Source organism: Solanum verrucosum, unplaced genomic scaffold (genome assembly GCF_900185275.1).
Source record: "Solanum verrucosum unplaced genomic scaffold, falcon-dt-bn FXZP01000062.1, whole genome shotgun sequence".
NCBI classification, from domain to species: Eukaryota; Viridiplantae; Streptophyta; class Magnoliopsida; order Solanales; family Solanaceae; genus Solanum; species Solanum verrucosum.
The window spans coordinates 8,742,688-8,886,866 of NW_026020477.1; the positions used below are offsets into that span (position 1 = coordinate 8,742,688).

Sequence of the window (144,179 nt, forward strand, 5' to 3'; positions counted from 1 at the left end):
AAATTGGATTGAAGGAACGGAAGTATGAATTTTAGCTCCCCTGTCCTCATTTAGTAGGCGCTTTATTTAGATTTTCGTTTGGTTGGAAACAAGTTATTCCAGGATTAGTTATCTCGGGATTAGCTATTCTGGAATAACTTATCCCACCATGTATATGGAATGACTTATCCCATCATTATGATATAAATGGTGGATAAGTTTTCCCAAATATGGCAACCAAACAAGATACACTTTTTTTTATCTCATCACTATTTAATTTTATCCCTCACACCAAACGTTTGGTGAAATAAGCTGTGTTTAGTCATATTAGAAAGAATTTGAATGTATTTTTTTTTCTAAATATGACTTATTCTTTCAATTTAAAACATAGTAAAATCACTCAATTTGACTAATTTATCAAAAATATAGAATTAAATCTCTTCTAGAAGAGTAATATCACTCAAACTAGATAGTTACATAATGTCATAAACGGTAAATTCATGTATAATATTATAACCAAAAAACACTTTATTTGAAATTTTTGAAGTTGAAGTTGAAGATAATTGTGATGTGTTTGATCATAGGCTAAGCAAATAATAATTCGTTGTTTAAATATACATTTTGTAAAATAAAAATGAAATATAATTTAAACATAAAACACAAAACCCAATTTAAATTGAATAATTATCGTAATAATAGTGGTTTTAATGAGATAATTAGCCGTTTCACACAAATTATACTAACGGTCACCTTTTTCAAGATTTCATTCTTCAAAACCCCTCTTCTCAATTCCACACAGACACACGCATTCTTGAATTAATGGCGGACAAACTGGAGATTTCATCCATTGAAGAAGATAAGAAGATTCCAGTATTTACAGTGTTAAAGAATGGGGCCATTCTCAAGAACATCTTCTTGCTTGATAACCCCCACCTTGTTCAAATCAAGAATCAGAAATTGAAGAGATTTTGGTGGTTGGTAGACACCCTGATTGTAACATTACATTGGAACACCCAAGTATCAGCAGATTTCATCTCCGTATCCACTCTAAACCATCCTCACTCTCCCTCTCTGTTACTGATCTTTCTTCAGGTACTCTGCCCTGCTTTTTTTTCTTAATTAATTATGGTGGAATGCTTTTGGGGTTTTGTTTATATGTTCAAGAATCATCCTATATGGTTCTTGAACATCATCTCATGATTTGGGAATAAAAAAGTTTTGATCTTTTAATTTGTGATGCTAATTTGCCTCCACGAGACCCCACTTGTGGGATTTCGCTGGGTATGTTGTTGCTGTTGTATTTGTGATGCTAATTTGAGTTGCTGTTTTCTTTCCAATTCTCTGTCTTTCTATTGTTTGCTGTGGATTATTCATATATGGTTCTTGAAATCTGAGTATCAAATTTTTATGACGTCTAAATTCTTAAACTTTTTTTCGGGCTTTTGTAGTTCTCCTTTGGGCAATTGATTGTTAACAATGTGGTGTGTCATTTTTGAATCTTAAACTACTGTTGTATTTGTATTGATCAAGACAAGATATGTGATTTTCAGACTCTTTGTACAGATGGAATTTATTGAGGTGTTAAATGTGTTTGTTTGTGTTTCCTGTAAAAGTCATTGTATGTTGCGTGCGCCTTTGGGGTTGAAATTCTTGAAAGTTTTAGGGGGTGAAGAAGTTCTGTAATTGCATATGAGCTTTTAAACTCTTGAATTCTTATTGGGGCGAATTTCCTTTTTGTGCAACTGATTTCATAATGTTATAGTTGGTGCTGTTATTCATGATACAATGTCTGTTCTTTCAAGCTTCAACCATTTTTTCCCAAATTGATTTAGATAAGATTTCTGATTTTAATGCCATATCATTTCTTGTTTATACATTTTTTTCCTTTTTAGTGGTTTCTTGCTTCTTTCAGTTAATCAGTAAGGTCATTTTCTGAGGGTATTTTGTCCTTTGCAGTACATGGGACATGGATTTCTGGTAAGAAACTTGAATCGGGAGTTAAGGTGGAGTTGAAAGAAGGTGATAGGATGCAACTTGGAGGTTCCAGCAGGGTTTACAGGCTTCATTGGGTTCCAATCAGCCATGCATATGATTTGGAGAATCCATTTGTACCTACTCTTGGTGAATCTGAACCAGAAGAAAGCACACAGGAGGAACAACATCAGGTGAGTTGAATCAATATCTTAATACTGTACTAAATAGGTTCAGTTTGTTGTTTGCTCTAACTTTTATCCTGAGCCGTGCTATATGCATTTATTGATATTCTAGGATGAGAGTGGCTTTTCTCTCCAGAATGACCAAATTCAGAAAGAGGATTATGATATGGTGCAAGGTCTAGACTCATCATTTTCTGGTATGAGTTCATTACCGCGTCTGAGAAGCTTGACTCCACCAGCTCCTCCAATGCTTGATAAATATGGGGCAGCAAACCAAAATCTACCAGGGAATATCCATGAAGAAGGTGAAATCAGTTTGCTGCAGCCTGCTTACCAAACTGACAAGGAAAATAGCACACCAGAAGCTCTTCTTGTCTCAGGACAGTCCCCAAATGAAAATGCAGATGGTACCCCACCAAGATCTCAGCAAAGATGTTCAAGTATTTGGTCTAGAAGGGGAAAACCCTCCAATGTTCAGATTCAAACTGGTAGAGATAGAGCAATGAATGAAAAAATTGACATGGAAACTGAAGTTGAATCGATTAATCGTGAAATAGCAGGAACTGTATCAGTTTCTAAAGATCTTTTTGCTAGTGGAAACAAGGATAAAGAGGAAGAGGTCTTTACTCCTGACAAAGAGAACCATACTCCTAGTTCTCTCTTCCTTGGATCCATGAAGAAATCGTGTCTTTCTGAGATGACAAATAGATCGGATAGAAAGTCTGTGCTTTCTAATATGGATGAGACTGATGAAGAAATTTTCACCCCAGACAACGAGAATATGACACCAGAAACTCGTCGTCTGAGGTTAATGAAGAAGATTGGAAGCCAGCATCAAATTAAGCATCCAAAACTGTTTAAATCTTCATCTCAGAAACTTGTGGTTGAGCCCAGATTCAATCAGGCAGCAGGTTGTGTATCCCACAAAAAGGAGAAGCTAAGATCAACTACTAAATCAACACAGTCAGATATGGATGAAAATGATGAAGAAATTTTCACTCCAGATAAAGAGAATATGACACCTGATACTCGTTTGATGAGATCAATGAAGAAAATAGGAAAGTTGGAAGATCTGAAGCATCTAGAATCATTTAAATTTTCTCTGGACAATGTAGTTGATCCCATCTTCCATCAAAATGGAACTCCATTCTCCTCTGAGAAAGATAATCTGAATGACAAAGTTCTTGAAGAACAGAAATCAACAATCCTTTCCCCCAGATATCCAGCTAGATTGGAGGTAAACACAGTGAAGAACAGAACGGATAGGGTGCCTTTGCAGTCACTTCTTGTGAACTACCCTGTAAAAACCAGCTCAACATCTCCAGAAGAGAACATTAAGTTGAGAGACTATCCAATCAAGCATCCAGAGACTACGGAACTATGCCCCTTCTCCGTAAGTTAAATATCAAAACTTTATGTTGAAAACTTCTTCTTTTTTCAAATTTAGCATAGACAGAGAGGCATGCTTCTGAAAGGTCAGATTTGGAGAAGTCTTCTTGAAATTGGTCGTTCAACAAATTAGCAATAATAGTGTTCTTCCAAAGTTTCGTTACTCGAAACATACAAATTACTATTAGTAGTATAGTTGGCTCTCTGTTTTAAATGTAGTGAGCTCTAATTTTGGGCTTATCTGCAGAATGAGAGTGTCATGGAACAGAAGAGATGGACCATTGTAGTAGACACTGGTTCATTGCTGAATAAAGAATCAAGGAAAAGTTTGAAGCTTCTGCAAGGTCTCAGGGGAACTTATATGATAATTCCTAGAACTGGTAATGAACTTAACCCTGAAAATTTTGTCGTTTCCAAAATGCCAATCATTTTTGTTAAATAGAATGCCTGTTTTCTCAGATCATTTACCTGCTCTTTGTCAACAGTCATAAGAGAATTGGATTGCATGAAGAGGCGTGCTAGTCTATTTAGAAGGACAACTGAGGTATCTGCAGCATTAGAATGGATAGAGGACTGCATGATAAATGCAAAGTCATGGATTCATGTACAGAGTTGTGCAGAGGAAACAAGAGCAGTGGCACCAACCCCTCCTGCTACTGCTCCATTGTCTTTGTTCAGTGAGGAGAATGGCATGTTTCCTGTTGGCTCACATCAATTTTCTCCACATAGTGGTCTAATGGAATTTGCCTCACCCACAGCAGAAGATCATATCCTTGAATATGCCCTCTTCTTCAAAAGAACCAACAGAAATGGACAACTCGTCCTTCTTAGCAATGATCTTACCATGAAAATCAAAGCCATGGCAGAAGTAAGACCATAACAAATCCATCATACCTTCCCAATACAATTCCATCATCCTAGCTGTACATGGTGAATTTTCATTCTAACATTTATTTACACATGCAGGGTTTGAACTGTGAGACAGCAGAAGAGTTTCGCGAGAGCTTAGTGAATCCATTCTCTGAGAGATTTCTTTGGAAGGACAGCTCTCCCAGGGGAAGGACTTGGTCATGTGAGGATGACTTTGTTCTTAGGGAAACATATTACCACGGCCCTCCAAAGAAGCCATCAATGTCAGGAGAAGCTGCAAAAGGGTTGAAGCTCATATTGCTCCATAATTCTCATTTTAGGCACCACATCAGTACAGCCTGTTGAACCAGTTAGCTATTAGCTAGCTGTATACAGTCTCTTCTCTTCAATTGCAACAATCATGTTCAATTTCTTTTGACAGTTTTAGATTGTGGTGCTTCGTAATCAAGGGCAAGAAGGCTCTTAGAGATAGGGGTGCAACAAAAAGTAATGATGTGGAAGCTATCATGCCATGTTCTGAAATGGCAGCATTTTGTAGTCTTCTTGAACCATTATTGCAATGAAATTGCTTGATTCTTTTTTTCGCGTGTAAAGAACAATATAAAATTTTGGTTTGAGCTTGTCCTCAACATGCATTGTGGACTTGTGGTTTCGTTATATAATATTGCATCCGCAGTTCTAGTCTTACCCCCTCCCCAAAAAAAGGAAGAAGAAGAAGCATTATACAGTTTGGTAGATTTCTTTTCATCTGATTGCTTAAAGGTTCGTAACTGGCCAAATGATTATTACAGATGGATCTGTTAGTGAATGTTACGAGATTCTTAGAAAGGTTGAATGAGGCTTTTGTAAAACTGCTTCAGACAGTTGATGCATTTTCCTTGTCACTTGCTGCAATTGACAAACTCATAGCAACAATGATACTAAATAACTTAAGGAAAAAAACAGTTATTCTGTAAAAAAAAAAATGACATGATAGAATAATAGCTACAATGAACCAAAGACGAATTGAATACTGGTTGATGTTATTCCATTTCACTAGAACTCATAAATTTTGCAGCCTTGTGAGGAGGGTATTCACATGATCCAGATAGCAGAAATGAGAATGAGCTATCTGACTCATCAAATGGTGGTCGAGGGAACTCTTGAAATCCATTAAGATTGCTAGTATCAAAGTTCAAAGGTGAGTAATAACTGCTTGGATTGTATGGACACTCTTTTACAACCCCGGGATTTTGAAACTCATTGCCATGTGAAGCATTTACCTTATAGTTCTCTTGTCGAGCTTTCATGGTGACTTCACTGGTTTGGCCCCGGTCAGATGTCCCAGCAGATCCTTTAGTTTCATCCGGAGAAACTGCAGGAGTATGACCTTGAAAAAGGGAAATGTGTCCAAAAAGCTTGTCTTTCCTAGAAAATGTTGTTCCACAGGAACAAAGCCACTTATCCTTTCCACAATGCTTTTCATGTGTTTTAAGATCAGCAATTACTGAAAATTTCTTAATATTACATCTACTGCAAGTATAGGCTTTCTCACAGTGGGTTCTCTTGTAATGGTTTTTCACACATAAGATGGTCTTAAGAGGTTGAAACTTTTTATGCTCCTTATTGCGCTTGCATCCAACATAAGGACAGGAATACCTTTTGATGAGTGTTGGCTCAGAACTGGGTTCTTTATGAGGCTTTGCAAGAGCTGCTGGAGTCTTGTACTCATCACCATGACCTCTCATGTGCATCCGCAAATTGGCATCCCTCTTAAATCCCTTGCCACAAATTGTGCAAAAGTGAGTGTGTGGTGCAAGGATTTCCTCCTTTTCCAATTGTAGAATCTCATAGGAACCGGGAGGAAGGTTCTCTTCTTCCTCAGCCTCATCTTCATCTTTTAATTCATGTTCATCGGCAGCATGATTGTGTTCAATCCCACAATCTCTCAACTGGTCAACATGGTTGGCCTGATCTTCCACCTTCGCAACACCGTCATTACATGTCCGCCCACCAGCACTAGTACCTGCTGTAGAAGAAACTGTGACACCACCAACCTGCCCAAGCTGGCTGGCAGCAGGGATCGCAGAGGAAAGTGTGTGCTTCATAGTTGGAAGAAGACTTCCTGCAGTTGATATCAATTGGACTATAATAGAGGTAAGATCAGCTGTGATTAACTGTTGTTGCTGAACTATAAGGTCATTTCCCTGAACCCCATCTTGACCTCTCCGCCCAACAATCAAATGCACCAGCTCCTGGAGCTGATGAATCTTTTGTTCGAGAAACGAAAGGTTGTTCAGCAAAGCTCTTGGATCCCAGTCATGTATTCTGGTCGTGTCATGATTTTCATTCCTCTGATGCCCCTGTTGATCCATCTCAGATGTGTCTTTTGGTTTAGCAAATCCAGAAAACTGTTGCTCAATCCTGTTTTGTTGATCCAAATAAGAGGACCCTTCCCACTTCTGCGCATGCAGATTTAAATTGGTAAATGAATGGTTATCTGAGGGCATAATTTTCAGCAATTCATTGCCAGACGAAGAAGACTTTATCCAAGGATCTTCACTTAGACTGTCGTCAGGATCCATATCTGAATCTGCTTCCTGAGGTAACAAGAGTACACAAAGAAAAGATGTAAAACAAAAAAAAAATAGGAGCACTTCAACCAAAATCAATTGAGTCCATACGAAACAAGCATGAAAACAGTATTCATTCAGTTAACATGTGAATTAATTGATCATACTTTTACAAAAAAATTAGCAGAAGTGTACTTCGACCACATCTTTAAAAGAATAAAAAAAGAAACGATCATCAACAGATGAGTTTTATGATATGATATGATATGATATGATATATGATACATCAAGTGTGATGACACACAGTAGCATATGGGTACATGTAGATACTTTACTTTCAATAAGCTCTTTGAACAGTATGTACTAAATACCTATACCACATCATACCTATTCGACATAACTACATCAAGGCAAACAAACAGTCTACGCGATAGAATGGATGGTACAGTTCGACCAAATTCATTCTTTCAAACAAGAAAGTGTTCAATCCAGTGTACAAGTCATTAAATCTGGTGTACTAATTTCATATTATTACTCATAGTTTCTTTTGCCTATATTATCTTGTTTTCTAATTCAATTGTCATGTAATCCAGCTACAGAACTAAATATCCCACAGTAAACTTCCACAAACACAAGCATCAGAATATTTAATAAGAAGACATAGCTTTTGAGATAGATATGCAACAGAAAAAGCCACACCACATAAATTTTACATGACTGTTTGATAACTAAGAAAAACCCAAATTCCAGTAATTCTCAGGTTTAAAGATTGGTAGGAACTTTGGTTCAATTCTAGGTCAACGCCCCCACCCCCCTCATCTTCATTTCCCTTTATACAGGTCAATCCACCCCAGAAGAAAAATCAAGAAAAGAAACCCAAGTTTCATTTTTTGAGTCTTTTTTGACCAACCACCCCCTTCACCACCAACCCCAAAAGAAACTTCAACCACAACATAATTTTCTTTAAAAAATTGGAGATCTCAACCTCATCAATAATCATTTCTGAGAAAACCCCAATACAAGATGCACATCAAAGATTCAATCTTTCTCTTCATTTATGTTATAAAAACATCCAATTGTCAACTCATCATCAAAGACAAAAAGGAAAAAACAGTTAAAAAGTTGTAAACTTTTTAGCAAGAAGTCATCAGAGATACACACCATATAGAGACAAAGTGTTAGGATAGAAATAATGAAAACTCACCAGATTGAAGGTCAGCCAATGGTTCTTTCTTTCTTTCTATTGGGAACTGTGGGGAAGGGAAAGAGAGAAGATGCTGAACCCAGTTTCATATATATAATAAAAAAATACTTACTGGTAAGCATATATTGATTCTCTTAGCTATGGCTGTCCCAAACAGAGTCAAATGCCTAAAGATGGGACCTACTCAGCATATCCCCACCACTTTACCGCGCTCAAAATCGAATCGAAATTAATAATCTGAATCGAAGGATTATTGAGGAGTATTTTATATATATATATATATAGAGTCAGAATTTAGTTTCATTCTTTTATTTTTTACTGTCTTAAGCTTTCGATTATTTTACAAGGTGCCAGTATTTATTTTTGAGCAAGATATAATTTGTCAAACTCATATGCATAGTTTGTCACCTTGCTTTAAAGTAATTCTCAATAAAATAAAAAAAAATTATCAAATCTTAACGGTTAAATTGATAAATAATAAATTGATATTTTAATGATTTTCTAACAATTTAACTATTCATAAATCGATAACTAATATATTAAACCGATAACCTTTTAAAATTGAATCGATCGATACATACCCTGTTTTGGCAAAAGAAAATATGAATGAATTATGCACATATCATTTAATTATGATAATAATATATTTTTTAATTATTAGAATTAAATTATTCTATTCATAGAAATATTAAAAATGGCCCAGTATTTACTTTTGGTTGGTAGGAGTTTTTTGTTTGGTCGATTGGAGCGATAGAATCTATTCTAAGAAAAAAGCTTTTACTTTTAATGTATCTTATTTATGCTGCACGAATCACATGTATTTATATTATACTTTTTTTTTAATGTAAAATACATTATTACTTTTAAATTTACGTTTAACGAAATTGTACCTTCTTTATTTTTTTTTAACATAAAATTTAATTGTATTCATTGACCTTTTCAAAAAAAATTGTATTACACTTGTGCTAAATCTAATTAAAATACTCGATTTATGACGAAGAAAATTGTAACTAAAATGAGTCACAAGTAAATATATATATATATATATAACTTTTGATAGATTTGGATATTTTTTAACCTCTCACTAACAGGTGGAAATTTTTTAGTTTAGGAAGAAAGGAAATGTGACATTTTTATAATTAATATTGTGATTGTTGTTTAACATAGATATGAGTTAAAATTTAGAAAGTACAATATAGTTTAGTGATTTATTTTAATGATGATTTTAATACTTTAATAACGGTATGAAGTAGACCTCTTTTGGCTTTAAAAATAGTAATATGGACTCACACGTAAAATAATTAGATAGTTCAAATTTGAATCGCTTAGCATTCTATAACTTTCACATGTTATTTGTGGCTTGTTGGATTATGAGCATTTTAATATTACATTAAAGTGCATAATTATATTAAACAATAAAAAGAGAGTGCATCATTTTTGACTTACTTTAAAGTTATTTTTTATCTTTGTCAAACACTTCAAAAATAAAAAATTAACTTAAAAGTAGGTTTAAGTCAATCCAAACACCCTCTTAGTCATTCAATTACCTTATAGTAATTACCCCATTATATTCATATTCATTGCAAGGAAAATTTCCTTCTCTACAAATAGTATTGATCTCCCTTTGGGTTGAGTACAAGATGAAACAACAAGAGATAGATATGAAAAAGAGTGGAAGAAAAGATGAGAAGTATTACCTTGTGTAGTAATAGAGATAATTGAGACAAAGAAAATATTCAAAGTCTTCAACTATATTTACTATACAAAAGAGAGTAATTATATATTGAAGGAAAGTGTTCTTATGTGGAGCTTTGAACTCTTCAATTAATTCGGAGTTGTTTGAGTTATACAATGTTGTTGGGTTGTTGTATCTAGAAGGAAACAAGTCAAGAGTATTACTGCTGGATCGGTGTATATTATTTCACAGTGAGCTTGAATCTCCTAAAAGAGAGCGGGATATTCGCACCTCAACCTAAAGATTTATTTATTCATTTTTTGTTCATTTTATTTCAACTGTAATTTATTGTATTTGTGATAATGCACCACCATAGTTCATTTGTTTACACATAGTGGAGGTTTGAATCTGAATGATTCAGACATTAGGCAATTAAGTGTTTCTTTTTTCTACTTAAATAAGTCTCTTAATGGGTCAGAATGAATTAGATTTGTGACAAAATCTTATTCTCATTCGGACCCTTTTAAAGATACTTATATTTTTGGGGAAAAAATTGTGCTCCATATTTTTTTCTTTTAAAACATTTAAGTCTCTCACATTCTCCAACTTTATCAGTTATCCAAATTATTTTTCTTAAACTTTTAATTTTTGTTCTTGATGCTTGTTTGTCAAGAATTGATAAAATTTATTGTAAAATTTTTATTTGATTAAAGTGCAAAGCAACTTCATAAATGTGATGATGGTGCCTTTATAAATTTGTTTAAAAAAATTATTTGAATGTATCATGTTCATTATTTATTTTAAAGAAGAGTATATGGACAAACACACTATAAAACATAGAGATTTTTCACTTATTTATTTAAGACTAATCTGTGTTGAATTCTTTTTCAAGAAAAGATGACAACATTTATTTTCTAACAATTATTAGTATTATAATTTATACATGTAATCCATGTAGTTTCATTTTATTTCTGTCAAACTTAAAATATTTATTTATAATTCAAATATCTTATCATTTATCAAAGAATAACATTTTTTTCCCAATAATTTGTTAATCTAATATTTAACTACTATATATATATATTTTTTTTTTCTACTATATAGAAATGTCAACGAATGGATGATCAAGGGTCGAATGGTAATTTTCAAATCTATATTTTTTAATCAAACATATTTTTATTTCTTGAAAAACTACTTTTTCTAGAAACAACTTCTGGATCTTCAAGGAACCATATCTTATCCTTGTCCACAGAAGCTCCAAAGGTCCCCTTCCCTAAAACTTCTCCGCAAAAGCTTTCAACAAATCCCCAAATCAAACATTCCAGCAGACTCGAAAAAGACAACATTTTAAATGCCATTACCATCAATTTCAACAAATCCCCACTTTATAAGTATGTTGTTGTTGTTTTATTGCCCTTTTAATTGTGGTTCCTAATTTATTGAGTTTTACAGGTTGGTCTCTATGTAAGGCATATTTCTGTTGTTAGCAATTTGCAGAAGCAAATAACTTGTGAGCAATTATTGAATATATATTTGAGCAACTGGCGTTAGAGGTGAATTTTCTTTACTACTTTCTCCATCAATACATATTCTGCTATATATTGGTATTGCATACCAAGGACCCTGTAATATGTGTGCAGTCTAAAATAAGTTTCGTCTGTTTTCTGCTGAAATTATTTAGGCAAGGTTGTGTGTTCAATCCCACATTGCCTCTTTTTTTATGTGTTTTTTATTTTATTTTTTTAGAAAAAATTATAATAATATACATGAATTGTGTTTAATTTGTTTTTTTTTTAAAAAAATATGATTTATATTATTTTATTTGTTTTCTCATTTTAAAAAATCTTACGTAGTTGTCGAATCTTAAAAATTGCAACAAATTTGCACTAGACATAAAAATGGATAAAAAGCAGCATAAACAATACCTTTAAAAACTGCACCAGACACCAAAATGAAAGAAATTGCACCTCTAAAAATAAGTTTATATTTTTTTCTGTTGCAAAACTTGTTAAATCAAAATTGCTCAATTTCTGCAAACATAAAGGAAAGAAGTTGTTCAAAATATATTAAGAAATCATTTCGAGTCTAGTATATATATATATATATATTATTATTATTATTTATTTATATATATATATATTTTTTTTTTTTTATATATAGAAGAGCCAAGCTGAGGACAACCAAGGGCAAATTTGTCATTTCATAGAAATTCTAGAATGTTTGTTTCTATGTTATGGCATCAAAAAAAGTGGTAATAGATTTATAATGATAGTACAACCAAATATATTTTTCTAAATGTCATGTGTACCTAATGATATGACATTTCATATGGACCCACATTTTCAATCACATTTTTATATTAAGATATTTTAATTTTATGTTAAGTAATATTCTTCTATATCATAAAGTAAAGAACTTCATACTATGAGGTCACACAAAAATATTCATACCAATTTTTCATAAAACATCAAATTTGTAAATTTTCATAATAAAATAATTTACATATTACAATAAGTAAATAAATTTATAGTGTGAATTTCTTTACACTAATACGTATATGACATAACTTATTTAAATATATAGTTTGTACTCCATTTTTTCATAAGTAATTTTTAACTATAAGTAAATTATATCTTATAATTTTCATGTTGTTTCATTATGACAATTAACATATGACATATGTCTATAAATTAAAATAGTTCTTATCTCCTTAAAATACATTACGTAATTTACTTTTATTTATATATACTATATTAGGTATGGAATATTATTCCATTTTTTTTAATTGAATTTTTTTAAAATATATAGAATTTAAAATATATTTTTAAAATATATGAAAATTCCTTTGAAATTCTCTTTGTTGCTAAATGTTTTATTGATTTTGTCTAAGAAAAGGCCCAAAATAGTCCCTTATTTTGGGGTTAGGACTCTATGTCATCCTTGATTTTTCATATGAAGAAGTAGAAGTGTCTCGTGTTTATAATATTACTGCATCTTTTGTTTCTCCAAGACTTTTGCCTATTTTTAATATTGATTTTGTCCACAATTTTATGTATGTAATATTCAATAGTCTTTTTATATATTTTTTAAAAAATATCTCCATGTTAAAGAAGATGAGAATATGAGCACCTTGTTCTATTAAGTAGAAATATTATTATATCTTATAATTTTCATGTTATTTCATTATGACAATTAACATATGACATATGTCTATAAATTAAAATAGTTCTTATCTCCTTAAAATACATTACGTAATTTACTTTTATTTATATATATACTATATTAGGTATGGAATATTATTTCATTTTTTTTAATTGAATTTTTTAAAAATATATAGAATTTAGGGAAAAAGGTCTGAAATATATCCGAACTTTGACTGAAATTATTGTTACAGTACCGAACTTTGGAAAGGACCTTTTACCCCCCTGCACTATTTAATAGTGTATTTTAAAGGTATATATGTGCCCACGTGGACATCATAATATTTCATCATTATAAATAGTAATGTGTCCACGTGGGCACATGTATACCTTTAAAATACACTATTAAATAGTGCAGGGGTTAAAAGGTCCTCCATAAAGTTTGATATCGTAACCGCAATTTCGACCAAAGTTAGAGTATTTTTCAGACCCTTTTTCCTAGAATTTATGTAAAATAAGTTTCAAATGTTTATTATTTTATCATCAGTTGATGTTATTTAATTAAAATGTTTTATAAACAACTTTACTAAGCTACTATAATTTCTATCAGGTAAATTTTGTAATGCTTTTTAATTCTCTTCATACATTGTTTCATTATGGATAGTACATTGTTTCAACATGGATGAAAATTCTTTTGAAATTCTCTTTGTTGCTAAATGTTTTATTGATTTTGTCTAAGAAAAGGCCCAAAATAGTCCCTTATTTTGGGGTTAGGACTCTATTATCCTTGATTTTTCATATGAAGCAATAGTAGTCTCTCGTGTTTATAATATTACTGCATCTTTTGTTTCTCCAAGACTTTTGCCTATTTTTAATATTGATTTTGTCCACAATTTTATGTATGTAATATTCAATAGTCTTTTTATATATATATATATATATATATTAAAATATCTCCATGTGAGAGAAGATGAGAATATGAGCACCTTGTTCTATTAAGTAGAAATATTATTGTAGTTAAACTAAGAACACCTTAACATATGCCGTTGCAAGAAAAGAAAAGTTTGTACTATTGCACGTGAAAATTATGTGATGAACCTCTTGATTTTAGCTGCAATACATTTTCTACTAAACAAAACAAGGTGTTCCACTTCTCACCTTCTCTCACAAAAGTTATTATTCTAAATATATAAAAAAACGATTGAACATTTCATACATAAATTGTGGATAAAATCAATGCTGAAAAATAGACAAAAAACCGGGGAAGGATCAAAAGTATAGTAATATAACAAATATGAAGTATTATTACCGCTCCATAAGAAAACTCAAGAAGGACTGAGTCCTAACCCAAAGATAAAGGACTATTTTGCACTATTTCTCGATTTTGTACTATATAAGATAGTCTTCTTTCTCCTCATCTTTTGTTATTTCCTCCATTTCAATTTTATATGACACCATTTGACTTGACACAAAGTTTATGAAAGTAATAATTTTAAAAAAATTGTGGTCTAAACATTCCTTGACCATTTGTATGACTATAAATAATTTTGTTAACAGTAAAAGGAGTATTTTAAAGTTAGATTATTTTCTATTATGAAAATGTGACATTCTATTTGCAACATATAAAAAAAAAAATTGCTCCACGTTAATTGAGTCTAAAAAAGTATTCTGAAAAAATAATATGGCCTATTTGATTTTTATCAAAAAGATGATATAATGACCGTCCTACTTCTTCACTCTTATGCATAACAAAAGTTTGATAATATAATAACTCTTCTACATAATAAAAGCTTGATAATACAAAAAGTTATGAAAAAGGTTATGAAAAAATACCAATGTTATTATTATTATTTGATTCAATGTATGTGTTATACCTAATATTAAAATGAGTATGAGAGATATATTTTAAAATTTTAGTTATGGAAACTTAAAAAACTTGTAAGTTTCAATTAATTTAGTTGAAATAGAAAAAAAGAAATTATTATAAAGTGCAATTCATTCTATATCGTGTTTTAAAATATTCATGATTAACATTTTTTAAAAATAAACATATATAATACAATAAAATTACATAAATATACAACTTAAGATAATCTCTATTCCCTCTCAAATACATCTCTATCCTCTTGGACATATCCCTATCCCTCTTGCATCCATCCCTTCCCCTTCTCGGATACATCCCTTCCATTAAATAATGTATCATTTGTAATATATTGGACAACCAAGAAATGTATCCGAGAGCAATAAAACTCAGGGATTTTTGTAATTGAAGAAACTTTTGGAATAAGATGTAATTAACCCCCAAATGTAAGGAATTTTTGTAAGTTATACTATAATTTAATATTATAATACTGGACCCGTATTTAGATCTACATACAAGATCTTAATCATTATTCATATGTGCATTCAAATTTAAACGTCTTAATCTTAATGAAAACAAATGATGCATAAGACTAGAGTAGGAAAGAAGTGTTATTGTTGAGATAATAAACATTACGAAGGAAATGGGATTTCTTGTTTTCTTATCATACAAATATCTAAAGATTAAAGTATTACTATCCAAAAGAAAGATTTTTTTTTTTAAAAAAAGAATTACTTTTAAAAAATAAAATTTGAAATATTTTCTCACTCCATCACTCCTCCCCGACCATGCCCCGTTCTTTTATTCTCTAAAATTTCTTTTATAAAATATTTTAAAAAAAAACAAACCTCACCCCTCCCCCACTCCTTCCTAATATTATTTTAAAAATAAAATAAAATAAAACAATCTACACCATCGCATCTAACACTCCTTTTTTTTTTTTTCCATAAATATTATTTAAAAATATGTTTAAATTATTACAAAAATAGTTAACAACAAAATATCGAAAAATGTAATTGACTCTAGTAATTTTATTAATATCACATAAATTAATCAAATAAAGTCGGCCCTAACTTTTTTATCTAGCATATAGAGAGGAGATGAAATGGAAAGGGGCGTTTCCACATGGGACAAAAATGTAATCCTCTTACATAGAGAAAAAGAAGAGCAGAATTTGCTTGATGATCAACAGTAATGGATATGCTCTTGCCTTCACTTTCTCTTTCTTACCCTAAAGTAGCAGGTACTCCACAACACATTCTACAACGCTGAACATCAAAAAATTAATAAATTAACTGGGGTTTTGTATCTCAATAATGTAAAGACTAAAGTGATTAATATTTGTTAGGTAAATGGCAAAATTGTAGAAAATTTCTGGGTACCAATAGGGTCGCTAGAATGTGTGCATTTACACCTTCGAATTCGAAGAAGAAAACAGTATGGATATGGACGGAGAACAAGCAAGTAATGACAGCTGCAGTGGAGAGAGGCTGGAATACTTTCATCTTCCCTTCCAATCGCCGAGATCTTGCCCTTGACTGGTCTTGTAAGTTTTTCTTTTCTTCCTGCACTTGTTGCTCATTCCAACATTTAAACACATACACCGATTTTTTATTTATCCAATATTTACTTGCTACACCCCTTAACAAAACAATAATTAGAATGACACTTTTATTTTATCATCCTTTGGACACTTGGGCCTTCCACATTGAGAAGTTATGGCTGCCAGCAAGTCTAATCGTAAGCTGGGTAACCGGGTTGAATTGAACAATGGTGGTAGTGTTAGTTGCATCAGAATTGGTAACCGAGGGTGCCATTGGTGGTGAGTGGATAATAAGAAACTTAGAACTCTGTGTGGAGAAGAAAAACTCTTGATACCATATAAAGGTTTGAGGTATAGAAGAGAAAGATACTTTTATTCACGTACGACCTTCTCTTTAAATAGAGCCAATACAGAACTGATAAGGTACATTACTAACAGAAACCTAGAGTATGGGAAACTATTGAAGTTCTAATTAGTAAAGATGACTAATCAGATGGCTGAAATACAAGAAACTAATAACAGACTCCTAAACAAAAGGGTAACATCTATTATCTATTAATACCTAACGGGCTAAATCGATAACGCATGTCCTTGACCTCATATAAATTTAATTGTACTGTGTTCTCGGTGAACAAAATTATCTCTTGATTTTCTAAATTTGTCTAGTAAAAGTGGACATCTATTTTTGGTACATGGGGGGAGTAGTTTGATAACCTATCATTGTGCGAGTTTAGTTTCAACTTTTTAAAGTTTGAAAATCCAGTTTAAGATTCAGTGTCAGGGCATGATCATGAGAAACAAGAGGGATTTTCCTGATTCTATACCCCATACATGCTTTCTTTCTGATTAACTATGTATGCTGAGCATGGATTTCCATTGTGCTATTCGAATCATGTTGTTTTCTACAATGTTTGATTGTATTCTGCTACATTTCTGGTTCTATCACATGCAGCAATTGCAGTGATATATCCTCTCTTTGTTGAAGAGGGGAGACTAATTGATCATGAGTATAAGAGCGTTGCTGCATTTGCTGAGATTTCTTCCCCTCAACAGTTAGAACAGTTTCAGATATCGGAGGAACAGGCAGACAAAGTAGTTGTTAATCTACTAGATTGGCAGGTATTCATTGCACATCTCTTTCACAATGTTATTTGCTGTCGTAAGATACTTTGCAAACTGTCACCACACTAATGGAAAAACCATTTCTAGATTTGTAACAATAATTTCTAAATGATTTTTTTTTTTCCAAAAGCTTAACCTTTGTAAGTTGGTTGCATATCATCATCCGATCAACAATCAGGCAACGATGCCTCAATCCAAATCAGTTGGAGTGGACGAGTTGGTTTCTATGTATTACTGTATTTTATTTGTCTGGGTTCATCTGGATGCTCTCTCTAGTTGTTAATTGGCTAATCCTTGCATTGCTCCAAGTACATTAAATTCTCCATCTTATACATGTCCACTTGAATTTCTGGTTTATGTTTGTTCATTTCTTAGGTGATACCTGCTGAAAACATTGTTGCGGCTTTTCAAGGCACTCAGACAACTGTACTTGCTGTCTCAAAGACCCAATCAGAAGCTCAAGTCTTTCTTGAGGTAGTATACTAGGCTGAACTTTAAGTCATGAAGAAACGAAAGTCTCACACAAAGTAGGGGATATTGTGGTACTTAGAGTGGTGTTTTGCTATTAAGAAGCACCAAGTTTCACTTCCATCTTTTCTGCTTTGCCAGGCCTTGGAACACGGTTTGGGTGGTGTAGTAATGAAAGTTGAGGATGTTGGCGCAATCCTTGAGCTGAAGGTAGTGCCTTCTCAAAAGGGGATTCTTCCTTGTGAAGAGTTGGTTTTTGATGTCAGTTGTCATTGTTAGGGTTATTTTGATAGAAGACGTGATGTGGACAGTCTGTTGAACTTGACGAAAGCCATAATAACTCATATTCAAGTGACTGGAATGGGTGATCGTGTCTGTGTGGATATCTGCAGCCTCATGAGACCTGGTGAAGGTCTTCTGGTTTGCTCCTTCTGTCCTGTCTATTCTGTTTGTCTACAATTTGCAAATAGTCTTAGTTTTTGGCATTTCAATTTCATTCTTACTGCATAACTTTTGTCCCTTAGGTTGGATCCTTTGCAAGAGGGCTTTTCCTTGTTCACTCAGAATGCTTGGAGTCAAATTACATCTCTAGCAGGCCTTTTCGAGTTAATGCGGTGCGTCCCATTTGAAGCCATTTAAATGTTCAGTAAAGGATCGAAAGGACAACAACTTTAACTTGACAGTGAAAGTATCATTTTGTTATTTCAATGTTTCGTTAGCATTTCTGGTGGTTTGCCAAACAGTTATCTCCACAAACTGGATCCTAGTGCTAACCTCTAGAGAAGACATCTCTAGTATTACCATAACTGCATTTTCCCCTTGTGACTTTTATAAGTTTTTGTTCCAGATCCTCAACTCCAATTCTTTTTGGTGTTGAATTGCGTTAATGCATCTCAAACTATAATGTACAGCCAGTGGTCTTCAGTATGACAATTCTTTGGACTTTAGCAGGGGCCTGTCCATGCATATGTTGCTGTTCCTGGAGGAAAGACTAGCTATCTCTCAGAACTCAAGTCTGGGAAAGAGGTCATTGTGGTTGATCAAAGGGGTATGCAGCGAACAGCAATTGTTGGCCGTGTAAAGGTAGAGACTAGACCACTGATCCTTGTGGAGGCAAAGGTTTGTGAAGCTTTCCATCTCTGCTAAAATTAAAGGTTCTCTGCCTTCTTTGCTTGTTAGTGTGATTTTCTTGCTCGTGTAACTTTGGCATATTGTGGCTATGGATACAAGCATAATACAACTATTCATCATAGAGTATCTCAAGTAGGAAAATAGAAATCAAATTAGCTGGACAAATGTGATTTGGCAAGGATATCTGTCACAACCCAAGACTACCCCTAGACATGACATGGTACCTAGAATCCCGAGAGACTCTAAGTGAACCACATGACATAGCTTGACACTAAGAAAGCATACATAATTGAAATAGCAAGGAAAGCGGAATAAAGTCTCAAATGATACTTTCAAAATATAGGGATAATATGAATACAAGGACTTATAACTGGGAAGTAATAATGTCTGAATAAGCCTCCACTATGTAAGTGAGTCACTCGGACAAGCCCTAGCTCACTCGAACAGTTAAATCTGAAATAAAGTCTGAAATGATCATAAAGAAAACATAAGTGGTATGTCCCTAAACCATGAGAACTTATCAATACTGAACAAAGCTAATAAGAGTATACTAACCACACATCTGATGGGAGCGTCAACACCTATGTTATAAGTCAATATAGGCACAAGAATGTATGCGTTCAGTACTCAGAATGTATTGTGTATGGAAATTTGAATCCTTGGAACCCTAGCTTTCTTGGGGAAGAAGACTTGAGAGAGGAATTTTGAATTTAGGAGAATGAGAGTGAGTGTGGGAGGTTAGGGTGATTAGGAATCCTTTAAAGTTTTCTAAATAGGCTCAAAACTACAAAGTATAGGAGTTAAAAGAGTAGGAAAAGACCCAAATACCTTAACTAAAAACTGGCAAGCCACCCTTCATGGGCACCATCCACGGGCTATGAATCCTTTGATGGTCTGTGGACCCTCTTGTCGTATCGAAGCCCAAAACTTCCAGCTTTCTGATCCTTCATTCCACGATAGGGTCTACGGTTCGTGGATACTTTCACTGGCCGTACAACCCTCCCATGCAACCATCCTTGACCAAAGTTCCCTAAAGTCTAGTGTCATGGTCTACGGACTCACCCACGGTCCATAAAACCAACCATGGCTCGTGAATCCCAACTGTCCTGTCACCCCTCATTTATCAACTTTCTGAAGGTTGATCCGTGGACTGCTCTACAGTCCGTACATCTGTGGTCCACGACTTAGAGATTTCAATTCCTCAGGCTCCTTCCACGGACCGTGAAACCTTATACAGTCCGTGAATGCCCTCATGGAAGCCAAACCCAGCAACTTTGCACCAGATCTGAAACTCTTTAACTTCCAACTGAACACGTACTTCCAAGGTGTTACAATATCTTAGCTTGTTCTTTCTCAAAAAAAAAAAGAAGAAAAGTTGCAATCTGCAAATGTTGGTGTACGCCTGACATACTTGAAGTATTTAACTTCTGGGTGAGACTGCTTGTTCAAGAGTAAAAGAATTGAGCATAAGGCATGCGCACACCAGCAAAAGAACAAGTTGGAAAATACCTTTAGGTAGCTCTGTCGTATAACTCGTTGAGCTGTTCATAGTACTACTAGTTTCAGCATCTGCAACTTGCAACATTTCACGTGAAAATGAAGAACTATTATAAAGTTTCGCTGACTGGTTTAACTTTCAACCAGTTACATTTGTCTATTTGTATCTCTAATCCTAATTTGGAAATGGCAATCATGCAGGTAGAATCAGAAAATGAAAGCTATTCCATTCTCTTGCAGAATGCGGAAACGGTTGGATTAGTCTCTCCTCTTCATGGTAAATAATCTAGTCGAAGGAGCTTTCTCTTTTTGCTCTTTCTGTGGTTCAACATCCCTCTCTTTCTGCAGGTGAGGGACATCAGCGTACAACAATTCCAGTGACCTCACTAAAAGTTGGTGATGAGGTTTTGCTTCTACTACAGGGAGGCGCTCGACATACTGGAATAGAAATTAAAGAGTTTATTGTTGAGAAATGAGTTACTGTATTTTCCGCACATTCACACATTTTGTTTACAGATGAGTGGCCTTAACCTTTTAATGATGATACAAATGTATCTTTTACTAAATTCCTTAATTTTGTACCCAAAAAAGTTGTCAAATAAAACAATTTGGCTGACATGTTGATAGAAACCGAGGTTTTTTCTAGATAAAAGCAACAGAAAATATAAAGAGAGACACAAGTATCTCGTAGAACAATAGAAAGTCCAAAGAGAGACAAGTATCTTGTATCTCTTAGAACAACCTTTTCTACATACAAAAGATATATCAACACATGTCTACTTATTACTAGTTCTCCTATTATATAATAGATAACTATATCTACTTCATAACTATTTAGAATAAGGATAGGTAGCTTCTAAGAACTATAAAGAACTGTCAAATAACTCCTACTAACTGTAAGTAATCGCTCAATGCTCCATGCATGGATGAAATCTCTTGGAATTTGAGAAGATGCAAATCAGTATCTCCTCCTATCTTTCTTCGCTTCTTCCTCCTTAAATAAGTATGGAAGATATGTGCCTTATTACATGTACTCAAATAGGATTTTGATTTTTGATTATCCTTCTAACTCATTTCGATTATGTCGAATGAGGGATACTGTATAAATATACCCTTGTTATAAAATAAGTATCAATGCTAAGATAACAAAAAAGATGGATGTGAAATAGTAGGTGTAGTGTTTTTCTTTTCACTTGTTCTTGCTTCCCTCTTTGTTACAAGAAGAGGGGGTATATAGTTGTATATACTTGAACACCAAGTGTGATACATGGATATCTTTTTGGCATGTATACATTTTGAGCACCAAGTATATCATATAGCTAACTAGTATACACCACTTAGCATATTATGTGTATAATTAACTTACAACACATGCTGTATTAATTTGGACATCCATTTTACATTACTCCCCTTGGATGTCCATATAAAAGAAAAAATAATAGTGGAAGAAAAACTATAGTAATATGCATAATTTGTTGTCTCATTAAAAACCTTACCAGGAAAATCAGTGGTATAAAACCTTGGTTAAGGAAAAAAGAGTGCAATGCGTATTTACTCCCCCTGATATCTAGAAAATGACTCATTTCGATCTTGTTTCTCAACTTCTCAAAGATTGAAGTTGGTAATGCCTTGGTGAGCATATCTGCTAAATTATCACTAGAAGGAACTTGTTGAACATTTATTTCATCCTTCGTCTTAAGATAGTGAGTGAAATTTTTTTTTGGTGATATATATTTGGTTTTGTCTCCTTCGATGTATCCTCCTCTTAGTTGAGCTACACATACAACATTGTTCATATATAATTTCGTTGGAATCTCTTTCCTCGAAGGAAAACCACATGTTTCCTAGATGTGTTGAGTTATAGATCTCAACCAAACATATTCTCGACTAACTTCATGAATGGCTATTATTTCTGCATGATTTGAAGAGTAGCAATCATAGTTTGTTTTGTTGAACACCATGATATGGTTGTACCTCCATATGTAAATAGATCGACCTCTATATGGGTTAGACAAATATCTTGCATCTGCATAACCAATTAATTGTGAATCGGACCCTTTTAAATAAAATAGTCTCATATCTATGGTACCTAAAAAATATCTGAATATGTGCTTAATACCATTCCAGTGTCTCTGTGTTGGGGAAGAACTAAAAATATATTTGGTCGAGAATTATAAGCAAGGTACATCAATGCACCAATTGCACTAAGATATGAGGTCTCATCGCCAACAAGTTTTTCATCATTTTCATGAGGTCAAAATCTATCTTTATTAATATCAAGTGATCTTACAATCATTGGGGTACTTAATGGATGTGCTTTATCCATGTAAACTCTTTTAAAAATAATTTTGGTATATGTCGATTGAGGAATAAATATTCTATTCGTAAAATGTTCATTTTGTCCTTCCAAGATCTTTCATTTCAAATTTCTTTTTGAGACATTCTACTGCCTTTGAAATCCCTTCACGAGTTTCAATGATATTCAAGTCATAAAAAATATACCGCTATTATAACAAATTATGTTCCAGACCTTTTAATAAATACACAAGGATAAATTAAGTCATTCTTGTACCCTTTCTTTAATAGGTATTTGCTAAGGCGATTATACTACATGTGTCCTGATTATTTCAATCCGGATTATGATTTTTGAAGTTTTATTGAACAAGTTTCCTGGGAATCTTTATACATTTCAGGCATTTTAAACCCTTCAGGATTTTTCATAAAAATATCGTTGTTTACTGAGCCATATATACAGGTTGCAACGACATCCATTAGATGCATGTCAAGTTTTTCATGAACTTCCATATTAATAAGATACCTGAAAGTGATTGCATCCACCACATGAGAATATGTTTCTATATAATCAATGTCAGGTCTTTGTGAAAATCGTTGTGCCACAAGTCGTGCTTCATATGTTACGACTTCATTTTTCTAATTTCGTTTTCGCACAGAAACCTATTTGTACCTGACAAGATTTATACCTTCAGGTGTTCAGAATATCGGTCCAAAAACTTTGTATTTTTCAAGCAAATCTAATTCAACTTGAATTGCATATTTCCATTTTGGCCAATCATTCCTCTATATACATTGCTCGACAGATTTTGGCTCATAATCCTCATCTTGTTGCATTATTTTAATAGAATTATTATAAGTAAAAATATTGTCGATAATTATATTATTTCGATTGCACATTTTTTCCAATGAGACATAATTTATTGAGATCTCTTCGTTATTTTCAGGCACTTGAACCTCTTCCAAGGTTTCATCAATTATTATGTCTCTTTACTCTTCTTGAGTAGGTTCTTTTATATTATGACCATTGTTCCTTTCCTTTTTCGAGGATTTTTTACTTTAGAACCAATTGGTCTATTGTTGACACCCAATTTTGGCCCTTCACTATTAAATTAATTTTCAAGCTTCTCAAATTTGGAACAAATTGAAGTAATTGTTTTGAAATAAAATAAAATATCAAAAATAACTTTTGAAATCATTTTCAAGGCAATTTTCCATTTTTACTATAAAATATATCTCTATATACTTAAATATATAGATTTATATAATTTTTCAATTTGAATAAATAGTTAGTAAAACGTTTTACCAAAATAGAGTTGATTAAGTACGTATCGTATTTCCTTTAAAACTGATCACGATTTAATAAAGATCTTTCTCTTCGAAATAATTGTTTTGTGTTGTCGAAGTTAAGAAGCTTAAATAATTAATTAGATTCATAATTTATCTAGTTTCCATTTTATCAAATTTGAACTAAAACAGGCCGATTTGATGAAATATAGAGACCAAGGGACCTGCTCCCTTTGATATCCAATTGGAGCCTTAACTTGATGAGCCCAAAGCAATTATACCCAACCCAGCCCAATTTCTTTCATGCCAAAACAGACCCAATACCCATCAGATTACATACAATAACAATACATCAGTACCAACCGACCTCATCACGTTTCAGCTTCACGCGAAGAAACCCAGAAGCGACAACAACGTCAATACACAGTGATCCCAGACGGCGTGAATATATGCAGCAAACGGCGTCAAATAGACGGAACAGTACACCCTACGCGTACAGGCGGTACACAGCTTTATTCTCGTCGTCTTCTTTCTTTCCCTCGACAAACAGTACGCCTAGTACTGTTCCAGCCTTTTCCAGCCGCGGAATCATCCTTGCTCGCGCGGATTGACGCCACGTCGAGTTCAAGGACACCCAAGTGAATCAAGATCGTCCACCTCTATTTCAATCCGTTGAAATTATGAGAATTCTAGTTTTTTTTTTAGGGAATTGGAGTTGGAATTCAAATTGGCGGGCAGTGGCGGATCCAGGATTTAGAGTCCGTGGGTGCCAAATAGACTTATCGATTAAATTAATTTTATATTTGATTAAATTATTTGTCTTTTCGATATATATCATAAATCAGTCAATAAAATGTAAATAATAAGATATTACACTTTTATTGAGTATTTAATCAAATAAAAGAAAAGTCAAAGGAGTAATAATGTAATTAATTTAATTTAAGTCAATAACAATTATAAAAAAATAAAAATTGTGCCAGCTGTTTTTCCTTAAAAAAAGGTGCTTGGAGCCTTTTTTTTTCTTAAAAAACGTCTGCATCAAATTTCTCAAAAAAATAGGTACAAATGGGATTCGAACCCGTAACATCAGCCTTCTAAAGTTGCCCTCCTACCATGGCCCCACAAGACAGTTTTGTTCTGTGGGTGGCACGTTTTATATTTATATAAATATTATATATATATACCTATGTATATATAGAGTTTCCGTCGAAGTTCGGGGGTGGCGTGGCACCCCCAAACCTTTGCATAGATCCGCCATTGTTGGCGGGCCTTGTTCTTATCCAACTTCTCAACCCTTTTTCCAAAATTCCCAACCCTAGTTTTTCCTTATAAATATCCCTGTTATTTCACCGAAAAAGGGGGGTCGTTCTTCATTGATATACAGAGAGATATAAGGTTTACAAAGAAATCGATTTAGATAGTCCAAAGCTTGAAGGTTTAATTTTTTTTCATAAGGTTCTGTCCTTGAAGTCTTCATCCAAGCTTTCCGGAAAAGCTCCTTTGGTGGTGGACCCTCGTTGTTTACCACTCGTCATTCCAGTTCGCTGCCCAGAACTAGGTAAATTCTTTCTTAGCTTTGTTTGTGTTTAATTCCCGGCTTGTCTTCTATTTATGTGTTCTTGGCTTTGTTTAGACTTTGGTTTGATATTTGAATAGCTAATAATGTTTCTCCTGTGCTTACTGTTTTATTGTTATAGTCGTAAGTCTTCCTAACTTCTTTGGTGTTCTATTCGTGTTGCTCGTCTGAATTGGCCGTGAAGATTAACGTTCACCTTGGTTCTAATCCTTACATTTTTTTTCCTTTAATGATAAGCATCCAATTTTGTGTTTATGCATCTAAGATGTTAAGCTTATTAGTTTGATTTCGCTGTTAAAAACTACTGTGCCCAACATATTCATTTATTTTCTAATATTTTCTTCTTTGGCATTATACTGTACCCTTGCTCATGTTTCTTTATAGTTGATATTTGTTCAAGCTTAAATTTGCTAACAACATGTTTTAGTATGGTTTCGAGTACGTTTCAGTAACTGTCACTTTTTTTTTTTAAAGAAAAAATGATGGTTCCTCAGTGTATCCTATTTTTAGTTTTTGGGTTTAAAAAAATGTGTATTTATTTAGCTTAAAACTAATCTTGTTCTTGAACTATTACATTTGCAAGCTTGAATCTCTTGAACTCGTGGGCTGCTTAAGTTCTCTTTTTATATCCATTTAAGCTCTAGCTTCGTATTGCGCATTTTAGTTTGATTTTCTTCTCATCTAAGTTGGGTAACCGCTGATTTGTTGTTTTAAGGTGAAACCTTGTTGGTGGTATGAACTTAAGACGCTTATGTCCAAATGATGAATGTTAAATAGGCTTGAGTCTATTTATGTGTTAGGATTAGCTGCTGATTCTCTCTTGTATTGATCATGGCTCGGCAATATTTCTTATCGTTAAATTAGTTTGGATTACCCCATTTGTACGTATGCTTTAAGCAAGGATTAATGTCTCTTTTATACTCTTCAAGTTAATTCTCATAATCATGAAGATTATTAGCATGTTCTTGCCTCCTTATTGACCTTTATTTGATTCAAATCCTCTTACTAGTTCATAGTAGGACTGATTTATAAATTTGTAATCGCTCTCAATGAAGTCGAGCTTGCTTCGTATTTGAGTTTGAGTATCCTGTTTAAGTAGCTATTGCATTTATCATAGAATCTTTTATTTTGATGAGTGAATCATGAACTGGTGTTAGTTTGATTTCAAGAAGTCTTAAACCTTTAAGCGTTGCTTCAGAGATCCTTTAGATTGTTTTGACTGAAATTTCAGTCAGAAAGCTCCAAAATTTAGTTTTGTTACCTTCTTTCCCCGAGTTACTGATTGATAGGTTTCTTCAACATGTTTAAATGTGGCAGTCTCTGTTGTTTTGAATTGAATTCATAGTAATGTCAGTTTTCTTTTCCTAAACAGTGATAAATAATTATAGTTGATTGTTTAATAAAATTTCAGCAGAGATAAACATGTCATCAAGAGTTTTAAGCTTAAGTTGATATCATCCTAATGTTGTTGTTAATCTTTTCCCTCTTTTCTTGGCATGAACTTTCTCGTTTGAGTCCACTTGGACTCCCCTCTCTTGCATTTTTCCCTTCTTGAGTCAACCTCCATCGGAGTCGCGAAAGGGAAGCTAATATTAATGGGTTAAAATCCAAACCAGTGGCAGCAGCTAAGTTGCAGCAGTCCCGAAGGGACTAAAATTGGAAATTTTTGGACTTTAATAAGTCCAATTTGCAACAGTAGCAGCAGCCCCCAAAGGGCTAAAAAATTCAAGTTCTGGACTTAAAGTCCCGTATAATAAAAATCAGCAGCAACGATGGTATTCCAAAGGGCTGGAAATCTGAAAAATTGGACTTGAAAAGTCTCAATTTGAGTGCAGTTGTGGCGGCAGAACCATAAAGGGGCCAAAGTTCCCTTTTTATCCAGTTCTTTATTTTATTTAGTTATCTACTCTATTTGTGAATATATGTTGATGATCGCTAACTTTTAAACATTTTATTTTGTTAATTTAGATGAATCCTTGGGGAAGTTTTCTATTTTGTTATTCATTTTGAGTAAGTTTAATTTTATTTTATTTTCAAATTCTTTTTAGTCGAGTAATCTTAGCTCTTAGACTAACTTGAGAATTATTCATATTCTTTCATAGTTAGTAATTAGTTTGAATCCATGTTTATGAGTTTGAACTATCTATTTAGTTCAAATTTTTGAGTAGGATAAAATTGTCAAGTTTCTTAAAATAAATTAGTTGTCTTTTAATTTAACTTAAGACTTTGTATGAATGACTTAAGGATCTTCAATATCCTTTCATAGTTGTTAAACAAGGTCCTTTAATTCATGTTAATGAGTTTGAATTAATCGTAGGATTCAAAACATGACTATGGATAAAAGTTTTAAGTTAGGTTTATTCTTGAGATTTTTTAGAAGTATCAAGAAGATTTTTATATAAGTTTCAAACAAGATTTTTATAAGTAACCCTTTCTATAAAATTAGCCAACTTTTAAATTCGTCGGTCAACCGTGTGTTAGCGGATTCTCTAAGATGCCTAAATCCTTCCTTAGATAATTAATTGAACCCTTACCTAAAACTCTGGTTTTATTAAAAAATGTTCTTTCTTTCAAAACCCCCCTTTTAAATGGTTTTCTTAATTTTTCCTAAAAAATTAAGTGGCGACTTCCAAATTAAACTTTTTTTCCAAAAGTTGCCAAAGTTGCGAAATTGGTTTCAAAACCTTAGTTTTCGAAATCGAATCGTAATATCTATCATGTTTTAAACGTGCTTTAGACTCATTTGCATTAATTAATTGTCCTACCGGGACATCAACTCGGGAATATGAGATTTAGTAATTCTTGATAAGTCAGTAAATGCTTATGGCAGTTGATTTGCAATATTTTGCAAATGAATTATCTTTTGAACTTCTATTTCACATTTATTTGTGTGAGGATCTAAATGAGATAGTAATAATGTATTCCAATCTATTTCCTATTTCAATTGCTTATTTTCTCCACCTAATGTTGCGTATGTTGATTCATCAAAATGACAATCAACAAATCTTGCCGTGAATAAATCTCTAGTAATAGGTTCCAAATATTTTATAAAAGAAAGAGATGCATACCCAATATATATCCCAACCTTCTTTGGGAACCTATCTTTGTACATTGTGGTGGAGCAATTGAAACATATACCGCACATCCAAATATTCTAAGATGGAAAATGTTTAGTTTTTGATCAAAAGTCAATTGTAATGGGGAGACTTTATGATAACTTGTAGACCTAATCCTCACAAGACTTGCTGCATGCAAAATAGCATGACTTTATAAGCATTGGTCTAACATTTAATTGGAGGCGTTTAAACAATATATCTGCTAGACCATTTTGAGTATGAATATGAGCAGCCGAATGCTCAACTGTTATCCCAGTTGATATACAATAATCATTAAAAGCTTGGGGTGTAAATTCACCAACATTATCGAGATGAATCTATCTATATATAATAGGAGAAGTAAAAAGTGTCACATGTCATCACCATAAAAATCTAATAATTACTATTTAAAAAATAAATAAATTATTGTTGAGATAATAAACATTACAAAGGAAATGAGATTTCTTGTTTTCTTATCATTTGAATAGAATAAATTACTTTGTCAAAAAATTATATATAAAAATGAAAATTTCTTATGTATAAAAATAATATTCTGATAAAATGGACATTGACTGAAAAGAATCGGTAAGGAATTAGAAAAAAATAAAATATTTTCCCGAATATGAGTTCTCACATAATGATTATAAAGGAAAAATTGTTTGAACACAAACTTAAAAATAACACTTTATATGAAATAAATAAAACTTGTAAAGGTGAAATACTGAGAATATATACAATGCAATGAAGCCCACAAAGTCACCAACCAGGATGATTCTCTCACTTTCATGCATCTATTCTGACTCATTAAAGTTAATTAATCATATCATATTGAAAATTGAAATGAAAGTTTCTAGGACTTTTACGATTTAGACCAACCATTAATAAATGTTGTAAAAATTGACATAAGAATCACAAAATATTTTTAATCCACAATGAAGATCAATATTATTCTCACTACCAACAAGGGTTAGTGATAGAGTGGTAATTACTCCTCCATCCTTAACCAAAAGGTCTTGGGTTCAAGCCCTCTTGGGTATGGAGTCGTCTTTGTTAGGGAGCATTTTACCCATCAATGTGGAATTTCCTGGCGCGAATTTGTATTTAGTCGGACTCCAATATAAGTACCGGACATCGGGTGGAAACCAAAAAAAATATATTATTCTCACTTACTCTTTAACCTAATTGAAATCCTTAATCCCATTCGCATTAATATGGATTCCATTAGATCTTTCCTTCTAAGTATATAAAATTTCACTAGTGGATATCCTTTCACTTATTGAATCTTAAAAATTGGACTTCATTCTTCAATTATTAAATTTCAAAATAGAATTCTTATGAACAATATAAATTTCAGTGTAATTTTAAGTTCCATTCATTGGTAGTCTATAAAGACATGTTTTTTTTTCATTCATATAATTTAGTATTTTACTTAAGTATATTTCATGAACTCTCATAACATAAAGTTTCATACCTTTAGACCCGTGTTGTTTAAATTGAATGTTTTTGTTTAGAATATATAATTGTCACAATTAGTGTTACACTCGATTATTCAATTCCACATGTATAAGATGCTTTCAAATGAAGTCTATCATTTTTATTAAAAAAACATCTCTAGCGTTTTAGTCTCAGATTTCAATATTATTGAACTATTCAGCTTATTAGTATAAATTCAGTTAGAAGTATTACTTAGCACCAAACTAACGTAAGAATGAAGGTTCACCTGTAAGTTGGGATAAGACATGTAGTGGCAATTTTTAAGTCTCAAAACTATGTGTCATCATAGGTTATAAAGGATCGTCCCTTCATATCACCTTAGTTCTTTTGGACATCAGTTTATTGGATCCTTGTTAGCTAGTGGTCATACCCTTGACAAGGTACAAACACATTTTCAGTCAGGGTACAAATTGGACTCCACTTAACTCAGTCGAAATATGTTGGTCATCAATATCTACCACAGTTCAGTCTCAAATATTTGTATGCATATGTATTTAATTTATTTAGTACAGTATTGCTCAATTGCATGTTTATTAATTGGTCATTGCATTAAAGTATTTATCACAATTTAATATTCAGTTTAGCATCTCAAATTGATCATGTTCAACATATTAGAGTACAATGCATATCTCGCATACTCTGTAAATTTAAAATATTGACAACATATTTTCTTGCACTATATTGTTCATAATATAGGTTCAAGCGTTCAACATCGAACTTGCAGTTGGTACAATTTTGTTATCATCTCACCAATTGAGTTTGGTGAGTTTTCATCTTTCGAGGAAAATATCTACTTTTATCTTTCTTTACTTTAATCTTTCAGTTTACAGACAGTTAGAGTTAGTTGGTGGCTTGTCCTAACAACTCATCTTAGTAGAGGCTTTCAGGCAAAACTAAGTATATATTTGGACATGCGATATGAAATCAGCGTTTGGGCATGCGATATCATGCTAATTTCATCTCATAATTTCATATTATGAGATGAGATTTCAATTTCTTCAAAAATCATGATTTTAGAATATCATATCATGATTTGAGATTTTTTTAAATACAAAAATTGGTCCACAAGTTTATATTTTGTAAAAACAACCCCCTGCCCCCCATATATATATATATACTAGTTTTTTGACACGTGCATTGCACGTGATTATCAATTTCAAAAATATATGTTATAGTAAATAGTATTGCTTATTTAAGCGAAGATTTCAATAATAAGCTTAGCAAAAAATAATATTCCCTCCGTTTCAAAATGAGTGACCTAGTTTGACTTGGCACGAAATTTAAGAAAATAAAGAAAACTTTTGAAATTTTTTATTAGTTAAATGCAATTATGTATACATTTATTTCAATTTGATGAGGTTCAATCATGTAATTAGTCTTATCTCACCAATATTACCTTATAAATAATATTTATTTTGTATTTTCTTGTCATCTAACCAGATGTGCTTTGCATATGTATTCTACGTTAAATTGTTTAGATGTCATATGAACATGTGAAGAGAACAACTACATTTTATATATTCACATATTTTCACATTTTTTGTGAGTTTTTTTTTTAAAAAAAAGAACTCGGAACATTATAAAATAAAGTTAGAAGATCTCGTTAACTTGATAATACATTTGTGACATATATAATACTTTAATTTAAATACAAATACCTACCCAAATATACATATATATTTGCATTAATGAAAATATTTATCTCATAAAATTAGGTATTAAATAAATAATAAAAATTAAACTCATACAAACTTCAACTGACGTTATTACAAGTCATATGAACTTTTCTTCGTCTAAAATACTGAAATATTAAGAAATAGTAAATAAGTAAAATAAAAGGGCAATGTTTATGTAGTACTAACTATTTTGAAGCAAACTTCCTGAAAGTTTAAATCACATAAATAGCATTGATTAATATACTCATTCTTTTGTCTTAATATCAAAAACAAATCGTGACAATTCTTTAAATTTTGAAAAAAGATATTCAGAAGCATATATCTACATCACAAGAGAAATTGTTAACAAAAACAAATGAATTAAAACCATATCATGTTAACTTCATATATAGGAACATTACATACTAATGTATATATTAAGCAAAACAATAACTATTATATCATCAAAATTATATTATTTTCCTCAAGTACTCGAGGTTATGGAATATACCCTCTTGGGATAAAACGACTTACTTCATTAGAATAGTGGTAACTCATATTCCGCTAAACTTCAAACTCACTCAACAACAATAAATCACACAAAAAAATTCAAAATACAAGAAGAAAAAGAGTAGAAGTTTAGAAAAAAATGTGGTTGAAAAATGAGAGGAAGTCTCTTTATTTATAGTCAACAAATGGTAGTATGAACAAATGTTTTTTGTGTCTTATCTGAAAAATCATGACCTTTCCGAGAAGTCACAACACTTCGGAAAAGTCACAACTTATTGAAAAATTCACAACTCTTTGGAAAAGTCAGAACTTATTAAAAAATCACAACTTATTGAAAAAGTCACAACTCTTTGGAAAAGTCAGAACTCATCGAAAAGTCACAACTTATTGAAAATGTCACAACTCGTCGGAAAAGTCACAACTCATCGAAAAAGTCACAACCTAAGGTAGAGATATTATTGTAATTTAACATTCAACTTAGGAGTAATTAAACTAATACACACTTCAATTTGCGTTATTACAAGACATATGAACTTTTCTTCATCTAAAATACTGAAATATTAAGAAATAGTAAATAAGTAAAACAAAAAGGGCAATGTTTATATAATAGTACTAACTATTTTGAAGCAAACTTCCTGAAAGTCTAAATCACATAAATAACATTGATAAATATACTCATTCTTTTGTCTTGAGCATCAAAAACAAATCGTGACAATTATCTAAATTTTGTAGAAAGATATCTAAAAGTATATATCTACATCACAAAAGAAATTATTAACAAAAACAAATGAATTTATACTATATCATGTTAACTTCATATATTGGAACATTACATACTAATGTATATATTAAGCTAAACAATAATTATTATATCATCAAAATTATATTATTTTACCCAAGTACTCGAGGTTATGGTATATACCCTCTTAGAATAAAATGACTTACTTCATCAGAATAGTGGTACCTCAAATTCCGCTAAACTTCGAATTCACTTAACGACAATAAATCACACAAAATTTTTTAAAATGCAAGAAGAAGAAAAGTAGAAGTTTAGAAAAAATTATGGTTGAAAAATGAGAGGAAGTCCCTATATTTATAGTCAGCAAAGGGTAGTATGAACAAATGTTTTTTGTGTCTTATCTGAAAAATCATGACCTTTCCGAGAAGTCACAACACTTTGAAAAAGCCACAACTTATTGAAAAAATCACAACTCTTTGGAAAAGAGTCAACTTATTGAAAAAGTCACAACTCATCGAAAAATCACAACACTTTGAAAAAAGTCACAACTTATCAGAAAATTCACAACTCATCGAAAATGTCACAACCTAAGTTAGGTATATTATAGTAATTTAATATTCAAGTTTGGAGTTCATGCTTTTAAGGTAATATATATATATATATATATATATACTAATCATTTATTTCATATGGAAATAAAATTCAAAATTCATATCATTATTTTTTAAATCATTTGTATCTCATATAATGGTTATTCTCATGAACATAGAAATTATTATTACTTCAAATCAATTTTTACTCTGCCATTTATAATCACCAAATTCATTATTTTTTTATCAAATTTATTTACCAACCAAATTGACCAACACATGACTCAAACTAATAATGTTGGTTTGTTTTCTCAATCATATGAACGAGAAATACAAGTTGAACGTGAGAAGATTGTATGTACTATGTTAGATGATTATATTACAGAGTAGTACACCAAACCTTATGTTTGATTTTATTTTTTATTGAATTAAAATTTGATCAATAAATATAGTATTGTTTACGAGAAATGCAAGTTCAACGTGAGTGTCCGTACTATGTTGGAGGATTATATTAAAGAGTAGTAAACCAAAAATTATGTTTGATTTTATTTTTTCATTGAGTTAAAACTTGATCAATAAATATTGTATCTTTTAAGAATATCTTTGTGATAGTGTATTATGCGATTTTATAAACTTGTGCTTATTTGATAAGATTGTATAAAGAATTGGAAAATTTTAATAGTTTTGCAACTTATGGAGTTTTTATGTTTATGAGAAAACATACAACATAAAAAGTCCAAATTGCATGTAAAAACAAAACTTCAACTTCATCTCATGATTTTGAATCATGATTTCATATTGCATGGCCAAACGAGCCTTAGTGTCATATGAGAAATTATGAAAGCAGGTGAAGTAAAGAAATAAAAACAAACAATATTATGTTTTTATATTTAGAAAATTAAAAAGAATTTTAAGAAATTAAAAATGATAAAAATAAAAGTAAATTAAAAATTTGTGTAACGTTCTATGTCTTACTAGCTAAAATAAAATATACTCTACTCGGTCAAACACACATTAAACTTAGTAATTACACTTAATTACAGCTAAATTCAATTCGCTTTTCAATAAGATCCTTGCCAATATCACGTCGTTGATTTTTCTAATTACTCGGCGATTTCCCCCACCGCATGCGCTGTCACCGGCAGAGCTAACATCGATTCCCTCAACCATCGTCGGCGGCAACTTCATCACGGCCTCCTTGATCCTCTTGTAATCGGTAAACATGTCCTTTTAACTCGGTGCAAATTGGATTATTCTAGAATCCAAAGTTTATTGGCGACTCTATTGCTTTTAGTAGTTGTTGTAATTCTGCTTTCTATTTTTGCTGGTTTTTTCTGTTTCTTTGTACTTGAAGGTCTGATCGGAGACTATGTTGCTCCATAAGTAGTTCGCAATTATATTTAATTTGCCAGGATTTTATGTTTTATTTAATTAATCACTGTTTGAATTGCTCCAGAAGTAGTTCTCTTGCTAATCTGAATCAGTGATGATTCTTGTATAGGCGATGACTGGTTTCTGCAGTATCGCACTAGCAACAAGATAGGTCTAGAATTGCCATTTTGCATTTCCATTTGTTTCTTTGTTTCGGTGAATTTGGATCTTTTTGCTCTAGAATCATGTCCTGGTGGTGACTGTATTGCTCTAGGAGCAGTTGTGAATAAGCTTTTCTGGTCATTTTTTTTTGCTGTTTCATGAATTTGGTTCTTTGTGCTCCATATACATGGCAGTATCTGATCTAGGATTTGGAGGCTATGGGTTCTAAGTTGGAGCGTTCGTGTATTTCCAAAAAGGGAATCCTATGTACATTACCTTGAAAAAGAAAAGATTAGAGAACCCTATGTAAAAGAACAAAAATAAATGTAGACTGTGGGACTCTAACTCATGTCTAATAACTTAATATCATTCGCATAGGACTTTCACGACTAAACAGAAATGCTTATCGTTGCTGGGTTCACATTTCACACTTTGATAATTTGTCAGCTTTTAGTAGGCTTTACAATATTTATACACAGCCCATACTAGAACCAGTGGGTTTGGTGAAGCCTAGTCCTATTGAACTGGGTTCGCCACTGAAATGTAGTCTGATTGGCGAATATTTTTCGATAGAAATATGTGTAATTTTCCCATCTTTACTGAACATTTTGTCTTTCTTTATATGTGGTTGTTTGCCCTGAATTTATTGTCTGATTGGCGACTATGTTGCCACAGGAGCACGAATTACTTGTAGATTCACATTATAACATTGTTTTTGGAGTAGTCCCATTTCAATTTTGTGCTATTTGTGAGTTCAGCAGCTTGGGTTGGCCAAGGATTCTTGCAGAGCAATAATAAAAATGATATCGTGAGTTAGGTGATTCTTTCCTATCTGCCTAAGTCTTGGTAGGTAGAGTTACTCGGTATATGTGCTGGTGAGTGGTGAGAGATGGTAGGTGGAGTAGTCGAGGTGAAGGCAAGATAACTGACACAACCATTGTAAAAAGAATATCATCATGAGTTGAGCTGAATGCATGGTTGGCTAGTTAAGTTATCTGCTATTAGGATGTGCTGTGGGCGGGATGATAGCAACATAAAGAATCATCTAATTATTAATTCCATACAAGCTAAGGTAGGCTATGAAAGTCCTCTATGTCAATTCTGTTCTATTTGGCCCCTTTTCATTCCAATACCTTGAAATAATTGATTCATGTAGCCGACCCTAGCTTGTGTGGGACTAAGGCATAGAAGCAGTTGTTATTGTTAGGAAAATTACAGAAATTTCAAAATTGAAGGTTCTCTAAATCTTACATGTATCTATACATTGACATAAGAATTTCCTTGAACTAGAAGGAGTCTAAGCTAGTTATATCACTTATATAAGACATATTCTTTCATTATGTTTTATTTCTAGCTAACAAGCATTGGTTCCATGAAAGCTTACTATTATGGACATAATTTCGTTTACGTGATTTAGGTCTACACATGTCTTAATAGTACCTTCAGTTATCAACCTTTGAGTAATCTGGATAAAACTGCATCCTTTCTGTTGTTAGAAGATAAAATTGTATACTTCTGTCCATTGTAACCCTAAGAGGACGGTCTCATGCTGACCATTAACTTTGAGGCTTGATTTGAGCATTAATTCTTGTTCCTATTAAGTTTGTCTTTGGATGCGTCAGATTTTTGGTTGTTAGTGTTTTGTGATCATTGTCCAATCTCTTCCTTACAATTGCTTATTGTTTTTGTAATGTAATTGTTAGCCTAATCACTTTTGTCAATTTTGCAGGTACAATTCTATTTCTTTGGTAATGAATAGACCCAAAGGATACTAACTGCTGCTTTAACCTCAAAGTCAGCATCTATTACATGAAAAAGGGTAGACAGGTCAACAATGAAGCGTTTTGTTTATATTGATGATGATGATTTGTCAAACAATATTTACTGTGACAACCGGATCTCAAACAGAAAATATACTGTATGGAATTTTCTTCCAAAGAACTTGTGGGAACAATTCAGGTAACTTTCTTAATTTGTTACATAGAAGTTCTGCATTCTATATTAGATTGAACTTGCAGCTTTGAGATATTTCCATTTTGGTTTTGTCACGAATGTTTTGCTATCAATAACGATTAGGCTATCACAAAATTCATTTTATCCTCAGTACACAAAACACAATTTCTCGAGGGCGGACAGAAATTCTCTTATTTTACTTTTCTGCTTTACTTTTCCGTTTTGGATAAAGGGCCCTGGCTAATGTAGAAAATTTAGAGGCAACATACTAAGTTGAGATGGATAGAACAAAGATGATGAGGGGCTTCTCATCGGGGAGAAGAGGGATGGGAGAGTCTGATATAGAGGGAGATGATGGTCTCATAAGAGATGGGGGGCTAGGAGTAACTTTACTTTCAATTGGCACTCTTGGGGTAGTTGTTGTGTATATTCATCCTAGAGGAAAATTACATTATGGAGAAGTATAATAACTGTGAAACTTGGAGTAGCGAAGACTAGATGTTCCTTGTGTGTATGAAAGGGGATCATGAGGGAAATAGGTTCTTAAAGCATATTGATTGCACGTAGAGGCGTATGCAGGAGGGGGTCCCCGGGTTCACGTGAACCCATGCTCCCCTCCCGAAATCATATATAGTAGTGTTATATATTTTAATTTTTTGTTAAATATAAATGTGTGAACCCATACTTGAAGTATCATATAATGCGACGATGATTGGGTGCACCAATCAGTGAGGTTAGGAATTTGACTTTTATGTCTATCTTGTTTTATTTTCTTTCTAAAATTTGGTAACATCTCTCTAAGTGGTTATTGATAGCACTTTTTGTCATTTTAATTTATTAAGCATTTCAATTTTGGAACTATAATTTAAAATTTTAACCGGTTTAAATGATAAGAACATAAATGTCAAACTGATTAGATCCACATTTTCATAATAGTGTACCCATCATCCCAAAATCCTGGATATACCTCTGGACTCATTCACTTGCACGGTGGAAAGAGGGCAATTGTTAGTTTTGGAATGACGTGTGATGTGAAGGAACTATCTTTTTTCCTGGCAACACCTTGGGCATCAAATAATCAAACGCCAAAACTTTCTTATAATTTTCCACCCCTGATGCCCAAGGTGTTGCCTCCTGTTGAAACCAGGAGCCTCATAGTTGAAAGATTTCCGACTAATTAGCTTGTTAGGAGGAGTATATAAAATTATTGGTAAATTGCTGCCAGAAAGGCTGAAAAAGGTTGTAAGTAAATTGATCAACAAGGACCAAATGGCTTTTATAAAAGGGAGGCAAATCATGGATGCAACTCTCATAGCCGGTGAATGCATTGATTCAAGAATGAAAGGAGGAACACCTGGTATAATGTGTGAGTTGGATATACAGAAAGCGTATGATCATGCTACTTGGACATTCCTTTTGAATACTCTCAAACAGATACGATCAGGTAGCAAATGGGTGAAGTGGATTGAATTTTGCATCAAAACAGTCAGGTTCTCCATTCTAGTGAATGGAGAACTTGTGGGTTTTCTTACATAAGAAAGAGGCTGAGACAGGGAGATCCACTTTCTCCTTTCCTTTTCAGTCTGTCAATCGAAGGTTTTGATAGCATGATGAGGATTGCATCACAAAACAGGTCAAGTTGGAGGAAGAGTTGGGGAGGAGAAGGAAATTTGTCATTTCCTATATGCGGATGACACTCTCATTTTCTGTGAGCCAGCTGAACAAATTAGCTACATTAGAGTGATTCTGGTTCTGTTTGAAGCAGTATCAGGGTTGAGAGTAAATTGGGGAAAAAGTAGTCTGTTTCCTATTAATGAGGTCCAGGAGATTCAAAATTTGGCCAATATTTTGGGATGTAGAGTTGATCAAATGCCTACCACTTACTTGGCATGCCTCTGAGTAGCAATCATAATGCAATGGATATCCAGGATGGTATCCTGGAAAAAACTGAAATGAAATTAACTAGGTGGAAAGCTCAATATTTGTCTTTAGGTGGAAGACTGATCTTAATAAACTCTGTTGTAGATTCCTTACCCACCTATGTGATGTCTTTATTTCCAATCCCAACAAAAGTTGTGGAAAAGCTAGACATGCTAAGGAGGAACTTTCTGTGGCATGGAAATAAAGAAAGGAAAGGTTATTGTTTAGTAGACTGGGAGACTGCTTCTCAGTAGAGAAAGAGGTGGGCTGGGAATCAGAAATCTGAGGTTGCAAAATGAGAGTCTACTGATGAAGTGGCTGTGGAGCTACATTGGTGAGGAAAGAGCTCTATGGAAGGAAGTCATAGTAGCGAAGTATGGTGAATTAGACCCCTGGTGTACAAAAACTGTTTATGAACCTTATGGTGTGGGTGTGTGGAGAACAATCAGAAATCTTTGGCCACAGATGGAAGCAAATTTACATCTCAAGTGGGGAACGGAAACGAAACAAAATTTTGGAAGGATGCCTGGGTTGATCAAACCTCTCTCAAGGATCTGTTCCCAGATTTGTTCTTCATTTGTGAGAATCCTGAAGATACAGTGTGTGATTGCTGGACAGAGCAGGGATGGGACATATCATTTAGGAGAATGCTTAATGATTGAGAAATAGAGAGGGTGGCAGCTCTACTGGGAAAATTAGATGAAATTTGTATTATCCCAACAGCTACAGACAGAGTCTTGTGGAAACTCAGCAAGGATGGGGCTTTCTCAGTCAAAAGTGCAGATAAGAGTGGTCTACATGAGATGACTAGGGGAACACAATATCCTTGGAGGTACTTCTGGTAGAGTGTCATGCCCACCGAAGTGTAATGTTTTACTTGGTTAGTGATTAAGAAAGCTTGTCTTACTCAAGAAGTCTTACAGAAGAAAGGTAGAAAACTAGTTCCCAAGTGTTTTCTTTGCAACATAACAGGGCAAACCAATAAGCATCTGTTTTTACATTGCAAGGTCACCACTCAGTTATGGAACCTTTTCCTCAACATTACAAGCACTAGCTGGATAAGGCCAGAACACACATCAGATCTTTTGAGTTGCTGGATTAGGAGGGAGGAAGTAAAAGTCAAAAGAGATGGTGGAGATTAGTACCTTCATGTATATGGTGGTCAATATGGAAGGAAAGAAATGGGAGATGCTTTAGAGATAGGTCCAATTTCATACATAAAGTAAACTGGAGTTGTACTGTATCTTTACTTTCTTGGTGTAAACAACTTTGTATAGAGGATGTAGATTAGATTGTAGATTTGATAGGAAGCTTGTAATTGCTCTCTTTTGGTGGTGACCAACATACCCTTAATGCTGATGAATACAATTTACCAATTTTTAAAATAAAATAAAATATAATGATGCCTTAACCTCAATCAGTTGGTATCGTCTATATGAATCCTTTTTTTCCTTTGTGTTTTTTTCTTAGTTAAGTCTGCATTGATTCTAATGAATTATAGGCTATCTAAGACAGCTTTTCTCCATGTAATAGATCTGTTTCGTCCTCTTTTAGCATATTCAATCATCTTAGTGTTGCATTTATGGACCTGTGCAAAGGTCACATAGTATATGGTAAAATAATTTTAGGCTGTCTTCTGGCATTTATCCCTTATGTATGCTACTTACACTCCACACGGATTTGATTATTTCTACATACATTAACTCTAAGCATTCAAAACTCTAGACCACAGTTATAAGAAAAAGTATTGAATACTCTAGATAATTATTCAGCATTCGTCACTTAATACATTGAAGTAGTGGCCAGTTATGAATTTTTGTTAATTACCTGATTTATTTCTTGACTGTCCCTGAAAAGTTACCACTGAACTCTTGTGTTTGTGATCTTTCATGGTCACCCTTAACCATTATGAATTTCATTGTAGTTGGTGCTTTACTGTTGTAATAGATTATCAGAATACTGTGCATTTAGTCTGGGCTTGACTAGTTTATTCTGATATATAAAGACTAGAGATGGGAACAGAAATTAAGTTAAAATCATGCAAATGGATTTAGTGATTGGAAATCTTTTACAAGATTCTTGCACAAAAAATAGCATTATGTATTTTGTTACACCAATTGATTCATTTACACTTATTTGATCACATTACTAATTCTATTGGTGACATTCTTTCTGGTTTGTGATTATCTTATCCCATTCGCTGCCTTGATTGTTTCATGCATCAAACTTTGTAAAAGGAATCAGTTCTTTTCTTTTTCTGTTAGCTTGATTTGTAAATATCTATCTCTCCTTTTTCCTAACAGCTCTGTCATTTTGTTTCCAGTCGCTTTATGAACCAGTACTTTTTGTTGATTGCTTGCCTTCAACTATGGTCACTCATCACTCCAGTAAATCCTGCTAGTACATGGGGCCCTCTCATCTTTATATTTGCAGTCTCAGCAACAAAGGAGGCATGGGATGATTACAACAGATACCTTTCAGACAAGAAAGCTAACGAGAAAGAAGTTTGGGTTGTGCGGAAGGGCATTAGAAAACATGTATGCCATTAGTGTCTACATTCTTCATTACATTACTTATATCAGAAACATATCAGGAAGTTCCTTTCTTATTTGATTTAATTCAACGTTGGGATTTGTCTGATTTGTTTCACCTGCTCTGTCCTGAATTGACCATTGTTCTTTTCTCGTTTATACGAGCCAAACTAATGTTTACTTCCTTGGGATAAAAATTCTTGTCACATGCAATATTACACCACAAAGTGACGTGATCCAACCTTAGTTTTTTATCACAAATGTTTGGTTGTTCTACTCCTGAAGTTCACAAACTTTTGGTTGTTCTACTCCCGAAGTTAAAGGGTACTTGTTGCACTCGCATATCTCCCTGCATAATAGCTTTTTCAATTTGGGATGGAGTGCCTTTTCTTTTGGGAGGATAATGTTGACTGCCTCAGAAAATTCTTGCCGCATGACATTCTGCTCCAGTTCTCTCTATATTCTTAAACAAGGAGTTTATTTTTGGGGATTCAGTAGAAGAGTCGCTAGCATCAATGGATTCAAGAAACAAACTTCCTTTTGGAGAACTAACCAACATTAATGATCATTTTTCCATTTCTTGCTGTCCAGTGTCTACTTATCCATCATGATGGAACATCCATAATTGTTCCATTGTACTTCATCATAGTGCCAAAGTTACATGGTCCAATTTTAGTTTCTTAATACAACCTTCAATTGTTCTATTCCCAGAAGTTGAAAAGTTAATGCGCACCTTCTTGTATAATCCTCCATAGTTTTTAAAACTGTTACAGTATATTAATATTAGCACAGAGGCATGAGTGAGCCATATTTATAGTTCAAAAAGCCACATGAATATCCTTTGCCATTTTAGAAGGATTCTAGTATTCTAACATGTCAAGTAAAGATATAATTTTAACTTTTTGCTGGAGAGAGTATCAGTTTGCCAAATTTGACATTATAGAAGGGCTGAGTGTTGCAATTTCTTTTCTCCCAGAAGGTCTGTACTTTGCAAATATAGTCGAAAATGTTATTACCTTTATCATTCTTAAATATGTATTTTATTAACATGGCTGAAGCCTGAAGGAGATAAATTTCTGTATAGGTTGATTTTCTTTTTCCACATGGTAACGCTGTGACATGCATATAGGTGCTGGACTTTATGTGTACTTAGTGATGTGTACAGTTCAGCCTTATTTTTCATCCGATGTTTACCTGCTAATCTAATTTTGTTCGTGTAACCTACCATATCTGTAGGTGACTAGATGTGTTGACCTAGCACCAGAATATTTTTTTTGTTTATGAAGCACAGTGTCTTGTTGAAAATAATTCTTAACTCACTATGATGTGTTCTATTTCATCATCTCAATAACGATTTTCTTCTTTATTGTTTCACCAGAAGATTTAATATCCTACATTTCTTGTATTTACATGTAGATTCAAGCCCAAGACGTTTGTGTTGGTAACATTGTATGGCTTCGTGAGAATGATGAAGTTCCCTGTGATCTGGTCTTGATTGGTACTTCTGATCCACAAGGTCTTTGTTACGTGGAGGTAAATCATTATGCCTTTGTCAAAGTTTTCTGTCTTAGAATATATTGCAGCTCTTTCACTCTACCTGAAGTATTAAGTAGATGTGTTGGATCGAAAGATTGTCTTTATCTAGGATAAAACATGGTTATTATTGTTGGAAGGGTATAACAAGAACCTTGAGATTCTTGAGAAAAATTAAGCTCAACTTTTAGATAGATTCCTCCTCTCCCCCTTTTGATAAGGTAAACATTTGTATAATAATGGGAAAATTTCCCGTATACAAGCAGTATTAAGGAGTCGTTTGGTTTGAATTCAAGTTATGATGGGATTAGTTATGCTAGGATAAGTTAAATGAGTTATGATGGGATAAGTTATACTAAGATTTTTTTTATTGAGTGTTTGGTTTGTTGTATTGAAAATAATAAATTTAAGAACAATTTATTTGGTTATAAAACCCTTCATGAATGTGAAAAGTGATGTATAAAAAGGGTTTAAAAGGATATTTTTGTTATTTACTTATTTTATCCCGGGATAAGTTATCCCAGGTTAAGTTATCCCGGGATTACTACACCACCCAAGGGGAGGGATAACTTATCCCGGTACTAATTATTAATCCCGGGATAAGTTATCCCGACTTGCCAGCCAAACAACAAAATAAGCGGCACTATAATTTAATCCCAGGACTATTTGGTGTTATCTTTCACGCCAAATGACCCCTAAAAGTATAGAATCAACAACAGAATATAATTCTCTACAAACAATGCTCAATCTTCTTTAGATACTAAAACCTTATGGGTTCACCAAAAAAAAACTAGAAATGAGAGCCTTTTCCTCTGGCGCACAAGTATCATCCCATCAAAAGCTCTCCTATTTCTTTCCTTCCACTAGACCCAGTGCTAGTGGCACAACATTCCAGGGCTTTCGACTTCTCTTTCTTCTTCTGACTTCACAACTTGGGAGTGCCTCTGCTGCTATGCTTGGATTGCCTGTTATAAAGCATTTCAAAATCTCACACCATAAGTGAGTTGTATCGGACAATGTAGTAGTAGGTAGTTCTCATCTTCACCAGAACATTTGCACATGAAGCATCAACTGACATATTTAATTCGCTGTTCCCTCAAATTTTCAGCTGTCAATATAGCTCCTCTCGTTGCCATACAAGTGAAAAAACACACCCTCTTTGGTGCGCTAGGAATCCAAACCATAAGTGTAGAAAATCAGACTCCCTTACCAAAAGCTTATGATGATATGACTTTAATGAAAGTAATCCATCTCTTTCCAACCCCCACCTCATGAGTCCTTCCTATTATGAAATGTCCCTACTTGTAAGACATACCGACCAGACTTTGGAATTCAGCTACTTCAGTCCTGAAGGTTCTTCTTGACCCTTATTTTCCAATGGACTCTCCCATCTCGTACGTTACAAATTGAACTGTCATCTACTTCTGGTTTGAGATACTGTAAAATATTCCCAATATCTATTCTTCATGCTACTTGTATCTCCAAAAGATAATTTACTTCCATCACCTACCCTGAAAGTTATGTTGCCAGTGAAGTCTTTTCATCCTTCCATGATGCTCTTCCAAAGTTCACAGTTAACTGGTTGTGTGATAGTTTTAGTCGTCCACCCCCTTCAACATCGCCATTTTCTACTATCACCTTCCATAGAGCACGTTCCTCAATCCTAAATCTCCATAACCATTTTCCTAATAGAGCTATGTTGAAAGTTGGGGATAATTAACCCCAAGAACTGCAGTCCTCCGCAGATGTTTTTTGATGAAGTAAGATGTTGTATTAGAAAGGCATCAAGGAGATGCAAATTACATACACAAAAATATGGTCAACTCCTGAGAACAAAAACACCTATTTAATCAAGGAGTTAACCACAAGCACAAGAAAGGTCGCTAAACCATATTGAGGGAGCTAATGAAATCTAAGAGGGGTAATATATCATTTACAGGGATAAGTTGCTCCAATGGAAGAGACTAATAAGGCAAAAGGATTTCAAACTGCTAATTGGAGTTGAGATACCATCAAAACATCTGAGATTCCTTTCCTCCAAATACACCAAAAATACATGATGGAATCATCTGCCAGGTCTTCTTGATGGGGCTATCAACTTCTCTAAGACTCCAACTTCCAACTACTTCTTTGACACTTTGCAGTCCTCCACAGATGTAACATCCTCCCAGCTAACTATATGAAATTTCCTATCCTCATTTGCTGAATACCACAAAAAGATCTTATGGAGCCTTCCTATCTTACCCGTGACACTGTCCGATGCATGAAACAATGGTATAATGTGCCTAGGGATGCTCCACAGAGTGCTCTTAGTTAATACCTCTTCTTCCTTCTCTACAAGTACCTCTTTTGCTGTCTTCTTAGCCTATTCTCTACTCTGTTAAGTATGGGCTCCACACTGCTTGGTCTTTATTGGAAGTGTCTAAGGGTATGACATAGTTGGAAGTCATCGGATTTGACTTCCTTTTCCACCAAAGCTGCGTTAAGGATTTGACTTCATTCACAGAGGTAGACCCTGTCTTGTCCAACACCTTCTTTAGTACTAGAAAAACATCTAAGAGTATATATTTTAGATGCTTCCCACTACACTTCGTAGGCTTGTAGTCCTAGCTGTTCCTTGTTCCCTCCTTTTTAAGGTATGATGCCTATGAAGGATGCACCGAGGCTTCTCTCAAAATCTTATCTTTCTATAAAGATGAATTATTTCCAACTCCTAAAAGTATTTAAACTGGCAAAAACTTGTAATGTAGGGGGGCCTAGATGGTAAGTCGTCTCTGGTGAGTCAAGGGGGTTAATTGACATCCACTCCTCTCAACTAGAGCCAAACTCAATAGCCTTGGCTAAGTTATCCAGTATTGCATGAAGATTCTTGATAATTGATACTCATCCATGTAATCATCTCTTGAAAGACAAACCAAGTAGCATATAGTCTTATTTGTCCTTATTTGTTAGTAACTTAGCGCAGGTTTATATGCAAAACGTACATCTGTCAGCAGACTCCACACCAGCCTTTTGCTTCTCTATATTCACTTTGATTTAACAAGTGAAATTAGCTCAGCCTCCTTCCGAGTTGTCTAAGAATGAAACTTGCAGATATTTATTTCTTTATTATTCAAAATGTTAAAACTCACACATATCTGTGCATAATGTTTGGTGTTTCTCTTCTATTTAGAACAGTATCTATGTGACACTCTTCAATTTTTCGTAATCTGGCCTAGTGTTTGACCATAAGAAAATTGGAGGAATGCATCTGCAACAGATTTATAAGTTGATGTATATTTCAAAATTCAGTCCCCGCTTCAGATTGTGTCATTGGTTGCGACATAAATACATTGAAGCAAACTGGTTGCTAAATGCTTGTGAAACCTTGGTTGGCCCAATCAGTTGTGAGCTCTTTGCTTTCAATTGCTTGGTGCATGCAAATTGTGGATGCTCCATTGTGAACTCCGGGATCAAATTAAAACATTTCTTACTTGCGTCTTTTATTGATGAATGTACTCTATTTGATTTAATCTTCTGTTTATAGGTTTGATGACTTTTTCCTAATGGATGGCCCTATGCTTCAATCTTCCTGTTCAATATACTTTGATGGTTACCTCTGTTCAAACTGACTTATTGGTTACATTTTGTTGTTGCTATATCATATTACAGACAGCTGCCCTTGATGGTGAAACTGATCTTAAGACAAGGGTGGTTGCTTCTGCTTGTATGGGAATAGATTCTGAATTATTGCACAAAATCAAGGTAAACATTAGTTCTTTACATTGAAGCGAAATAACCTGTTAGTATTGGTTCTGGTGACAATGCTCTTTTTGTGCATTCTACATGTTTATGTTCTTTTACAGGGTGTGATCGAGTGTCCCGTTCCAGATAAAGACATCAGAAGGTTTGATGCAAACATGAGATTATTTCCTCCATTCTTGGACAATGATATATGCCCTTTGACCATTAAAAATACAATTCTCCAATCATGCTATTTGAGGAACACAGAATGGGCATGTGGTGTTGCTGTTTATACAGGCAAGTTTTCATATGAATATGATGAGGGAACATTGATTTTGTACTTCATATTTTTTCCCTTTGTTGTTTGTTTCTTTTTTTGTCAGTATAATCTTGTGATCGGTGAAAGAATAATTTGTTAATACTGCAATTTAATGATGTTTGATAGAAGAATTAATAGAAGACCAATATGCATATGTATTTTGAAGCTTGGTGACATTACTCCTTATCAACACCAGGCTGACAATTGACTAATAGGAGTGAAACCTGTGCAGTTTTTAGGTCAGGGTTGATGTATTACAGGACCGTGGTTGGGGTTGTTTCATTGCTGCTTATATGCACAAGTTTTTTGAATGATGAAGTTCCCTGTGACCAAATGTTGATTTTTCCAAGGACTATCTGATGTAGCTGACAGAACAATATGGAAGCTTCACAACAAGGGCATCTTCAATATGAAGTCATGCTACTGGAACAAAAATGCTATCCATTCACAGTCCACAACATGGCCTTGGAAGCTTATGTGGAAAACCAAGATTCCCCTAAAATCTCTTGTTTTGTATGGTTAGTGTGTAGGAAAGCTTTCCCAACTCACGAAGTACTACAGAGAAGAGGTAAACAAATTTGCTCAAGGTGTTTTATGTGTACATTGGATGCAGAAGTAAATAGTCATCTGTTTCTTCACTGCAAAACAGTTGCAAATCTGTTGTTCTGTTTGCTTAGAGTGCACTGGGTGATTTCAAAAACTACCAGAGGAATGCCTAATAGTTGGAAAGGGATTGGGAGAAGAGAATCAGAGGAGGACTGGAGGGAACTGGTGGGAAATGATACGTGCATGTGTTTGGTGGACCTTATGGAAGGAAAGAAATGCAAGAGGTTTTGAAGACAAATCCAACAACATGCAGAAGATCAAGATGAATTGTCTTAGTCTTCTTTATTTTTGGTGTAAACAGGATAGAGCGGAGGATATAAAACTTTTTGTTGATTTCATAGGGAAATTGTAAAGCCACTTAGTCTAGTTTTGTTTTTTGCTGGAATGGTGCCCTCTAGGTTGTAAGTGACTTTCCTCATTATCCTTGATGATGACTACTTGGTGAATACACAATTACCTTTACTCACAATTTTTTTTATCCATCACCAAGGCTAGTAGAAACAGGCTCAACGCTGATCCCTGGTGTAAATCCATCTCGACTGGATAGTGCTCCGAGTTTCCTCCCATAGTTCTTACCTGAGTCTTGGCTCCATCATACATGTCTTTTCTCGCCCTAATGTAAGCCATCGGTATACCTTTAGACTCCAAACATCGCCATAGGACTTCTCATGGGACTTTATCTTAGGCCTTTTCAAGGTCAATGAACACCATATGCAAGTCCTTTTTCCTTTATAATAGGAAATAAATTGGTCTTCCCTCAGTTGAATGGGTTATGGCTCATGATCCAGATTTCTTCTTAACTTTCATAGAGCTGCAACTAGTGTAATCATATCTGATATTGAAGGGCATAGACCAGTTTATACCAGAAAGGGGTAGGACCAAATACCAAAAGGGCAGTGAAGCGTAAGGTGGTTGATGCTTTCTGATGTTGACTGACAGTCTGACACATGTAACACCTATTGGCCAGTTGGAATCTTCTACTCATAAGATTATCCTGAGTGAGGCATGCTCCTTTAAAGGCACATGGTCATATGCTTTTTCTATGTTCAGCTTGCACATGAAACCTGCTTCATCACCTCTAAGTCTGGAATCAGTACACTCACTGACAATCAATGCACCATCAATAATCTGTCTCCCTTGTTACTTCTTGTAGCTATGACAAGGCAATCATTTACCAGTGTTGAATAAATTGCTTTATCCCAATTTATTTACTGTACAATTTTTTTTTGCATTCTGATGAAAATCAGGTAAATTGGCCAAGTACTTTTGCTATTCAGTTGTCATATACAGGGAAATGATTTCACTAATTTTTTTTCTATATTGTCCAACTTATTTCTATTATCTCCTGTCCTCATAAAGTCCATAAGTATGAACTAATGCTATCATCTTACTTATCAGATATGGTAACCTGAGGTACCTCGTTTTTCTTTTTAGTGAATATATTCATGACATCTCCCTCTTTCTTTCAGGAAATGAAACAAAGCTTGGCATGAGTAGGGGCATACCAGAACCAAAGCTTACAGCCATGGATGCCATGATTGACAAGTTGACGGGTGCAATATTTGTTTTTCAGATAGTTGTTGTTATTGTTCTGGGTATTGCGGGGAATGTCTGGAAAGATACAGAAGCACGCAAGGTTCGTGTCTTATCTGTATGCTAATGATATTATTAATATTATTTTCTTATTTTCCGAGTTAATAATCAAGCTATATATGTAGGGTGTTTTTGAACCTCTACTGGTTTAAAGTTATATATGCTCTAATTGAAAAACAAAATTATGTTGTGACCTTTTTATATTTTATCTTTTATGGGTAAAACCTTTTTAAGTATCCATATTGTTGATTTGTTTGACCATCTAGTCTGAAGTTTTATGTTATTACAGAGTCACACTTTACCGTACTTGATTATATCTCTAGCATGCCCTCTCACATGCCAGCCTAATTCTTTTCTGTTGGGCACATTACGTGAAAATTCCTTTTGCTAATTGGTAACTGTGGGATTTGAATCCATGTCTCTGCTTGTGCTGATACCCATATTAAAGTGTCTGACCATCTCATCTAAAAGCTTAAGCTATTACAGAGGCCATTGTTTGATTTACTGAATTGTGTGTTTCTACCCGTATAAATCATGGTGTGACCATTTAAGAAAGAAATAACGACTTTTGGAACTTGTGGTCTAATGTGCCTTAGACATTTGTTGACTATAAGTCATCTCATTAAGAGTAAAATGAGAATTTTAAAGTTAAATTATGTTCTAATATCAAAAGGTGACATTTTTTTTGGGATTGACTAAAAAGTGTGCCACATAAATTAGGAAAGAGGATAATTAAGTGATTAAAGTATGCGCTCTCTCTAACAACTTAGGCTTTTGAATGAGATAGTCACCCACTTCAACATTTTTGTATATCAAAAGAGATTGTATAATGCATTTTACTGCTTAGATTGTTTCCTCTCAGATTAGTTTTTCTGCTTTCTGTCTTGCTTTTCCTCTGTTGATTGCTGAGCACTCAAGTAGCAAGCTCTTGAGATCTATCAGATCCTTGTTTGGTGTGGATTTTCATCCGTCTGATTGCAGGTTTTTGTTCATCTTGTAGCTATGGTATGTCCAATATCCAAATGAAGGTCCATGGTACGAGTTACTGGTCATCCCTCTTCGGTTTGAGCTTCTTTGTTCCATCATGATTCCCATTTCAATAAAGGTAGGTTGTGAAGTATCCTTCCCACTATGGTTTGTTGCATTATGACATTTTCCTGTCATATTCTAGAGTAACTTTGTATTTTGTAGCAGTCATTTATCAAAGAAGATCTATTGATAGAACCTAAAACAGCGTATTCGGATTCCCCTTGGATGATCATATCAAGATATATTTTCATTTGAAATTCAGCCGTGATTCTTCTTGTATTACAGTGAATGAAAATGGCATAATGTTGATTCAGTACAGTGCAAAAGCTATCTGCTGTACTTTATATTCAGATTGAAAACTAAATTTGTTCCTTCTAGTTGATTGGTGCACGTATTAAAGACCAAATTTGTTTGAATTGTTCAGTTTCACTGGTAGCCTGAATTATGAATTTTAGCAAATAGAATTCCAGGCTGATAGTGGTTATGAAAGTGGAGTGATAAGTTCAATTTTTCACTTTTTTTACTCCCTTAATTTATATTAGTATTACTGTATATAATGGTGCAATTGAGTGTCTCTTTTTCCAGTTTATCATTTTCTAGTCTGATTTTCTTGATGACTGTTCTTTGCTGGTTCATAGTGGTTCAACCTGTCCTGTGGTGCATCCAGCGGAGACGAAACTAATACATAGTCATGCTATATCTTACAACATTGTATATCCTATTTCAAGCTATATCCAATAATAGAGATAGCTGATAGCTACTTTCTTGGTAATTCCGCATAACTGTTCCCTTCGATCCTTTGTTTGATGATCCTGGTGTGCTTTCCTCTTGCTTAATACTGATATCCACTGACTCTAATTCCCATGTTTAGCATCTTTTCACCATATTCTGTGTCTTGACCACCATAAACACTTTTTCTGTAGTTTCAATTCGACTAGTTTAATAATTTGCTTTGATGATCTGACCTTGGGCACATAGATTATGAGTTATTTTCTTCCCTCTAAACTCACAGAATAGCCTTTGTACTTGAACCTATTTTTTTTCTTCTCGTGAGCTCTATTCCAAGTGAAAAGAGTTCCATGGATCACTTCCCGCATGAAAGATGAGTAATCTTTGTCAAACAGTTTCACCGATTGCAGGCAGGCTGAGAGGGAAGTCTAGCTAGTTTTGATTGGGCTCCTGACCTCTGACTCACCTATCCTGAGAGTACTTTAAATGTTATTTCAGCGTCTCTTTTTTTCTTTTACTTTTTCATTATGTCTTGAGACATATTTCATAGGACCCTAGGAAGTTAGATGTTTTGAGGAATCAGCAGTGTTACTCAAGTTAGACTTAATATCCTTATCTGACTGAATTAGCTTTGAAGCCGGTCTAGTAAACTTAAGCACATTACCTCGCGGAGGTAAAAAAGTACTAGTTAATATCTTCCCATCTGCTTAACCCTTGGTGGGAAGAGTTATCTGATATCTATACTGGTGGGAGGAAGCAGCTAACTGATGGAGCACATCATTTTTTTCCCGATCTTTAATCTTAGAGGAAAATCTCATATAAGTAGGTATATTTGTCAACTAAAATAATCCCTTATTGAACCAATAAACAAGCTGAGGTAACTGTTGAAAACACAAAAATGTTAGGCGATATGCAACTCTGCAAGGACAGGTATGATAATGCTTCAAAATAAATTACAAGGTTAATTTATGCACTAAGAAGTTTAACTTTGCACTAAGAAGTTCAACTTTTTCTTTGGATTAGAAAATCTATGGCTTTAACATGTGTTCGTTCTTTTTTGATAGGTATCGTTGGATCTTGTAAAAAGCTTATATGCCAAATTTATTGATTGGGACAATGAGATGGTTGATCCAGAAACTGGTACTCCATCCCATGCAACAAAGTAAGAAACATGTTCTTAGTTTTAAGTTTGTTTGCTAACATATTCAGTATTCATTTGTTTGTGTATCTTCTTTTTCTTTTCATGGCAGCACAGCAATTAGTGAGGATTTGGGGCAAGTGGAATATATATTGACTGATAAAACTGGGACACTTACTGAAAACAAGATGATCTTTAAAAGATGTTGTATTAGTGGAACCTTTTATGGCAATGAGAATGGAGATTGTTTAAAGGGTAAGGCCTTAGTTATACTTTTATTGTGTTCTCTATTTTTGACTTGTGCAATTCAACTTCCTTCGGCTTTAATAATTTATGTGCCAACAAAGATATAGGTACAGATACAGGGTCTTGATAACTTTGAGTACAACCTGATGCGAACTCAATTACTCCCTTTACTGAGCTTCATATACCAATAAATGCTTTCAGCTTTCTGATTTTGTTTTTGAGATCTTACTGTGGTGTTTGAAGGTGCCTATAAATGGGAAGAAGACTTGATTTTGGACTATTGTTCAAATGCATTATGAGCAGATACTAATACTGATTGAGATACAAGGTCCTTAGCTTAGGGCAATCATAAGAACTACAGATCTACTTTTATATTATTGCTCATCCACCTCTATTAAACTTTTTCCTTGGTTATCTTATGGAGATGCCTGAAGATAGGCTATATTTATCTTCTTCTGCTTTCATCATTCCTTTTTCTTTAAACTCGGATACAGTTAATAAAGATTTTAAAGTAAAAGTAGTTACCAATGTTTCTGAAAGCTCCATTTTAATACAAAAAAAATATATTTCTGTTAGTATTGGACTTTTAGTTAAGCTTCAGAGTGACCCATGAGTTCTCTACTTTGTTTCTTTTGAAAAAAGTATGGGAAGTGGCTGCTTGACTGCTTTTCTCACAACTATGCTGCTTTCCTGATGCACAAAAGTTCAGGAAAAGGTTTTTCAAGCTTTTTCCTTCCCTTCTACACATGCTTGAAATGAGGGAGACTCCTCAAGCGGGTACTTTGCAGATTATCATTGCATGTGTTGCTAAAACAAACACACAGCACATTTGTTGAATTCTAAAACTTGGGATTTAATAGTTGCTTCGTTGTTTTTGAATGATGACTCAAATAATCTTTGTTACTAATTTGTGGAGCCTATGATTTATAAGTTAAAAGGTTTTGTCAGGCAGTCTCAATCTAACCTATCATATTCTCTGCCATTTGATTATCTACATCTTCTCCTCATATGATTAAGTTTCTTTCGTATCTAAAAGCATTCTCAACCTATATTTGAATGGTACTAGCATACACTTGCATTTTATATATCTGTATAACGTTTGTAATTCCATCTGGAAGTTTTTACTGCTCTCTCTCAAGTCATGTAAATCTGTTGATCAACACAACTTCAAATTTTTGATCCTGGGAAGGACTACAACATCTTTTGCATAAAGTGGCATCTCTTCTATAGCATCATCTTCAACTTAATCTGACCTTCCCTTATCTGATTTTCCTTTTTCTTTGGCTTGAGAACTAATGTGTTCTCCATACCCTTTTCCTTATCACTTATATATTTCCCTCTTGTAAAAAAGAAGCATAAGCAAACTTTATCTTCCATGCAGATCCTGAACTGCTTCAAGCTGTTGCCTCTGGTTCTCCAGATGCTATTCGGTTTCTTATAGTCATGGCAATATGTAACACTGTAGTTCCTGTACAAAGGTATATGGTTTGTCTCTGAATTTCTTGATGAAGTCATCAAATTTTAAAAATCTAGGATGGCCGTTATTGGTGTCCGTTCTCTTTCTGTAGTAGTATTCTGTTTTTCTGGTGCCTTAAAGTTATTATTATTATTTTTATTTACTTTAATACCTTTTCCTTTTACTGCCTATAGCAAAGCTGGAGCGGTTTCATACAAGGCACAATCTCAAGATGAGGAAGCGCTTGTGCGTGCTGCTGCTCGGTTAAATATGGTCTTCCTTGAAAAGAAAGGGAATATTCTTGGTATGAGTTTGTGACTGAGGAAAGACAGTAATACTATTTACATACTAGATACAATTGTAATATTGTTTTCTCTTGGAACCTTTTCTTAAGCGCAGATATCAATTTTAATGCTTCACTGGTCCAGTATGAAGTATTGGATACCCTAGAGTTCACTTCTGAGAGAAAAATGATGTCTGTGGTGGTCAGGGACTGTCAAAATGGAAATATCATACTTTTGTCAAAAGGAGCTGATGAGGCTATTCTGCCTCATGCACATGCTGGTGATGATTCCTTACCCAGTAATACCATATTCCATAATTTAGCATAAGAGAAGACTGGATCTCTGTGAAATTGATTTTCAATACCTGTTAAGTATTACTTGAACAACTTATCTGCAATTTCTTCTCATACGGCACTGTAGTAGAACAAGAATTACTATGCCTTAACCTTGAACTAGCTGGAGTCGGCTATATGAATTACAACCACTTTTCTCTATTCGGACCAGTTCTATGTCAATATTTAATAGCTTGGGGTTCCTTGACACTCTCTGGCATAGAGTCTCTAAGTATCTATATTAAAAAGAATCTTGCCAAACATCAGATCTTGTGTTAGTTTATCAATCTAAGTCTTAATCCCAACTTATTGTATCACCTATATGGATCGTTTGCTTCCATTGTAGTCTATCGTTTGCTTGCTTAGTCTGCATGACTTTAGAGTTTAGAGAGATGGCAGGTCTTTTGACACATCTTTCTTCAATGTGATTCTAGGAGTGTTTTGAGAGAGATCTTGTACATTTGAGAAATAGCCTCTTTTCACTTATTGTTTTTTTGGTGGCACCTACGATGTTCCTTTATGTACAGATGATTGGGTGGCATTTATAGGGAACTATGTCTTGTTGTTGGGGTTTATATTTTTGATATCCTTCTGATATATGGGCCACCTTTTTGCTCTTTGTTAAATGAAATTTTTTACTTTAATAAAAAAAGTCTCTCATAACGAATGTTTAAAATATTTGTTTCTGTTTTAACTAATCCTAATTGTAAAATGTACCGTGATATTTGACTTCTATCATAATTTAACACTCAAAAGCACTTTGAAATGACTGGCTGAACACAATCTGCATATCAAATAATGAAAAGCACTTCTCAATTGAATTGGCCGAACACAAATTGCTCCCTCCAAAAGTACTTTTTTTGAAAAGCCATTTTGACAAAACTGCTTCTTCAGATAAGCATTTTTGGCAGCTCGACCAAACATGCTCGGTAGATCTCTCTGATAGGTACTGAAATAAGGTATGTGGTGATATAACCTGGAAAATTAAGTGCTGATTGACTGTCTAAGACACTATCAGGAGGATGTATTAACCTTCATATTGAAGAAATCCCTTTTCTTCCGGAAACTGAGTTTGATATTGTAGACTTATCGATTTAGAAGGTTTTTGAGATTTTCTATTTAAGCATGCTGTTGTATTTCCTTGTAATGGAACATTTGATGGTATTCCAATTGTTTAAGATGCACACTTTGCTACCATTTTACAGTGAGTTGTGGAACTTTCAGCATCTTTCAGATTTGATGTAGACAGTGGAAGTTCTTGTTCACTTAGTTCCATTTATATAGGTCAAAAGTCCAGGTGATCATGCTAGCTTCTTGGATGCACCGAAGTTTTGTTTTCATACTGTTCTAGCAAGTGGGTCTTTTTTGTAGGAATTTTAGGGTCATTAGGAGTACTGATGAGAAAATTTCAGGATAAAAGGTCGACCGCAGTTTGAGAGTTTTTGATAGCGTTACTCAAGATTTTGACGTACATGATGTTCCTCTTAGCAATACGCAATTCAATTGGTGTAAGCTAGGACATTGTCCAGTTGCAAACTTGCACATTCTTGTTCCTTCCTTCAGTTGAATGAGACGTTTCCTTAATAGTTCAAGAGATCACCCACACATTTTCTCAGATCATTCTTGATGTTCTCCACTTTCCTCAAGTTTTGCCGGATCAAGTGGAGAACGACTCTTTTTAGATTTGAAGTATGTGGCTTTTTAACCAGGTTTATTCATCTTTTTGAGAAATGGTAGCAGATGGGTAAACATATGGTGGGGTCTACTCCTTTCAGTTTCAACATATGTGCTTTCCCAGTGTATCCTAGTATTCTTCTCTATCTTTTACTGTTAAATACATCTTTTTGCTTTCTAAATTGTCAGCTTTTGCTTTCAAAAGTTCTTCCACTTATTAATTTTCTTTTTTTTGGCTGACAAGAAAAACGGAGACAATTAGTGTGTGCATAAGTAAATAGCTTTAAAGAGGAGAGTGGGCGCTTGAGAAGGATAGTAAATGACAGAGAGTCTTTGACAAGTGATTGAGAGGAGATACTGGAGTGTTGCAGGATAGGTGCAAAGCAAGCTAGAAGAGTTAGGTGAATAGTTGTAAAAAAATATTCCACCTTCCCACAAATTGCATCAATGCGGAAATGAGGGCATCACCAGAAGGATAGCTGTCAGTGTCACCTTTTTACTTTTGGAATTTACTTAATTTTATTTTAATATTTTAAATTGGCACAGGGGAGAAGTAGTGCGCGCAGTTTTTAGTTTGTGCATAACAATAGATAGCCTGACACTCTGCACAATACTTTTCGTAGGAGTATTCAACACAAGTTTGTTCTTTCATTTTAGACCCTTTCTTAACTAAGTTCTGTTTATGCTTGACAATTGCTTGAACATCTAAGATGTGACAAAATGGTGACATTTTTTTTATTTTTGACAAGGTAACTAACAGTCTATATAAATCATCAGCACAAAATGTTGGAAGCCAAAATGGAGTGCTTACCTCAGTGGATCCAAACCCAAAAAATAAACTACAACTAACCACCTTAGCCCTATATCATCTCATAAGGACCCTAGGATGTCTAAAGCATTGGAATATCTATATACTCTGATTTGCACCAATAACAGAACATTAAAATACAATTCATCGTAATCCTTTGTAAGTAACTAACTAATATCTTCAAAACACCTAGAATTCCTCTCCTTCCAAATTGTCCACAAATTGCTGCAGGGACAATTGTCTGTGTTAAATTAGGTCTTAGGCCTAATCACACCCCAAAAGCTAGCTCAAAGAGATGAGGATTGCCCAAGCCTTTTAAGGAGTCCACCCATCTATTAACCACAAATGTGGGAGTTTTGACATTCTTCAACCCCCACCTCACGCCTGGTGCTTAGCATCTAATGCGTGGAGAATTTTTAATTTCTGGGGCCCAACATTGGGTGAGACGAGTCTTGATACCATGTTAAATTAGGTCTTAGGCCTAACTCACATCCCGAGCCATCTTTACACTAAGTTCATTGACTATACGAACATCAGACTCCTTTTTCTGTGCCTTGTCGTAAACCTCACGCACTTCAACATACCTTTCTCGGCCTTTTGGCTAAGACCAAGTGTAGTATCTGAGCAGTGGTCATGAAGAGATGAAAATGCCGTCACTCCCCATATACAACACCACTACCAGACAATTCTCGCCGTCGTTTTCCACCACCCGAATGCCCATGCCTGTTCCAATCCCAAGCCCATATTCATCCGTCAGTCATAATCGACGACCGGGAAGCGGCTCAGGATCGCGAGATTGAAACACTGCTCCTGGACAACCACCCTCTAGCGGCCGCGCACGTTGCTCTTAAGCAGCACCTTTCCGCCGTCCAGCAGGTGCTCCTTCTTCTCTCTTCCACAGCTGCAACCGTCAAAGCCGAAAGGGATGCTGAAGTACGTGAGATTTACAACAAGGCACAGAAAAAGGAGTCTAATGTTTGTATAGTTGATGAACTTAGTGTAGAAATAGATTGGGTTAGGACCTATATTCATAACCTAATTGACGACCGCAAGGAGCTCAAAGAGAGGAGGATTGCCCAAGCCTTTTGAGGAGTTCACCCATCTCGTTAACCACCAATATGAGACTTGTGACATTCTTCAACAGACTGGAATGCTTTTTATTGCTACTGCTCCATCTGGTTGGTTAGGAGAGTTAAAAACTATGGTTGCTATTGCATATTTTCAGTCTCAAGACTGAGGAAGAAGGTGCATTGTTTTTGTAAACTCTTTGGTAATGTCTTGCTGCATTATTCTGAGTATCTATTCTAAATCAATCTAATTTTGTTATGTAATTGCTAGTTTTATATTTACTCTTACTCAAAAATATGCAAGTTGTATAACTACTATGTTGTCCTGCCGCTCAACTGTGAATGCTTCTTATATATTGATGAGGAGCAAATATACCAGGACAGCAAACACGGATCTTTGCTGAAGCTGTGGAACAATATGCTCAGCTTGGTCTGCGAACATTATGTTTGGCATGGCGTGATTTAGAAGAAGAAGAATATCATGAATGGTCATTATTGTTTAAAGAGGCTAATAGTTCATTGGTCGATAGAGAGGTCAGAAATATTTTCTATGGTTTATGCCTGCTACTATTGACTTTTTTCTTTCAGCAAAGCTTAGATCACCTGTGTTATGTATACCTTGTGCTCTGGCTCTCTGTTGGGTGTTACTGAAGTTTTCACTTGACTGATTGATCTTATACTTGTATGCTGCAGTGGAGGGTAGCTGAAGTCTGCCAAAGAATAGAGCATGGCTTTGAGATTATTGGAGTTGCGGCAATTGAAGATCGTCTACAGGTGAGACCGTCTTCTCTAAAAAAATTTAAAATTCTTGGTAAGGCTTGCTTGCTGTCCTGACACAATTCTTGCATCTTCGTGAAGATGCTCCTTTTAGAATTCTAAATTATTGTCTCTTGGTCAATGGATTTCATAATCTTACTTTTCACTTGTATATACACACACACATATTTATCCAGGATGCTGTACCTGAAACAATTGAGACACTCAGGAAGGCAGGAATAAACTTTTGGATGCTGACTGGCGACAAACAGAATACAGCAATACAAATTGCACGGTCATGTAATTTTGTTTCTCCTGGTATGCCCTGTTGGTTTTTTTCTTTCTAATTTGTGCTTTCTTGTACATTGTCGACAAAAGATGTTTTCTTCTTAAAAAATTGTCAGGAGATGTCTTTATTTTCTGATTGACATGTTTGCAGAACCTAAAGGTCAGCTTCTGCTGATTAATGGGAGAACTGAAGATGAAGTAGGTCAAAGTCTGGAGAGAGTGCTTCTTACAATGAGAATAACAAATGCAGAACCTAAGGTATGTTGAATTAAATGCATGTCTATGTTGGCGAGTGTTCTATTTGTTAACTGGTAATACAAATCCTTTCATTTCTATCAGAACCGATCAACTGCTTAGCTACGGCAATAAGTGTTTGCTTGGCTGCCAGTTTTATAATCTCCTTCTCTAAAAGATAAACAGAGATGCCGAAATAATTGCATATTCCAAATTCCATCCATATTTGCATTTCAGTTGTTATTTTTTAATATCTGGAAAATATGAACTTGTTTTCTTGACCATTGTGCTTGCATTATGGTGCTTGATGTTGACATAGGATATAAACTTGCTTTGGGGTTTCTGTGTGTATCTTTTTAGTAGTGGATGAAGTAATATATGCATCTTTGATATCTGCTTTTGGGACAACATAATTTGTAAGTAAAGCTTAATGTTGTAAAATTGTCAGGCTGAGCTCTGAATTTAGATTACTTGAAAAGGATCATAATTTGTTGGTGATATCCTTAGAATTAATTGTGTCTGCCTTAATAAGGCTATGTCTTGAGTGGGTTTAAAATAACACGATCATACACAGATAAGTTCACAAGGATTATACATCAACTCTCAATTTGAAGTGTAATGGCTACAGTTACGGGGAGATGGAAGTGTTTCCTGCCTTCTGTTTTTGTGACGGACCTTATTGCTTAATAAGGAGACTCTAAAATCATAGAAGTGCTTCGTCGCTTTGATTTTTTTTTTTTGATAACCAAAAAGGAATTAAGAATTAACGTGGCAAGAGGGACCTGATCCCAAGACATAGCTGAACAAAGGTGCATGCTATTGTGTCTTTGGAAATATTTGGATGACTTATTTCAGTAAAGGCACATCTTATCCATGATGGTCAGGCGAAACACTAAAAATGGAAGCCCGGTGCACTAAGCACTCACTATACCTGGGGCCTGGAGATGGGCCTGACCACATTAGTTCTATTATATGAAGTCTTATTTCCACAGCTTGAACCTGTCACCTGTTTTAGTTTTTTATTTTTTCCGTCCGCTCATAGCATCCTTTCTGTAAGCGTACTCTAAGGCACTATCTTGTAAATCTCAAAAATGTACTTTCAGAGAGGGAGGAAACAGAAGAACAAGAAAACTTACCTTCCCTCTAAGATCTCTGAAATAACACTAATGATGGAATGGGTGGTACTTTTTCTTTTAGATGTTCCTCTTTCATGATACATGACTCTTAGTATTTATATCTGGCAGGATGTTGCTTTTGTTGTGGATGGTTGGGCTCTTGAGATTGTACTTAAGCATTATCGGAAGGCATTCACAGAACTTGCTATATTGTCAAGAACAGCTATATGTTGTCGTGTTACTCCATCCCAAAAGGCACAGGTATTAATGTGTGCTACCAAAATAATTTTTCATATTTAATGCATTATTTAAGGAGAGAACAAAACCATTGTGTTACCTATATTGATAACAAGAAGTTCATCATGTCCCATCACAACTCTTATGTGGAACTTAAGCTTCTTGCAAATAAAGTTCAAGCAGTGAAAGTTATTCATTAGAAAGTTTTACTTATCGACATTTAATTTGTCATGTCACTATATTTTGGTAGTTTTCATATTCACTTCAGTTTTTTTAATTTCCTTTTCATAATTAAAATTCTCCTTATCTCCTCATGTGCAAGTTGAAAGTGCAACTTTTCTGACCAAAATGTTTTTACTACTTTAATCTGTTCAATAGGCACCTCAAATGCCTATTTTCTTCACAAAATGCCTTTGTCAAAGGAAGACAAATTTTGTATGCAACTTTAGTGGCTAATGAAGTTGTTGACTCAAGGAAGAAATAGGGTGAGCTAGGTATCCTGTGCAAGTTGGATCTTGAGAAGACTTATGACCAGTAAATTGGAAGATCTTGGATTTTATTTTTTTGAAGATGGGCTTTGGGGAGAGATGAAGGAAGTGAGATAGCTTTTGCATTTCTTTGGTGAGATTCTCGGTTTTGATGAATGGCAATGCCTGTGGGTTCTTCAATAACTCTAGGGGTTTGAGGCAGGGTGATCCTTTATCCCCAATGCTCTTTATATTGGTAATGGAAGCTTTGAGCAGAATGATGGACAAAATTGTTTTAGCAGGATATATCAAGGGGGTCAAAGCTGTGGTCGGTGGTGTGGGTACCACGGTGGTTTCTCACCTCTTGTTTGCGGATGATACTTTGGTGTTCTGTGATGCAGATGAGATCCAACTGGACTTCCTTGGCAAGTCTTGACTTGTTCCGGGGATTAAAATTAATATTAGAATATGTGAGATTATGCCCTTTATTAAGTGGATAACATTGTCATGCTTGCCCAAATTCTACAATCGGGGTAGGGGTTCTCTCTACTACCTACCTTGGTTTACCTCTGGCGCTTCCAACAGGGATTTTGGTGTCTTGAATCCGGTATTCAGAGGGTAGAGAAGAGGATAGCAGGTTAGCATAAAAGATACTTATTCAAAGGAGGCAAGGAGATGCTCATTAAAAGCATGATATTGAGTATCCCTGCTTATTATATGTCCTTGTTCAAGGTATATGGCACTGTGATAGGTAAACGGGAAAGGTTGCACAGAAATTTCCTTTGGGATGTGGCGAATAGGACAAAGAAATTTCGCTTAGTTTCAGGAGACCGTGACATCTCCTAAACAGTTTGTGTGTGGGGTGGGGTGGGGGGGATCAAGGACTTGAAGATTTCTAACAAAGCACTTCTGAGTAAATGGTTGTGGAGATTTGGGATGGAGGGAGAATCTTTAAGGAAAGGGGTGGTTGCAGATAAATATGGTGTAATGGAAGGGAGATGAAGAACAAATATGATCACAATTGGGGTGTGGTGTGTGGAGGAATATATTGAATGGGTGAGATACTTTCTTTGATAACATTACATTTACGGTTGGGGATGTGAGTAGATTTAAATTTTGGGGGCAAAAGTGGTGTGGAGGATTGGTGCTTAAGGATGAATTTCTGGTCTTCTATAGTCTCTTGTCAGAGGGAGTTGACTGGTGTTCAAGTTGGGGGAACACAAAGGAATGAGACTTTTTGGATCTGAGGTTTAGGAGGAATTTCCTGGATTGGGAGGTGACCGAGTTTCAAAGTTGCTAGGTGTCCAAACACAAGGCAATCTAATTGACAGATCTGATGCCTTGAGATGGGAGTTCGGGAATAACAGTTCGCTCTCAGTTAACTCTTTCTATGAGAAGCTCTTGGTTAGGACAGAGTTCAGCTTTCCTCATGACTTGATCTGGATTCCTAAGGTGCATAGGAAAGTATGCTTCTTCGCATGACTAGCTACTAAAGGGTGATTTGATGGTGGAGCATCTTAGGAAACGAAAGGTGATTGTCGGGAGTTTCCTTTGTAAGGAGACGGATGAGGATGTGGACCATATTCTACTACATTACAGATTAACCTATGGGAGGATATCTTTAGATGGTTTACGTTTCTTGGGTAATGCCAGGATCCGTGAGAGAGTTGATGTTGAGATGGAGGAATGGAGCTAGGAGAAGAAATCACAAGGCTTGGAATGTCACTCCTCTTGCCTTAATGTGGGTCGTTTGGAAAGAGGGGTATAGAGAGCTTTTGAAGGGGTTGGAGATGAGCTTTGCTTATTTGAGTAGTCTTCAATCCCTTATTTTCTTCAAGGTGCATCCGTGTAGTTCCTGTTTGTATAGAGGATTGGGTGTCTTTTGGAGAGTACCATATTTTGTAGGTCTCTCCTTTTTGGTATTCCACTTGTATATGACCATGTTGGCCTTGTTATTATTAATAACATTGTACTAGAGAAAAGAATGATGTTGTAGCAGAATTTTTATCCCATAACATGTGTCCTCTAATGAGATAAAATGGACAACTTTTTGGAGTGAGATCAAAGTGTTGGAAGCAGAATGGTTTGTTTGGAAAGAAAACTTGTTAGTAACTACTACGAAAATAGTAGGAGTTGGTGTATTTTTGTATTTCACGATGGCTTTCTGGACAGATTAGTTGTTCTTGTATAGTCGGGTCAATTTTCCTAAGTTTGCAGTTCAAACGTTGAAAAAGAAGCTTGAAATCTCCTGAGCTAACATACATTAGTTTGAAACGAGGGAAGTCATTTTTTATATTAAGATGTTTTGTGCTGTGGTAACTTTGGGATATGATCTTTGCATAGTAGAATGCTCATCTTGTTGATGCCTATAGTTCGTAAAAGTACGATTATGGGTGTATAGATCTCAACCACATTTTAATACTTTCAGCTGGTAGAACTCCTAAAATCGTGTGAATATCGGACACTGGCAATAGGGGATGGCGGAAATGACGTGAGGATGATCCAACAAGCTGATATTGGTGTTGGTATAAGTGGGAGAGAAGGACTGCAGGCAGCAAGAGCAGCTGATTACAGTATTGGAAGTGAGTTCTTGAATACTCTTCTTCTTTTCTTACGTTATATTTTAGTTACAAACATTGTATTAGCTACTTCTTGGTTTACCTCACATCTGTCCTCTGTTTTAAAAGAATGTCAAGAAGATGGAATAGGTAGCAGCAATAGGTGGCAGTGTAGTTTAGTGCCATAAAATTCAACAAGGATCAGAGGTGATGACCAATTAATAATTATTTTATAAGCAGGGTCGGACCAAGGGGTTTGAGCAAGTGGGTTAGACACATAGCAAGAGTCTTACCACAACAAGAGAGAGGTGAGAGGCCGTCTCTGAGCAGTAGATGTCACAGAATGCCTAGTTTGAGGCTGCTTTTTTTGTTTTTGGGTGGGGATGTTGAAAAAGCTAAAAAAGTGTTGTTTGATGAGCCTTCTTAGTAAAGGCTGAACAAGCCAATGATGTTTAGTTCATCTTTTCGATGATCAACCACATTGAGATTGAGACACGGCCCGAACTTACAAGGGAGAAAAATATGCATTCTCTTCCTTTTTATACATATATTAGTGAATAGTAGCTTTTCACTAAAGATTCTTGGCATGTTCATCTTTTTCCTAAAGAGAAATCGATTACTATACTAGTGCATGCAAATTGAAATCTTAGAGAACCTTGGTCCTATTGGAACCGGTTTTAACATCCTTTGTTATCGGCATAAGCCTTGACTAATTAACCCAAAAACGAGACCAAGTGCTAGTTCAAAACCTTGGCTCTGAGCACATGAATTCTTTTTCAATTATGCATAGTGTCAAAGTCAATCAAAGTGTTAAAATTATTTAGATATTTCAGGTTGCACCAAAAAGCTGAAGATTGAAAATAATTAAATCGTGAATATCTTCTGATTTTTCCTTCATATCCATTCTTCCTTTCCTACCAAATTGTTCATAATATGCTCAACGAAACAAAGTTACATGGTACGTGAGCTTCTTCTTCTTAATCTATCATCCAGATAGTAATAGCCTCCTCAAGCTGTTTGTCATGCCCCTTCCACTCCAGAAAGGTTAAAGCAGGCACCATATAAGTCAAGGTTCAAGGCAATGCAAAAACAATTGAGGCCTTTAATGACTTTTCAAACATGTAGAATCTACTGGTGGTGGGCTTCTTTGCTGTGGCTTTCCTGTGTAAGACACACTTCATGCATGACAAGGCAGAAAAGTTGGCTGCTTTTGTAATAAGTCCTGCTAGTTTCGATATCTATGATAAAGACTTAATACAATGCAGCCAACTCTTTCTGTCTTCTTGTAAGTGTCTGATTGTGAGAAGAGCTCTTACATCCCTTAAGTTGCCGACTAGCTGATCTAATCTATTTAGCTCCAAGTCATCTAAGTTCATCTTGAATTTAAGGTCCCATTTTGTTGTCTATTCTTACTCAGAGATGGCAGCATCAGTGCATGCAGCAAGACAATGAAGAACAGGGAAAACATCTAACAGACAATTTGTACTTGGAAGGTACTTGCAATTTCTGAAAAAGCACAAGTGGGATATTTTTCCGGCCAGATATAGGACATTTTTTCCCCATCTCCAAATTCAGTTTTACCAGAAAACAATCATTCCTAACTTACAGTTTTTTGCCTTAACACCTTTTCAGGTGATGATGTTATTGCCTTAACAATGGGGTCACCCATAGCATACCTTTGCTTCAGTAATTCTTTTCCAAAAGTTATCTTACTCCCACCTCCATGGCCATGTTAAATAAATACATCCTGCAATGCAGTCTCAGTTTTCATAGCTGATCTAATCTATTTAGCTCCAAGTCATCTAAGTTCATCTTGAATTTAAGGTCCCATTTTGTTGTCTATTCTTACTCAGAGATGGCAGCATCAGGCATGCAGCAAGACAATGAAGAACAGGGAAAACATCTAACAGACAATTTGTACTTGGAAGGTACTTGCAATTTCTGAACAAGCACAAGTGGGATATTTTTCCGGCCAGATATAGGACATTTTTTCCCCATCTCCAAATTCGGTTTTACCAGAAAACAATCATTCCTAACTTACAGTTTTTTGCCTTAATACCTTTTCAGGTGATGATGTTATTGCCTTAACAATAGGGTCACCCATAGCATACCTTTGCTTCAGTAATTCTTTTCCAAAAGTTATCTTACTCCCACCTCCATGGCCATGTTAAATAAATACATCCTGCAATGCAGTCTCAGTTTTCACAGCCCACCTTCCTTTCCGGATGTTGTCAGCGTAGACCACTTCACAAAAGAATGAGTTGGTTTATGCTAGCATTGTGAACAGGTCATTTTTTCTCTAAGGGTGATGTTCAAGACAACTTTCCGCATCTCGATTATTCCTTCCTTTGGATACATCTCAATGTACATCATTTTGCAGATGTCAAAAGAAAATATATTTTTATATTGAACAAAAAAATTCTAACCAAACTCCAATTAATATTTTTTTTTTGAGAAAAGTAACTGTTAATCTATATTTACCCATAGGTATACTACCTCATAAGTGTAGTTCCCCTTCAAAAGTGTTGTAATTACATAGGATCCTAATACTACCAAGTTACTACCAGTCTATAGTTGTGCTGATTACTTCTGAGCTATCTAAGGCTCATTTGTTTCCATTAAGATTAAGACGTCTGTATCTGAATAAACATAAACATCTGAATATTAAAATGTGCATTAAGATCTAGATGTCTAGATCTAAATGCACATTTGAATATTAAGATGTGGTCACTAGATTTGAACACCGAATGATTAAGGTTGTTTGTTTTCAATATCAGAATGTGCATATGAAATTAAACATTATAAATTATTACAAAAATTTCATTTCAACAAAAAACGTATTACTTTTTAATAAAAAATAATATTTTAAATATTTATATTTGATTTAAAAAAATTATATGATATGCAAATAAAAATTATATATCGATATAAAAATTATGGTTGTGTGATTTCTTTTAAGAATTCAGCATAAACATCTTTTTATAAGAAAATATATCATGAACAAAATATTTCATAGGTATAATATAATATCAAAAAGTTCACTAAGTATGATAAATACTAGTCGAAAAATAATAAAGAAGGCTTCTCATCGTCAAAGCCTAACATATAGTCTAGCTAATCAGAAGAATTAAAGAATTCCTATTTTTTTCGGATGACCTTAATCCATTTCTCTAACTTGTGAACCTGTAGCATCATCATGCTTTTTTGTGGTTGTCACTTTCACAAAATATACTAACAGTTGTACTGTATAATGGTTCCTCCCATCCAAGTCCATCTAATTTTTTCTTTGCATTCTCCAAAGAGGTTCTTCTCACACCAGCTGGTGCTGGGAAAACAAATATCATGTATGTTGGTAAGGCATCCAACACACTTTGATCATAGTTAGTCCCCCCCCCCCCCCCCCCGCCCAAAGATAAGTATTGGCTTTTCCAATTTGCTAATGCTTACCTCACACTTCTCTATCACACCACTCCAAATGCTCATTGACTTATTTTTTGCACTTTAGGGCATCCCCAAGTAGATGGTGGGTAGCTCCCCTACTTGTCCCCCAGTGTAATGGCCAGATCTTCAATTTGTACCACTTCATTAATGGGGTAGATATGGCTTTTTCCCCAATTTACATGAAGGCCTGAAACAACTTCAAAAATTATGAATATGGTCCTCAAAATCAGAAATTGTTCCCGCACCGCATCACAAAAAACTAAGGTGTCATCTGCATACTGTAGGTGAGTGATTTTTAAGTTGTTTCCTGCCATGTTTTGTGCTTGGAAGCCTCTGATCCAGCCCGTGGCCTTTGCTGTGTTGATCAGACTACTCATCCCCTCCATAGCTAGAATGAACAAGAAAGGTGAGTGTGCAAAAGGGCCTGCTTAACACATGAAGTGCTTCAAAAGAAAGGCAGATAATTATGCTCAAGATGCTTTATGTGTGATCAAGATGCAGAAGTTAATAGTCACTTATTCCTTCATTGCAAAGTAGCTACAAGCTTGTGGAACATGTTTCTTGGTCTTCTTGGTGTATGCTGAGTAACTCCGAAGTCCACTAAGGATTTGCTTTACAGCTGGAAAGAGATAGGAAGAAGGGAGTCCAATGAAGATTGGTGGGAGTTAATCCCAACCTGCATCTGGTGGTCCCTATGGAAAGAAAGAAATGGAAGATGCTTTGTGGATAAGAGAAACAACATCCAGAAAATTAGAATGAATTGTCTTAGTCTTTTGTACTTTTGGTGTAAACAAGATATGATGGGGGATATAGAACTTTTTGCTGGCTTTATAGGTAATTTGTAATCTCCCATAGGGTAGTTTGATATGCTCTGATGAGATTGTAAGTGACCTATGCTCATCATCTATTTGATGATGAGCCTTTTGTGAATACACAGTTACCTTTATCTCCAAAAAAACAAGAAAGGTGAGAGTGGATCTCCCTGCCTCAAACCCCTTTGAGAAGAGAAAAAACCAGTGGGATTTGACTGTACCGATACAATAGTTGATCCACCTGATCCATTTAGTAACAGGTCAAATTCAATCTTATGGCAATATCAAATTTTAAATAAATGACATTGCCTTATCATGAACCAAGTATCATGCTAGAAAAAATGTTAGGAAGACGAATGATCATATAATCGAAGGTGTTAAGAAGTCCCACATCGATACAGGGATGAGAATTCGGTCTCCTTATATGGACTTGGACAAACCTCTCCTCATGAGCTAGTTTTTGAGGTTGACTTAGGCCTAGGTGTCATATCTTTACATGGTAGCAGTGCCAGACCCATCCCAATTTGTTGTTCACCGATGTTGGGCCCCATTTAGAAGTGTGCACGCTCCAATTGAGGTCTGGGCGTGCGGGGGAGTGTTAAGAAGTCCCACATCGATAGAGGGATGGGAATTTGGTCTCCTTATTTGAACTTGGACAAACCTCCCCTCATGAGCTAGCTTTTGAGGTTGAGGTAGACTCAAGTGCCATATCTTTACGGAAGGCATCCAACCTAATGCTAGGTTTAGACGGTATACAATTGAATGACTAGTTTAAGGATAGTAGTTCCTCGATTCTTAATGAGAATGACTTGATAGATGAAAATGTTACAACTAGAACTAAAATAGATGGCTAAAATGAAGAAGTGCTATCTAGGTGTTACGTGATATAAGGCCATCTACCATAATGAATATATTGAACAGTTATATGACTAGCAATGTTATATAAGAGAATCTATTGCCGCTAAAATTCAATGTATCCATAAGCTAACTGTCGAGAGATGCGGACACTAAGATAGATGTAAAGTCATACACGATTAGACAATTTTTAAAAATGATTACATTTGGAAAAAGGTACAAGTAACATAAATCGAGGATAGATGTCAGAAGATCGCTTTAGATTGTTCGGTCATTATCTACATTGACCTCTTGATGCACCAGTTAGGTGTGAAACGTGGTGAGTGAATGTGTTAAAAGGGATGAGGTAAACCTAAAATCACTCAAAAGGAAGTCGTGTTTACAGTCGTACAATCTTTTAGAGTCCATGCAGACCTAGTGATATATAAGACATAATGGAAGAAAAGATTTATATGGGGGTACAAATTAGTTTAGGATATATTTTAGTCATTTTAGCACGTGCACTTTAGGTCCTATGTTTTTAGGTGTCTTACTAGGCATTTGACCATGCAATTTGGAGCTCAAATTTGATGTTTTGATTTGAAATCACCATTTGTTTTTGACATTTGAACAGAACTTCAAGTTCAATTTCAAATCATGATTTAAAATCTCGAATCCTCCTAAAAGTAGGATTTCAATTCCAAGTTTGTGAGGTGGCCTCAGAATTATGGAGCATGTTGTTTTTTCTCTCTGGCATCAATTGGACCACACCCCTCACTGTTAAGGATGCATAAGAGAGTTGGAGTCTATGGAAAGTTGACAAAGCCATCAAAAAGATCTGGATTATGATACCTGCTTGTATTTTTTGGTGTATTTGGTTAGAGAGGAACAAGAGATGTTTTGATGGAGAGTCAACTGCTTTAGGCATTTTGAAGACTAGGTGCACTGAAAAGTTGTTTAGTTGGACCAACTTGTATCCTGCTGTTAATGCAGAACAACTTCAGGATTTTACTCACTCATTAGCTCTGGCTTAGATAGTTTGTACGGAAAAGGGTCAAAATTACCCCCGAACTATATGAAATAGACCATTTGTACCCTTCGTTACATTTTGGGATAAAAAATGCCCCTGCTGTTATCTTAAGAGACCACAAATACCCTCAAGAGTTAACACCCCAAATTTTTGTTGACGTGGCAAGCCACGTGGGACTAATCCTTCCACCTAAGCGTTGCCAACTAGGATTCACTACAAAAGAACTAGACCTTTAGCGGCAACAACAGTCGCCACAAAAGCCCAGAAAATCGTCACTAAAAGTTTTTAACATTAAATTCTAATTTTGTTTTTTTTTTTTTTTTTTTGAACTTGGTAAGGTTGTATTATATCACAAAACAGTACATGGGTTGTACTGAAACCTTATATACAAAAGCCCCAAATTCTTACTGCTCTATGGCTAAAGTCTAAAACATCAATTATAGAGACAATATCATTTGAGTATAACTGATTACACACCAAAAACATAATAGTAAAATGTAACCCTCAGGGGTTGGCCTGCTGGCAATTGACTTGAGCCTTGGGGTTTGCTCCCTTTCAAGGTCTCAAGTTCGAAACCCAGTGGGTGCAAACAATTTCTGAGGGCCATCGGACTGGGTAAAACCTGAATTAACCGTGGTGCACTTGCGGGAAACTCCTTGCCGAGGGCCTGTGCACCCCCGGGATTAGTCGGGGCTCAAAGAGACTCGGACACCCGGTGCAAATCAAAAAAAAAAAAAAACATAATAGTAAAATGCAGTTGAGCTTCACTTTCTGCACACTATTTTCTATGCTCTCAAAACACCTAGAGTTCCTCTCTTTCCATATTGCCCACCATATTGAAGCAGGGATAAGTCTCCATCTGCCTCTGTCTTTTGCCAGTACTCCTGCTTCCTCCCAGCTCTTTAAAGCCTCTGAAACTTTCCCAGGCATAGTCCAGGAGATGCCTTTGTGACTCAAAAAAATCCTCCATAATTGTTGAGTGTACTTGCAGTGTAGAAATAGATGATTGACATTCTCTAAAGTCTCCCCACAGAGAAAGCATCTAGAGCATAAGGTTATCCCTCTCTTCATGACATTGTCTTGAGTAAGAGCTGCTTCCTTGGCCAACAACCAGACAAATATCTTTGTAGGGTATTCTGCTTTTCCATATTTGTTTCCATGGCCAATTTTTAATTTGTTGGTTTGTCTGATCCATTAGCTTATAAGCTCTACTAACTTTGTATACTCCTCTATTGTTTCCTGTCCACCATAGAACATCCTTCCCTGTTTGAAGTCCATTGAAAGGTTCCAAAGTGTTAAGAAAATCAGCTACTCTCTGAACCTCCCAGTCATTTAGATGTCTTCTGAAGTTGAAGTTCCACCCCTGTAGTGTCCATAAATCTGCTATAAACTCTTGCTGAAATGTAACTAAGTTGTAAACATCAGGAAATAACTCTTCCAAGTTGCCTTTCTCATGCCAATTATCCTTCCAAAACATGGTCTTTCTCCCATCAAAAACTTTCACCTTTGAGTTGTTCTTCACTTCATCCCATAGATTCCTAATGGACCTCCAAAGGCTGACTCCATAAGGAGTAGTCACCTCTTTGGTCATCCATTTGTCTTATGGTATATATTTAGCCTCAATCACCCTTTCCCACAACAGTTGGTTACCATTTGCATACTTCCATAACCATTTCATTTGAAGAGCTTTACTTTGCAAGTTTAGGTTCTTAATCCCCAGACCACCATTTTTCTTCCCAGTTATCACTGATTTCCAGTTTACCAAGTGAAATCCTTTCTTTTCCTTATTGCCCTGCCACAAAAATTTCCTTCTAATACTGTCCAGCCTCTTGGTGACCCCTGGCGGGATAGGAAAAAGGGACATCATGTAAGTTGGAAGAGCATCAAGTACTGAATTGTTTAGTGTCAATCTTCCACCCATAGACAAGTATTGTGTTTTCCACCTGACTAGTTTTTTTTCACACTTCTCGATCACATTGTTCCATATATCTATGGACATAGATTTGGCTCCTAAAGGTAATCCCAAGTATGTAGCTGGCAGAGTGCCAACTTCACCTCCAAGGATTGTTGCTAACCAGCTCATGTTATTGACTACATTAATAGGGTACATTAAACTCTTTCTCTAGTTGATATGCAGACCAGTGACCCCTTCAAACAGAACCAAGATCAGTCTTAAGTGCTTTAGTTGATCTTCCTCAGCATCACAAATCAAATATGATATCGATTAAGTAGGAGTTTGAAGACACTATATGTTTTATTTTTATGTCATAAGTAAATGTATAAAATGTACAATGATGCATTATATGAATCGAGAAGTAATTTTGATTATTATTTGTAATAATATTGGATGTTTTTAATCTGGATATTGCAAGTTATTTATTTTAGTAAATTAGGTCGCAATCGAAAATTAATTATCATATTTTTTTGTTGAAAAAATAGGTTTTACTAGCGAATGGTTGTTGGAGCCTTAGTCGCCATTAAAAATCACTCATAACCTTTAGTGGCAATATTTTGGGATTTTGTGGCGACTTTGTCGCCACTAAAAGTCAAGTTCTTTTGTAGTGAATCTTAGTCGGCAATGCTTAGGTGGAGGGATTAATCCCATGTGGCTTGCCATGTCACTAAAAAATTGGGGTGTTATGAGGGTATTTGTGGTCTCCTGGGATAACTGCGGGGGTATTTTTGATCCCAAAATGTAATGGAGGGTATAAGTGGTCTATTTCGCATAGTTCAGGGGCAATTTTGACCCTTTTCCGTAGTTTGTATAGTTAGCCAGAGATTTTTTTGTAGCTCAAATGCCATATCTTGTAAATTTTGCATCTTCCTGATGCTGTTATTAATACCACTTATCTTATCAATTTTTTTTAAAAAAATTTGACCCATAATTTTGAATTGTGCAAAAAACAAACAAACCATGCTCGATGTGAAGAGAATGTCCATACCACATGGAAAGATATTATTAAAGAATAGTTAGTTACTACTATTGTTAATTTATTGGACTAATGATTTGTAAAATTATGTGTATTTTGAAAATTTGTAATAGCATGTAATTGCAAACATGTATTTACAAAAGAAACATGGAGGTATGCAATTTATTAATGTGGTGCCTGGCCCTTAGGATATTCCGATACCATTTTTTTGAACCATGGTTTGCTCATTTGAAATATCATACAAGAGTTGAGGAGGTTTTGATAGTTTTCACAAATAGTGGGATTTTCATGTTTATAAGAAAAAGTACCACTTTTGAGATCCAAATTGCATGTCCAAACAAAATTTTACTAACTTCAAATCAATTTGATATCAAATTAATGACTTACTTGGGATTGAGGTATAGTTGTTATTGTGGTGGTGTTGAAAGGATTAACTTACATCTTCTTTATGGTTTCTATCTCAAGAAAAAACCTTTTATCGACTGTTAAGAGTATAATTTTGAACATTATATTTTAATATTTATTTTAAAATTGTAAAGAGCTCCTTTTACATATCAAGATATTGGTGTGTTTGACTTGTTGGAATTTGTGAAAGATATTTTGAAATGCAAGTAATAGCTGTGGATATCTAGGGGAATTAGTCAGGTAACATTGGTAGATTAAAAAGTTATCATTCAAGTCATTGTTGGAGATTGATACTTATTCAACATGTTGAAATACCGTAGGCGATCAAAAAGATATTGGGAAATACCTATCACTCTCTGGTCATCCAAGTTTAACACGATCCTGTGAAAAGTATCTGATGTCATGTATATTGGTTCCTGCGTGTTCCCCTTCTCCTTATCTTAAAGACCCTTTAAGCTCAATGCAGATGTACTGCTCTTTGACGTACATATGCTTTGCCTGTCTGTTTTTGCATTTACAGTTGATTGTATAAGACAATCTCAACTTGTATCGATAACTTAAGTGGTGCTGACCTATCTCAGGATTATTCAGTATTCTCCATTTTACTGCAATAGTTCCTGCATTTATTAGATTTATAATATATATACTCTTGCTGAAATTCATCTTCCTTTTTGTTGGTGGGAAATACTGAAACAAGAACGGCATTTGTAGGCACTGATATTGTGGCATTCACCAAACTCCATATCTTTTAATGTGTGCTTCTCCTGGTGTGCAGAATTCAGGTTCTTGAAACGACTGATACTTGTCCATGGACGTTACTCTTACAATAGGACAGCATTTCTTTCCCAATATTCCTTCTACAAATCCCTCCTAATATGCTTCATCCAGATTTTGTAAGTGGTAAACTTTGTCTTTTGTTGAGTGCCTTTTTAAAAAAAAATTGCCTTCACTAAAGGCATATAGCCTTGTTGAATGCATCTCCACAGCTATGATTACTCATCCTGTACTAATATTATCATACATACCAGCTTCTCATTCATTTCAGGTGTTTCTGGAACAAGCCTTTTCAATTCTGTTAGTTTGATGGCTTATAATGTTTTCTACACAAGTGTTCCTGTTCTAGTCAGTGTCCTTGACAAAGATCTCAGTGAAAGAACAGTAATGCAGCATCCACAAATACTGTTCTATTGCCAAGCAGGAAGGTTTGGGATTCGTGCTCATTGAATCTTCTGTATCTTAGTACTCTACTTGCTTTTCATCTGTTTCAAAAGTCGCAGTTGGATTATAGCTTTAATTTGGTGCAACTTAGTTTTATTGGATTGTTGCTATATATTAAACCCAAAACTCCTGGTAGATGGCCATTGGCCCAAATAAACTAAAGGATCGATTACATTTTTCATATGATCATAAAGATGGAGTAAGGTTTGAACAAAGTTCTTTTTGTAGCACTCATCCATCTTCTATTTTTTCTGAAATTGAGTGAAAAAATAATATACATTATTGATTTAATTTTCATGTTATTTGATATGGTACTATCCTCACTGTTTCGTTTGACTCAAATTTTAACAGGCTTCTTAATCCTAGCACATTTGCTGGATGGTTTGGCCGGTCTCTCTTTCACGTGAGTACTATTTGGTTCAAATTTCTAATGTCATTTAGCAGAGTCCTTAGAACTGCACATCTATTCTTTTTTAGCATTGGATTTGCAGTCTTGGAAGATTTCACTTACTAGTTGGTTATGTCCTATATAATCTGGTTCTAGTAGCCTATGGTACAATGTTTTAATGTATAGCCATAATGATTGGATGTGCTTTTTACAGGCAATTGTTGTCTTTGTCATCACCATACATGCATATGCTTTTGAGAAAAGTGAGATGGAAGAAGCATCCATGGTGGCACTTTCCGGATGTATTTGGTTGCAGGCATTTGTTGTAGCACTGGAAACAAAGTAAGTTTCTATGTTCAAAATTTCACTACCTTCTCCACAGATTCTTGCCCCCAGAGCTTGAGTAGGAAAGAGGATCCTGGCTGTGTCACAGGTTGACAGATAAGAAAAGATCCTTCATAAAAGTTTGGAGTTTAATTGGTCCTTGGTTTCTGGCTGATTTTCAAGCCCATGTCAGTCTCATGTCAGCACCCTAGGGGTTTGTTTGAAAACCTCACTTTCTTCCCAATCAAAAGAACTACAAAAAGTGATATAAAGAAAAGGGAAACATGTTTTACCATTGTCGTTGCTACCCTACGATTTCTGGTTGTGTTGACCTCTGGAATCTCTCTGTCTGACTTCTAGGTCCTATACTATCTTTTTTTAAACTCTTATAAGGATGGAGCTAGTACATCAACAGGTTGGGCATTGTGATGTATCTGTGTTGGATGAGAGAGGTCTAGGATTGGAGCAGTATGGGAAGATTGTGCTGCTGGTTTTTGTGACGAAACTGCCCAAGTTAAGCAAACTTTACAACATTACAAAGAACTTCAAGACATTATAGCTATCCTTGGATTGGAGAAATTATCCGAAGAGGATTGTTTACTCGTAGCAAGAGCACAAAAAATTGAGGAATTAAGAGAAGAGGTTTATGGGTGACTTAGATGATTGGATGAATACAAGACACCTATTTATAGGTGCTAACCATAATACACATTATGTTAATATAATGTGGGATAATATTTTACTTAAGAATGTGACATTCCGAATATTTTAACTCTCAACGCTTTAACATATTGCCTACATAGTGTTGAGACATATTTCCTCCATCCTAATTATGTGACAATGTTTGATTGGCCATAGAGTTTGAGAAATTACAGAAGACTTAACAAAATATATGCAAAGTACCTAAAGTATCCTTTCAAATGACTGTCCGCGAGAGTTCCACATGTCTTTTTAATTTGAATTAGTGGTGGTGAAGATTTCAACCAGTTTTATCATTAAAGATAAAATGGGGATGTTAAGATCAGGTAGTTTCTAAAAATAAGGTGTCATTCTTTTGGGACAGACTAAAAAGAAAAGTATATCACATAAAACGGGGGACAGTAGTTAAAATAGGTGTACCCTCTCTTAAAGCTTAAGATTTTAAGGGAGGTGGTGACACAAATCAACATGATATTAGTAGTACCAGAGGTCTTGGGTCCAAGCTACCCTTGTCAAAAAGAATTTTTCACATGTTTGGTTCATGAAAAAGAAGTAGATCCACACATGAGAGGGTGTGTCATGCAGTGTTTTCAAAAGCAAAAAACAGAAAAAACCTTTAAGGTCCGTTAGGTCTTTAAGCACAAATAACGTGTGGGCTTTAATGAAGAGAGACACAAATGGAGAAAACATACAGATGTATCATGTATATATATATATATATATATATATATAGTTCAAGACTAATAATTATAAGTATGAATAACAAATACATGGACAATGAAATTGACTTTTGTACAATAAAGTGAAATGTCAATTGCTTAGTGTGGTTTCTTTAGGAAACACTCATTCACATGGAAAAGTTTGTCTTAGAGCCTTGACGACGACACTAAAGCGCACATTTAGCGAGGTGAAGCGCTCAATGTGTTTTGACCCTCAGTTCAGGGCTTAAGCGTGCCTTTGACAACATTGGTGTAATGGTTAAATAAATATTACGTGTACCCTCTCTAGCAGCTTAAGCTTTTAGATGAGCTAGTCATACAACTAAACCTATAGAAGAGTAGTCAAAAGAGAAAAGGCATACAAAAAAGCCAAATTTCTTGAGGCTTTAAGCGACCAAACACAATTAAAGTGTTGACTATTGTAAAGTAAAGCACCAATTGAGGAAAAATAAAAATAAATAGGAAATGCAATACAAGAAAATGTAACTATAGGTATAATTCATGTCAAAGACTATTTTAAATTTCTAATATAGATGAAAAGGTATTGTTATAAGTTTTTAGTGGCTAATTTGCTTTTGAGGAATATCTAATTTCTTGTTGTGAATCACTAAAAGTTCAGTCATGACAGTTTCTTAACAACTACTATATCACTTTGTCAATTATATTTATTGTTTATTGTCGTGGTCTTAAAGACACAGTTCATCAGTGAAGATGTGCACGTCTTAGGACCTTGATACCTACACCAAAGCGAGCAAATAACACAATCTGGGATTCATCAAGTTTCAGGGCTAAATGTACTTAAAGCAAACTTTTAATAACACTGATATATAGAAAGTAGAGAGTTCCCAGAATGGTTTTCGGCAAACATGCTGGAAAGTTACTAGGAGGGTTTTGATTGTAGAAACTTGTTGGAAAAGTTTTTGTTGCCTGATCTCACTGAAAATGTTTCAGCTGTTAGATCATGTAAGACAAATTTCTAGTAGCCAAATATTTTCGAAATAGTGGTTGGGAAAATGCAGGTGCTTTTGTAATAGTTATCCACGAGAGGTGTTGTGCCACTGAAGAAGAAACACGAGAAAAAAGTGTGGTTACGGCGATACAAAGGAACTAAGAATACTTGAATTAAGAAAAAAGATATGATGTAAAATCATGTCAATCCAAGTTCAGAAACCATTCTAAATTTCTGCTGCAGAGGCAAAGATATGGTTTTTTAGTTTTAGAGTCAGATTTTGCGACAGTTTTCTAAATTTCAAACTTGTAATTCCTAATCACTAATATAAGTATCCATAGTGCATCAACTGTGACAGCCATTTCCAGTTCAGTTCTATTCAAGATAGAGCACCACGTAAGCAAGGTGGATCGCTCAATACCTACACTCCACCTAGTCTCTCAGCTTAATATTCCTCAAAGCATGCCCTTAACAATACTGATGGTGACTTGGATGGAAAGGGGTAAGGGTGAAGCTGATGGGTGTGGCTGAAGATTGGGTTGGAAAAGATGGAGGCTGATTGTCTAAGTATCATTGTTCTTTTCGCTATAATTGTTACATTACTACTTTGATGAGTCCTCTTGAAGGGTTGTCTCTTTTCCTTCTTTCTTGTGGTCTATTTTTTCATCTTTCTTTAACTTTGCCTCTAGAAGTATTAGGATAGTCATGTGAGGCTATTTTTTGACTGGAAAAGTTTTCTGAATTGGTTGTTGTGAGTGTAAGGACTAACTTCATAAAATAAGGATCCGATTGGCACAATTTAGGGACTAGATCACAACATCACTCCTACATTTGAGACCCAAAATGTGATTAGTCTAAACTCTAAACTCAAAATGACGTTGGTCTGCGAAGGAGAAAGTTTGGCTGATAACCAGTGAAAGCAGAAGTGGGTACATTTCTTGATAGGATCATTTCCACCAACCAGTGAGTCACTTAGGGATGGCAATGGAGCAGGGGCAGGGTGGGTTTAACTTAACCTACAAAATATTTAATCCACCCCGTCCCGCATAGCAACTTTTTTCATTTTCAACCCGCCCCGTATAATTTTTTTAATATTTTCTTTTTCTAGTTAAGTCTGATACTTAAAAATAAAATTTATAAAAATAAATTCATTTTTTCATTACGTTTTATTAATTTAATAGAGAATAACTTAAAAATTTATTTTTTAGAGGTCAATTGGGAAACATGTAACAACTTGTATTATTTCTTATTGAACCTTTTTCAATTACTATCTTGAATACTTTAGTATCTTTAAACAAATTATCTTAATAAATAATGCTCTATCACTCTTATAGCATGTAAAGAGTTAAAATCAAGTTTGAACCGATAAAAAATCACATATACCCGCAACCTGCCCCACTCCGCATTAGTTTTAAAAAAAACCCACTTCAACCCCCCCCCCCCCCCCCCGCCACCCCACCCTACATCCCTCCTGCCCTGCATAACCTTAAACCCACCCCGCACCGCCTCATTGTCATCCCTAGAGTTACTATATAAATCTTAGTTTTGTTGGACAACATGTATGTGTATTAGTGCTTGCAATGCATGGTAGTATGCAATACTGGTCTAAAATTCCAGGGAACTAAATTTGCCTCAATGTTTACAGTTCTTTCACAGTATTGCAACACATTGCCATATGGGGAAATCTTGTTGCTTTTTATGTCATCAATTGGATTGTCAGTGCCTTCCCATCCTCCAGCCTGTATACAATAATGTTTCGCTTATGTAGACAGCCGTCATACTGGATTACTATGTTTGTAAGTAAACTTTTTCTATCTTCTTTTTTCATGTAGTGTTCAAATCCTTTATTGGTATCACGATGTTTTCAAAGTGATTATCTATTGTTTACAGTTCAAAGGTTTTTTTTTTTTTGCAAGTAATTGAGACATTATATAACTCAATGGTTCATACTTCTGAATTTGAAGCTTTCTTTGGATTGGGTTTTATTTTTATAACCCTGATGAATATGCTTAAGAAAAAAACAGTCAGGTAGTCGAGATAATGCTTCAGAATAGTAGTCCATCCAGTTTTTTTATAGTAGAATATGGCTGGGCAGAAAGATTTAGGAGATGACTTACTATTACATCGGCAGTTGGAAGAAAAAATTGTAGTTGGGTACTTTGTTTGATTGGAGAAACATTACCTAAGAGTTGATTTCAAATTTTGCATGAACAAATTCTTTAACACTTCAAAATGTAATTAATAGGCCAAGTTTAAAATAATTTAATTTCTGAAAAGAATGTGTCATGTTAGTTGGGACAAGTATAGTTAGCCTTCAGATTGTTCTGGCATGATATTATTCTATTCATCATCTTTCCTTGTTGATCCAAAAATATGTTAGTATAATTAGGCAATTCACGAATAGTGATGCTGTGATTTTGTAAATCGTTGTTGTTTAAATATCGATCCGTTGTAGTAGATCACCATTGCTAGAAAGTGTAATACCTTCTGAAAGTCAATTCTCCTGCGAATTGATTACAAAATGACTGAAAAGTGTTCTATAAATTACTCATTTCTATATGCTAAACGGCTAAAAGTTATAAAGTGCTTCTAATTGTTATATTTTGTTGCATCTAATTAGATGGGATGCTCCTTTTATTTAGCCCTTTATTTTTACAGGAGGAAATAGTTTTTTGATTCCCTCTTTTAGTGAATCATACTACAACAGAACTAATCTGGCTTACCTTCCCATTTCAGATCATTGTAGCAGCTGGCATGGGTCCAGTGCTAGCTTTGAAGTACTTCAGGTATACCTACAGATCTAGTAAAATTAACATACTTCAGCAAGCCGAGCGTATGGGAGGACCTATATTGTCCCTGGGTAATATAGAACCTCAACCGAGATCTTTGGATAAAGAAGTTTCACCTTTATCAATTTCTCAACCCAAGAACCGTACGTCAGTCTATGAACCACTGCTCTCAGATTCTCCTAGTGCTACAAGACGTTCTTTTGGACCTGGGGCTCCATTTGATTTCTTTCAGTCCCAAGCCCGATTATCTTCAAATTATACGAGAAACTGCAAGGACAACTAATATTAACAGTTCATCTGGAAAGACATGTGGAATTATGCATATCACATGTAGAAAATATACTACACTGAGGACACTAACTGCTGATCCGTTCTTTTCAACCGGCTAATCTATTTTCTATATTGCGCGTGTTAGAGTTGCATCAAGCTGACAATATCATGCTCAGGGGTCACTGTATTTTGGAAGCTTATGCTGTAAAAATCAGGACGGATTACTGTTCCCAGGGTATGAAGATGCAACAACATAGCACGATATTGATTCTTGTTTATTGGAGGAAACAGTGAAACATTTCACAAATTCTGACACCCCATTTTCAGGGTGATATTAATTTACATAATCTACTCAATTAGAGTGGAGTCAGAGAGATCTATCCATCACAAAAATATACCCAGCATCATTTTCACATATTTATTTCTTACGTGTTGATGCTATTGACTAGATCTGTAAAAATATTAAGGACGGCGATGGGCTGGGAACCTCGATTTTAGAAACGAAGTTCCTGTACATCAATTGCAGTGATGTTTATAAGTCAGATTGGAAATGGTAATGCTGACATAAAGATCTTTAGCAGTTGTTGAAATGTTTTTATCTTTGCATAGATATTTCGTGTGACCGATGGGTGATCTTTGTGGACATTACACTAAACTATATAACGAGGATGGAAAGTCAATATAGACGTACAACAACAACAACATACCCAGTGAAATCCCACTAGGTGGGGTCTGGGGAGGGTAGAGTGTACGCAGACCTTGCCACTACCTTGTGGAGGTAGAGAGGCTGTTTCCGAAAGACCCTCAGCTCAAGTACATCAAATCCAAGTAAAAGGAGAGGAGAACAATGTATAAAACATAACGTCCAATAAGAAAGATAGTATATAATCAACAAAGGAGACAATAACATCAATAAAATAATGTGAGAAGTGAAACGCAGTAAACAACATAAGGCTATAGGTATCACAAACAAGAACTGCATGTGCAAGGCTAGGACTACTACAAACGCTAACAACCCATACCCTCGCAAGGAAAGACAACATGCTAACCCAACTAGCCTTCGACCTTAATATGCGACCTCCACTCCTTCCTATCTAGAGTCATGTCTTCGGTAATGTGAAGCTGAGCCAAGTCCTGTCTAATCACCTCTCCCCAATACTTCTTAGGCCTACCTCTACCCCTCTGCGTACCCTCTACAACCAACCCCTAACACCTCCTCACTGGGGCGTTTGCGCACCATCTCTTCACATGTCCAAACCATCTCAGTCTCGCTTCCCTCAGCTTGTCCTCCACAGAGGCCACTCCCACCTTCTCCCGGATAACCTCATTCCTAATCTTATTGCTCCTAGTGTGCCCACACATCCATCTCAACATCCTCATCTCCGCAATATGCATTTTTTGAACATGTGAGTTCTTGACTGGCCAACACTCCGCTCCATACAACAAGGCCGGTCTAACTACCACTCTGTAGAACTTACCTTTAAGTCTAGGTGGAATTTTCTTATCACACAAGACTCCAGAGGCAAGCCTCCATTTCATCCAAGCAACCCCAATGCGATGTGTGACATCATCGTCGATGTCGCCACTTCCTTGGATTACAGACCCAAGATACTTAAAACTTTCTTTCTTAGGAATGATCTGTGTGGCAAGTCTCACTTCCACATCTGCCTCATCCAACGCATCACTGAATTTGCACCCCAAATATTCTGTTTTGGTCTTACTTAACCTAAACCCTTTGGACTCCAACGTTTGTCTCCACACCTCCAACCTCGCATTAACTCTGTCCCGCGTCTCATCAATCAGTACTATGTCATCCGCAAATAACATACACCATGAGACCTTCTCTTGAATAGACCGCGTCAACTCATCCATTACCAAAGCAAATAGAAAAGGGCTAAGGACTGATCTTTGGTGCAGCCCCATCTCAACTGGGAAATGTTCTGAGTCACCTCCAACCTTTCTAACCCGAGTCTTGGCTCCACCGTACATGTCCTTTATCGCCCTAATATAAATCATCGGGACACCTTTAGCCTCCAAGCACCTCCAAAGGACATTCCTTGGTACTTTGTCATAGGCCTTTCCAAGGTCAATGAACACCATATGTAGGTCTCTCTTCCTTTCTCTATAATTTTCTACCAGTCTTCGCATAAGATAAATGGCTTCGGTAGTCGATCGTCTCGGCATGAATCCAAACTGATTCTCAGAAATGGACACCCCTTTTCTCACCCTCATCTCCATCACTCTCTCCCAAATCTTCATAGTATGGCTTAGCAATTTGATACCCCTGTAGTTGTTACAGTTCTGGATATCACCCTTGTTTTTATACAACGGCACCATTGTACTCCACCTCCATTCATCAGGCATCTTTGTTGTCTTAAAAATAACATTAAACAACCCAGTTAACCACTCTATACCTGCCTTGTCCGCGCTCTTCCAAAAATCCACCGAAATCTCATCGGGTCCGGTCGCTCTTCCCCTGCTCATCCTACTAATAGCACGTATAACCTCCTCGATCCTAAAACACCTACAGTACCCAAAGTCCCGAAGTCTTTCAGAGTGCGCCAAATCACCCAACACAATGTCTCCGCCCCCTTTTTCATTTAAAAGTTTGTGAAAGTATCTTCGCCATCTTTGCTTGATGGAGGTCTCATCCACCAATACTTTGCCTTCCTCATCCTTGATACACTTCACTTGGTCCAAGTCGCGAGTTTTCCTCTCTCTTGCTTTTTCGAGCCTATATAATTTCTTATCCCCACCTTTGTCCCCCAACTCGACATACAAGCGTTCGAAAGCTGCCGTCTTAGCCTTCGTCAATATAGACGTAATGACAAGAAATGTTGAATGTTGTATTTGTTGTTGCTACCATTTTGTAGAATAAGTAGTTGTTCAGTTATAGAACACTTTGGTTTTTTAGTTCCAATAAGAGTTCGATACATTATTTATGCGGATATTTAAAGCTTGATGATAATTGAAATTGCTGGATGCTTTTATTTGTTTTCGTAAAGACTATGCAGGCAGACATGTCAAGATAAGCCCAAGTCAGTGGAATGGAGGTATATATCTAATAATATGCATCATTGGTTTGATTCATTGAAAATCTTAAGAAAATTAAAATGTACAGAATTTTAATGAAATAAAAAGTAATGTGTATTTTATTGCCTTTAATGATAATATCACTTGGTATTTTGAAGACACATTTGAGTCACGTTTACCAGTTTCATGAATGTTGAGGTTGACAGTACTTTATAGCGAAGAAATTTGCCAAATTATCACTTGAACAAACTTTTTGATTTGGTTGAACAACTCAAGAAATATAACCATAAAAGCTCATAGGTTGGTTTGTCTAGGATGATGCCATGTGTCTTTCTGTTTGGGTTAAGGGCAGAGGTGGAGCCAAAGTTAGGAGTTTGGGGAGTTGTAAATCAATTTTGTTTGAGGGTTCACATGTTAATATACATATATTTATTTAATTTTCTAATACAGATATAGGGTCTACGAAAAAGCTAGTAGGTTCGTCCGAACCCATGGACCCCCACCTAGCTCCGCCTCTGGTTAAGGGTATACACAACCTAAAAAATTAACGGCAAGGTTGTATACATACGTAAAGTATAACGAAGGATATACACATACCATTTATAATAGTTTGGGAGTATATTTGTCCTTTTTCCCTAAAGTTTATTATTCTTACCTTTCTCTATTTTCAATTTAGGCATATCGATTTAAGTTCTAACACTAAAATATATTTTTTTCTTTCATATGTACTTGTTTGTTCAAAGTTTTATATTAATATCAAGATCCTTCACTTTCATTACATACTTTTAATATCCAATTCAAGTACCTAAGATGATTTGGTTTGGGGGGAGGGGAGAGGGGATTTACTTATGTTTTTTTCTAAGAAAAATCTAATCATTTAAATCTTGACAACCAACATTTTGTTATCCACATTGAACATTCACTAAAACACTATTTTTTCTTTCATGTGCACTTATAAGATTTTATTTTATTAGTATTGATATATTATTTTTTATGACAAGGAAAATCCGCAACCGCTACTCTTTGGGTACGCACAGGGTAAAACCTCCGCTCTTATGCAATAGCTCGCAAACCACATAGGAGAGGTAACCCGCACTAGGCAGGCCGGTGTGACGAGCTCGACCCAGTAGGCATATTAGTATTAATATTATTTTATCATAGTGCATAAAACAAAACTCGATATATACGTGCAACACAAGTGTCATTCAGGATGTTCTATCATTGTCATGGGTCCTTCACTTTCATTACATCGATGTGGATTGCCTCGTGAAATAGCAATAGAGTTTTTTTTAGATATTTGTAATTCGTAGTCTAATTAGGCAACATTTTGCTTCTAACATTCTCTTCGCTAACACTCGTATTATTTATCTTTTTAAAATTCTTTTACACTTTCTTTTAATATTTTTTTGATAAGTTAGAGTAATACACTATCAAAAATATAAAGTAATAGTCAAAAAAATTCAACAAAGTGACTTACAATTTTTCTTTTGTTTGTTTCTTCTTAAATATTCAAGTATTACATAAACATATTAAAGTAGGGTTATACCAAGTTATCAGTTTCTTCTATCAGATTTTATGGTTCTAATTCTTATCTTTATGTAAAGTTTGTCAACTTATTACTTATAGTATTATGTTAACAATTTATATAATGATTGCCTCAGTAAAAGAATATTTTTCAATGTTGAATTGATAAAATATTACTTAAAATTAATAATTAAAAACGATATTAAAAAAAATCATTTTAAGAAAAGATATCAAGTAATAATTTTAAAAAAATAAACAACTATATTTGATATTTATATAGATTTTAGGCCTCACTTAAATTTTGTTTTAGGCCTCAAATTACGTTGAGCCGCCCATGATTAAATGAGAAATTCTTCAAGAAGTTATGCAGAGACATTCTATATTGATGAATAGAGCACTCACGCTACATGAATTAGGCATACATGTTTTACCGTCCATTTTAGTGGAGGGGCGTGAATTCAATGCTGAGTAAACAAACATTAGTTTTCAAGGAATTCAATGCCGAGTTTGATGGAGATCAAATTATTGTTCACGTACCTTTATCCTTGGGATTATGAACTTTTGGAAAGGAATGAAAAAATTATCTAATTTCACTAAGGATTAATTAGATAATCGAAAACACATGATCTTTAATACTATTCGAAATACACATGCAACACAAGTGTCGAGATAATTGTACTTCTGATACAATGAAGAAAAAAGAAAACATTATTTTTTCATTCCAACCAAAAAAAGAGTCGCGAGAAATTATACACAACATGTTTTACTTTTATGAGATTATGACTTGCACGTCTGAAAGATAGACATCATATACAGTGCATTCCGATAGTTTCCATTAATATGTGAACTTTTTGATCAATTTTTAAAAATTTAAAAGACTGATTTAGTAAAGCATACAACATTATTAGACCCTATAAAATTCAGCTTCATAGCCATTATTGTCCTAACAATTTCACTATACATTGGTCTTTCCACCTATTTTTCTCATCTTTCATCTAACTCATGGCCGCAACTGATTCCTTACATGCATTTTTATGTGTACTTATTTATCCAAAGTTTTATCTTAATAGAATTGATATTATTTTATCATATTGCATATAACAAAACTCGATGTACACGTGCAACACAAGTGTCATTCAGGATATTATGTCATTGTCATGGGTCCTTCACTTTCATTACATCTATGTGAATTGCCTCGTGAAATAGCATTAGAACTTTTTCAGATATTACTAATTCGTAGCCTAATTAGACAACGTCTTATTTTGAACATAGGAGTTTCTAAGAGTAAAATTCAAGAACAATAGCCGATTAAATGGAAAATCCTTCAAGAAGTTATGCAGTGACATCATGTATTGCTGAATAGAGCACCCACGCTACATAAATTAGGCATATAGACTTTCCAACCCATTTTAGTGGAGGAGTGCGCTATTTATTTACATCAATTAGTTTGCAAGGAATTCAAAACCGAGTTTGATGGAGATCAAATGATTGCTCATATACCTATATCCTTGGGATTATGAAATTTTTGAAAGGAATGAAAAAATAATCTACTTTCATTAAGGATTTATTAGATAATTGAAAAAGAGATAATTGTACTTCTTAAAAAAAGGGAAGGAAAAAGAAAATTGATTTATTCATTCTGACAAAAAATGAAGTCAAGAGTAATTATACACAACATATTTAAGAAGCTACCTTTGCTATCAGATCTTTCAGTACATCGCTCAAGAGACTTGAAGAAGATGATATGTTGTCTTTTTGGAGCTCTCTATAACATATGAGAATATTGATTTTTTCTTTCCTTTTCTCATTTAGTAGGAGCTTACCTTCTTTTTTTTTCTTTTTTTTTGTGTTTGGCCATTCCTTCTATAAAATAAAAAAAAATAAAACTCAATAATATTTATAATCAATATTTACTTTTAAGTTTTAAGGCAAGATGAAGTGAAGATTCATTTAGCCGGTCTTTAACTTGTTTGGGACTGAGGCATTGGATTGTTGTTGTTGTTGCTTACTTTTGAAGGCAACACAGAGGCTTTCCAAGTAAGGCTAAGAAATGGTAAACAAATAGGGCAGAAATCATCAACAGTTCTCCTGATTCTATGCAAATAAAGTAGAATAGACACTGTTCATTTCATTTACACCAAAGACAGAAGGATGAAGAAGTTCAAAAAACTTCTTGCCCACTTCTATTATGGAACATCCAAAACTTCAACATGGCCATGACAACGAATTCCACTTATGTAGGAGAAAGCGGATAAAGAGAATAAAAAGAGCTCCTCAAAAAGATAATCAGCATAAGCGTGTAAAAGAACTAACCGGCTAGCTATATCAACTCTTCTTAGATTTCACCGATACTCCTTTGTACATTGTTACTTTGTCCTTCAATGCATCGCGCCTAGGACGAGCTATTTTGTTGTTAGGATCAAAAAGAAGTACCTCTTCAAATGCATTTAGAGCAGATGTTAAGTCTTTGGTTTTCTCATACGCATCACCAAGGTTGTTCCATGCCGTGACATAACCAGGTTGAACTTTTACAGCATTCTCAAACTGAGCAATTCCTTTGTCAATTTTCCCATCAAGTACATAACTGACACCAAGGGCATTGTAAACCTGTAAAGATGCCCAAAATTTAAGGGAAGGGAGCAGAATACAGAACTCAGATACCTGAAAAGATTTGGTATGCAACAGCAAAAAAATATTGGCGAGTAATAGTTCTAAAACTGTCCAAGATGATTCTTTAGAAATACTTTCTTTTGAAGTCGTAGTTCTCTGTATTGGTTAAATTTCATTTAACAGAGATTTGCTTAACATTCTCAGACTATGCCATGATACAAGCTTCCTAGTTAGATGTTCAATCAGCTCCACAGTATTTGGAGTTCCGTTATGCATATTACGGAATCCTGGACAACATGATCTGTCCCCTAACCTCCATGGCTCCATCAACCAAAAAAATAAAAAGAATAAGACTGGAACATCAAGCTTATTTCTACCACGATCAGTCAACCTCATTTCTTCTAGGCATAATCCTGATTTCCTCAACAGTACACCAGAAGATTATTCTGTTCTTTTAGTCCAGTGATGTAGGCCCAATGTTGGGATCCCATGTTATGCATCCCCATGTTAATGCCATCTCGACGCTCCAAATATACAATCATGGATTATTGTCTTCTTATATGATCTTAAACAACCTTCACTTCATGAACTAGCTTTTGAGGTCCATTTTCTAGATTTTGATCAAGAAATAATTTGTTAGCTGGGAATTTCAGCAGTTTCTAGAAGGCTTTTGAGCTTCTGCTTTTTTTTTTTGGCTGTAAGTTATTTGATCCAGGGTAAAAGAGATTCTTCCCATGTTCATCTGGATAAATGTGCATTCACTTGTATCGAAAATTTATATATGAAATGAGAATTGTTATAGAGAAGGTCCTATATATAAAATTATAAATGATAAATGGAAAAGAAATTGTTGAAGAGAAGTTCATACTTGGGCAAGATCCTGATCATCTCCATCCCACTTTTCTACTGCCTGAAGAAGGAACTTGGTAGCAGCTGGGTAGAATTTTCTCCTCAACATCACAGCTCCAAGTTCAAAAAGCTCTGTCGCACTGGCATCACCACTTCTAACTTGCTCCTGTGTTGTGTGTCAAATAATACAGTTCGTTCAGAGATAGAGAAAGAGAGTTGAATTCTCGCATCTATGTGCAAGTTGTTCTTGCAAGTGATATAGATGTGTAGACACGTGATGCCGAATTGTAGGTCAAAAGTAAGCTATTTTTGTTTGTCGGAAACAAATAGAACAATTCATGTTGATGAAACACAATCTTCTTTCTTCTTTTTTTCTCTCTTTTAATTAAAAAGCATTATTCTCCTGCTCTACCTTCAGGAGAATACAATAGTGTGTGTGTGTATATATATCTTCAAAAGAATTTTGCTTTTGTAGATCTAAGCAATACAGATGCATATTATGTACGCTTCAAATAAATGGCAATGCATTTATAAACAAAGAGAAAAGACATTTAGTCACGTACTTGCAATTCTTTGGCAGAAAGATCAAGCTCTCTGCGAACAAGGACTTGCCGAATCACAAAGAAACTCCCAACCCCAAGCAATGCTAGTAGTAAAAGCAGGTAAGTAAGCTGGATTCCCAGTTCAAATAGCTCTCCGACCTCATAAACCATATTTACTCTGACACCTTCACTTGCTGATGCCACTTGCCCAGATGTCAACCAGAAGATAGACCCACATGAGATAGCAGATAGAGAAAGAACCTGTCCACTACTAATAGTAATATCTCCGCCATTCAGCAACTTCTCTGGCAATTCTGCAATGGGAAGCCAATGACGGGACCTTTTAGTTCATGCAAAATCTGTGCAACAAAGCATTATTATCATATTTATGTTTCATAGCAATTATATTAGGCAATCTTCCTCTGTTTGTGTATAGAGGATTTGACACAAAACAAGAAGTTCCAAACTTCTGTTGGAGTGATTTAATTTACTTGCTCATAGAAGAACAAGGTGATGTCCTTTTGGAAATTAATCTCAACAATATACACAGTAGTGTATACATTTATAAGTCCCAAGTATGGATTTGTGTCACAGGTCATAGAAGTTGATTAAAATTTCAGTTTGCTTTCCATTCCGAGGATGAGGGTGCATTTTCAGTGTTTTTTTATCAAGAACTAACAGACAGTCGAAAAGCATCAGTGGAGTTAAAAATGTAATCATATAGTATGATTCGAAGCTAAATCGTCTGTCCTTCCAATCTCATCATCTCTTGATCTTTCTCAAGCTAGGAGTTAAGTAGGTCTGCATACCTTTCTAAGGGAAGATAATATTTTTTTTCTTTTTGGTAAATCTATTGGAAAATGATAATTGTTTCCTAACATTAGATAGACTGCCGCAAAACTAATAACAATAAATAAATATTCCCGTTAAAGCAAAAAAAGAAAAGTATGTGTAAGAAAATCCACATTTCTCAGTCTAGACTATACCAATGCAGGGATCTAGAACTAGCACTTCAAATAAGATAATCCATCCTACCCTATGTGTCATATTTTCACTAGACATGAAGATTTTAGTTTGACTTGAGTATTATAGAATCAATAAGAGAAGAAAACACTACTAGTTGTTGTTAACGATAAATAAAATACCAGTTGTATAGTTAAATAAAGAAAACATCCCATCAAAGATAAAAATTGTGTAGTTAAATGAATTTGAATCCTTGAAACTTGTAAAGGTTCGATTGAATAGTTTTATTATTCGGATTATGGATAGAGAGAAATAGAACAGCTTTTGAAGGAACTAAACATGATTTTGTACATTTGAAGAATAGCCTTTTAACCTTCATATCTTTTTGATGCACCCATTAGATTCCTATTTGTATTGAGCAATCAGTGTCTTTCATAGAGAACCATTTGTTTATGTAGGTTTCTCTTTCTTCAGCATAATACTTGTATACGGGAACTTCCCCTTTCGTTAATGAAATTATTACTTGCTTGATCAAAAAACAAATAGAGGTATCTTAACTTTTCTCACGTTCCAAATAGAAAATGTCATATAAACTGTGGCAAAACAGAGCAATTTCCAAAAACTGGAGTATCAAAGAGGCTTTTGATTGCTAGGACTGATCCTTATTATTATTTTTTATCAAGTAATTTCTAAGACTGATTTAATCGAACTCTATTATAATTAAATAAGATCTATCCACATAATCCCTTTAGGTTCTTGCAGGGTAATTGGAGACCACAAACCAAACAACGCTGGGTGAAGGAGTGACTCGATTTTCAAAACATTCTTACGAAAGACAAGGACTAGCAGGAGTGAGAGTCTTGGCGTAACCAGTAAAGTTGCTTCCATGTAACCACGAGGTCACGGATTCGACCTGTGGAAATAGTCTCTTATAGAAATGACTTGTGGTCCAGCCCTTCCCCAGACCCCACGCACGGTGGGAGCTTAGTGCACCAGGCTACCCTATTTTTGTTTAACAAGGACTAGCAAGGCACCAGCTGCGCCATTGGATAATTTTGCCCATGTACTTCAAAGCATCAATTAGAGTTATTTTTCACAGTTAATCATCAAAGAAGAAAAAGAAGTACCATCAACTTTCTCTGAAAGCAAAATTGGGAATGATTCTGATTTCCTTGCATAAATCTTCAGCTGTAAACAATATAGACAAAACTTAAAAATGCCCAAAAAGAGATAAAGCAAATCAACAAACGCATCACTAAAGGGCTTTCAACTATACAGTAATAGACAGCACTCACTCAAATAATCAACTACAGTATATCAAGAAAACACAGCAACCCAAAAATTAGGGGAATTACCTGAATTGAATTTCCCTTAATGGGTCTTCTTGGAAAGTGATAAGAAGCTGATTTTGAACCAAACCCACCATTTAAATCAAGAAAACAGCCATTTTTACTCCAACTTGTTGCAGTTTTAGCTGGAACAAGAACAGATTTTTGCAGGGGAGGAGAAATGGTGGACTGTATCATTAGCATTTCTTTTCTTCTATCTACAAAAAGGGTATATTTTTATGATTCAAAGTACCAAATAGTAAACTGGGAAGCATCAAGATTGAATTTTTAGGGGCATAAGATGAATCATTCTTGGTAAATTTTTCTTCTGTTTTTTGCTGCTTGAGGATAATAAAGTTTATCTCAACCAACTCTATCGGGAGTGGAACTAAACCGGACCGGCCGGTTTTAGCTTTTTCTCTTTTTCATAACTTCAGAAAAGGGTCATATTTGTCATTAAAATTTACTTTCTATTTAACATTTTACCTAACCCACTTAAATAAATAGAACAACTTTCACATATAACAAACATAAAAAATATATTTGTTTGTTATAGCTATAGTTTGCATAATTGCGCTCCATAACAAATTTTATGTTTGCTATGCAGCTTTTGATTTGTATAATTCGCTACAAACATCCAATTTTATACAAATTGTTCAGTTTTATATAAATTCATTTATACATTGTAATTTGCATAATAAGTTGAGATTTGATAAGTTTTGAATTTGAAAGGCTAAGTTGTTAAGAAAGTGATTTTCAGTGTCATTTGGAGTTTCCAGTGTCGGAATACATTATTGTTTGGGATAAACATGCAACTCACATTCCCAGAGACTAGTTATATAAATAAACCTAGAAAAGTAAAACAAATGAGATGGTTTGGTCATGTTCTCGTTGATTTTAGATGCACCGACTTATACGTGTGAAACCATGGTGAGTACATGTGTTAAAAGGAAATGAGGTACATAGACCTAAAATCACGTGGAAGGAAGTTGTATTAAAAGATCCAAATGCTTTCTCGTCATGTACCCAGCCTATGGTTGAGGGAGAGCCAGTACCAAAACTTGCATATGCTGCAAAAAATCATATCTAAAATGCCTAAACATAGCTTAAATCGATCCAATATGTACATGGAGAGCCAACCCTACGATTCACATTTACGGAGTTAGACGAGTTTGCTACTGAAGAGGGACTTTACCAAGCCATTGTGATGAAGTTCTCATATGGTGCACTTGAAATCCAAGAGTTGCGAAGCATTCTTCCAAAACAATTTGCTATTGAAGGTTAATGTTTGATTGGGTTACTTGCTACATGACATAGTTTATTTCGTTGTGATCAAATATGAGGATTTTGTACCAATTTTATCGCATCAATCTGGTTATATTCAGTTTAATAGTGATGATTATTTGTATTGTACTATTTGTATTAGTTTGATCTGTTAAATTAGCACCCTAAACAAATTAAACTCCAATATTTGGATGAAGAATTCGATAAGATTTTGGACCACTTTCAGGAGATTTTTTATGATAATTTTCCTCTGTAATGTACTAATTGCAAGCATTAAGGTCATGCCCAACTAATTGTCATCGTCTAATATTGGAAAATAACATAGTCCATGATCAAGAAGTGAGTGTAAGAGAAGAAGAAAGTGTGTGTGATATTGAGAAATATAATGGTGACGCAAGGGAAATTTCGAATGAGAAGAGGGGACTAAAAAAATTTATTCAAAGAGCCGATGATAAAAATCCAAGTATGTGCACCAAAAAATGATGTATTGGAAATAATTGAATCATCAAAATCTGATGATGCAATGCACAATAATTCCAGTCCTATTTTGGTTCAAAATAATCCTCAAGCTCAAGAAGACTTGAATTATTGTTTGTTGGAGGAAAAAACATCTGATAAAGATACACAAGGTGTTGTTGAGGTCCAAAAATCCATTTTATATCAAAACAACTGTTGGAAATTAAGTTGTTCCTTACAGACAACGTTCAAATAAGTATTACTACTGTTGAATTTGATCCTAATGGCAAGGAGAAATCTTTAGTTTCTATGGATATGAAGATGAATCTGGTAAGGCTTTGGGGGAGTGGTGTAACACCCTAGAAAATGGTAGGTTAACCTAGAGCCTAAGCGTGAGGTTTTGAGTAACTTTCCAGAGACGTTTAGACTAAACTAGGATAAAAAAGGGAAGATGTTAGCATCTAGGATGAAGTCAAGGACCTTAAACTACCTAAGAAAAATGAAGGAAAATAATACCTACCTTTGGTCCATTCGGCGATGGGCAGTAGCATTGCCCATGCGCCTTGGCGATGGGTTGTAGCATTGCCCATGCGCCTTGGCGATGGGCTGTAGCATTGGCCATGCGCCTTGGCGATGAGCCAAATGGGCTCCTCGCCTAGTGGACAACCTTTCCTTGTCCTAGGTTCTGGAAAATTGGGTGAGAGAGGTCATGGGTCGCCAATGGGGTTGGCGATTCACCCATTGACCCTCCCCATCGCCTAGTGAGCTGCCCATTTAGGGAGCTTACTGGAATTTTGGGCGAGCCAAGGGCTCATTAAGCGAATCGCCTAGTGCCCTTGGTGAGCCAAGGGTGCCAAAGGGCGAGCTCTAGTGTGGGGAAAGTTTTGAAGTTTAAGTAAGGGTCTTTTAGTAATCTCTCCAAAACTTGAACCAACACTTTCCCACTCTTTTCCTAACAAATATATATACTTTTTAAAGTCAAAATTCTTCCTTTTTAGTTACTCCCTATTAATAAAAGAAGAAACCCAAGAACATCATCCTTCTCTCAATATTTCTCTCTCTAAAAGTTCCTCCATTGAAGAACACCAAGAAATTGAAGATTAGGGCTCAAGAATCCATCTTCTCAACTCCAATTCGTGGGAAAAGCTTCAATTAAGGTATGGGAACCTTGATTCATGGAACACTTTTCTCCATAAAGCCCTTCAACTCTTGATTTCGAAATTGGTAACTTGTTCAAAAACTAGGGTTTTCATTCCAACCATGGGTTCTTCCTAAAAATGATTTTATTATGTTAATTGCATTATATTATGGATGATTTGATGTTTAATGGTGATTTTCATTGTAAAATTCCCTATGAACCCAAGAACTACCCCATGACCCCAATTTCATGAATTGTGATAGGTGTATTGATGCAAGATGATTACTATGAATTGCATCTATGTTAATATAGTTATTGAATCTTGTTTTATTCATGCTTAAAGTAGTATTTCTAAGTATGATTGTGAGACATGATTCATTACCCTTGAAAGGGTAAATTGCTAGGGTTTGTACATATTGTTGAAGGTGATGTGTGTGAACTTACACTTGAAAGGTAAAGATCCTATTACTATTGTGTATATTGAGGTATTTTTGAAAGATTATTCTCTCCTTACCCTTATACATGTTCATTAATGACTTGTCTAGGATGATAATGATGTTGTTGTGTTGATTGAAAGGCTATTTTATCATGAAAACACTATGAACAATAATGTGAAAGGTTTACTCACATGTTAATGATGATTCTAAGGTTGAAAGTTAGTTCTCACTTTATTGAACCTATGAGCTATTTTATGAGTTGTATTGAATGAAGGGTAGAGCACTCCTTCACACATGTAAATACAATTTAATGACTAATTATGTATATTTTGGGAGATAAATGTTTAGTACCGAGTGGATATGGACAACGAGGTAAAGGCCCTTCCACCAATGCAATAGGTTGGGTCATTCAAAGTGAACTCATGAGATGGAAGCCCCTCCGCTAATGCAATAGGGTGGGTTTCTAGAAGCAATATCCATATCCCGTAACTATGTGCCAACATAGGACTTAGCTAGTGGATCCACCTAGAAGCTAACACATTTAGTCCTACCTTAGGCAAGTAGGACACTTTTTTTCGGTGTAGGGTTACATGACACCGGATTACATGTAGCTCACATGGTCTATGTTGGTTATGACTATTCTTCCCTAAATAAAAGATAATGAATGAGACATGAACTATACTATGACTTCTTGGTGAATTTACTTAGTAGGAGTGGGGGTATGAGACTTCACTTCCACATTGCACAAGTGGATTTAGTAGGATGTCGTGGGATGGTTCCTTTATATTGTGATAGGATACTAATGCATACATGTGTCTTGAATGGTTAGTTGTTATGAATGACTTTTCTTGTATTCAAAGTAATGTTCATGACTATTTCCTTATGAGTGACTAATGATTATAATGAGGTCTAAAGATGATATGCATGACCAAGGGAGCTTCAAGGGGGTACTTAGTAGGGTTGGTATTATGGGATGCCAACCATACATCGCACAAGTGTTCCTTAGGGGTTGCTAAGGTGTTGACATTACTATGTTGTGATTATAAATGTGATTATGCTTGTCTTTGACATTGAAAAATGCATGTTGGTTTCCAAACTTGATAAATGCATACTTTTCACTAAAATGTCCTTTTTATCATATTTAAAGGATTTTATGCATGTTTCCATACTTAGTACATATTATGTGCTAACCCCTTCCTCCTTCTACATCTTAATGAGTGTAGGTTCCGGCTAGGTGTCTTTCACTCTCCTTTGAAGAAGACTTGGATTGCTTATGTAACACCCCGTATCCAAAAATAGAGATTTCAGATTTCTGGTGTTACAGGTGGCACTCACGGACACCATGCACGGACCGTAGATGGACTCACGATCCGTCCTGCAGGTCCGTGGTTCGTGGCAGAAAACTTCCCCAGAACTCAGTCAGAAAATTTGGCTAAGTGTTGACCCACGGCCGGACTTACGGTTCGTAGGTCAGGTCACGGATCGTAGTTCGTGTCCGTGGATCGATGCCCCAAAAGCCCAGCTTCAGTCCCGACTGACGATTGACCAGCATGGACCGTCAATCGATCCACGGTCCGTAGGTCTAACCGTAAGTTAGGGTCAACAGCCAGTTAGCTGAAAATTCTGATGGGTCAACTTCAGATGGTCATAACTTCTAGCACAAAAGGAATTAGGTGCCCCATGACCAATGATATGATAGATAGTTGAATTATCTTTCCAACGCCATCGAGTTTGCTAAAATCCAACCTCTGAGTAAAAAGTTATGCTCATTTTAGTGAAGCCCTGTCGGGCAGACTCGATCGACGGACCCAATCTACGGACCGTCGATTGAATGAAGGCCCATCAGTCCAATCTGTCGATCACTCCGACAGCAATTAAGTCAGGGGTCTTTTGGTCTTTTCCTATTTCGTTTAACCCCTAAGATATGTCGTTTAAACCCTAAATTATGAGGTTTTAGTCAGTTTAAGCCTAGAAACATAACTAGAACTTACCTTAGTCAAAACATTTAATCAAAACTTAGAAAATTAGAATCAAGAGAGGAGAAAAAGGTCAAGAACCCTAGTTCAAGAACGCAACAAGGTTCCATCAGTTCCAGCCCCGAAATCGAAAAATTTCTCCATGGAATTCGTCACCAGGTATGTGGGATTTCACTAGTGGGTTCCTTTCACCCATTAGGTCCCTAGAATTCAGTTAAATTCTTGATTCCATGATTATGAAGAGACCTAGGGTTTCTAGAATTTCAACAGATCATCATGAATTAGTTATTTAAATGTTCCAAATCAGATTATCAGGTTATTGCTCAGTTTCTTACATAAATTTCAGAACCTTAGCTATGTATTTCATTAGTTCTTGAATTACACATGCTAGGTCAGATATTTCAGTTATTCAGATATTCATGCTCCAGTTTTATGCCACATTATCAGTATATTTCAGCATAAACCCTATTTTGAGTTATAAATCATGAGAAGCTTTTCTTTAAGACAACACTTGAGTTTTAAACTGAGTTTTTGAGAAAGTTAAGATGAGTTTTGAGAAAGAGCTTCTAAAACATGATTAGTATGATAATTGAGTAGGTCATCAATGTATAATAATATGGTATCTGGATATACCATCAATGTTTATGCAGTATGACTTCCCAAGTCATCAATGATCATAATATAATATGATGTTGAATTGTTTTCTAAAAAGGAGTTTTCAAGTATGAGTATCTACATGTGAGTATTTTGAGCTATTCAGTATTCCAGTCATAATATATTCAGTTATACATGCCTCAGTTTATGAATGCATCATTATCAGATTAATTGTTGCATTCTCAATTTGCATGTTCAGTTTCGAGCTATCCAATATTTATAGAAATTCAGTCATAACCAGTTAACCACTTAATTCATTGGGAGTAGCATAATACCGAGTTGGACTAGGGTTCCAGCGTACCCATATAGTCCCAAAACTACGTGCCACGTAGGTGTAAGTCCCCTCTGTGGGCAACATCAGTTTAGTGATCACGCCAGCATGCCTCTATACCTCTGGTAGGGTATATTGGGTCCTCTCGATGGGGCGTATACATCGGACTTCACATTTAGCTCATGTGGTTTTATGTCGGCTATTAATAACTCCCACAGTTCAGTCAGACTCTATTGCATTGACCATATTTCAATACAGTCAGTATTCAGTCTCAGCATGTTATAAATTTGGTCACTGCATTCAGTTAGATCAGTACTCAGTACTTTCAGTATTTATATCATGTTCAGATTATATCATTGCTCAGTATGCTTTGTTCAGTTATGTGTTATTTCAGTTTTACTCTATCCTGCATGCTCAGTACCTTTCAAGTACTGACACATACGTGCGCTACATCTTCTCGTGATGTAGGTTCAGGTTCTCAGCATCCAGATCACGCTTAGATCGGTTCCCGATCTTCAGTTCAGCAGCATCAGTGGTGAGTCCTCATTCTTCGAGGACTAGTGACATGTTTATCTTTATCGCTTTTAGTCTTTAGTTTCAGTTTTGCTAGATCTAGTTGCGGCATGTCCCAACATTTCTAGTCAGTTTAGAGGCTTATTTCAGACATAGTTAGATTCAGCTTAGTATTGAGTTAATAAATTCCTTGTATTAAACTCATCAGTTTTCATTTATCTCAGTTATAGTATATAGGTATTCCCCATCTTTTCATTTTATTTTTGATTTAGCTTCCACATCAGTTTATTATATTTAGTATGCTCATGATCATGCCAGTAGGGTTAGCTTGGGATCACTTGTGGTCCTAGGTCCCGTGTCCGCATCTCGGGGGTAGCTCGGGGCGTGACAACTTATCTCCAAGTTGTGGTGAGTCTTCAAGTTCGAGGACAGGATTTCCTAATTCTTAGTTTCATTTTGTATCTCGTATATTGAGACGTGTATTGATGTAAAGGGCTAAGTCCCAAAACTTTGTATTCCTATGTTTTAGATGGTAGATGAGACAAAGTCTAGATTTCCTGTTACTATCTTTTATGAAAAGTGAAGTTGGACTTCAATTGTAAAGTTTTAAATTTTTCCGCATTATTTCTATGTTTTATGTAATGATGATGCTAGAGGCTTGTATGAGACCCCTTCGGGGTCAAGTACACCGTGTTACGTCTAGGGGGTACTCATGGGTCGTGACAAGTGAGGGGGGGTGTCGGGCGTGCATCGAAAGAAGTCTCAACTTTGGCAACTATTGAGACATAACAATATATCGGTGGTCGTTGAGGATAATCAAAATGTGGCAAAAATTGGTTACAAGTGAAAAGACTGAAGTCATACTCCGACAAATAGTTTGATGACTTCTAGTGGGCAAAAATGTGTTACAAGTGAGAGACAATGGGCGAATATGGTAGAAGAAGAGAATGAGCATGCCACACCTCAAAAAAATTATGTTAGTGACAAGGATGTTATTGATGCATTGGTGAGTTCTAATGTTGAAAAGTTAATTTCCCTTACACATATTAACACTAACAAACAACTACTAGTTGGTGGTAGTAGTATTTTCTCCCCAAATCGATTTGCTAACCTACAAGATGAGGACATCTTTGAGGAAGGTGAAAAAGAGGATTGGTTGGTGTTGTGCCCAAACGCACACGCAAGGGTACGTGGCCGTGCAAGTATTAAAGTAGCTCTTTTAAGAGTCGGGTATCGTATCCACAGAGACTTCAGATTAGATGTATTCAATTCTTCCAACAATTAAAATTTAGAACAAGTGCTATCAAGATAGTGATCTGGGATTTTGAAAGATTAATTATCTAATTATTGAAGTAAACTACTATGATTCGATTTCAATTGAATATCAAACAATGACTTGGGGAATTCCAGGGCTGCAGCCTGCAAAGGATTCATGCAAATTATCTTATTTATATAATAGATGTCAATCAATTATCGAATCACTGATTACAAGGTTATATGTATGATCATGGTCTCCCGACCTCTAATCGCTTATGGTAATTGACAGTCTAACTACATCATTGAGCGGGGATAGATTGAACCAACTACCGAGCATTACGATTTCATCCTGTCTATTAACCAAGTAAGGTTTCTAGGTATATACCTATCCTAGATACAAATTAACCTTAAACATAGAGAAGATCATGCTCCTTTTACCCTACGTTTTATCCGTTTATTCCTCTCCCGAGTTCAATTCGGACAAGATATTTATTTCAATGGTGGTCAGTCACGGAATACTGAAGTAAGGACAAAAGAGAGATTCATATGATAATCAAAATCAATCTATTAAAATCAATAAAATACAATCATCATGTAGCCACATCCTTAAACTAGGAAATTTAGCTACTCATAATACGATTCTCAATTTTGTAATGTTAAATTAACATAAAAGAGATCGAACGGAGTAAAGTTTAGGAATAAACCCTAAGAACAGATGAAACAACTCCCAAATTCCTTGTTCTTTCAAAAACCTAGAGAAAGAATGATAATAAAATAAAATTTGAGTCTATTTATAATTAAGGAAAAAGGTAGAAAACTGGAGCCCAGGTCCGCGACATGGAGATGCCTTTTTGTTCCAGCTTCAAATGCATTCCTGCTCTCCGCGACGCGGAGAGGATACAAACTCTTCTGTCTCAACTTGACAATGTGTACAAAATAATTAATTCTCTCTCCGAGACACGGAGAGGGTGCACTTCAGCATATTTCACTTCATAATGGTTTCCACTTTTATTTGGCACCTTTTTACTTATGCTCTCGCGCTTGGACCAACTCTTCACTTCACGATTTCCACTTTTGTGCTTGTTTTATCCTTGTTTCCCAACCTACAATGATTGATCACAATGGTTAGTCCAAATGAAATATATGACTCAAATACTATTAAAAACTAACGAATTCATCCCTAAACTCGACCAAAGCATGGGTGTTATTTGGTTCCTAGGCATGCAAATACGCCCAAAATCAATTGGATTACTATTTTGCAAGGGATGCAGATATTTATCCTAGGCAAAAACGTAATAACAAAAAAAGCATGTAATAAAGAATAGTTGGAATGACAAGGTGATTGAGGAGTTTGTCCCAAGGCAAATACCGGCATGACTGGCAATGCAGAATCATATGATAGTGTCAACAGATTTAACTAGATCCAATAATTCCAAGAAGAAGTAATGAGCAATCAAGTTTGAAGGACAGTAGAAGAAGAAGAAGGAGAAGGAGAAGGAGAAAGAGAAGGACAGAAGAAGAAGGAAAAAGAGAAGGACAGAAGAAGAAGAAGTACTTCATGTTACTTTAGATGGACAATCAATCTTTTTTAATTCATCCATTTGTAAAAGGAAGTTTGAGGTAGATAACTCAACATTCTTCTTGGTTGTTATATTTTTTTCATTATTTAAGCATCCTTATTTGTAAATCATCATAAAGTGTATTACAAACTCTTTGGTGATAAAAAAAAATATAGTTCTATCTAGCTTTTATCTTCTTCATGTTTGTTAGTTAATAGAGGTTTCTAACCTCATTAGGGATTGGTAAGATAAGGTCTTGTCCCCATTGCTTGTACATAGCCTTATTGAGATATTTTTTTAATAAATGACCATTAGAAACTCCGTCTAGTGGTAAATTTACTAAAACAACAACAAATGAGATGGTTTGGTCATGTTCTACATTGGCATCCAGCTACTTACTTTGGTAAAATCTTATTCACATATGATGTTTACACCAAATCAACTAATTGATCATGGTTAAATGATAAGTTAATTAAGTGTATTGTATGAAATCACAGTGAATGGACATGTTATAAGGAGACATGGTAGACCTATAATCACAAGGAAGCTATCTCGAAAGACCTACAGAGCTAGCGATATAAGTTATTTGAGTACTACAGATCACAATTTATAAATGTCAATACATTTACTCAGATTCAACGTTTTCTAGGAGACTTTTGATCCAATCACGCATTAAGACACAAAAATAGAAATTTTCTCGTATTTCTTATTTTTATTTTTATAATATTGGTCGCAATAGACTTAACTAAAGTTTGAATAAGTTTGACTCTTTTATTTAGTTAATCTATAAATAAAAGAAAATAGCATTTAGTCAAATTTACAATAAAAGTCATAATTATATATGTTGATCTGTAGAGTTACTACAACTAACAAAATAGATTTCTAAAATCTATTCCTTTTGACTATTTAAATCATATATAAAGCTGGTAAAAAAATAACTTTTATTGTATTTCTCAGTTATAAACTTTTGTAAGAATTTTGAGATGAATTTTTCCAAATCCATTTCTCCAATGGATTGCTTTGAAAGGCTACCAGAAGGCTGCATTTTTGAAATAATTACAAAAACAACTCCAGTAGATGCAAAAGATCAACTATTTTATCAAAACAATTCAAAGTTGTTACAAAATTGGATGATATTTGGGGAAAAAATTTGCCCTATAATTATCAAGAACTAATTGATAGATCGGAGTTTCCTCCTGTTTGCAACACTAAAAAAGAGTTGTTTTTTAGTCGGTGTGATTCTCCCATTCTCCTTGATGGAGGAAAACTGGTAAAATCTCATTTTGATTTTGTTGTTTTTTCATGATTATTTATTTTGTAACAATGATCTCTGAATCCAAAGAAAAAATAAAAAATCCAACACAAGTACCAAACAAGGGTGGAGTTAGAAATTCGTATAAGGGAATTAAAAAAGATAATAGGTGTCACACCTAGAATTTATATTCATAATCTAAAACAATTCTTCTGACCCTCTGCTACTAAACTAGAATTTTGTATTTAACCATTCATATATAATAATAAATAATCATCTTTACCTATTTGCGTTATTGTAATTTCGAGCAAAGAAGATTCACTCAAACTTTTTGACGTCCTTTAGCTCCACTCGTATACTAGCTAACTCTGCAGCTCAAGCAGGTGGAAAGAAATCACCTAGTATTTTTATCTTTAATGAAATTTAATATTTAATCTCTTATCGTTCTCAGCCTAATTCATTGATCACTGGCTATATTTTTTTTGATTATTTTTTTGTACTTTTAGATTTTTTTCCCGTAGTTAATATCACTAAAAAGACCAAACAAATCATGTTCTATGTATCACTCTCTAAAATGTAAGCTATTTGTAAAATTGAATAAATGTGTCTTTGAGTGTTTTTTTTTTATTTCCCAACCCAGTGTCCTGTACCTACATTCAAGCTCGACTAAATTCAAATTTGTGTCGAGAAGTCCCATGTTGGGGGTAAAGCGCTTTCTAACAATGGTGACTCCGTACCTAGGGGGGGTTGAACCCGAGATCTCTCGTTAAGGATGAAGGAGTACTTACCACTCCACAACAACTCTTGTCTATGCCTTTGGGTGGTTGTTAGTTATTATATTGTGATATTAAATATAATATTTGTTTGATTACTCGAATTATAAATACAATACAATATATTTTGGATACATTCTAAAGTTTTTTTTTTTCTCAGAGTTTTTTTCTCGACAAGCATAGTGGGAAGAAATGTTTCATGATAGCGCCGCGAGAGCTAATAATATCGGGGAATTACATAAGATTATGGCAATGGAAGAAGCATCCCAATTCCAGGTTTATCTCTTTCCATTTTCTTATGTTGGTATACAACTTCCTTGCTAACTATTTCTTATAAATGTTTTATGCAATGCACCCTTTCTTACTCTTTTCGCCCATTTAATTCACAAAATTTATTATTTTCTTGGTTATTACATAAATTATCTCTTCGTTTTTATTGATTATAAAGGAATACATTCTTAATTAGAGTTTATGTTTTGTATAATGAGAATATAAAGAATAACATGGATTATCAAATTAAGTTAAAGTAGAACACTATGTAAATTCAGGATCCAACTTTTGAACTTGGATCCTACCACGATACCCGACCCGACCTTGGTTCCCGACCCCAACATCCGATTTAAGATCAAACTTTTGAATTGGATACTACACCGACACTCAACCCTACCCCGGTTCCAGACTCTCTGTCATGTCCTGAGCCTCACCCTGAGTGTGGACGACACTCAAAAACCATTGATAATCCCCAAGCGAACCTTTGGCTTGACTAACTATGGTACATATGACTCAATAGAATATGTGGAAGCTTTAATAGATGATCATTTCAAAACATTTACAGAACTTAAAACCATTCTCTAAAAAGTACTTACTATAAATAGTAAACGTTTAGCAAAACATCTGAGATAGTACTAAAACTATCTAACTTTGCACGTCCATGAAGCCTCTACTATCTAAATATAAGTGACAGGACTAGACCCACGACACCTCAAAGCATTACTAAAACTAAACAATAAATTGCAATCCTTTGAAAGCAAGGAGGTCTCACCAAAATTTGGCAAGCGGATGAGGTGATCTAAATGAAACTCATGTTAACGATCCTAAGTACCTCAATATCCATCATGAAACTATGTTGGTCGAATGGCATTAGTACATTGAATATACAGTATATAATAGGGCTGAATAAAATAAATAACTAACCTGAAAGACTGAAAACAACTCAATTAAAGTATAGTATAGATCATGATGAAAATCATTTGAACATTTTCGGTAAGAATGCAATAATAGTAAATACTGAACTGAATACATATATATAAATATACTTTACTTTACTTTACTTTACTTGGGAGTTTCTCTAATCGACAATCATCAGTATTTTTCTAATGATGATACAACGTCTTGTCCACGTTACCAGAGTTATCTTATACCTTGCTGGGGTATAGGACAACAATTATAATCTATGAATCCATCTAATATGCCTTACAAAGAGGTGGTGAGGAGTTGTCTGAAAATTGGTACGATCCTATGTTGGCTATGTAGTTTATGGGGCTTTGAGTTAAATATAGACTCTTTCCCAATTCGGTGCTCGATACCACTCCCAAAATAATCAATATCACTATGATCAATAGTCCTCTTTTAGAGAACTTGTGTTTACTTCAATTTACTTTACTGAAATGCTTTTAAATGAATCAATTATGCTCTTTTCTTCTCTACTGCCAAATAGAATATATGAAACCATTTATGTCCATTTAAAACCCCTTTTCAAATCATGCATTTAAATGTTCATGGACTCATTTTTCAAGTCTGAAATCAATATATAGGAACCTTTTAAAATTAGGACTTCAATAAATAGGGTTCATTTAATAATGAAAGAATGAACAACAACTTAAGAATCAACATGCATAAGAGAGTCAAAATTTCAATGATTAAGGAATCGGAACTCGAATTAAGAAAACACAAACCAATTTCAGATTCCAAGGAACTCTAGGTAGAACCCTATATTTATCTCTTTACCGACTGAATTTAGATGTAGGGCATAAAGACGAACTTTTTCCAACACTATGAATAGCCTTACATACCTTAGTGAAGACTTTTGAAGAAAACATCTTGGAAGATGAAGTGTGGAGAAGAATCATGGATTGAAAACCTTACGTATCTTGAAGATAATCTTGAATTTGGAGCCTTTAGATCCTGGGAAATTGGAGAAACACCTTTCTTGGAGTTCTTGATCTTTGGAAGAAGGAGAATTAGGGATTTTAAGAGTTTATATACGCATAATAATGATATTATGCTATATTATGGACTTAGAGATGTTAATTGAGGGTAAAGGTTAAGAATACCCTTCTAAGAACGTAATAAGACCATAAAAATCAAAGAAACTAGCCTTTTAATTGATCCCATCGGCCAAATAGGCAATCTAGAGGTCCCTTCGCCGAAATATTTGGTGGATCACCAAAAGGGGATTTAGATCTCCAAAAGTATAGAGATTCAAGGTTTTCAGGACATTTCAGTGAGCTAATTCGGCGATTTGCCAAACCATTCAGCAAGTCGCCAAATAGGCAGATGTCCTCGCCGAATTTCTCAACCCAAACATGTTCCAGTAAAACGATCATAACTTTTTGGTCTTAACTATGATTGATGCAAATTTCGTTGTGTTGGAAAGAAAACTCGTAGACCTTTAATTTTATACGTAATGATCTTTCTAATTCATTATATGATGAGAGATATGATCATTTGAACTTAACTATTGTATGAACTCATGTGAGAACTTTTAGCCGATAGGAATGCTTTGAAGTTGACTTGGTTTTTGAGGTCCCTTATGACCCTAGATCACTTTTAATACCCTTGATACACTTGGTAAAGGACATGAAAATTCATGAGAGAGTAAGAAATCACCCAATTCAATCTCATATACTTATGATGAATGATTCAGATTTTAAGAGTACAGTTGTGAGGCGTTATAGAATGATTTGGGTCTTAGTTTGGAATTTTTTGGGTGTTACAATTTCTCCCCCTTGGGATCATTCGCCCTCGAATGATGGCTGAACTGAGCATGGAAGGGAATGAAGTTACTGTTACTATCTTTCTGACTTCTGAACTTGCCTACTAACATAGGCGGAACTGATTCATATTAAAAGATTGTCTATAGCACATAAGTCACGAACAATATGGGTTTGAACATAGTCACGCTTTATCTGAAATTATTTGACATGAAACGATGATATTTGGGCACTAAGTAAGAATAGGACTACTATGCCATAAGCAATACGACTGCTAGCTTTCAAGCCTAGCAACACCATTAAACCATTCCCTCTTTTATGAATACCACACCTCATTAGCTATAACTCATGGCACCCACAATGGTATATGACCACTCTTACCAAGGTCTAAGTCAAATTGCCTGCTCTTACTGTGTTCAAACCTAACTCTAAATCACAAGGTGCTAAACATGAGGTGATTATACTAATCTAAATCACAAAATTTAGGTCTTATGCCTCAATAAGAAATCTCATCCCAAGAACACCACTCCATGCCACCTCATTCAACAGAACTTAGATCTCTAATCAAGAAGCAACTAATGCATCATGCATTCATAATCCTCTTATCAACACCACATTCAGGCCTAGTACTATAACCACTCTATGGACTTCTACTAACAATCCTTCTAAGAAATCCTCCTTCTCTCGTAATCTCTACCAACTGAAATTTCATGCATTACTACACAGATACCGACTAATTACTATCATCTAACTATTACTTATAGTAAAACTTCATCTCATTCTTCTTCCACATTTATAACCTTAGGTGGAATAAGCACACCACCACTATCACAATAAGAAAATTCAACCCTCTCTTATCTATCACTACTCAACTACTATTATCAACATCACTATCATAACTAGAAAAGGATCACTGAAAAAGCTAGAGGCTAGAGAGAAACATCATAAACACAATTCATTCAAGAAATCTGACACAAGAATATGTATAATGGAATATTATTTTGATAGCTATTGAGGGTAAATTAGGAATTCCCGAGATTGAGACATGAGTTCTTATATGAATAGATTTATATCATGAGACTCATATTTATAACTTTATGAAGCAAGGTGTAAATCAATGGGCTAAAGTTTTCGCCTCTTATTTAAAGAATTGAGCATTGATGTGTATCTATTTGAAGTGTTTGAGCATATGTTATGAACATAATGTTGACATGTGAGACATCAACAGGATGTTATAACGATTGGAATTTGAGGAATACCCTAGAGTATGCATGGATTGATATATCACTATAACTCTTTTTGAACACATCACTATCTGATTCTTAAAACTTGATTTGGTTCCTCACCTCATCATCTCCCCCTTAGATCTAAAGCTGACACTTTAAGTCAATGGACCTATTTTATCTTCTCTACACTAGTCTATATTCTCTTTACTCTTATACTCGAGAAAATCTAATCTCATGGATACTGAACTCTTTTTGTGCAAGTACTAAGATTCACTCTAGGGCTTCTTTTTGGAATGTTTCTCTTAACTTCTTCTTATTTCTATAGAAGTCTTTCTATAATCGGTACTCGTTGGCTTATAAAGTTGTTTCATCTAAATCTTAATAGTCTAACTTCCCCTTCTTAGCCCACTAATATTGTCCTTCTAAGTTTATATCTACCTAATTGGAGGAACTTAAACTATATTTAAGAGACTCATCATTAACTATACATGATCCATTCAACACAACTCTTAAAAGGTAATAAAGAATACTTATATCAGCCTACTCCATATTTACAGCCCAAATATACTATCTAGTCACACACAGAAAATCATAAACCTAATTAGAGCTTTATTTGACTACATATGATCTCGGGTACACCTCTCAATGCTCTTGTTAATCTAATGACGTAGCCACACTTTATTGCCCCCATCTAAGGGTCACAATACCACTTTTGTACCACTCACATTCGTTGCAAACTAACACCTTTAAGTGTAGAGTTGTGAGGTGTTATAGAAAGCTTCAGATTCAGATTTACACATGACCAAGTAAGACATCACCCGGTTCAAGCTCATATATTTATAACGAATGATTTAGATTTTAAGAGTAGAGTTCTGAGGTGTTACAGAATCATTTGGGTCTTAGCTTTAAAAAAATTGGAGTGTTATACCCCCGACCCCAACATCTGATTCAGGATCCAACTTTTGTATTGATATTCAACCCAACCAAAAATTTGACCTCGAGATCCAACACTAACCTCAACTCGAGAACCAACCCCAACCTCGAGACCCGACCCTAACCTTGAAATTGACCTAACCCAAACACTGACCTTGTCCCAAGACCCAACTCTAACCTCGACTCGAAACCCAACCCTGGCCCCGATCCCAACCTCAAACCGACACCTAACACTATTTTGAGACTCGACCTCGACCTCAAGACCTGACTCGAGACCTAACCTCAACCCTAAAACCTGACCCGACCCCGACTAGAGACTTGATATACAACCCTAATTCTCACTCGAGACCTAACCCTTACTCGAGACCCAAGACTTGACCCCAACTCCAACCTAAGACCCGACCCTGACACTTACCTAGATCCAAGACAACAACTCGACCTCAACCACAACCCCGACTCATGACCAAGTTCCTAACATCCAAATCAAGACTTGACTTTTGAATTGGGACCCAATCCAGAACCCCGACTAGATACCCAATTGTCGAACCTTAATCCAATTTCAACATTGACACTCATTTTTTTATGTTTAAACCTTAATCCAACACTGACACCTGAATCTAGACCTAATACTAAAATAAAACTCAATTTCAAATTGAGACCCGACCTTGACACCGACATGGGATCCAACTTTTGAAATAGGATTCGACCTTGACATTAGGTCATAATATCCAAACCTAATTCAGAACTCAAACCTGAGATCTAAAATAATGTAATGACCCGGGAGTACCCCGTAGAATTTACACGACGTACTAGACCCCAAAGGGATCTAGTACAAGCCCTTAGTATGTATCATTGCATACGTCATAGAATAAAAGCGCAAAATTTAAAACTTTTTCTTCAACATTCGAAGTCACTTTTTACAAAAATAGAAAAGAGTCTAAACATTGTCTCATTGGCCATCTATACAATCGAATACTTAGACATCTAGGGATACAACCCTTACATAGTTCTAAAATGAAACTAATAAAAGAATCTACTAAGATATCTACTAAGTAAGATGTTGGTCCTCGAACTTGAGGACTCATCAACTAGCTTGGAGGATCACCTATTCCAAGCCCTTTGAACCAAAACTACTATCTCCATGAACCAACCCCCTACATTGTAGAAATCATAGAAATATGGATTAGCACAAAAATGTACCAAGTATGGTAGCCATGTCACAAAACCATTAAAACATGCATGAAAAAGGGACATTTCATTTGAAATCATGCTTTATGCCATTTTTGAACATCATCTTTGAAATAGTTGGAGAATGCAACCAATAAGACAACTCACATACATTTCATTATAACCTGAGAGATATCATTATAACAACAAGCATAGTCTCCAATATCAATATAATACACATCCCAATCTTCACAACACATAGCCTCCAATTATACAATAATACACGGTTAAATACCAAGACCATCACATCATGAAGTAATCATCACATAACCAACCCTAAAACACACTGGTGCAATGTGTGGTAACTAACATGTATTTACAATATACAACACAAATCCAATATCACATTCATACTCATTTCATGGTAAAGCCATTACCTTAGTAACCTCTAAGGAACACTTGTGCAATGTGGGGTTAGCATCCCATAATACCAACCCTACTAAGTACTCCTTTGAAGCTACTTTAGTGATGCATTACATCTTTTGACTTCATTATATGCAATATTCACAATCAAGGAAATAGTCATGTACATTACTTGAATACAAGGAAGGTCATGCATAACAACTATCCATTCAATATACATACATGCATTCAAATCTCATCATAATGCAAAGGAACCATCCCATGAGATCCTACTAAGTCTACTTGTGCAATGTGGAAGTGAGGTCTCATACTCCCACTCCTACTAAGTAAACTCACCAAGAAGTCATAGTATAATTTATGCTTCATTCATTAACTTCATTATTATAGGGAAAAGTTGTCATAACCGACATAGACCATGTGAGCTACATGGAATCCGATGTCATATAACCCCACACCAAAAGAAGACGTTCTTACTTGCCGAAGGTAGAACTAATTATATTTAGCTTCTAAGTGGATCCACTAGCTAAGTCATATGTTTGGCACATAGTTATGGGAAAGGAAGATTGCTACTAGAAATCCAACCTATTGCATTACTTGAGGAGCTTCCATCTCATGAGTTTACTATATATGACCCAACCTATTGCATTAGTGGAGAAACCTTTTCCTCATTGTCCATATCCACTCGGTACTAAGCATTATTTCCCAATTATACATAATTAGTATGGAATTGTATCTATATGTGTGAAGGTATACTTTACCCTTCGTTCAATACAGCTGACTAAATAGCTCATAGATTCATTTAAAGGTGAGAACTAACTTTCAACCTTAAAATCATCATTTGTATGTGAGTATAACTTTCACACCAAGATGATGTGTTCTCATGAGAATGGACTTTCAATCAAGACAATAGGATCATCATGGTCATGTACATTTCATGCATAATAATGAGTAAAAGTGCACATGAGAACTATACTTTCAATTAACACCATTGATACATCATATTCATGTTTGTGCATGGAGTGTATGTGCATGATTGTCCTCACAGCAGCACAACAACAACAACATTAACATCATAGACACCTCCCTTCTCAAGGGGTCACAACCTGTACATAATATCCCAACTCATGCACGATTCACATATATTGCATTCAGGGATTTTAGACCATGTAAATCAACATATCTAATATTCATTACAATAGACATGGATACATTCATCATAGCAACACCATCATGATCATAACATAACATTCGTATTTATATCGTATCATACTTAGTCATATCTAGGGTTGTAGGGGAGAGGGACCTTATCTCAACACTACAATACATATGGCAAGTAAGCACCTCTACCATAAGTCGATCAACAATTCATAGTTAGAATACTTGATAAGTAAACACCCCCACCATAAGTGGATCAATTCATTCATATATAATAACTTCACATGACATACCTTCATAGATGTCCCTTCAAGGACAAGAGTCAATATCAAGTCTAACATCTTAGATATGGCACAATAGATAGAAGAACATCATAATCCAACAACATAACCAATATGATCATATTCAAGGTAATTCATATCTACAATATTCTATCATATTCCATTCATGTCTAGGTGATCCAAACTAAGGCCATTCATCAAGAAATTCATCAACCCTATAAGATCACATCTAACCCCTCAATTTGCCTCTTTCATGATATAACCCTAGACCAAGTCAATTTCATCTTAGATTCATAGGGTAATCAAGAATACATGTAGAACTATACTTAGATAATGTAATTACATCATAAACAACTCTAATTCAATCAATTGAATCAACTTCTAACATCATTCATTGTGTAGAGAAAAGCCATAGCTAGGGTTTGGGGAAAACTTGTGGATTCTTTAGATTTGAAGTTAAAACCATCTAAAATCAGTAGTATTACCAATAGTAAACATAGTTCAATCTTTAAGAACAACTTAGAAAGGAATCCATGGGGTTGAGTTGAAACTCTAGCTTTTGAAGATTTCTAGAATTTAATTAAAAGCTTTTAAGAGGGCTCCAAAGGTGATAGCTACCCATGGATGAAAACCAACATACCTTAGGTGTAGAAACCCACGAAAATACTAAGAGAAAACCTCCATCTTCAAGCCCCTAGGTTGGTTTCTTCATTGGTCTTCAATGGTGATCTTAGAGAGAAGACTTTGGGAGAGAAAGGGAATAGGGTTTTGATTTGGGGGTCTTAAGTTGAAGTGAATTAATGAATTAGTTTAGGGTCCTATAAGTTTATATAAGTCATTAATTAGCCACCTAACCTACCTCCCTTAACCCCCACTTAATTAACTAATTAAAACACTAATCCTCAATTTAACAGAAAAACTATCAAAACAGTCCAACATATGCCTAGCCTTCCATGGAACGTGGATCAATCCACTGGCCGTAGTTGGCTTCCGTGGTTTGGGACTGTGGCTCTAAATGTTGCAGGCTTCAAGGAAAACTAAGTATGGACCTACGCCCTTCATCCACAGACCGTGGTCTAGTCTACGGGACGTAGAAAGCATTTGTAGGTCACCACTTAGGTCATCAAACCTTGTTGTCTAGGTAGCTTTAGGGGACTGTTTTAGGGTCCTCCTCAAGGACTCCTCGAGTGGTCTTTGGGGAGTTGTACTCAGACGTTTAACCTAAAAATGTTGTTCTAAGTATGAGAGTCACTTCTACAAGTTTTCACCTTCATACAACACTCCAAACTTCAACGACAAGGCTCATAGAACTCACTAGTTGAAATTACTAATTTTCGGACGTTATAGTCGTTTCTTGACGTTTGATCTCTAAACTCCTAAATCTAAACTTGAAAATCCATATTACAACATTTAATCAAATTTACATCTTCAACTCACATGTGAGGTTCTAGTCTCACCTATTAGATTACGTCAAGCTTCCGTTAGGTCTTACTAGTTTCTACGGGGTGTTACAAATAAGATCCAACCTCGAGTCTCAACCCAAACCTCGACTCTGACACCGACACAAAACCTCATCCTAACACTTGGTTTGGGATCCGACCTCAAATTCAACCTCTAATCCTAACACAAGATCTGATCCTGACTTAATTAGAACTCAGGAGTTGGGTCTCGAATTGAGGTCGAGAGTCGAGTTGAGAATCGAGAATCATGAGTCAGATTTAGGATTAGTATTAAGAATCGATATGTAAGACTTAAGTTAGTATGGAAAGTTGAGGTTTGAGGTTCAATGATTTTGGGAAATGTTTTCCTTAACTTTTTTAAGGAAAGTCATTTTACTTAAGTTTTAGGAAAATAAATTGATTTGAAAAATATTTTCCAAAACAATTAAGACAACCAAACGTGAGAAAATTAGAAAACATTTTCCTTCATACCAAACACACCCATAGAAACCTATAAAATAGACTAAGAAGATACTTTAACAAGTTAAATTACTGTCAGGTTGTTATAGATTCAACTCAACCGAAAAGGCTAGTCTATTAGGTGGGAGAGACCATTCAAGCTTACCAACCCCTTAGTATTTTCTCTTTCAAATTATAGAGACACAATTGACACACAATAATTGTCTTTGCTTGGTAATTCGCTCTTGAGCAAACCTTAAGGCTACCAGAAATATGGTGAAGAGAGAAGATTACACCAAGGAAGGGACCAGAAGAATCAACATCAAAGAATCTAGCGAGCCAGCAAGAAGGCAAGCCAAGATTTCAACAACATAACCGACAAAGGGACAAGTTCTACAATTATGAAAAGATAGGTTACTACACTAGAGATTTTTGTTACGAGAAAGATGAAGGTGACTCATCCACTTTTACTCAAAACTAGAAAGACAATGAAAAACAAGCTTGGGATTTTGAGACCTTCAGTAGAAGAAAGCAATAATCAACAATAAGAGATTGTCACATCTCGCTCTGACAAAGGGGAAGAGCTTGCATATGCAACTGTAAGTGAGAAATTGCTTGACTATGCAAAGTGATTCGGGATGCTCCAATCACATGACCAACGATGTGAAAAAACTTATCAACATGAGTGAGGATAAAGGCAGTTGAATAGTGGTGACAACGAATAATTCTAGAATGTCAATAACTCATATTGGCAAGATAGTGTTTATGCCTCATCATAATTCATGACAAGTGAAACTAAAATGTCTACCATTTTTCGTGTTTGAGGAAGAACTTATTATCTATGTGCAACTAACAACCTTAGGAAGCTGTGTTTTGTTTGTACCAAATGACGTAAAAATATATTGAAATTTGAAAAAAAATTACAAGCTTTCCAATCATGGAGGTAAAGAGATTAGAGTCAATATATGTTATGGTAGCCAAAATAACTTATGTGAAGAATACTCAGAGTAATCATGAGACAAATGGTCTATGGAGTCCACGTCTTGGGTACCTAAGATGCAACAAATGAAAAATCATGATGCTACAGTCAAAATTAAAAGGTCTTTCCCAGACTGAGATTATAGGAGACAATATATGTGTTGTATGCTAATATGAAAAAGCATATCAACTTTCATGTGGAGTATCAAAGTATCAAGACAATAAGCCACTAGAGTTGGTGCACTTAGACATGTTTGAACCAGTAAAGCAACCTTCTATTAGTAGTTACTCATACATGGTAACATTCATTGATGACTTCTCAAGGTAGTGTGGATTTAATTCTTAAATGAAAAGTCTATAGTATTTGAGAAGTTTAATTAAAGAGTTCCAACCTATTGTGGAGAATGATATTGGAAGGAGAACCAAATGTCTTTGTATGGACAATGGGGGAGAACATGTCATGTGATTTCAATGACTACCTAAACAGAAGATAATAAGGTGACAATTGACTTTCCCAAATATGTAACAACAAAATGGAGTAGCCGAAAAAGAAAATATAAACACATGTTACAAATATGCAGAAGTATGATGCATACTATGTATGTAGCAACAAGATTTTGGGGAAATGCATGAAGTATGTTGTCCATATCACGAAAAGGATGCCACAAGCAAGATTGGGATTTATCTCACCATTAGAGAAACTCAATAATACAATACCTAATTTAAGTCACTTGTGAGAGATGAGATGTGAGTCCTCTATGCTTGTTCTAGATCATCTTTACCGTAAGTTGGATAAAAATATTGTTCGTTGCATCTTTACTAGTTACGATGAACAAATAAAGGGATGAAGTTGTTGTGGTCCTACTACTAGTCGGATGTAAGTGTCAAGAAATGTGGAATTTGATGAAGCATCAACATGGTGGTCCAAGAAATCTCCATACTAGAATTGACAGCACTTGAGCAAAAGCTGCAAGATAAGCTCAAAGAAGAAAAATGAGGAAACAAGATAGAAACTAACCAAGAGGCAAAAAAAACCCCAAATCACCAACATATCTCCATAAAAAATAGTTAATGGCAAACTGGAACTTGTGAAACTCCTTTCATATTGCAAGAAGAAGTCAAAGAAGAACCACAACCATAACTAAGGAGGTCTACATGACTGAAACGCCCAAACACCAAGTAGATAGATGCAACTTTAGTAAAGGTAGTCCAAATCAAGGAGATTACAACCTTGAAGATTCTTCAAAGATTAGTAAGAAGAGAAGTTCAAAGGAAGAAGAGGTTCATAATGTATCACTCAAAATGGATGCAAAGAATGAATTAAGTTAGTGTTGAGGAACTAAATTAAAACCTAAGATATTTCAAAGAGAATCTAGGATATTCAAGACTTGTAGTGAACTGAAGGAAGAACTCTAGAATGAGAGTTACGTTCTTTAGTGCAAGTCTAAAAACATGCCAGAAATAAGTGGAAGTTATAGTTCTAGAATACTACATTCACTAAATCCTTTCATCATAACCTATAAATTGAGGTGGTTAGAGTTTTATGTGTACTCATATAATGAGTGTGTGCTCAAGAAAGAAGTAATAAAAATGTGTACTACTCAAGAAAATACTAAATGCAAAAGAAAAATTTAGTTGCAAGACCGAAGTTGGTCCTGACTTCGCAAAAATAAAATTCAAGTTGTGAGCAACCAATTATGCCTAACAATTCCCAATGGACACTTCTTTTGGATCGAAATCACCATTATTGGTTGGTCACATCTAGCACCCCCACCTTGGTCCAAGCCATCACTATTGTCTCCACCAAGCCATTACTTTGAGTTACCGCCTCAAGCATTAATCAACCTGCTCATTATAGACTAATTAGATGGCCCAACCTTTGAAAAAAGTCTATTAGGTGAGATAGCCCACTCAAGCCTATAAACCCCTTAATATTTTTCTTATTAATCTTGAGGGTCAATTAGCACAAAACAAAGATGGTAAAGATTCCTCTGCAGCTAAGAAAAGTTGGTCCGTGCCCTTTAAAGGAGGCACCTTAATAGGAAGCTCTTAATTCCCCCCCACCAATAGTAGTCTTTATAATATGGGAACTCAGACAGAGAATAGGTTCTTAACAACACTAAGTTGATTGCAAAAAGAAAAATCTTCTATAACAAGTTAAATTGCATAGATAGTAATATAGATAACTCAATCTTTTAAATTTATTGGTTTTTAGTTCAACCATATGGTACCCAAAGCCCACTAATTCAAATTCGAATTTGTAACCTATTAAGGAGATAAAGCCCTACATATCATTAAGTTTTTTTAAAAAGAATTATCTTTACAAATGTTTCTGACAATACTTTTTGCAGATTCTCAGAAGTGGCATATCTTGGCTTTCCATATTGGTTGGATATTTGTGGAAGAATAGGAACAAACGTATTGTCACCAAACACATATTATGTTGCTTATTTGGTGTTCAAAGTGGTAGATTTGTACCGTAGACTTGAATCTATTGATTCACCTATTATGTTAGTTAGTGATAAGAATGAAACTGTGACTGAAGAACAAACCAACATTGTGAGGCTTGCAGCATTATTTCCCAAACTGAGAGGAGATGGTTGGATGGAAATAGAATTGGGAAATTTTAATAGCAAGGAAAGTAGTGATGGCCCTGTTGTAGATAGATTGATTGGGGTTAAACGTGTTGATTTCAAAATAAGTGGCCTCATCATTGAAGGAATTGAGTTTCGTCCTAAAATAATCGAATAAGTCGTCAGAGGTGGATCTGGAATTTTAAGTTTATAGTTTATGAACTATATTTTAGTTTCTTGGTTTGAGATTGTGGATTCTACAAAAGCATTAACTTTATTATGGCTTTGAAGTGTATTTTAGTTTGCTCTGACATTATGGTCATTTAAAAAAAAACTCTAAGACTTCTTTAGTGATTTATGTTTCCGTTGTTTCCAAATTTAGCATTATATAAACTTTTTCAATATATATGTATTTGATGGATCCTACTAAATCCGTAACTTTATTATGGCTTCTCCCCCCCCCCCCTCCTGCAAAGTTGTGATAAAGAAATTGAAGTGCATTCAAGCTGGCTCGGACATAGTAAAAAAACTTCACTTTGTAAGTGAATTTATGGTTCACTAATTTCCAACGGTAGCATTATGAAGCGAGCACATTGTTGCGCTCAATCGCACACGCAAGTGTATGTGGTCGTTAAAGTATTAAAGTGGCTCTTTTTAAGAGTTGGGTATCGTACCCACAGGGACTCAAGATTAGATTAAGTCGATCTTTCCAATACTTTCAATTCAAAACAAGTGTTATCAAGAACAATGAAGTGAATGTTTCTCTAATCTAAAATCTAATTAAAAACTTAACTAATGCGATTCAATTTCAAAAGGTTAAACAATGATTAGGTAAAGTCCAGGGTTGCAGCTTACTTCAGGATTTATGCATATTATCTTGTAAAATGGATATTACTTAACTATCGAATCAATGATCACATGGTTAATTATATGATTATGGTCTCTCGACCTCTAATCACCTATGATAATTGGAAGCCTAACTACATCGTTGAGCGGGGATAGGCTGGACCAATTACCGAGCATTATGATTTTGTCTTGTCTAATAACCAAGCACGGTCTCTAGGTATATCCCTATCCTAGATACAAATTAACTCTAATTCATAAGAGAAAATCATGCTCCTCATGCCCCACTTTCTATCCTCTTATTCCTCACCCGAGTTCAATTCAGACAAGATGTTTATTTCAGTGGTGATCAAGCACGAAATATGAAAACAAGAACACAAGATTGATTCACTTCAATCCATAAAACTTCAATAAAGTACAATCATCCAGTAGCCACAGCCCTAAAACTAGGGAAATTAGCTAATCATATCAAGAATCTCAATTATGCAATGTTTAAATAACATAAAGAGATCGAACATAAAAGAGCTTAGGAATGAACCCTAAGAACAGATGGAAAAGCTCCCAAAGTCGTCGTTCTTTAAAACCCAGAAAAAGAATAAAAATAAAATAAAAATCTAAGTCTATTTATATTTTGTTGACTTCGGCCAAATCTGGCAGTGAGGTCCTCGATGCAGAGTGATTTCTCAAATCCAGTTCTTGGCAATCATCTCTTCTCCGCGATGCGTGCACAATACAAATTGTTTTGTCTCCAATTCTAATTCGCGAACAAATAATAAAATCCCTCTCCACGACGCGGAGGGGATACAGATAAGCCTTGTTCTTCATTTTTCGTTCTCCTTTCTTGGCGCTCTTTTACTTGGATCCTCTCGTGCTTTCCGATGTCGGTTTCAGCGCTCGTTTCTTCATTTAACCTCACTTACACAACTAATCATGTTGGTTAGTCTAAATGAATTCATATGACTCGACACTACTATTAATTAGTAACAAATAATTCTGAACTTGGACGAAATTTTGGTTCTTAAGCATGCAAATACGCCCAAGATCACACATCCCAATAATCTTTGTATTACGAGGATTCATACCTGAACCCTCCTTTATTCGAGCTTGAAACTGGCCAGCCAAGACAAGGACTCTAAAAAAAAGTATAAATTGAATGTATATATAATGTTTAGTGCTTACAATTTTTATACTTTAGCGATAAACCCATTATGACCAAAAAAATATATATTTAATTGTAAATATCAGTGTTTATATCAAATCGACTATTATAGCTATTTCCTTGCGGCAAAATGTTCTGAATTCCAACAAGGGAATCTAACAAATTAATAAAACCAATAACATATTTGAGCCAATCAAGCCGTCCTTTTTAGGGAAACGATGAATCAACATCAAGTACATACATGTAAATTTAACAAGCTAATATATATGATGCAAACTTCGGAAATAAAGGCAACATAAATCACTTATAAAGTCTAGGGATTTTCTCTAATGACCATAATGTCTGAGCCAAAGTGAACGCACTTCAACTACCTTATCACAACTTCCACGGGTGGAGCCATAATAGAGTTATGGGTTCGACATACAGATACATGTAAACTAAACAAATTAATAGTATATTAAATCATCAAATCTAACTTTAGAAGTAAGAAAAACATAAATCGCTAATAAAGTCTAGAGTTTTTTTTTAACTATTATTATGTTCAAACCAATTTCAAGGCAATTCAACTATGTTATTACAACTTTGGGGACGAAACCACAATAGAGTTACGGGTTCAATTGAACCCAACAAATACATGTAAACCAAACAAGAAAATTAAATATAATGCTAAATTTGGAAACAAGAGCAACATAAATCACTTATAAAGTCTAGAGTTTTTTTTTTGAATGACAATAATGTCAAAGATAACTTGAGCTCACTTTAAAGCCATAATAGAGTTAGAGCTTTGGTGGAATCCAACAACTTCGGCTCAAATTCTGCATTTATATTAACAAATTCAGTTAATAAGTATAAATAATGTATCTCAAACCAAGAAAGCAAAAATAATAGTTCATAACCCCATAAAACTTAAAATCTCAGATCATGTGTCTACAAGCACACACTCCTTACATGAGTAGACATACCACTCAAATGACCACCTCTATTTATAGGTGTTGGTTGAAGAATCTATTCAAAGAATGTTCTAGAAATACACCTTCCACTTATTTCTAGAATGCTTTTAGACTTTGTACTGTAGAGCTCTCATTTTTGCGTTCTTCCTTCAATTCTTCATAAGTACTTGAATCTTCTACATTCTTCTTTTAAATAACATAGATATTAATTGAGTTGGTGATGACATTTTAATACTCCCCTTCAGCACCAACTTAATTTATTCTTTGCATTCATTTTGAGCGATCCACGAGATTTCGCAATCATTTTGATGTCCAGGCTTATTATGAACCTCTTCCTCACTTAAACTACTCCACTCATTACTCTTTGAATCTTCTTTAAAGGTGGTACTCACCTTTGCAAATTCCGCATCCATATACTTGGTGTTTGGATATTTCAGTCATAAAGATTGTTAGGACCGAAATAATTAGGTGTCATGCGAAAGCTAACAAAGCAAACCTCGAAAGACCATGAATAAGAAGACAAATGAGAAATATACTAAAAGACACAAAGATCTAACATTCCTACATCCACAAAAGAGATGAGTAATTCATAAAAATGAGAGTACAAAATATAGAGAGAAACAACCTCACCCAATTCACTCGGAATATAAAGAGGTTCACACGAGTAATAACTTGTGTCCCACAAATTCCCTCGTAAACAAAACTCTCAAAGCCCCTATGACTACATTGTGAATGTTGATTAAATTAGAAGGAATGAGCCTCTATTTATAGATCCTAAACATTTTCATACAAGAAAAGGACTAACCAAATATGGAGACTTTATGTTTTCTTTTTAGGAAAAGAAAAACCTATTTATAGTAAGAAACTCAGGGCAAATACCTATTATGCATCCATATACTTGGTGTTTGGACATTTCAGTCATAAAGACCTCCTTATTGTGGTCGTGGTGCTTCTTGGACTTCTTATTGTAATGCGTCGGGAGTTTCAAAGTGACTTACAGTAGATACTTCTGGTGCAAGTGATTGAGATTTTCCAGTTGCCTGTTGGTTAATTTTTATTTTGTTTCCCTGTTCTTTTTCTTTGAGCTATTCTTGCAGCTTTTGCTCAAGTACTATTGAGTCTGGTAGGAAACTTCTTTGAAATGTCATGGTGATGCTTCATCAAATACTATATGTTCGATGAGTGGTTGAGTCTCAACACCTTCATCCTTTTCTTTGTTCGTCTAAAGATGCAACAAACAGTCTTTTAATCAAATCGACAAAAGGATAAAGATTTGAAGAGTTCTGGACAAACACAACTGCTACATCAGTTGTTTAGCAACTGTTCCCTTGATTTGCTACAGCAATTGGTCTAGCAGTTATTATTCCTAGTTGTAGTTTATGGTGTCAGTCTTATCCTATTGCGTTCTGTATAAATATGTAATTAGGATTAGTTATTTGGGATATGTACTTAAGAATTAAAACTACTGTATTCTGAAGTCTTGTCCTCTCCATACGGACAACTATGGCTGGCAAAGGGACCGGAACCGGGACTACCGAACCGGGACGGACCGGAACCGGGACTACCGGACCGGGACGGACCGGAACCGGAACAGAACCGGGCACCACTAGCCGGAACCGGTAATTCCGGAAAAAAATCCGTGTACCCGTCCCGGACCGGACCGGAAATCGGGTCCAACTGTTATAAATTATAATTTTTTATTAAAATTAAAAAGTTAGGAACATTACACTTAAAATTTTATACTTTTAAAGTTTTAAATACAAACTTTCAAACTTTTAAAAGTATAAAAGTTTAAATTTCACAATTTAAAACTTTGAAAATTTAAATTCAAACTTTAAAACTATAAAACTATAAAAGTTTGAAAATTTAAATTCAAACTTTAAAACTATAAAAGTTTAAATTTCACCCTTTAAAAGTATGAAAATTTAAATTCAAAGTTCAAACTTTAAAACTATAAAAGTTTAAATTTCACTCTTTAAAAGTTTGAAAATTTAAATTCAAAGTTCAAACTTTAAAACTATAAAAAGTTTAAAATTTCACACTTTAAAAGTTTGAAAATTTAAATTTAAATTTCAAACTTTAAAACTATAAAACTATAAAAGTTTAAATTTCACACTTTAAATTTTAAAAGTTTGAAAATTTAAATTCAAACTTTAAAACTATAAAAGTTTAAATTTCACACTTTAAAAGTTTGAAAATTTAAATTCAAACTTTAAAACTATAAAAGTTTAAATTTCACACTTTAAAAGTTTGAAAATTTAAAACTTTAAAACTATAAAAGTTTAAATTTCACACTTTAAAAGTTTGAAAATTTAAATTCAAACTTTAAAACTATAAAAGTTTAAATTTCACACTTTAAAAGTTTGAAAATTTAAAACTTTAAAACTATAAAAGTTTAAATTTCACACTTTAAAAGTTAAATTTGAACTTTTGACGACAATAAATAAAAAAAATTAAGGCGAATAGCCTATACTTTTATTAGTATTAATTAAATAGTACAAGTTGAGTTACAAAATATTAGTAGAGTATTAAAAAATCTAATCTACACAGCCACCTTCTAGGAAGGGTTCTGTTTGAATTAGACCTCGAATTATTAGACTCATACTAATAGACATTTAAATTTAATAGTTCATGCTACCAAGAAAATCTTTTTTTAAATCATTTAACATTTCTCCAGTAACATGCTCTGGAATTGGTTGATTAGCTAGTTTTTCCATTGCATCAATGTCGTCATCACTAAAATCTTGCATTATTTCATCAACGTCATTTTCAAATTTGGTCGGTAAAGGTGGACGACCATAACTCCTTCTCTCGCCATTAATCCAATCTCTAAATAGTACGGATATCTCCAAGCTATCTGCTGCTAATGAATATCTATGCTCTCCAATTTGAAATGTTGTTGCACTAAAAGCGCCTTCCGAAGCTACTGAAGATGCTTGAATAGCTAACACATCTCGAGCAACCGGTTGTAGTTTTGGAAATCCTTGGCCGCGATTGCTCCACCATTCTAGAAGATCAATATTAGTAGGTTCTATATTTTGATTAATATATGCATCAAAATCATTTCTATCATTATGAGAAAGTTCAATAATACAATCTATCATATCATCAAAATCATCTTCATTATTATATCTACTCCTAGAACTTTGAGGCTCTTCGTTATGTACTACATTCTTTATATTAGAATTATACAAGTCGTACAATTTTCTAGCTTCAATTTTTATACTATCTTTAACATCTTGACAACTAGGTGTTTCATCATCTTCACTATCAATACCCAAATTAAAATATATTTTATCAACCATTCGTGATGCACCTTCATCTTTGTAATGTGGGTTTAACAAACAAGCAGTTAAATAAATTTGAGGAATAGGAATAAAATATTTTTTAAATTTTTCAATCATTTTCTTAACAGATTCTTCAAATCTTGGTTTATTTTTTAATTTATAAAATTTACTAGAAATAGCACAAATATTAGGTAAAACAGAGCAAATAGTTGGATAATAAAGTGCAGATATTTTTTTGTAGTTAAATAAAAAACTTTTAAGAATTCTATAAGTTCTTTTATGTCATTCCAATCATTATCATCAAGTCTATATGTCATATTTGAATTATGAACATTCCAAACCATTTGTAAAGGTTTTCTATATTCATAAGCAACTTCAAGCATTTCAAATAAAGAATTACATCTAGTACACACTGATTTTGGAATTTTTCTAGGTGGAAGATTAAATTCACGACAACGATTTTCAAAATCTCTACGTCTAGACTTAACTTGACATTTAAAAATAAAATGACATGCAGTTTCAACTTTTGTGCAACCATCATCATACATTTCTATACCATCTCTAACAATCAAATTATATATGTGTGCAGCACACCTAATATGAAAACCATCAATATAAATAGGGCAAAGAGACGGTTTTAGTATTTCAACAGCAGTTCTATTATTAGAAGCATTATCTAATGTGACACTACTTATTTTATCACAAATTCCATAGTTTTGTAAAACATCTATAATTGTATGAGCTATATAACTACCGGTTTTATGCATTTCACAACATTTATAACCTAAAATTCTTTTTTTGCAAAGTCCAATTTTCATCAATCCAATGCACAGTAATAGTGAAATAATCATTACCATTTACACTACGGCCCATATCAGAAGTAATAGCTATTTTACAATTGTTATAATAAAATAAACAACGAAGATATTGAAAATGTTGAGCTTGATAATCAAAGATAGCCTTTTTAATTATATTTCTAGTAAAACCTTTAAAATGTGGATTATACACAATTTGAATATAATGAATAAAACCGGGATTTTCAGCAAAACTAAATGGCAAACCCATAACAACAATCATTTTAGCTAATTCTTCAAGATATTTTTCTCTACTATATGATCGTTGTATACTAGAACCAAAAACATTAGAAGGATTTAATTGTGTTTGGACCATATTAGAGCCCTCTACTCCTACATTTTCAGGAAGGGTGGTACCATTTTTTTTAGCTTCGGCTGCAGCTTTAGCATGCAAAAATTCATTTTTACAACATGACATTAAATGATTACTCAAATGTCCCGTCCCACCCTGTTTTCCTACAGTTTTATGATTCATTCTATGTTTACATTTATTACAAATACCTTGTGTTTTATCTTCATTCTGAGTCATAAATTGCCACACAACTGATTTTTTAGCGCGTTCTACCTTAGTCCTAGGATGCACGGGGGGAACAGGAGCAGGACAACGAAAGAGAGCGGGAGCCGGGGAAGAGGGATTGGGAGTGGGACTAGTAGCCAACGGTGGCTCAGTTTCATCATCATCATATTCATCAACAATATTATCAAAACTATCAACATAAGCATTAACATCATCATGTTCATCATCTTCATGTAATTCCTCTTCAAAATTACCAAATCTTCTTTGTAAATGTTCATGATAAGGATCTAATCCACTATTACTATCAATATTAAAAACAGTTTCATCAACATGCGAATAATCATCCGTATTTATTCTTAATTGAGAAGTTTTTTTAGTTTTAGATTGAGAAGTACTACCGGTTTTTTTATTTTTCTTGGATTTTGAGCTAGATAAATTAGTGAACGAATTAACTATGGTTGTTTTACCCTTTTCAATAATGTTTTTTCCGAAATCCATATTCAAATATAAAAAGTGAGTAAATTATATATAATACGAAAATGATTAGCAAAGTTTTAAACAAATAAACAACTAAATAAGTAGAGACTAGAGATTAATTACTCACAAAATAAATAATTAAATGCAAACAAATAAATAACTAAATGAAAAGTGAGTTGGAACGAATGTACCAAAAAGTAGACGTTGTATGACTAGAAGGCGGAAGCCAAAAATTGAAAGTTGAATTTTGAAGCTCCAATTTCCAAAGACCAAATTCGTAATTTTAACGAGAATAAGAGAATTTAGAGAGTAGAGAGTAGAGAGATTAGAAGATATTTTTGTGAGTGAAAAGAATGAAAGATTAGGGGTATTTATAGTTTAAAAAAAAAGGATGAAAATGTAGTTTTAAGAAGGTTGGGGTATTAAAAAAAGTTTGGGGGGTAGGGAGGTGTAAATAGGAGTTATGGGGGTGAAAGAGCCGTGGTGGGGCCCAAAACCCGTTGCCCAACGGCTATAAATTTTGAAATTTCAGATTTAAAATAAAATAAAATGTTCCGAACCGGACCGGAACCGGGACTAACCGGACCGGGATGGACCGGTAAATCCCGATTTCCGTCCCGTTACCCCTCCCGGACTGGCACAATACCGGAGGGAACCGGTACTATCCGGAACCAGTACCGGTACCTCCCGGTTCCGTTGCCAGCCTTACGAACAACTTTATTGGTATAATTGTGTTTAAGAGTCTTGAACAAACTATTGCCAGTAAATTTACTTGGTTTGTTCTATTTCTTCGGTTCTCTCCTTCCAATTACTATCAAACACATAGCTCACACATATAAATACTCGAAAGTGACTTACAATAGGTATCATCTTCTTGAGTTTATCGAATGGTGAGATGAATCCCAATCTTGCCTATTGCAGCCTGTTTGTGTTGTGGACAACGGTTGTCCATTCTGCCCAAAATTTTATTGATACATTCATACACATACTTCTACATATCTCAGCCAATTGTCTATTTTTTCTTTCAGTTACTCCATTTTGTTGTCGCATACTTGGGCAAGTCAAATGTCGCATTATCATCCTCTCTTAAGGTAGTTATTGAACCCATGTGATATGTACTCTCCCCCATTGTTCTTACATTGATTCTCTTTCTAATATCATTTTCCACAATATGTTGGAACTCTTTAAACTTTTTAAATACATCAGAATTCTTTAAGAAGTATTCTGTAAATCCATTCCTTGAGAAGTCATTAATGAATGTTACCATGTATCAACCACTGATATAAGGTTGTTTTACTGGTTCAAACACGTCATTAAAAGAATCCAAGCAACATGATCTTTCATTATTGGTAGCAAAAGCAGAAGATGAGAAAATTCATGAAAATCAATAATAACTGTTGACACAATATTATCTAAGTTTTTATCAATCATTTCATCATTAATAATACATGCATTCCTAGTAATTCAAATGAATATATTGAGAAAAATTATTTTTTTTTCTTTGCAGATTTTCAGAAGTGGCTAATATCCAGGGTTCTTGCTCACTAAATATCCATGGAAAGATTGCTAGTCAAATGTTGTCAAAGAGAACAACATACGCCGTGTATCTACTGTACAAATTAGCTCCAAGTTCATATTCTGGTCTTGTAATTAGTAATTCAGTTGTTAGATTTGTTAATCGTGAGACTGAGGAACCACGAAGAGTCGGGAGAATTAGTTGGCCTAATGCTCAAAGAAGAGTTGATAGATGGATGGAGATAGAAATGGGGAAGTTTTTCAATGATGCAGGGGAGAACGGAGATGTTGAAGCGCGATTAATGGAGATCAGGTGTCACTTTGGGATAGACAACCTCTTTGTTGAAGGAATAGAGTTTCGAGCAGAATGAAGAAGAAGAATTCCTTTTACTACGCGGAGACACAAGTCTCTCCCTCTCTCTCTCTTTTGGACTATGTTGCAGGACTCATATCAGATCCTCCAAAAATGTACTATTTTGAACAATTCGTCATACACCTGGCGACATTTTGTATTTCTAAGTTGTTAAGAAAAGGTTTGGATTTTTGGTATTTGAGAAACTTTTCTGAAGTTTGGTTGACTAATTGGTTTTGGCTGTCCATCAAAGAAGTTTCAAAAACTTGTAGTCTTTATTTTATTTCTATATAAACATTACATAAATTCAACAACTTTAATTTGTTGATTTTTCCTATGGACTATTTCCGATTTCTCCCTCAAGGTTGAATATCGGAAATTATCTCCTTAATATCACCGAAAGGTGCAGTTACGTCTTCATTTATGTCATCGGTTAATAGTGAAAAAGGAATGTATGTCTATGATACTCACATGATTACTTTGCATAAGCTCCATTTTTTTTAATGTTACGAAAGTTACAAATATCTTAGATTTTTTAAAATGTTCTTCCATTCCGGTATTTTAAAAAAATTATTAAAGGATCTTTGTTATTTTAAACATGATGATGAAAGTATATACTTTTTTTGTCGTAGTTACGGTCTCGAAAATCAAAAAAAAATATTCTCTTTGATCATATATTTTTAAAGGCTTTCTAAATTTTTTGAATTGTTAACTAGAGTTATAGTATATTTTTTTATATAGTTTCTGAATATACTTACAGATTGGAATAATATATTAATATTTCTACTGCAATAATAAAAATTAAGGAGAGAAAACAAAACCTACAATATTGCAAACATGAGGAATTATTAATTGTGTACATAAATGATGTTAAAAAATTGGTAAAATTTTGGGGGAGGACCAAAAGTGCATCAATATTGCAAACATGAGGAATTATTAATGCTCCGTGTGAAAATATAACGATGACTTTTGAGTTTTAATCCAAAGATAAGGGATTATTTTAGATTTTTTCCTCTAAGAATTTATTTCTAGAGTACTGGACATCCACACTAGCTAATTGTTTTATACTCTAACACATGTGAACAAAAAAATCATTATTAAAACGAAGAAGGGCCTAAAATGTCCTTCAACTATTTGAATTGATACAAAACTACCATTCATCCATTTTTCGATTTCTAAATATCCTTGACGTTAGCCTTTTAGCTCAAAAATACCCTCAATATAAATTTTTAGCTCATATTTGCCCTTATTTTTAACAACTCTCCTATAGTAAAATTATTAAATATTTATTTATTATGTTGCCTAATTTGATTGGTCCAAATTTAAACTCTTCTATAATAATATATAATAAAAACTACATATGATTCATATTTGGACCTGATACGCTTGATAATAATATTTTACAAAATATAAATTTCGTCTTCCTATTGCATATTTTAAATTAACCCTCAATTTATTACAACTCAATTCATGATTAGGGATCTAATTAAAATTCATACTCACCCCATCAGATCATCAATCTAAAAAGATTATTATATTTTATTTATATAAAATTCTCTATCAATTATCCAATTATCTTATTCATTTCCTCTCTTTTTTTTCTTTTTTTTAAAATCTTATTATTAATTAGATATCAAGGATTAAAACTTGAAATGAACTACATGATCATATTCTTTTAATTTGTATTATTTTCATGGTGGGTGGGGATAGAAAAAAAAGTTATTTGAATTTTGGATACATACAAACGAAAAATTGTAGTATACGTACATAGTTGTTAAATTAAATCATCTTCTATTGAACTAATTATTTATAAAGGAATGTAGTCGTTATTTCTCCTTTTTTTTTCTCCCTTGTTTAATTGTCATTAGTTGAAAAAAAAATTATAATTTAAAATATTGAATAAGATTCGAGAAGAAAAAAAAGTGGAGGAGAGAGGACGTGGGGGGGGGGGGGGGGTTGTAGATAGTAGATGATTTGTCTTTTTTTTCATTTTAAATTTATTATAGAACCCAAAATTAGGTCAATCACATGAGTCCATATATTAAGTAATTTCAAATTATTTTAATAGAGAAGGGTCTAAAATGCTATTAAACTATGCGATTTGGTATAAATTTACCTTCCATCCACCTTATGAGTGTGGACTGTTAGAAATAATGGTTATTTTGAGTCAAAATATTGACGTCAAAGGTATTTGAGGGCTGAAAGATGGATATAGAATAGTTTTGTATCAATTCAAATGGTTGAGGGGCATTTTAGGCCCTTCTTTGTTATTAAAAAATTTCATGTGAACAAAAATTGATTTTAAAAAATAATTTTATAATGGGTGAAAACTATGAAATAACTAAGTAAAGAAGAATAATTAAAATTTAAAATAATTTAAGTATACGCTTAATTGGAGTCGTTAATATGGTCTAGGCTCGATGGGTTGACCTGACCTAACTTGTATTTTAAATAAGGCTGGCTATGATTTTTGGAGCTCATTTAAGAAAAAGGGTGTTTTAGCCTGACCTGGCACGTGAAGCTTGAGCAATATGGGTTGGGCCGGCCCTTGGGCTAATAAAAAAATAGAGTATTAAAAATAACAAAAGTCAAAATTCAAAGGCAATTTAAAGTTTGAAATATTAAAATTTAGAACCATCAAACATGATATAATAATTGTCGTTTGGTAGAGTGTATTGGAGAAAATAATGCTTGCATTAGCTTGATGTATTATTAGTACCTTGTTTGGTACACTTTTCTAACCTATGCATAACCACTGCTTGTATTAGTAATACACTCTATTGTGTATTGAAGAGTGTATTACTAATACCATCTATTTCTATGCATTAGTAATGCAATGGGTTCTAATGCATGCATTAACATTATTAAAGACACAATTGCCCTCAAAAACTTTTTTTACATCCTTTCCATTATATTTGTTGAGGGTATTTTTGTAAACAAATATTTTTTCTAAAAAAACTATGTAATGCAAATATTTTTAGTACACCAAACCAAACATTGTATAAAAAAATCTTATCATAACTAATACAAGCGTTACTAATGCAAGCATTACTAATACACTATATTCTTGGTATTTTTCTTATACACTCTACCAAACGACCAGTATTCTTATCACTACTATATCATCAGAATCATCATTCAGTATTGGTGACGTATTCTCACCAAATATAGATATTGCATCCATCATAAAAATATTCAAACACTTATAGCTACTTGAAACTGGTGGCATGATTTATCAATTAAATTATTTTTTGTGTACATTTAAATACTATACGGTAGTTCTTAAATTTAGTTATTTAGTTATTTTTTATTTTTTAACTAATTGATATTGCATATTAACTGTATATGAAATGAAGATATCTTATTGATATTTATGTTAATATTTTTAAATTATAATTTAATTTTAAATATTATAAAAAATATATATACTTTTAAAATAAGTGGGCTAACCCAGCACAGCCCGCACCCCACATATTGGTGGGCTGGGCTGCCTATTTTCTGGCCCACAAAAAAAAAGTGGATCAACCCTGCCTGACTCGTCAAATTTAAAAATTTGTATGGACTTTTCGAGTGAGGCGGGCCAGCCCATATTGACATATCTACACTTATGAAAAATGTTACGAATTTTTCATTAGAATTCTAGTAATATAATTGTTTTTTAGGGGAAAATTACGTGTATAAGTAAACATATACTAGACATTACTTAACATAGTTATAGTTTGCCTTAATTACAATTCACGACCTATTTTTAGCTATAATTACACTGCTTAGCTTTTTTGTTTTGTATAATTTGAAATTTGTATAACTTTACTATAATTCAAAAATTGTATAATATAATTTGTATAACTGTTTACACTTCTTCAACTATATCCCGTAAATATGCAAACTATAGTTATGGAACATAATTAAATTTATTATAGTGACTATTTGCGAAAATTTCGCTTGTTTGAATAGGAAGAGATTTTTTCCTTTTCCTTTTCTTTGTAGGATTAGGAATTAGGATACTTTCCTTTCCTTTTAGGATTCTACTCGTAAACTCCTTATATATATACCCCAACATAACCTATTCTCAATCATTCATAATATCATTCTTCTTTTTCTCCATCGTCATGACTAGCATGAAAGTTGGAGGAAACACTTTGCCTGTTACTGTGGACGAACATGGTCAAGTCAGGTACGATGTGATTGTCAGACAAGCCGAAAACGCTAAGAAAATTGTATATTGTCACTACAACGATCTTGTTCCCAAGTTTGTTAAGGATCATGACAAAGACTTGAAATTCGATGTGGTACAAGAGAAGAAGAAACTAATCGAGGAGACTACTCGGGAGACCAAGGCTATCCTTCTACAGAAGATTGGTACACAACAATCTTGGGACTCTATGGAGCCACCTAAGTTCATTAAGTACAAGTCTTGTAAGCAGCAGGGTTCAAGGCTTATTAAGATGGTTGAGAAGGCAGTGGACCCTATGGAGCCACCCAAGTTCAAGCACAAGAAGGTACCTAGGGCATCTGGTTCACCGCCAGTGCCCGTTATGCATTCTCCTCCTCGTCCTCTTACAGTGAAGGATCAACAGGATTGGAAGATTCCACCTTGTATATCGAACTGGAAGAACCCTAAAGGTTACACAATCCCACTTGATAAGCGTCTTGCTGCTGATGGGAGCGGAGGATTTGATGAGGTTAAGATCAATGATAATTTCCCAAAACTTGCTGAGGCTCTGTATGTTGCAACTGAGAAAGCTACGGAAGCAATTGCAATGCGGTCAAAGGTTCACAGAGAGATTATTCTCAAAGAGAAGGAAAAGAAAGAGATGGAACTTCAGGAGTTGGCACGCAAGGCAAGAGCAGAGATAGCTGCAGGTCTTAAGAATGATGTGGATGATTATGAGGGTCGATTACGGAGAGAGAAGATAAGCAAGGAGCGACCTCAGGAGAGGAGATTGATGGAGGCAAAAGAGGGTGCAGCAATGAAGAGGAGAAAGATCAATACCAGAGATGGAGACCGTGATATCAGCGAAAAGGTGGCTCTTGGAATGGCTTCTACATCAAGATGTTGTGGAGAGACCATGATGTATGACCAGAGATTGTTCAACCAGGATAAAGGGATGGATTCTGGATTTGCAGATGATGATGCCTACAACCTATATGACAAAGCCCTATTTACTGCTCAGTCTACTCTGTACAGACCAAAAAAAGATGTTGATTCTGATACGTACGGAGAGCAGCAACAGGAGAAGATCACTCACTCTAAGCCTGACAATGCATTTGCTGGAACTTCTGAGAGGACTGGTCCTAGAGATAGACCTGTGGAATTTGAGGCTGATCCATTTGGTTTGGACCAGTTTTGGACAGGTGTGAAGAACAATATGGCAAATAATGGTAATTGAGGCACCATGAAAGCAGTGACGCGAGATGGCTATGAAACATCTAGAAGAACTTGTATTGCTTTGGAGAAGGGCGTTGACGACATCCTGGTTGGCTTGCACAATGTAATTTGTTTCTTCTTTTTCTTTGATGCATTTGAACAATGTCATTTCTCTTTTATATGTCTATCAAATAATAAAACTTTCCACTAAAGCTGTCTCAAGCTTTACTCAATGTGCATCCGTCCCTGCCAATAGAAAACCTCAGGTTTCTTACCAAACTTGAGGAAATTAATGAGAATTTCTGATGATTCTCCCCAAATCAATGAAAAATCTGACTAAAACAAGTATGGCAGCAAAAATCAATAAAAATGAAAATAAAAAAATAATGTCTGGAGAAATCCATACAAGATAATGAAGTTCAAGAAGAAAGAGTGAGGAGAAAGGTAATCAAAAAGTCAAATGTTTACTGTGGTCTTCGTATATTCGACTTAGATTAGGTGAAAACAGGGGGGAATGGAAACGAATTGAGGGTCCAAATAGGATTTATATTGAATTAAAATATGGATACAAGTTGGGTCTTTGCAATGTTCTTTCATCACAACAGATGAGCACTGAAGATACCTGGACACAGCTACCTATTAGTTTTCAAGCTACAGCCGACCTCACGTGTTGTTTGTGGAGCACACAATAGTACCACGAATCTATTCTAGAGGCACTACTAAAAGAAACTCAAACTTACTGTACATTTTACACCTCAGAAGTCTCTTCTTTAGTGATTCGTCCAAGAGGATTGATAGCTAAGTTCTCTACTGTATGCTTCTATCTGATACATGAAGCAAAATGAATTAGTGTTTAATGTAACAGATAGACATGAAATAGAGAGTATTAGTCTATACTCACTGTGAATTCCGATATTCCAATTCAGTCCGGTTCATCTGGTCAAATCTTCTGGCAAAATTCGGTAATCGTCTATTGGTTTAGTTTGATACTTCTGCTGAAGCATCAAGATCATCGTTCTTCAGGTTGTAGAGCTTACATTATAACTTACGTACTGCATAGAACAGAACACCAAGCACTTGAGGATTTCAATAACATGAAATTCATTTCATTTTCTGTTCCTTTTCAGGGTATCCATGTTTTTCCATTGTTTTCTTCTTCATGACAAAATAATCTTTTCAATGTGGTAACTGTAATCAGGCCGTTCTAGTTAATTTATTGTAATTCACTCAACATCATACAAGCGTTCCGACATTGTTCAGAATCTAAACGAAATTATAACATAAGTACTAAACTTGTAGAAAAACATACCTAAAGCTGGAAACAAGATTGAATTATGTTGATAGTTTTTTTATGTAAGATTAGAATGATGCTCGACACATCCTGTGAACTTTTTTCAATATTCACCTGTAATCTTTTTGTATGTAGCTACAGCACCTCCTTAGTGCTCTGATTTTAACATCAAAAACACTACCCACTTCAAAAAAAAAAAGTTGGGAGCGGAATCTTTTGTTGCTAATATTGTCGTTTCAACCCAAAGCAAATTTACTCTGGATTGATCTGTGATATATTGAAATATGGGCTAAAGTAATGTCTTCTTTTGGTAAGATAGGCTAGATAAATATTCACCGTAAAATGGTGGACAAGCTAAAAGACCTTTAGCTACACCTTTTGACATTTTACCGTCTTTGTTATCCAGAAGATACTTCATTTGTCACTCCGTCAAAGCTGAAGAATTAAAAATGGAACAAATAAGGAAGTAAAGAAGAAACTCACAAAATGCTTTCTTCAGGCAATTTCAACCAATGGAATGAGATCTATTTTGCGAATTAAGATTCCTACTGTCTTTCAGCGAAGTGAGGAAGTTGGATAAAACAAGTGAGTCATTACGCGCATCCCTCTCATTAAGCCATTGCTCCTCAATATGGATACTGACATCCCTTTTAGTGTCATTCCATTAACAATAGTTAGAATTAGGAAGCTATGAAAGGGCTTGGATACTAAATAACTCTCTTGCTGTTACAGAAAAGAAAGAAAAATGAAAATGTTACCTCTTCAGAGAGAGAACTTCATAATTTCTGCGCAGATAATCAGCATACTTGATAAGGGCATCTTGTGCATACTGCCTCCCTACTGATCTTACTGAAGCAGCATTAAGTAAATTCTCCAGTGTGCCGTGCTTTTTCAAAAGCTTCAAAGCAGTCTTTCGACCAAAACCAGGAACAACATGCTGGATTCCAGGAACACCATCAACCTCATCACCCAGTATGCACCCTTCTCCAGAAAACCACAAAATTTAGCAGCCAACATAATAACAGCAGACACTCGAGAACAAAACTGATGATTAGATGATTCTAACAGCATCGACACTGAAGCATCCAAAATCCACCCATCCCCTACAGTAGCTAGCCCATATTGGCTAGAGCCCAGAAGTGCACACATGGGAAAATGCTAAAACCTTATAAGAAGAACAGGATAGCATGAAACACACGAAGCTATATGGAAACAAAAGAGGCTTTTGTTCTTCCTTTTACCAAGTGCCGCCTGCACTTTCTTCATAATGCTACCTAAGCAGCTCGGACTTGGGTGCGGATGTCCGATACAGGTGCGGATTTAGAGGTCAGATCCTTCATGATCTACATTTTAAGATTCGGGGGTACAGATAGGGGTGCGGGGATTCGGCTAAAAATAATTCAACTATCAAAAAATAGAGTTGCATGTCTAAATTATGAGACATTATGTGGTAAATTTAAAAGGTATACTGAGGAGAGAATATTGATCAAGAGGAGATTTACAGAAGGTGGTATAAGGAAAAGTTGACATAGAAATTTATGTATACAAGGTACTTTATTTTTTTCAATTTCACGTTAGCTTTTGTTTTGATTACAGAAATCATTGTATTTGTCCTGAATTTCACAGTCAATTTTGGTCAAAGTACCCAAAACTGGTTGACCGCATCCGGTACGATAAAAAAGAAGAATAATGAGTTATAGATGTATTGAACGTATGTTCATATCAATGGAAGATCTTCTCAAAAATATTTGGTATAAAAAAATATTTAGTAGATGTAGTAAAAATTAGAAGAAAAAAAGATATCTTACCCAAGATTAAATTCCCACACTGACCTTCAATTTTACCTCTCTTCCTGGAAAGAACCACTCCCTACTTTTGCCTCTCTCAATTTTCATATCCCAATCAGCTAAACGTCGGTCACAAACTATCAGGGGTTGGTTATATGAATCCTCTATATTTGGTCTGCTCTATTCAGGACCACTTCATTTCACTACACCATAATTGACCTTTTAATATAAACGGGGATCTCTTAAACTACAGTCCTCTAAATCTCACCCAAATCCTGCCTAACAAGGAAGTAGAATAATGACTTTTAATTTGCAGCTATGAATAAGATATTATTAGCTTCAACAAGTACATGAACTAGTAACTTAGGATAAAACTACACCTAAAAGGAGTGTGACATACTTACTCAGGCTCAAATCAGACCTTGGATCACAATTGTACTGTGCCACATAGTGTTTTAGGGTGTAAAAGGACCATCTATTGAACTCTGGTACTGGCATGACAATTTGAACATCATCAGATATCAGCTGTTTGAAGTCTTTGTCAGGAGAGGCAACGACAACTCGGTGCCCCCTTTGTATAACCTGTTCTACAAGTGTGGCTATAACATCATCTGCTTCATGTGATTCAATCTTAACTACCTGCATACTACACTTAGTCAAAAGCCCTTCTCACCATGCTAACAAGATTGTGTAACGCAAAAAAATATATGACCAACACATAGAAGAAAGCTTCCAAACAATACTGTGTAGTGCAAAAAATAATATTCTGAGCAAGAATGTCCAGCCCAAAAATATAAACAAGTCTGCAATTATAACGTATGTTGCTCGGACTCTCCAAAACTGATGTCACACCTGTGCCGGATCCTCCAAAATGCACTGTTTTTGGAAGATCCGACATGAACCCAGCAACATTTCTAAAGAGTCTGAGCAACATAGATTATAAATACAACAATCATTGTCAAACCAGAGGCAGGAGATGCACAAGGTAGCAGGAAAATACTAAGATAAAAAATATCATAAGGGGAGTACTGGATTTGTAGGCCACCGATTGTAATTTATTATTTCTCGTTGATAATAAGTTCTGTATATGTTCCCACCCAAACTTAAAGCTGAAATGACATTAATAGGCCTCAGAAACTGTTCTCTTGAGAGAAAACTAGCTGGTATTATTTGTTCCATTCAACGTTCATGGATTTATTTATTTGGTCCAAGATTTGTTCTTTCTCCATTCAACTTTTGCTATATATGAATCTCCAGTATTGTTGCTCGACACATTTCACCATAAGCAACTCACATTTCGGAAACAAATTTCTTTCTGACAAGAAGGAAAAATTAAATCTATATCATGGTTCATGCTTCTTAGTATCTCTAGTTAGAAATAACATTGTAGTTAATATCAGTAAATTACACCGTCGATGCACAAAAAAAATAGAAAGCCTTTCTCAAATTGTTAGTAAAGATAACCGTCAACTTCAGACTACTAAAGTAACCAGATTCCAAGGATGCATCAATAAACCAAAACTACAAGTATTGATGAAGAAATTGTTCACTCACAGGAACATTGCAGTTCTGAAGGACATCCAAGATGAGCCTATGTGACCTTTCAATCGTACTCCTTGGAGATTTTACTGCACCTTGCAACTGATGCCAGTATTTCCTCCTACTTGCTTTATAGGAAGGTAACAACTGTCGTCGATACTCATTACCTCTTTCTCCATCAATAACCTGTAAAACAATCACCCAGTTCAAACAATATGTAGTTCATGATGCTTTCATATAACATCTACACCTTCCAAGCAAGGTCCTAGCTAGAGTATCCGGTTTTCATTCAGACGAACTCAGTAGCTTTTTCTTGGACTTTGTATTTGTATTGAAAAAAATTACTATTAAACATGTACAAATACTTTAAGTACAATAAGGTGAATCAACAAGTAAGATTATATTTATAGAGTATACCACCCCTAACACTTCAATTCTTTTCTTTCTCATTTCTTAGCTCAACAAACAGAGTAATACACAGAGAGGAAGCTTACAGCAATAACAGGATCAGTGAGGCTAACTTGAGAGAAGAAAAGGGAAATCCAATGAGCAAAAGATTGCAAAGAAGGAATGCTTCCTTTGTAACAAATAGGATTAACATCCAAGAAAAAAACCCTCTTTTTTCTTGAATTCTTGTAATGGGTATCTCTACTTTTCCCAAAAGGTTCATTCCCTTGTTGCAAAATTGGGTCTTGCATAACAGGATGGCTATGAGAAGAAGAACAAAAAAGAGGGCTTAGTTTTAGCAAATTTCTTTGCTGTTTCAATGGGGAAACAAGAACTGGGTGGTGGGTAGAGTTTGGAATTGGGTGGAAATGGCGAGGTGTGATAGTAAATGGTGGAAATTGCTGAATCTCCATGGTTGCTAATTGCTAAACCTCTAATGGAGTTCTTCTACCTATCTCATCTAGTCTTTAAGGTTCTAATGGAAACTTTAGGGATTGAAAATAGTGAAAATTATAGTTGATGTCTATAACCATAATAATCCTTACTTTAGGGACCAAAGATGTAATTAGGATAATAAAGTAAATTGGGAGAAAATGATCAAAATGGAGTATTACAGGTATATATTTGGTACGGAAGAAAATAATATTTTTCGATTTTCTCATATTTAATTGATAAATCTTTGACAAATATTCTTTTTAAAAATGACGAAATGATTTTTCTAATGAAATGGTATGTATGCACAATTGAAACGTGGGAGAGGGGAAGGGAGAAGAATGATCCAAAAAATGAATCGTTCATATATAATGGATAAACAAGTTTCGTAAATCACATTTTAAGTTTAGTGTCTCATTTTCATTAACATGAGATCTTTTTCCTTCTGAAAATAAGTCCATCAATTTATGTCAACAACTCACACGGTTCCTTTTTACATATTTCGTGTAATTGATTTAAAAAATGATTATTTATTTAATAATAAGGATAAAAAAATAAATTCTTCTAATTTGTCAAAATGGACGAAGAAAATTATTTTCAGTATTAGAGGGTGTATTATATTTTTAAAAACATTCAAAATTAAAATAATAATTTTAACTAGGCATAAGCTAAATAAGTCATATCCATAAGTAAAGTAATGACAAGTAGCTCAACTTTTTGGCAATTCACAAACTTCATGTGGCTTTGCGACTTCAAATTTCGTTTATCTTAATTTATATGTTATACACTTTCTTATTAATTAATCTATTTTGACAAAAAAAAAAAAGTGTATATCTCTCTTTTTAAAATGGTTTAACATGAATCATCATTTTCCTCTACATAAATGTCATTGATAACAATAACAAATAATAGTAATTGTGATGAAAATCATTACAATAACAATATGTCATCGATAACAATAACAAACAATAGTAATTGTGATGAAAATCATTACAATAACAATAACAATCCAATTAATCAAGACGACGTAGAAGGTATTCAACTTCGACAAGTTTAGTCAAAGGCATTACCCATTCATCATATAAACGCGAAACTAATAATGGATCAATTTTTCCCTTCATTTCTTCAACGCTATCGTTTAAGGTCACTTCTTGACCAAACACTTTAGCTTTCTTCGCTACTCTCTTCTTTACCATCTCTTCAACCGCTTCAAATGTTAATAACTTCATTAAAGCATCCCTATCCTACAACAATAACGATACATTAAAGATAATTAATATTACTGTGCGAACTGCGAATGAGTACACTAGTTAATCGTAAGTAATGAGATACCTGAGCAAGAATAAAGGGTTTATATTCATCAGTGCTATCTCTGAATTTAACTTCAGCAACAAACTTTCCATAGTGAATCCTTCTAGATAGTGCCTTCAACAACAAAAGAAAAAATCAATAAAAAAATCACATCAGCTTATAAATATTGAAGAAAAAAATTCAATGTTTATCCAACTTTAAATTTTATTTTATTTTATTTTCATTTTCCTAGTTCACTGGACTTCAACTAGTAAAGTTAAATTATTTATTTTTGAAATAATTGTAAAAAAAATATTAAAAGGTATAACATGAAGTGTCAGGTCATGTTATTTATAATGTCGAATAGGCTTTAATTAGAAATGATAAAAACAAGGGCAAAGGGTCTGAAAAATACTTTAATTTTAACCGAAATTACTGTTACGATATCAAACTTTATGGAGGATCTTTTACCCCTGTATTATTTAATAGTGTATTTTAAAAGTGTATATGTGTCCACGTGAACGCACTACTATTTATGATGATGTTATATTTATGATGTCTACGTGGGCACATATATACCTTTAAAATACACTATTAAATAGTGTGGGGGGTAAAAGGTCCTTTCCAAAGTTCAGTATTATTACAACAATTTCAGTCAAAGTTTAAATATATTTCAGACTTTTTTCCCTAAAAATAATGAGTTGCTCATTCTAACATGTGTTGAAGTCGCATCTTTTTTATTTTAGAATAAGCTGCAAGTTGCTAAAAAAAATCAGAGATAAAAAAACATATAGCTTAATTGGAGAATGCAGAGAACTTTATTCTTTATGTTTGCCTAGCTGGATCAAATTTTATATTGTGTTAAGTGTGGGTTTTTTATATTTTTTATTTTGAAATTGAGATTTTAAGACACAAATTCAAATTAGTTCAGCTTTAAAATAAATAGTAAACATTGAATGAAGAATCATAAAATAAAATAAAAATATTCATATTTTGTATTTACAATAAACTAATGAGTGAATGTGAGGCACGTGGTCTCTCGTACGATTGAGTAATATGTATATTCACTTTTATAAAATTAAATTGCTTGATATGATAAAAATATCGAATGCAAATAAGTATTTACCTGCAATAATTGAATGTCACAAGCAGCAGTAGTTGCAAAATTTGCATCATCATCAGCCTCAGTACAAAATAGTGGAAGCATTTGATTTATATAAATATCCAATATCTTCTCATTTACATTTACTGATTCTGCTGCGGGATGCAAAACCTATATAATATTAGTCAAATTAATTAGTGTTAATTATGATAATTTTAAAATCCTAATTAAAAACACAACATAATTTACTTATTTTTAAGAAAATTACATTAATAATCTAATAAATAGATACTTACTGGTGTGCATTTGGTAAGTGGTATGATTGAGTCAGACAAATTATCTGGAAAGAAAGGATTTTCCTCTGGGGATAAGTATCTACCAACCTGTTATATAATAAAATCAATTAAATTAAAGGAATTTAATTTTTCTTTGGGATAAAGCTCTCCATATCCAAATCCAAAATTTTTAATTAAATATTTATTATTTTATCATAATCTTTGATGATAAATATTTCCTTTTCAAACTTATTAAAGAAACGTGCAACAATCGTTGAAAGTAGGATCCTAATAGTTTAGTTGATTTCTAAAATAATCTCTTAATCAATAGTTATTATCTGAGATAGACGCTTTCTTTCTCTCCTTTTTTCAAAGAAATGGAGTAAAAAAAAATTTTGATTTTTTGAGATAATAATTAGTAATCGAGTAAATATCTAAAAATCAATTTGATATTTTCCTAATTTAAGAGATCATTTTAGAAAATTGTGAGGAAAGTACCACTATCCTGATATTAAGTAAATGAAGAAATTAAAAAAAAATCAATAAATGAATATGTGATTTAGATGCACGTCATAATTTAATTTAAGTGTCAGATTTAAGAAAGGAGGAACAAATATAGAATGAAAAAATAGAAAAAAGATAAATAAATCATGGTCAACCAAAACTAAAATAGCAAGCAAGTAAACAAAGGAATCTAATAAGTTCCGAAAAATAAGGAAAACCTACCAAAAGAGTACAAAGATAAAGACAGACACCATTAACATTTCCAAGAACTCCAACAACGTCCGACCGAATCTAATAACTTTTATTTAAATTATATGTTTGTGTTGAGAAAATTCATTAAATCTATATACGTATCAAATTAAAACCTAATTATTAACACTTAAATATATCATTTTAAAAATTTTAAATTCATAAAGTTAAAATTCTGATTACGCTTCTGAAAAAACAAACTACCATTCAACATTTGATCAAAAACAGAGGCGGAATACATCGACAATCCATTAAATCATATGTACAAACACAAGAAGAGAAATTGTTACCTTAGATTGAAGAGCTTCTGTTTCTTGAAACAAGTATTGAAAAAAGGATCCTGAAATATTTGAAGGAGGTAATTGTTGTTTGTATAAAGTTGGATTTATTGGGAATTTGATTCTTTCAATAAGGTTGAAAATGATGGTATCTTCTTGTCTAATTAAACTATCTCTTATTGAATCAAGACTCAATTTACCATCATCACCACAAGCCATTTTTTTTACTTTTTTTGATTGAAAAAAATTCTGAAAAATATTTTATGTGGGGAGAGGAAGAAAGAAAAAATGAGAAGAAAGAATTTATGTTATCTGTTTTTGGTTGGTTGGTTGGTTAAGTTTGGACTATATATTGAAGAGGTTTTTATGTTTTTAGTCCCTATATTTTAGGTTCATTAAAGGTTATGGTCCTACTATTATACGTTTACGTAAAAAAGGTTATGATAGTTGTTTAGATTGGTCTCGATTCCTCAAGTTGAGCTATAATAGTAGTTGAAGAATCTCTTGTTCCGAGTGGGTTTAAAGCCATGATTTTACTAAAGAATTCTTGTCATCTCGAAGAAAATCTAATGTGAAGCTCGGGCTAGCGAACATGAATAAGGGATGTCTTCCTTTTTTTTCTTGATTTAGGTGACATAGTCTTATCCTATGAATGATAATGATGCATGATATGTGTTTGCACTTAGAATTCTTTCATTTTATTATATGTAAATTATAATTATACAAATTGACAACTTTACATTTTGTTTCTTACTTTTGATTTCCTTAATCATGTCCAATCTTTCTATTCAATATCTAAATTCATTGATTTCTCTTGCAAGTTTGATGAGATCTTTGTGAGAACTGAAAAAATGTAATGACTTAAGAAAATAACGTATGTAATTATGATCTTCTCAAGAACAATATTATCATATTTTATTTAGTTTCTTATAATTCAAGTTTTATTTTTTAAACTAAGAAATCAATAATTGAATTAAGACTAAAAATTTGAATATTTAATTTTCTATTTTGAAACCCTTCCATCTTTATCCTTTTTGAAACAAAAGAAGTATGTTATAATTTTGTAAAGCCAAAATTAGACTTTAATCATAATTCAAGTGCTAAAAGTGCAATTTACTTAACCAAACAAATTAAGTCTATGTGAAGGTCTAGAAATGTCATGTGCACACTTGGAGCGTAGTGCGCACGATTTGCTTATTGCGCAGACAAAATCATTTTTGTTAAAAAATATTTTATGTATATTCAAATTTAATCAAACTTTTTTATAAATATAAAATATCGAATCAAATATTTTTTTAAAAAAACTTGCTCACTACGTAAGAAGGATGTTTGATGCGTGTGAAAGGGAGACGTGTAATGGGGATCCACACAACACTTTATATGCACTTTCTTGTAACATGTCCACTAAAGTTCATGGAATCAAATTACTTTTTCACTTTTTTTGATCCAATCAAGCAAATAATTGTCCCAAATATCGAGAAATGTGGTTTTTTTTCTGTTTTAATTTATATGATATTTTCAATGTCTCTAGTTACTTGTTCATTTTTTAATTAATACATTTATTAAGAAAATAATGATTAACTTAGCGAGTTTATCATTTTATTCCTATTAATTATGAAGTGAATAAATTAAAAATTTAAGATTTTCAAGAAGTTCTACATTTTTCAAAATTAATTAATTGAGGGTATAATATGTAAAAAAAAATTGTCCTTTCTTGATTTATCAAAATGGATAAATAAAAAAGAAAATTGGACAAGTAATTAGAGATAGGGGGAGTATAATTTGATTTGATATAGAGTTTGAGAAAAATGAAATATTTTTTAAATTTGCGATCTAAAATAAGTCATAGATATTTGTGGGACTATAAATCATTTCATTAAGAATAAAAGAAATATTTTAAAGTTAAATTAATAATACTACATATAAAAATGTATCATTCTTGTTTAAACGAACTAAAAAAAAAGTGGATCATAAAATCAAACAAGAAAGTATTTTCTATAACGGTCAAAAACATCCCTTTTAACTATAATTCAAACTTAAAGTCTTAATCTACATTCTTATATTATAATAATGAATAAATAACATTCTTGAACTATCTTAGAAGTTACAAGTTACATTCCTCTGTTAATTTTTTGTCAAAAAAGTAACGTTTCAAACAAAAAATGTTCTTGAGTTTCTAGTTGCAAGAGTCATCTTTGCTCAATTTTTTTACATAGCTTTTCTCATTTGTATTAATTTTATTTTTATTTTTAGATCAAGTAAATATGATAGTGTGCTATTGAGATACATAATTTGTCTTTTACAATATGAATAGTAATACTAATAAAAAAAATCCAGTGTATTTATTTTTTGTTTTTATAAAGTTGAATCTTTTTCTTATATTTTATTTTGGTGTCTCTATATAGTCATATTTTGTTCATGTTAATTTGCTCATTTTGAACCCTATTCAAGTAGTAAATAATCATGTTATTGATCAGTATGGTTTACACATACTAAAAAGGGAACAACAATTATAGGTATTAAAACAAAAGTTTGGAACCTACCCTTTTTTTAGTGATTGAGAAGTTCAAAACTCATCTTGAAGTTCCAAGATCAAATCACCACCAATCATATGAAACGAACTAATTTTGTAAGTCTAAGTCTAATTACAAGTATGTATTTCAATTGGTAGTGATCTATATTGCGTATCAAACAAAAAATGTGTGAAATTCGTCAGAGTAAAATGTGAACCTTTAACGAGTTATTTCAAATAGTAGCTAGCTGCGCAACATAGATAAATATAAAATATTTCATTAGATTAATGGACAAACTATCTAATTACACAAACATTCTTACCATTCTTATTAAAAAAAAAA

General features: G+C 34.4%; 10 protein-coding genes across 10 annotated transcripts; 6 read left to right on the plus strand and 4 right to left on the minus strand.

The window, feature by feature from the left end:
• The first annotated feature begins 777 nt into the window (after window positions 1-777).
• On the plus strand, window positions 778-4,887 carry LOC125809304 (FHA domain-containing protein PS1). Its single transcript, XM_049488963.1, is given in 7 exon segments — window positions 778-901; window positions 904-1,071; window positions 1,936-2,144; window positions 2,248-3,528; window positions 3,772-3,904; window positions 4,010-4,392; window positions 4,491-4,887. Coding segments are annotated over 7 exon segments (2,526 nt in total). The 5' UTR covers window positions 778-798; the 3' UTR covers window positions 4,740-4,887.
• A 487-nt stretch (window positions 4,888-5,374) lies between these two features.
• On the minus strand, window positions 5,375-8,280 carry LOC125809309 (protein SENSITIVE TO PROTON RHIZOTOXICITY 1-like). Its single transcript, XM_049488970.1, has 2 exons — window positions 8,151-8,280; window positions 5,375-6,973 (listed from the first exon to the last, which is right to left on the minus strand). Exon 2 carries the CDS (start codon window positions 6,956-6,958, stop codon window positions 5,417-5,419), a length of 1,542 nt encoding a protein of 513 aa, XP_049344927.1. The 5' UTR covers window positions 6,959-6,973; window positions 8,151-8,280; the 3' UTR covers window positions 5,375-5,416.
• Window positions 8,281-16,020: 7,740 nt separating this feature from the next.
• On the plus strand, window positions 16,021-21,063 carry LOC125809457 (uncharacterized). The gene is made up of 10 exons (XM_049489089.1): window positions 16,021-16,069; window positions 16,175-16,372; window positions 17,322-17,488; window positions 17,867-17,965; window positions 18,101-18,169; window positions 18,239-18,379; window positions 18,484-18,573; window positions 18,908-19,078; window positions 20,789-20,864; window positions 20,936-21,063. Exons 1-10 carry the CDS (start codon window positions 16,021-16,023, stop codon window positions 21,061-21,063), a joined length of 1,188 nt encoding a protein of 395 aa, XP_049345046.1.
• Window positions 21,064-34,924: 13,861 nt separating this feature from the next.
• On the plus strand, window positions 34,925-81,337 carry LOC125809301 (phospholipid-transporting ATPase 2). The gene is made up of 25 exons (XM_049488961.1): window positions 34,925-35,041; window positions 37,088-37,317; window positions 41,555-41,768; window positions 43,179-43,295; window positions 46,947-47,039; window positions 47,141-47,315; window positions 49,413-49,579; window positions 50,537-50,641; window positions 52,359-52,456; window positions 52,545-52,687; window positions 54,060-54,156; window positions 54,329-54,438; window positions 54,534-54,698; window positions 58,679-58,833; window positions 58,993-59,073; window positions 59,253-59,373; window positions 59,495-59,601; window positions 60,822-60,953; window positions 63,825-63,978; window positions 74,182-74,299; window positions 74,435-74,608; window positions 74,976-75,027; window positions 75,227-75,354; window positions 79,349-79,499; window positions 80,440-81,337. Exons 2-25 carry the CDS (start codon window positions 37,193-37,195, stop codon window positions 80,773-80,775), a joined length of 3,318 nt encoding a protein of 1,105 aa, XP_049344918.1. The 5' UTR covers window positions 34,925-35,041; window positions 37,088-37,192; the 3' UTR covers window positions 80,776-81,337.
• Window positions 81,338-87,498: 6,161 nt separating this feature from the next.
• Window positions 87,499-91,984, minus strand: LOC125809320 (tetratricopeptide repeat domain-containing protein PYG7, chloroplastic). The gene is made up of 5 exons (XM_049488979.1): window positions 91,639-91,984; window positions 91,411-91,471; window positions 89,342-89,634; window positions 88,798-88,944; window positions 87,499-87,926 (listed from the first exon to the last, which is right to left on the minus strand). The coding sequence occupies exons 1-5, from the start codon at window positions 91,813-91,815 to the stop codon at window positions 87,645-87,647; spliced, it is 960 nt and encodes a 319-aa protein (XP_049344936.1). The 5' UTR covers window positions 91,816-91,984; the 3' UTR covers window positions 87,499-87,644.
• Window positions 91,985-113,530: 21,546 nt separating this feature from the next.
• Window positions 113,531-116,986, plus strand: LOC125809458 (F-box protein PP2-B10-like). The gene is made up of 2 exons (XM_049489090.1): window positions 113,531-113,607; window positions 116,587-116,986. The coding sequence occupies exons 1-2, from the start codon at window positions 113,531-113,533 to the stop codon at window positions 116,984-116,986; spliced, it is 477 nt and encodes a 158-aa protein (XP_049345047.1).
• Window positions 116,987-121,263: 4,277 nt separating this feature from the next.
• Window positions 121,264-126,781, plus strand: LOC125809460 (F-box protein PP2-B10-like). The gene is made up of 2 exons (XM_049489091.1): window positions 121,264-121,379; window positions 126,403-126,781. Exons 1-2 carry the CDS (start codon window positions 121,264-121,266, stop codon window positions 126,779-126,781), a joined length of 495 nt encoding a protein of 164 aa, XP_049345048.1.
• Window positions 126,782-130,842: 4,061 nt separating this feature from the next.
• On the plus strand, window positions 130,843-132,306 carry LOC125809314 (SNW/SKI-interacting protein A-like). The gene has a single exon (XM_049488974.1). The coding sequence runs from the start codon at window positions 130,872-130,874 to the stop codon at window positions 132,150-132,152; it is 1,281 nt and encodes a 426-aa protein (XP_049344931.1). The 5' UTR covers window positions 130,843-130,871; the 3' UTR covers window positions 132,153-132,306.
• Window positions 132,307-133,879: 1,573 nt separating this feature from the next.
• LOC125809315 (uncharacterized) lies at window positions 133,880-137,648 on the minus strand. The gene is made up of 5 exons (XM_049488975.1): window positions 137,242-137,648; window positions 136,763-136,933; window positions 135,613-135,847; window positions 134,180-134,402; window positions 133,880-134,068 (listed from the first exon to the last, which is right to left on the minus strand). The coding sequence occupies exons 1-5, from the start codon at window positions 137,605-137,607 to the stop codon at window positions 133,927-133,929; spliced, it is 1,137 nt and encodes a 378-aa protein (XP_049344932.1). The 5' UTR covers window positions 137,608-137,648; the 3' UTR covers window positions 133,880-133,926.
• A 951-nt stretch (window positions 137,649-138,599) lies between these two features.
• Window positions 138,600-141,615, minus strand: LOC125809322 (chorismate mutase 2). The gene is made up of 5 exons (XM_049488981.1): window positions 141,337-141,615; window positions 140,315-140,401; window positions 140,043-140,189; window positions 138,959-139,051; window positions 138,600-138,870 (listed from the first exon to the last, which is right to left on the minus strand). The coding sequence occupies exons 1-5, from the start codon at window positions 141,541-141,543 to the stop codon at window positions 138,640-138,642; spliced, it is 765 nt and encodes a 254-aa protein (XP_049344938.1). The 5' UTR covers window positions 141,544-141,615; the 3' UTR covers window positions 138,600-138,639.
• Window positions 141,616-144,179: the final 2,564 nt, after the last annotated feature.

What these genes read in the sequence shown, in the direction of transcription:
- LOC125809309 (XM_049488970.1), bottom strand. Translation starts at nt 6,958, where the DNA reads ATGGATCCTGACGACAGTCTAAGTGAAGATCCTTGGATAAAGTCTTCT.
- LOC125809457 (XM_049489089.1), top strand. Translation starts at nt 16,021, where the DNA reads ATGGATATGCTCTTGCCTTCACTTTCTCTTTCTTACCCTAAAGTAGCA. An exon ending in TCTTGCCCTTGACTGGTCTT is followed by an intron (nt 16,373 to 17,321) that starts GTAAGTTTTTCT and finishes TATCACATGCAG; the next exon opens with CAATTGCAGTGATATATCCT. An exon ending in TGATCCTTGTGGAGGCAAAG is followed by an intron (nt 19,079 to 20,788) that starts GTTTGTGAAGCT and finishes GCAATCATGCAG; the next exon opens with GTAGAATCAGAAAATGAAAG.
- LOC125809301 (XM_049488961.1), top strand. Translation starts at nt 37,193, where the DNA reads ATGAAGCGTTTTGTTTATATTGATGATGATGATTTGTCAAACAATATT. An exon ending in GGAAGGGCATTAGAAAACAT is followed by an intron (nt 41,769 to 43,178) that starts GTATGCCATTAG and finishes ATTTACATGTAG; the next exon opens with ATTCAAGCCCAAGACGTTTG. An exon ending in TTCTATTGCCAAGCAGGAAG is followed by an intron (nt 74,609 to 74,975) that starts GTTTGGGATTCG and finishes AAATTTTAACAG; the next exon opens with GCTTCTTAATCCTAGCACAT.
- LOC125809320 (XM_049488979.1), bottom strand. Translation starts at nt 91,815, where the DNA reads ATGCTAATGATACAGTCCACCATTTCTCCTCCCCTGCAAAAATCTGTT. An exon ending in GCTTTCAGAGAAAGTTGATG is followed by an intron (nt 89,635 to 91,410) that starts GTACTTCTTTTT and finishes TTCCCATTGCAG; the next exon opens with AATTGCCAGAGAAGTTGCTG. An exon ending in ATGATCAGGATCTTGCCCAA is followed by an intron (nt 87,927 to 88,797) that starts GTATGAACTTCT and finishes GCATCTTTACAG; the next exon opens with GTTTACAATGCCCTTGGTGT.
- LOC125809458 (XM_049489090.1), top strand. Translation starts at nt 113,531, where the DNA reads ATGGTGAAGAGAGAAGATTACACCAAGGAAGGGACCAGAAGAATCAAC. An exon ending in TCTAGCGAGCCAGCAAGAAG is followed by an intron (nt 113,608 to 116,586) that starts GCAAGCCAAGAT and finishes TACTTTTTGCAG; the next exon opens with ATTCTCAGAAGTGGCATATC.
- LOC125809460 (XM_049489091.1), top strand. Translation starts at nt 121,264, where the DNA reads ATGGCTGGCAAAGGGACCGGAACCGGGACTACCGAACCGGGACGGACC. An exon ending in GGCACCACTAGCCGGAACCG is followed by an intron (nt 121,380 to 126,402) that starts GTAATTCCGGAA and finishes TTTTCTTTGCAG; the next exon opens with ATTTTCAGAAGTGGCTAATA.
- LOC125809314 (XM_049488974.1), top strand. Translation starts at nt 130,872, where the DNA reads ATGACTAGCATGAAAGTTGGAGGAAACACTTTGCCTGTTACTGTGGAC.
- LOC125809315 (XM_049488975.1), bottom strand. Translation starts at nt 137,607, where the DNA reads ATGGAGATTCAGCAATTTCCACCATTTACTATCACACCTCGCCATTTC. An exon ending in AAGGTCTGATTTGAGCCTGA is followed by an intron (nt 134,403 to 135,612) that starts GTAAGTATGTCA and finishes TTTCTGGAGAAG; the next exon opens with GGTGCATACTGGGTGATGAG. An exon ending in GAAGTTCTCTCTCTGAAGAG is followed by an intron (nt 134,069 to 134,179) that starts GTAACATTTTCA and finishes TGACACTAAAAG; the next exon opens with GGATGTCAGTATCCATATTG.
- LOC125809322 (XM_049488981.1), bottom strand. Translation starts at nt 141,543, where the DNA reads ATGGCTTGTGGTGATGATGGTAAATTGAGTCTTGATTCAATAAGAGAT. An exon ending in CAGAAGCTCTTCAATCTAAG is followed by an intron (nt 140,402 to 141,336) that starts GTAACAATTTCT and finishes ATTATATAACAG; the next exon opens with GTTGGTAGATACTTATCCCC. An exon ending in CACTTACCAAATGCACACCA is followed by an intron (nt 140,190 to 140,314) that starts GTAAGTATCTAT and finishes AATATTATATAG; the next exon opens with GTTTTGCATCCCGCAGCAGA.